Raw genomic sequence first — 144,179 nt, forward strand, 5'->3', positions numbered from 1 at the left:
TTTATCTTCCTGTCTCAACCCTCCATTTTCTATCAAGCCTGGACCCAAGTATTCAATTGAACCTGATTTCTGAAAATGTGGGCCCAGGGGGTGTTAGGGACCTGGCTGTCCATGTTGCTCATCGGTGCATAAGGCGCTTATGGTGCAGCTCAGTTGGTTTGTTGGCGGCAGGCCCACTGATGCTCGCTAGTGGGCACTGGGTTCCTGGTCGCAAGTCCGAGACAGTCTGTGCTTGTCTATCCATTTTAAGATAGCCCAGGCCGGGCCCTGGCCCTCACTTCTTCCCACCTGGTGGGAGGGCTCCACAAATGGAGAAGGTCCGACTACAGTTTAGGTGAATCAGGCGGGAGTGGTTCTGAAGTGGTTATCTGCTGCGGCAAAGTCAGGACAGAGTTACCAAATGTGCAGCCTAAAGTATAAAACATTAACGATGCTCTGTGATGCTACTCAGCGAAAAAGATGTTTACGCTGCTTTCAAAGGTGCTACGCTCCTGTCAGTGCTGCTTTGTGTTAAAGGCATGTGAAAGTGATGGTCTTCTGTGATAAAAAACACTCAGTGCTGCCCAGTTGTACAGGCATTTGATGCTACTCAGTATGTCAGTGTTAAAAAATCACGCTGAAGACGTAGGCCTGGGAGGGACTGGTGACGATACGGTATTTAGGTGGCTCCAGTGTCACAATAAATGTGTGCAGGAAGGTCTATGTTTTGACCTGGGCTGCCCTGGGTCCGTGTTATCGTACCTGCTGGCTGCTTCATGCAGTGAGATTGTATGTGTGTATGTCACACTTATCAGGTCATGATCGAGCCTCTCTGAAAGCTCTCTAAGACTGAAAATGAACTGCATCCATGCCACGTGTCTCCTTTTAATCCTTGAGCAAAAGCTCTTATCATTTTTCTAAAAATGTCTGAAATTCGACATTGACAAACCGCTACAGGCCAGGCCAAAGATTCAGAATTTTAGTTTACAGAAATGGAAATTTCCCTTAAACTGTAGTAAATATTGCTGCATATATGTGTATTCTGTGCATGCCTGTTGACTAGCAGTGTCCAATGCACAGTGCTTCTTGTAAGAGCTGATTTCCTAAGTTCCAGTGTACAATTATAGGACACAGACAGTCAATTATACTTCTGCATTAGGTATAAAGTGTGGCAAGCACAAGTGTGCACTATAATTTGTCATAATGTGGTCATTTCGCTCTCAGTCCAAACTTTTGGCTTTGGAGCCTAGTATTTGACCTTGCTTCCAAACGTTGCATCATACGGCTGTCGCGTTGTGTAAGCCCTAGGATTGTATTTCAGAATGTACTATATATCCAAAATATGGGGATATTTATCCAGAATATGGGGATTAAGGCAATCATCAAAACTAAAGTAATTTAAAAAAAAAACGATTTCCCAGAATGCCTTGCGCACTGCTTCCTCCTTACCTTTGCAGGTATAAGGTGGGTGAAATAAAAAGAACATTTGTGCTGGCAGACAGTTGTATTTGCTGATACCTGAGGCGTACGACCGTTCTTCTCTCTTAAAAGCTCTGTTTTGTTTATTCCAACGTTAGTCACGGTCTCTGGCAGCTAAACACTGGCCCTTATTCCAAACAGCCTGCTTTAATATATTTTGGGTGTATGGTTGAATGTACAGATCCTACCTTTTATTGTGCCTGTGCACTTGCACAGCTGAACCCCAAGGCCTGTTTTCTTGGGCCATTTGCCTGGGAGGGAGCTGAGGGACATAAGGTGTATTTCACCATGTTTCCTTTGAGTACGTGTTTTCTAGTGTAGGGCATGTTTGGAAAGTGAGAGCTTCTAACTCAGGTTATCGCTAGTGCCAGTTCTGCAGTTCGCTATGTCATACTGGTATGAGCATCACGTGGCGCGCTGAGGACAGGTTTCCTAATTTTCCAGCCAGCAATCGCACCCTGGTAGTTTAGGTGCGTTACCCTGTTTTAACGAGGGATGGCTCTCAAACTGTAGAATTGGGGAGTTGGTAACCGTAGTGTGGCATTGCTTTAGATTGTGGATTGTCTGAGCGGCATGAGGTGTGTGGTGGCACCATGGTTGTCATGAATTGTGGAATTGTTAATGCGTAGCTGAAACTGCATGCTTGCAGACATCACACTTTCCTGGCACCTTACCCTTAAGCATTGTAAATCCTGGTCCCTAATCCTGTGAGAGATATTTTCCTAGACAGACCCAGATGTGGGGTTCATGCATGCTTAGATTAAATGCTTCTGTCTGAACTTAGATTTGTCACACTCTGATGCTGTCTCGACTAAGGGCTTGGTGATGAAACTGCCCTTTTGTATCAGCTGTGATTCAAGAATGCTGCAGAGCCCATCATTGCACTCGAATCGAGTGCACCCTAGCCTGTTGACCCATGCACAATCATTTATCTTTAACTGCTGTTTTCCAATATAAAAATGGGGTAGGAATTACAGAGAGTGAGGAAGGAAAGAAATAAGGAGGAATGGTAGAAGAGACAAAAACAAGGAAGGTAGAAGGATGGGGGGAGTTAAGAGGAAAGATTATAGCGAGACAGGAAGGAAATAATGTGGGCGAGGAAGGAAAGGAGGAGAGGAAAGATGCCTATAAAATAAAGGGGAGAGAATGGAAGGGAAAGCAAAAAAAAAGGAAGTAACAAAAGAAAAAAGAAAGAAGAAAATCAATAGGGAGGGAGTGATAAGGGAGTGATGGATAATGGGAGGGAAGAAGGAACAAACTGCTTGCTCCTCCTAGTTTACTCCAGTAATATCGACCAGCAGGTGGAGGGATCGCTGGCGCTGCTGCAATCTATGCATGATCTGCAGGTAGTGGGTTCAAATCCTGGCAAGGCCAACTCAGCCTTTCATTAATCAGAGGTTGATCAATGAGTACCAACTACTTCGGTTGGGAATGATTGTATGTAAATATGTGCTATGTACAGTTATTTGGCAAACACGCTATTTAAATCATTATTAAATGCCGGGGCCATGGAAATCAATGTTATCACTCGTTTTCTCAAGTGTTCACACAAAACATTACATGCAACAAACACCATTAAACCTCCTTATTAGCACTTTCTGTAAAGTTGAGAATTGATATGATTCACGGATGAGGGTTTGAGGGACACTTTTTTTAGGTGTCCGGTCCTATTTCTTGTCCCAGTCCGACCCTGCTATGAAGTTGTAAGTGAAAATGTACTCCTATAGCAAAGAGCTCTCAAGTTTCCCAGCTCCATGTGCGAGAAAGTCATCCAATCCCCTTTTTCTTGGAATTCTGGCACTTGTAGTTTTGTCTTTCCATTTGAAACATGGGACTGCAAATGCCAGAATTCCACACAAAGAAATGGGACTGGGTGGCTCTCTCAGGCATGGAATTGGGAAACTTGAGACCTATGCAAGCAGATTGTGTTACTGCAAGAAAAATGCTACATTCGTGGAAAGTCCTGAGCTTTGAGGAAGACGTCGTTTTCCAGCATCCGGGTACTGATTTCATGATGAAATAGATGTCTGTGCAAGCAGGCCGTCCTTTCAACAGCAGGAGCACCGGCAGTATTTCCAAATAACACCGATTTGCTGCCGATATCCACATGTTTCAGTCACCCAACAGGCTATGTGCAAAAAAACTCAAATTGCCCCCCAAATCTGCTGCTCGGTTCCGCAACAGCAACATGGAGATACATTGCATAATGTAACTGTCATGTGCATGTCAAACTGGCACACGGGAAAAAGAATGCACAGTGCACCCTACAGACCCATATCGAAATCAGGCTCTGACTGGTGCAGTGCAACTTACAAACCAATGTCAAAATCAGGCAGGGGTGCAACGAAACCTACATTTCGGGGGGAACTGGGGCTAAGTGGAGGGGTAACTTCAGAAAATAGGCAGGGCAAACTTGGAGGCTCTGCCCCCACTGTTCTACTCCCCATGGTCTGGTGTGGGGACCAACTATTAAATACTATATTTTAAAGTGCAATATGCAGAAAGGCGATGGAAGTCTTTCTTGAAGGTAGCAGCCTCAAAGTTTCACTGCGTTTGTTCAAGTAAATTTTTCTGAACAAACACAGTAAACCTTTAACACCGCCAGTTTAAGGAAAAGCTTCCATGACCTCTCTGCCTAACAAAATGGAAGTGCGCACATCCAGGCGTGCACCTAGGCTAAAATTTAGGCGGGGGCTAACACTTCAAATGTTGGGAGAGGCACTAACTTCAGAGACAGTGGAGGCGTGGCAAACCTACTTGTGTAGGGGCATCTAACTTCTTTACTCATTGTAATGAGACTATTCTAGTGCAGCTTCAATGTTACAATCAGTTAACTCTCTCCTGTAAGTATGAAAACACCCACTTATTGCATATCCTGAGGGTCCTAGAGCGTGTGAAAATGGCAGATGGTGTGCAATGAAAGACCCCACATCATGGCAGAACAGCATATAGCAGAGTGTGGAGCAGTACTCTGGACGTCCCAAGCAACCTCAGTGGCTGGGAGCAACAAGGGAATTGGTTCTAACACAGTCCGCTATACTAGAATCTCTGGTGCATTGATTGGCTGGTGAGACTACGCCTGTGAAATCAAGTGATACAAGACTCGGGGAGGGCCAGTGCAGCAATAATGCAATTCTATGTGACACTATTGGAACTACTAGTAGAGGAGCACCAGGGTACACCAGGTTGTCCCTACACTTATTTAAACTGTCCATTGGTAAGGGTGTAAACCTAATCACTTATAAGCACTCCAATTTTTGATTGAAGTCAGAGTGAGATTGCATTATTTGCCCGGGATCACACACTTACGCTAAACAGTGAAGCAGGGACTTTAGCCCACTCTGCAGTTTGGGCACGGCCACCTTCTTCCACGCTTTACTTGGAACAAATATTTAAGTTTTTAGTGTTAATGCCTACAATAATACTGTCCTATAGAGTTCACTTGCAAAATACTCAAATTGCATAGGAAGGCATCATGCCAACATGTAAATCCTTATAGCAGCATGTTTGGCCAAAATAATATCAGTGTACCTTTTATTTTCCACATCCTGAATGCAAAACTATAAGATACAAAAGGCAAAATATCTATTTATCCACTTTATTTTCAGCGCTTTAAGACACAATAAAAGAAGTTATGCAATAAACTCACTTAGGTATGGAGATTCGTCACAAACCTCCAGCGTGTTATGTATGGTTTTAAGAGCATTCAACTAAGGAAATCAAAGCAAACTTTACTTTTTAGCAGATCAAGCTGATAGACGTTATGGGTATGAACACATTTTCAAAGGTGTGATTTATTGTGTTGCTCGCTTTAACTGTCACAGATTTGCAAGGTGACTGGGGTTCTTTCAGTTGGAAATTCACCATCATGCATAAGAAAGGCTATGCTGCTGATGACAAAAGAGGGTTGTAGCCTGTGTGTCCCAGGGGGGCTGTGACTCAGGGAAACGTGCAGTGCTTGATCGTCCGATCCAAGCCGAGCATATTTACCTCAGAAGAAAGAAAATGCTCCAGCAGGACCATGTTCCTGATCCTTTGAATTGTTAAAGGCGGTAGCTCGGCCCCTCAACTAACATTTCGGGGGCGGGGGGTGTGTGGAGGTGGGGGTGCTTCAGCCTGGCAAGCTCGATGACGTTGCACGCCTGAAATCAGGTCATCGGAGGCACTGTGCATCTTACAGAGAAATGTCAAAATCAGGCCCTGGATGGCACAACACAATTTACAGACCAATCTCTAAATCAGGGCCTGGGTGGCACAATGCATCTTACAGTGATTTGTTCAATTCAGAGCCTGCGTGGCACAGTACATTTTACAGTGATATGTTCAATACATGCCCTGGGTGGCACAGTGCACTTTACAGAGAAATGTTGAAATGAGGCCTTGAGTGGCACAATGCCAACACCAGGCCCTGCGTGGCACAGTGCACTTTACAGACCAATCTCTGAATCAGGCCCCGAGTGGCACAGTGAACCTCCCTTTGCTGGTGGCATTGCAGCCATAAAAGCCCTCTGGAAAAACAATGGGTTTTTTAGAATAAGAATCCTCTTGGGTTCTTTACATTGTTTGCACTTTCATATACATAGAGCGCGGCTTTCAGAAGCATATTCAGTGAAATGGAGTTGTGTAAAGGAAGTGCTGAGTTCTTCCTCAGCTGGACTAGCTTTGCCTGGAACTACCTTATTTCTGTCAGTAAATACACCATGGTGCTGTGCAGTAGGCCTTGCTGCAAGTAGATGCCCCTGACCTCTAAAAGCTGCTAACGTACGTGCTGCCCTTTAAAAACTATGTTATGCACTTTGCCGCAACACAATGACACAGAACAACTACATTGAGATCTCAATCTGCTTAGAGTACAGCTATTCCATTCTTAACACTACTACTGCGACTCTACCTATGATCAGAATGCATTCTTACACCGACAGCACAGGCGATGGCCAAGTTGACGGTATCCAAGGGGCCCAATCCCTACCCTGCCCCATTTCCATGCCCAGAATAGAATCAATTGCTACCCAACCAGAACCAACACCGCCACTGGAAAAAAGGTGTCCTCAGTAGGAAGGGTTTGTGCTCTACTTTCATCCATGGGGTTGGAGAGTATAGAGATTTATTTTAATGCAGTTCAAATATTTATGATAATCAAAAAAGTCTGTCATTACTTAGGGGACTTTTCAACGAATGTACCGTTACTGCCACGTCCCCCTTCCTCATACCATTACTTATTGTGACACCCAACTTCCATACTAGGCACCCATTTTATGTTTTCAAGACTGCGCATATGTCCAGCCCCGCTCCATTGAGAGCATCACACTCCCAATGCATTAGTTTGAATTTTCCTGTCATCATGGCAGGTACTCCAGTGGTGGCCGGGCTGCCCGCTGCTGTTGTGTTTGCCCCCTAATGCCAGTAAAAATGTCATACCACAGTAAGAAACCATTGCTTTGAGGACTGCACAAATGTCCCCCTCCCCATGTAAGAACACTTATGCTGTTTCCTTTAACCTTAACACCATTACAAAACTGCCAAACTACAGTAAGGAGACATGCCCTACACCATGCAAGAAAATTCATCAGGATGGCTTTGCCCTTAATGCAATTACAAAATTCTATGTCAAAGTAGGACCCTGCCAGCCCCACTGTAGTACTCTCCCCCGATGCCTCCTTCAGACATTAACACTCCAGTTGGCATTGCTTTGGCTATAAAAACTGCCAGTAAAACATGTCAACGTCCCGTCAAACATGTTTCATGCTCCAGTCACCCTCTATTTTTGCCAGGCTCACAGATATAGACATACACAGACATACATACACACAGACAGACACACAAAGATACGTTGCACCCACAGACATGCTCTGACACACAGATTTACACACAGTCATACACATACTCATAGTCTGCAAGTCGGAATTCACGCTCTTGGGGGGTCAACTTGCAAGTAACCACCAAAGATGCATGTTCTGACACTTGCACTTTATATTCTGCCCCCGTGAATTCCCTTAGGTGATCCTCGCCTGTGAAAATATAGTCTAACCTAGTGTACAGGTCCTGGGGGGCTGCGTAATGTGAGTAACCTCAGGCCTGCGGATGTAAAGACTGCCAGATATCTATGAGCTGAAATTATTGCAACAATATGTATAGGGATTTGGTGGATGGAGCCGGGTGTGTGAATTTCTGATCCGTCCTATCCAATATAGGATACAACGTACAGTTAATGTCCCCGCCCTTGATTAGTGTACAGTCTATGTGCGGACTAAGTAGTGGACACAACGTACGAAAGCAGTCTGCCATCTTTTGGTTTGGTGTGTATGTGTTTATTATACAAAATTCCCTATGTTCATACCAGGCCTTGCAACACAAATAATTTTGCCTTTTTGTCCTGAAAGGTCTTAAGCACCTTCAAAGGTATCAACGGTGCCACCCATATTAATACACCCCTAGCATAAGCAGAGTGCGGCAGCCCAGCGTAGTACCTCTCCACTTCATAGTCAATGCAGTTTGTCTCTCTTTTGTGAGATGAGTCTCCTGTACGAATGCAATGCCAATTTTCTGACACCTTAGGTACGTCATAATCCTATTCCATTTAATGTAACTGTTAAGGCCCCTGACATTCCATGACACAACTCTAAGTTCCCCCATCACATTTGGAAATCCTGACATGTTTCAGCCTTCCGGCATTCAAGTCCCAATATAAATTATACAGTGTGGATTCATAGGCAAACACCCAACTAACTACCCCAATTCCCAAACCATCCACCTCCCAACAATTGCCCAGCTCGTTGCCTTGTGCTCAGGCTTTCCCATATCTCACCGTTGCTCCAGGGAAATATCCTGGTGCATGGGTGCAGTAGGTGGATACATAACTGCTAGTATCCGAACAATCTCCACCTTCCCCGGGGATAGGTACACCCACGTGGCACAGCTTTTAAGGAAGTTCAACATCATGGGCTACTGCATTAATTGTCGAATCCTCTTGTAGCTTCCGACTGCAAAGGTTCTCCCTTTCGATGTTGCATGTTAAGTCACCATGAACTGGGCTCACTGCATACAATTACTCCTTGCTACTCGGGCCAGCTTCTGTTCCGGTTGGCAAATTCTGTGTGTCCATCCATTTTTGCGCTTCTTCAGTGTCGTCAAAGAAAATGGATCATCGTTTATGGATCACCTTCAGCTTGGCTGGATACAACAACGTGTATTTCGATTCAACATTCTCAATCTTCTTTAAGCCCCTATATAGCTCATCCATTGTTTCTGCACTTGAAAGGTGTAGTCCGGATAAGCTGTTATCATGGTTGACGCACGTTGGATCGTCCCTCGTCCCTCCTTTGTGGAAGTATTCAAGCATTGTTCAGTATCCAGGATATTATTGACCTAGGTGGTGCTCCAGATGGTGGTTTCCTCGCCAGTGACCGATGTGCTCTTTCAACTGTGAATCCCTGCGTGAGGGCACCAGGGCCGATTTTCCTGCTGTAGCAGGGACTCAATGTATTCCGTTGGGTTCCCTCCTTCTTCTCCTTCTGGGAGCCAAATAATTTGCATGTTGTTGCACTGAGCTCTGCCTTCTGCATTTTCAGCTCTATCTTCTAGATTGCATACTTGTTATTGCAGAACTCTGACTTCTTGAGAGGTGTCTTTAAGGTTGCTTATGTTTTCTGCGACTGTCTTTTCCAGTGTCCCTGTGCGTTCCGCTAGTGCCCTCACATCTTGTCTCAACAGGTTCACAACTATTCTGATGGCATCAATTTTGGCTTTGAGAGAGTCCTTAAGGGATGCCATGGCCTCTAGGATCTGTTGATCCCCTCTCGCGACCGCCCTCTCACTGGCGCTTCGGGTGACCTTGCGCCAGTGGTTTTGGTCGTCATGGTGGGCTTAGCAAAAGTATCCAGCGTCGGTTGATTAGCCTTGCTTTTCTGAGGCTTGGAAGCCATGATCACACTTCTTATCGGTAGCCAGTAGTGGTCAATGGCTCCCTGGTCTGATTGCTGCTACACCCATACAGCCTTCCGGTAGATGGGCCTACGCTCCTTTGGTGTTGTGCCCCTATTGTTGCGTGCCCCTTTGTGCCGAACCTAGGGTAGCTCCCTATCTGGTTTGGCCAAGCACACAGTGGAACAGCATCAATTTCAAGCTCCTCTATGGATACGTTGTTATTTTATGCTGTGTGCGGATGGAGCAGGCATGTGTCTCACATAAGAAAGGCTATGCTGCTGATGACAAAAGAGGGTTGCAGCCTGTGTGTCCCAGGTGGGCTGTGACTCAGGGAAATGTGCAGTGCTTGATCGTCCAATCCAAGCCTAGCATTTTTACCTCAGAAGAAAGAAAATGCTCCAGCAGGACCATGTTCCTGATCCTTTGAATTGTTAAAGGCGGTGACTCGGCCCCTCAACTAACATTTCGGGGGGGGGTGGGTGTGGAGGTGGGGGTGCTTCAGCCTGGCCAGCTCAATGACGTTGCACGCCTGAAATCAGGCCATCGGAGGCACTGTGCATTTTACAGAGAAATGTCAAAATCAGGCCCTGGATGGCACAACACAATTTACAGACCAATCTCTAAATCAGGGCCTGGGTGGCACAGTACATTTTACAGTGATATGTTCAATTCATGCCCTGGGTGGCACAGTGCACTTTACAGAGAAATGTTGAAATGAGGCCTTGAGTGGCACAATGCCAACACCAGACCCTGCGTGGCACAGTGCACTTTACAGACCAATCTCTGAATCAGGCCCCGAGTGGCACAGTGCACCTCCCTTTGCTGGTGGCATTGCAGCCATAAAAGCCCTCTGGAAAAACAATGGGTTTTTTAGAATAAGAATCCTCTTGGGTTCTTTACATTGTTTGCACTTTCATATACATAGAGCGCGGCTTTCAGAAGCATATTCAGTGAAATGGAGTTGTGTAAAGGAAGTGCTGAGTTCTTCCTCAGCTGGACTAGCTTTGCCTGGAACTACCTTATTTCTTTCAGTAAATACACCATGGTGCTGTGCAGTAGGCCTTGCTGCAAGTAGATGCCCCTGACCTCTAAAAGCTGCTAACGTACGGGCTGCCCTTTAAAAACTATGTTATGCACTTTGCCGCAACACAATGACACAGAACAACTACATTGAGATCTCAATCTGCTTAGAGTACAGCTATTCCATTCTTAACACTACTACCGCGACTCTACCTATGATCAGAATGCATTCTTACACGGACAGCACAAGCGATGGCCAAGTTGACGGTATCCAAGGGGCCCAATCCCTACCCTGCCCCATTTCCATGCCCAGAATAGAATCAATTGCTACCCAACCAGAACCAACACCGCCACTGGAAAAAAGGTGTCCTCAGTAGGAAGGGTTTGTGCTCTACTTTCATCCATGGGGTTGGAGAGTATAGAGATTTATTTTAATGCAGTTCAAATATTTATGATAATAAATAAAATCCGTCATTACTATGGGGAAAGTCGCTAAGCCACTTTTTAACGAATGTACCGTTACTGCCACGTCCCCCTTTCTCATACCAGTACTTATTGTGACACCCAACTTCTTCCATACTAGGTACCCATTTTATGTTTTCAAGACTGTGCATATGTCCGGCCCCACTCCATTGAGAGCATAACACTCCCAATGCATTAGTTTGAATTTTCCTTTCATCATGGCAGGTACTCCAGTGATGGCCGGGCTGCCCGCTGCTGTTGTGTTTGCCCCCTAATGCCAGTAAAAATGTCATACCACAGTAAGAAACCATTGCTTTGAGAACTGCACAAATGTCCCCCTCCCCATGTAAGAACACTTATGCCGTTGCCTTTAACCTTAACACCATTACAAAACTGCCAAACTACAGTAAGCAGACATGCCCTACACCATGCAAGAACATTCATCAGGATGGCTTTGCCCTTAATGCAATTACAAAATTCTATGTCAAAGTAGGACCCTGCCAGCCCCACTGTAGTACTCTCCCCCGATGCCTCCTTCAGACAATAACACTCCAGTTGGCTTTGCTTTGGCTATAAAAACTGCCAGTAAAACATGTCAACGTCCTGTCAAACATGTTTCATGCTCCAGTCGCCCTCTATTTTTGCCAGGCTCGCAGATATAGACATACACAGACATACATACACACAGACAGACACACAAAGATACGTTGCACCCACAGACATGCTCAGACACACAGATTTACACACAGTCATACACATACACGTAGTCTGCAAGTCGGAATTCACGCTCTTGGGGGGTAAACTCGACAAGTAACCACCAAAGATGCATGATCTGACACTTGTGCTTTATATGATGCCCCCGTGAATTCCCTTAGGTGATCCTCGCCTGTGAAAATATAGTCTAACCTAGTGTACAGGTCCTGGGGGGCTGCGTAATGTGAGTAACCTCTGGCCTGCAGATGTAAAGACTGCCAGATATCTATGAGCTGAAATTATTGCAACAATATGTATAGGGAATTGGTGGATGGAGCCGGGTGTGTGAATTTCTGATCCGTCCTATCCAATATAGGATACAACGTACAGTTAATGTCCCCGCCCTTGATCAGTGTACAGTGTATGTGCCGACTAAGTAGTGGAAACAACGTACGAAAGCAGGCTGCCATCTTTTGGTTTGGTGTTTATGTGTTTATTATACAAAATTCCCTATGTTCATACACATGTGGAACATATACTATGTGCAACACAAATAATTTTCCCTCTTAGTCCTGAAATGTCTTAAGCACCTTCAAAGGTATCGACGGTGCCACCCATATTAATACAACCCTAGCATAAGCAGAGTGTGGCAGCCCAGCGTAGTACCTCTCCACTTCATAGTCAATGCAGTTTGTCTCTCTTTTGTGAGATGAGTCTCCTGTACGAGTGCAATGCCAATTTTCTGACACCTTAGGTACGTCATAATCCTATTCCATTTAATGTAACTGTTAAGGCCCCTGACATTCCATGACACAACTCTAAGTTCCCCCATCACATTTGGAAATCCTGACATGTTTCAGCCTTCCGGCATTCAAGTCCCAATATAAATTATACAGTGTGGATTCATAGGCAAACACCCAACTAACTACCCCAATTCCCAAACCATCCACCTCCCAACAATTGCCCAGCTCGTTGCCTTGTGCTCAGGCTTTCCCATATCTCACCGTTGCTCCAGGGAAATATCCTGGTGCATGGGTGCAGTAGGTGGATACATAACTGCTAGTATCCGAACAATCTCCACCTTCCCCGGGGATAGGTACACCCACGTGGCACAGCTTTTAAGGAAGTTCAACATCATGGGCTACTGCATTAATTGTCGAATCCTCTTGTAGCTTCCGACTGCAAAGGTTCTCCCTTTCGATGTTGCATGTTAAGTCACCATGAACTGGGCTCACTGCATACAATTACTCCTTGCTACTCGGGCCAGCTTCTGTTCCGGTTGGCAAATTCTGTGTGTCCATCCATTTTTGCGCTTCTTCAGTGTCGTCAAAGAAAATGGATCATCGTTTATGGATCACCTTCAGCTTGGCTGGATACAACAACGTGTATTTCGATTCAACATTCTCAATCTTCTTTAAGCCCCTATATAGCTCATCCATTGTTTCTGCACTTGAAAGGTGTAGTCCGGATAAGCTGTTATCATGGTTGACGCACGTTGGATCGTCCCTCGTCCCCCCTTTGTGGAAGTATTCAAGCATTGTTCAGTATCCAGGATATTATTGACCTAGGTGGTGCTCCAGATGGTGGTTTCCTCGCCAGTGACCGATGTGCTCTTTCAACTGTGAATCCCTGCGTGAGGGCACCAGGGCCGATTTTCCTGCTGTAGCAGGGACTCAATGTATTCCGTTGGGTTCCCTCCTTCTTCTCCTTCTGGGAGCCAAATAATTTGCATGTTGTTGCACTGAGCTCTGCCTTCTGCATTTTCAGCTCTATCTTCTAGATTGCATACTTGTTATTGCAGAACTCTGACTTCTTGAGAGGTGTCTTTAAGGTTGCTTATGTTTTCTGCGACTGTCTTTTCCAGTGTCCCTGTGCGTTCCGCTAGTGCCCTCACATCTTGTCTCAACAGGTTCACAACTATTCTGATGGCATCAATTTTGGCTTTGAGAGAGTCCTTAAGGGATGCCATGGCCTCTAGGATCTGTTGATCCCCTCTCGCGACCGCCCTCTCACTGGCGCTTCGGGTGACCTTGCGCCAGTGGTTTTGGTCGTCATGGTGGGCTTAGCAAAAGTATCCAGCGTCGGTTGATTAGCCTTGCTTTTCTGAGGCTTGGAAGCCATGATCACACTTCTTATCGGTAGCCAGTAGTGGTCAATGGCTCCCTGGTCTGATTGCTGCTACACCCATACAGCCTTCCGGTAGATTTGCCTGCGCTCCTTTGGTGTTGTGCCCCTATTGTTGCGTGCCCCTTTGTGCCGAACCTAGGGTAGCTCCCTATCTGGTTTGGCCAAGCACACAGTGGAACAGCATCAATTTCAAGCTCCTCTATGGATACGTTGTTATTTTATGCTGTGTGCGGATGGAGCAGGCATGTGTCTCACATAAGAAAGGCTATGCTGCTGATGACAAAAGAGGGTTGCAGCCTGTGTGTCCCAGGGGGGCTGTGACTCAGGGAAAGGTGCAGTGCTTGATCGTCCAATCCAAGCCTAGCATATTTACCTCAGAAGAAAGAAAATGCTCCAGCAGGACCATGTTCCTGATCCTTTGAATTGTTAAAGGCGGTGACTCGGCCCCTCAACTAACATTTCGGGGGGGTGGGTGTGGAGGTGGGGGTGCTTCAGCCTGGCCAGCTCAATGACGTTGCACGCCTTAAATCAGGCCATCGGAGGCACTGTGCATTTTACAGAGAAATGTCAAAATCAGGCCCTGGATGGCACAACACAATTTACAGACCAATCTCTAAATCAGGGCCTGGGTGGCACAGTACATTTTACAGTGATATGTTCAATTCATGCCCTGGGTGGCACAGTGCACTTTACAGAGAAATGTTGAAATGAGGCCTTGAGTGGCACAATGCCAACACCAGACCCTGCGTGGCACAGTGCACTTTACAGACCAATCTCTGAATCAGGCCCCGAGTGGCACAGTGCACCTCCCTTTGCTGGTGGCATTGCAGCCATAAAAGCCCTCTGGAAAAACAATGGGTTTTTTAGAATAAGAATCCTCTTGGGTTCTTTACATTGTTTGCACTTTCATATACATAGAGCGCGGCTTTCAGAAGCATATTCAGTGAAATGGAGTTGTGTAAAGGAAGTGCTGAGTTCTTCCTCAGCTGGACTAGCTTTGCCTGGAACTACCTTATTTCTGTCAGTAAATACACCATGGTGCTGTGCAGTAGGCCTTGCTGCAAGTAGATGCCCCTGACCTCTAAAAGCTGCTAACGTACGGGCTGCCCTTTAAAAACTATGTTATGCACTTTGCCGCAACACAATGACACAGAACAACTACATTGAGATCTCAATCTGCTTAGAGTACAGCTATTCCATTCTTAACACTACTACCGCGACTCTACCTATGATCAGAATGCATTCTTACACGGACAGCACAAGCGATGGCCAAGTTGACGGTATCCAAGGGGCCCAATCCCTACCCTGCCCCATTTCCATGCCCAGAATAGAATCAATTGCTACCCAACCAGAACCAACACCGCCACTGGAAAAAAGGTGTCCTCAGTAGGAAGGGTTTGTGCTCTACTTTCATCCATGGGGTTGGAGAGTATAGAGATTTATTTTAATGCAGTTCAAATATTTATGATAATAAATAAAATCCGTCATTACTATGGGGAAAGTCGCTAAGCCACTTTTTAACGAATGTACCGTTACTGCCACGTCCCCCTTTCTCATACCAGTACTTATTGTGACACCCAACTTCTTCCATACTAGGTACCCATTTTATGTTTTCAAGACTGTGCATATGTCCGGCCCCACTCCATTGAGAGCATAACACTCCCAATGCATTAGTTTGAATTTTCCTTTCATCATGGCAGGTACTCCAGTGATGGCCGGGCTGCCCGCTGCTGTTGTGTTTGCCCCCTAATGCCAGTAAAAATGTCATACCACAGTAAGAAACCATTGCTTTGAGAACTGCACAAATGTCCCCCTCCCCATGTAAGAACACTTATGCCGTTGCCTTTAACCTTAACACCATTACAAAACTGCCAAACTACAGTAAGCAGACATGCCCTACACCATGCAAGAACATTCATCAGGATGGCTTTGCCCTTAATGCAATTACAAAATTCTATGTCAAAGTAGGACCCTGCCAGCCCCACTGTAGTACTCTCCCCCGATGCCTCCTTCAGACAATAACACTCCAGTTGGCTTTGCTTTGGCTATAAAAACTGCCAGTAAAACATGTCAACGTCCTGTCAAACATGTTTCATGCTCCAGTCGCCCTCTATTTTTGCCAGGCTCGCAGATATAGACATACACAGACATACATACCCACAGACAGACACACAAAGATACGTTGCACCCACAGACATGCTCAGACACACAGATTTACACACAGTCATACACATACACGTAGTCTGCAAGTCGGAATTCACGCTCTTGGGGGGTAAACTCGCCAAGTAACCACCAAAGATGCATGATCTGACACTTGTGCTTTATATGATGCCCCAGTGAATTCCCTTAGGTGATCCTCGCCTGTGAAAATATAGTCTAACCTAGTGTACAGGTCCTGGGGGGCTGCGTAATGTGAGTAACCTCTGGCCTGCAGATGTAAAGACTGCCAGATATCTATGAGCTGAAATTATTGCAACAATATGTATAGGGAATTGGTGGATGGAGCCGGGTGTGTGAATTTCTGATCCGTCCTATCCAATATAGGATACAACGTACAGTTAATGTCCCCGCCCTTGATCAGTGTACAGTGTATGTGCCGACTAAGTAGTGGAAACAACGTACGAAAGCAGGCTGCCATCTTTTGGTTTGGTGTGTATGTGTTTATTATACAAAATTCCCTATGTTCATACACATGTGGAACATATACTATGTGCAACACAAATAATTTTCCCTCTTAGTCCTGAAATGTCTTAAGCACCTTCAAAGGTATCGACGGTGCCACCCATATTAATACACCCCTAGCATAAGCAGAGTGCGGCAGCCCAGCGTAGTACCTCTCCACTTCATAGTCAATGCAGTTTGTCTCTCTTTTGTGAGATGAGTCTCCTGTACGAGTGCAATGCCAATTTTCTGACACCTTAGGTACGTCATAATCCTATTCCATTTAATGTAACTGTTAAGGCCCCTGACATTCCATGACACAACTCTAAGTTCCCCCATCACATTTGGAAATCCTGACATGTTTCAGCCTTCCGGCATTCAAGTCCCAATATAAATTATACAGTGTGGATTCATAGGCAAACACCCAACTAACTACCCCAATTCCCAAACCATCCACCTCCCAACAATTGCCCAGCTCGTTGCCTTGTGCTCAGGCTTTCCCATATCTCACCGTTGCTCCAGGGAAATATCCTGGTGCATGGGTGCATGGGTGCAGTAGGTGGATACATAACTGCTAGTATCCGAACAATCTCCACCTTCCCCGGGGATAGGTACACCCACGTGGCACAGCCTTTAAGGAAGCTCAACATCATGGGCTACTGCATTAATTGTCGAATCCTCTTGTAGTTTCCGACTGCAAAGGTTCTCCCTTTTGATGTTGCATGTTAAGTCACCATGAACTGGGCACACTGCATACAATTACTCCTTGCTACTCGGGCCAGCTTCTGTTCCGGTTGGCAAATTCTGTGTGTCCATCCATTTTTGCGCTTCTTCAGTGTCGTCAAAGAAAATGGATCATCGTTTATGGATCACCTTCAGCTTGGCTGGATACAACAACGTGTATTTCGATTCAACATTCTCAATCTTCTTTAAGCCCCTATATAGCTCATCCATCGTTTCTGCACTTGAAAGGTGTAGTCCGGATAAGCTGTTATCATGGTTGACGCACGTTGGATCGTCCCTCGTCCCTCCTTTGTGGAAGTACTCAAGCATTGTTCAGTATCCAGGCTATTATTGACCTAGGTGGTGCTCCAGATGGTGGTTTCCTCGCTAGTGACCGATGTGCTCTTTCAACTGTGAATCCATGCGTGAGGGCACCAGGGCCGATTTTCCTGCTGTAGCAGGGACTCAATGTATTCCGTTGGGTTCCCTCCTTCTTCTCCTTCTGGGAGCCAAATAATTTGCATGTTGTTGCACTGAGCTCTGCCTTCTGCATTTTCAGCTCTATCTTCTAGATTGCACACTTGTTGTTGCAGAACTCTGACTTCTTGAGAGGTGTCTTTAAGGTCGCTTATGTTTTCTGCGACTGTCTTTTCCAGTGTCCCTGTGCGTTCCGCTAGTGCCCTCACATCTTGTCTCAACAGGTTCACATCTATTCTGATGGCATCAATTTTGGCTTTGAGAGAGTCCTTAAGGGATGCTATGGCCTCTAGGATCTGTTGATCCCCTCTAGCAAGTGCTGGCTCCGCTTCAGGTGACCTTGCGCCAGTGTTTTTGGCCGTCATGGTGGGCTTAGCAAAAGTATCCAGTGTCGGTTGATTAGCCTTGCTTTTCTGAGGCTTGGAAGCCATGATCACACTTCTTATCGGTAGCCATTAGTGCTCAATGGCTCTCTGGTCTGATTGCTGCTACACCCATACAGCCTTCCGGTATATTGGCCTACGCTCCTTTAGTGTTGTGCCCCTATAGTTGCGTGCCCCTTTGTGCCGAACTTAGGGTAGCTCCCTATCTGGTCCGGCCAAGCACACAGTGGAATAGCATCAATTTCAAGCTCCTCTATGGATACGTTGTTATTTTATGCTGTGTGCGGACGGAGCAGGCATGTGTCTCACAGGGAGGCTTGTTGCTAGTGGCAATTATGTTTATGTGTACAGCTTGTTGTACGCACATGAATTCCCTACCGTAAGCACAGGTGAAGTGCAGCTCGCTGTGCTCCAGTGTATGGTCACCTCAATGACTCTCTCTGGATGACTTCAGCGATCCACAAGGGAAATTGTACCTGAAGGCACGTCGGACTCACTGCTACGCGGTCCTGCACACTGCGTGTCTCAACGGCCACCTGTGGTCTCGTTTGCACAACAGTGGAGACTTCTGCGAACAGTTGAAACCCCCTCCACTCCTTTCAGTGTATTTTCCACGGGCTCCAGCCAGTGTGTATGCCTTAATCCAAATGAGCCCAATTAAGCAGACCTCAATTATGAACAGCAGATAATGTCTGAGACCCGGACACCAGCCGTAGTCTTCCTTCTCCTGGGTCTGAATGCTGCTACAATGTTTTGCGCCCTGACTCGAGTCCTCCATTCCGAATGCTGCGGCGGCTTTGTCCATGTGTTCTGGGACCGCCACTCTCTCGTCCAGCTGCCGCGCTGTTGCCAGCGCTCTCGCCATCTTGGTGGGCTCCTTATCTCCTGTTCACTTCTCTGTACTGCGATTCCGGAATGAGGCTCCCTCTCATGTGGCCCTCGCAGCAGTCAGGATCAGCTATGCTGCACACCATTGTCTCTTCACCCCGTGTCTCAATGTCACAGTGCTTGGATTCCGCTTGCCCCTTTGTTTTAGTCAGCTGCCATCTTATTTCATCCACTGGCTAGGTCTCAGTTTTCCAATGGCTCGCGTTTCTTGATTGCTCCCCGCAGAGCTCTCATCTCCTATGCCTCAACGCTCCACCTATTCATATATCCAAAGATGATTCTATTTGTGCGTAGGCAGATGTACCACTTAGCTGCAAATGTATTTTGAAGTAATGTTTGCATTAAATATATAGGTTTAAATATAGGGTGCGCGGAGAATATATTTTATGCAAGTTTTGAGGAGGGCTCTGCTTACAGCCAGAATTATAGGTTGATGTATTATATTAATTTGCACTCCGGGCCTGACTGGAGAGCACAATGTATAAATGGGGCTTAGCTGTTTTTGGTCCTGTTGCATCCTATGTTGCTGTAATAATTACGTTATAATGATTTAGACCTTGGGCTCTTAAGATTCATGTGCAGCGTGCTTTCTTAATTGTGTGCCATGGATTTAAAATATATTTACAACATTTACTGTGTTTTATAAAATATTGACAGTTATACCAATGTGTCACAGATCACACATTTGCTGAAGTGCTGTACAAAGCATTTGAAATCTTTAAGGGTGGCAAGAACCAGTGGGTTATCTGGAATCAAAGTGTGCTTGGTTGTTATAAGGGTTTGAAATGTTGAATAACGAGATATACTGATGTTTTTATAGAAATGTCTGCCAACAACTGGATGATGCCGCAGCAGACAGGCTCTCTGAATGCGGATTGTGGCTGAAATGAGAGTCCTTGCAAGCCCCGCTGGAATATCTGGGGGTCCGACAAAACATTATATGATACCATACCTGTAACCTCCTATGTATGTTTCCCAATAACCAGCACTGCTAGGATACACGCTCACTGTGACAATGAGCAAAGTAATCTTCCTGTAACTAAGACACTTTCCTGCAACAGCTCCTCGATGCCCTAGGGCTGTTAGTGTGCTTTACAAATGTAATAAATAAATAAATAAATTATGGTGCATGTGCTGTGCCCGCAATGGCCCGTGACAATCAGTATCTTGGAAATGGCATGACAAATGGACGCCTAACTTGGGGTTTTGTTGGGGCAAGCTGTTCCCCTAGTGTTCTAGCAGCTCAAGGGACTGAGTAACAGGAATAGCTCATTTAACATGTCAGCAGCCCGCGAGTGCTACATGAAACAATCTGGTTTCCAACTCTGGTTATGGAGCTGTGACCCCCACTGCTCGTGCACTCAAAGGCTCTGACAGATATTACAGTTCATTTAAATGCTCAAACCTCTCTTGCCAGTGTGGGGATGACAGCCCCTATATTTTCAGACACATCTTTTGTTGGCTTTGGGGTAGAATCATCCTTTAAAAGTGTAAAGCCCCCCGCCACGCTCAGTCTGAAGCGGGGGCGGGGGTGTGGTGATGTACATTCTGAATACTTCAAGCTGCAAAACTCATTGCACAATGCTGAGAATGCTTTCAATGTCGTAAGACAACCACAGGGCCGTGGCTCTCGACGGCAGCTAAAGAAAATGTTTCCAAGGATGAGACACAGGGTGTTGCACCTGTGCAGAAAGGGGTGGTCAATACAAGCAGTTGTGTGCATCAGGGGTTCAACATGAGCGACGTGCTTGTTATTAGCGACAATTAGACTGATATACCGATAATTAATTCTGCAAATGTAGCTGTGGCTAGTTTGGAAGGCGAAAATAAAATGTTTAGCTCAGGCAATGTTACAATTTTAGATCACCTAGCGAATGCATCAGCAAACCCTGTCGGGAACTCATCTATGCATCCTTAATCTTCGCAGCTGGGCGAACTAGTAATGCCTTTGTAGGTAGACCCTCGGGCGGTAGTGAATGAAGACGGTGTTGATTATGTACAACCGGGTGGTGCAGCTGTTATTCATAATGACTCGTTAAATGAGCTGGAAGTGCTAATAATCGCTAAGCAGTGGAATAGGTCACAATTCACTAACAACCCAGCACATCCAGAGTTTTCAGTCATTATGTCTACTAGTAAACATTTATTCCCAGAGGCTATTCTCAAGAATGCTGGCATTGTTAATAACACAGATGAAACAGGCGCATGTATTGATAGTGTTAAGAGTATCGATAGTGTTGAAGATGGTGGGTACAATGATGGGGAGGTATATAATGCAGTTGTTAGTAATACTATTCCTGTTGCTATTCGAGAGGAGGTTGTAGATAATGATGGGGTGGCATACAATGCTAATGTTTCTAATACTGCTTCAGATGATGTTTAAGAAGGGGCTGGGCACAGTGATGGGGAGATGTACAATGATGATGTTATTAATATTACAAGTAACCAGTCTGCAAGTGTTTAACCAGAGGCCCATGTTCCCCCTGAGTTTGCATCATCATCGTAGATTAACAGTGAAATATCTGTTGAAACACCTCCTAATAACCCCATCCTATTTCTGAATAGTGATACAGACACTCAAAATGGCGGTGATCGTAATGTGGGTTCAGGGTATATCATTAACACTTCAAGTGATGCCAGCGCCAATAATATTACACCGGTTACATGTACACGTATAGCAATTATACAAATGAACAAAAAAAGAAAAGATCCCAGCAGATTGGGGAAAAGTCATACAAATCAGATGGGGAAGACCACTTTAAACAAAAATATAATAAATTACTTAGCATTGTGTTTTAAGCTGTATTGCAAAAAGAAAAACATTATACAATCTAATGTTCAAAGTGCTTTTAAAAATGTGGAAGGAGCTGATTTAATGCTAATAAAACAGTTGAGTAGTGATAGTAACACCTTAGTGGTAGCGGAGGATTGTGTATTAACCATAGGGCTGCAATCAGATATGACGGTAGCCAATCGTCTGGTTGTTCAACATAACACATCAGTTACACAGGGGTCTTGAGCTGCATCTTATAAAACATTCACAGATGCGCAGCCCGTAGTGCTAGACACGGTTTCAGCTGTTGAACACAATGCCCTAGCCATCAAGGCTTTTTCAAATGACTGTCTAGCCGATATTTCACAATCATTAGGGGGCCTAGTATATCCAGACCTCTGTCAACAACTGATCCTGGAATACCCCAAATACCAAACATATTAGACAAGCACAAAACATTATGACTATCAACTAGTGACTCCCTGAAAACCATCCCTACTTCAAAACAAAAAAACACTCAAGAACAAGTCCACCTAGCCCTCTGCTCCAGCAGATCGAGTAAAATTAAAAACACAGAATCTGTCAGACTCATTGTTACAGACAGGCTAATTGTTCAAAGCGGAGGTGGATATTTGTTTCGACAGAGCTCTAGAAACAGGGAACACAACTTAAAATGGGCCAGATCTCGAGCTCAGAGGCATCGCCCATTTAAAATCTTAAAAAAGATTGATTATATCAAGATGCAATCGGCCCAGCACGCTGTCGGCACCAACTCCCCAGACATTGGATACACCAATTTATTTGGAAAGGGTGCCAACTCATCAAAGAAGTTATACAACATTCTCGGCTGTGGAGCATTATGAGGAGTTTAAATGCATGAACTTGAACCCCTTGCACTCCCTGGAGCATGGGCTAACAGTGATAACAGATGATGTGGAAACACTGATCCGTCAGATATTGGAAACTGTTGGTCCCTATGATTTTGTTCAAATAAGAATGGAGGCTTAGAGTTTAAACAGACCATTGTTTACAAGGCGATCACATTGTGATACTTTCTGCATTTTGCAGTTTTTGGAGAATTTGCAGCGGCTTCTACAGAGTAAGAAGGAGATTCTGTGTTTTGTGCCGCTAAAAATTGTGGTGGTAGTTATCTGGCCACACTCTGGTGTTTCTTAGAAACCTTTGAGTACATTTCTGCACAGCCACATCAAAAATCCAAAGGCAGGAAGTTGTTAAATTTTAATCAGGAGCCCTTAAATCTCTGCCTGGTATCTAGTCTCCTAGGTTTAATCATACCACAGAGCATAACAGACACTGATATACGTGCGAAAGCTCTTCAGGTACTGTCAAACTAGAAATTATATCGTGCCTCCTATTGCTATGAATATATGTATATTGGCCTACGCCAAGCTGCTAACAAGCTGCTTATAAACTACATGTGAATAAACTCGCATTGCAAGGTCCTGACCTTAGAAACCATGTAAACTGTCATTTTGGGTCAAGCCGCCATTTTAGGTTTTCTTGCTCTATAAAGTCACCATGTGAGCTAAAATGGTAGCCTATGTTATTCAGAAGAGAACTTGATTGTCATGACCTCTGTACAGCTAATGTATAACTTGCCTGCAGGCCACTTGTTAGGGTCATGGGCTGAGACCTTGTCCTTCTGCTGACCTGTGTGCAATGGATTACCTGTATCACCGAAACTGATCTATAATTGAATGAGAACACCTGCTTAACTATATTGTATAAATTAAGTCCCGCATTGTAATGTTAGGCCTAGAGCATACATTATTACCATTTCTTCTTGTTAATGTATAAACCTAAGATGAACTAGATTTGACCTGGCAAGGGACCCTAGAGCAGTAACTTATTTATGGAATGGTTAACCTGAAGAAAGGCTGGACAACAGGCTGGAGGAATATATAAAAGCCTGACTGTTTCAATGAATATTTGCACTCACTGAGCACACCGAACCACGCCGGAGTTCGCTGTGTTGTACTGAGGGTCGATAGCTATCTGAATTTCGTTCTGTTCTTTTGTAACTGGATTCAGTATAAACTAAAGTGCTTTGTATGTTCCTTTGTAACCTGTGTTGGTGTGTTTCCTTTTTGGTTACCCTGCCTCATATTATTTCCTTGTTTTCACAGTTGGCGCCCGGAATAGGGACCCTCAAGATTGATGCCGGATTATTGAAGGTTGACGCACGCTATCGGACCGGGATCGGACGGTGTGACATAACGGGCCCGACTGAACGAGACGCGACACCTCAACAGCGCTGCACGATCCGTTCCCTGGACGATAGCCGTGTGGTCTGAGACGGCATCTTGACGAGGGTCAATCTTTTGAGGCGGGCAGATTTGCCGAAATCACCATACACAAGGTAAAATTCGTTAGGTAAGTCCTTTGTAAACCGATCGGTCCTCCTTAGGTTTGGCCAGGTGAGTCGTTACCCGACTCTTAATTCAACCCTGACAATTTGAATTTGGCGCATTGTATCTGCAGACACAATTATTGACCAGGTAACACCGAGTATTTGAGAAATGCCTGGGAAATTGTCTAGCTGCTTTAGGGCATTATTCCCCAGCGATAGACAATCTTTGGAATTTAGCCGTCCGGCACCCCAGGAGGGGTCGCCGGCATGTACTATGTACTGTAAGCATGGCATTGGAAGTGTAGTATTTAATAAAAATTTGGCACAGACAAACCAAACATGCCTCCGAACTTCAGTGGCCAGTCAATGGTAGTTTTGAGATCCCTCGTATTGAATATTTAGAGTCAGTCTTGTTAAAAAAGAAGGCCAGACCTGCAGCATTTGATGTTTTGCAAAATTGGAAAAGAGAAGCGTTGCAGCAGCTTAAAAGTAGGGAAAAACATGTGCGCCGTCATAAAACAAATGCTGAAAAGGCGTTGATATATGATCAGGACAAACAGTCTGAGTCGGTTAGGAATATGGACAGGGCTTTCTCACTTGGTATTCAGAAAATCTATCCTTCTAAAGATCTTCATGTTTCTGATGAGTTTATCGACAAATTGTTAAATGAACGAAGGCCTGGTGCCTCTGCACCACCTCCGTATGTTCCTCTTCCTCCTGCTGTACCTCTTCCTGCTGTTATTCCTGCTCTTCCTGCTCAACCTGTTGTTCCTATTCCTCCGGTTGTTGTTCCTCCACCTGCTCCTCTGCCTCTTCCCATTGCACCAGTAGTAGTACCTCCATTGAATTTGCCTGCACCCTCACTCCCAAGTAGTTCTGTACCGCTTGTAGTTGATCAGGGTGCGGGGTCGAGGATTGTTACTCGTAATACTGTTCCTACAGAAAAGAAACAGGATTTGTTTGCATGGGCTAAGCATTGTATGGAGAGAGATATATATAATGTTCTTGCCACACTTTCTAATATGGATAATTTTCCTGAGAAAAATGTTTTCATTGAAGGTTTAGGGATTCATTTATGTGTAATGTGGGGTAAATTAAATGATGCAGATCTCCCACAAGGGTTGAGGGACCTGAATGCTTTAGCGTTTTCGAGAGACACTGTGGAGAAGGTACATGAGCATGTTGAGAGGATATTTGAGTATAGAAAGGAGTTGGAAAGGTTACGGAATGAGGATGACGAAGAAGAAAGTATGTATGTACAGAAACGATTTCTTCCGTGTCGTAAATCGACATCTGGGGAGGCGCAAATTTGTACAAAAGATGCGATTAGATGGATTTCAGACATATCGATAACTCCAGTTGAGGTATATGACACATACAGTCAAAGTATGCTACAAATGCAGAGGAAAGTGATACAAGTAATGGTAGAGAACCTGCAGGATGAATGTTTAAAGAGAAAGATTAGTTGTCCCACAGAGTTATTGAGCATTTATAAGAGAGCTTTTTCACATGACACTTGTTCAACTGCTTTAGCGCTCGACTTAGCTCTGTTGCTTAGTAAGCGTTCGGAGTTGTCTACATCTCACTTGCCTATGAGAGAGGTTCCTCCGACATTTGTCCCAAAGGTTGAGATTCCTGCTAATGCTGCAGCAGGTACACCTGCTGTGGACATTCCTGCACATTATGTATCGCAGTTTGTTCACGTCCCGTTTTCACGACAGGAAGTGAATACTATTAGACAAACTATTCCTGACATTAGGAAAAATCTGACAGGGTTCTATAAAGAGATAGAGTCCGTTTTGCAGTCCTCAGTGTTTACCCTAGGCGACATTGATTTGCTATTCCCTGTACTCCTGCCTGTAGATTTGTGGAAACAAGTTAGAACTATAGACGATGTACCAGGGTTGGGAGATACATGGGCTAACATAGTTAGGCTTGATGGGGAAAGGCCAGCTGGTGAGAGACCACCTCAGGTGATACTAACTTTGCCTGACAGAATCATTGCAAAACTGAAAACTATAATCCCCGAAAAGAGAATTATTTGGGACAAGTTTACGGCCTGTGTCCAAGGATAATCTGAGGGTGCTACCGAGTTCTTTAATCGGTTCGAACAGGTATTCTCGGATTTCAGTGGACAAGACTTAGGCACAGAGTCTGGGAAAAGATTATTTGTGGACAAATTTGTACGTGGATTGCTGCCTGACATCCAGTCACAAATTATGTCTTCTGAGAGCGCTTGGCAGGCGAAATCCCAATCAGAAGTACTGCACATGGCTCAGTACTACGAGAACCGTGTCAATAATGAAAAAGATAGAGATAGAAGAGAAAAGGTGATTTGAAGACTAAAGTATTGTTACAGCAAATTGTTAGAGGCCCCAGAGGGGGTAGTTCGCAGATTAGAGGTCAGTATGTTCCACAAGGGAATGTGCCCTTGGGTCCTATGAATATTAACCAGCATGCCTATTGTCGCCAGGAGGGTCATTGGCGTGCACAATGCCCCGTCCTTCGACAGAGGTCGAATAACACATTTGGAAATATGGGTAGACGATCCAGAGGTCGCCCAGGTGTAGGGGGCCCTGGTAGAGGCCAGTTTTCGCAGGATCCCCAATAACCTTTTTTCACAGGATAATCAGACTTCGAGTGTGGATACTAGAAACATATTTGATCATCCTTCTGCTGCATATCTATCTGAAGAGCTTCCTTTTGATGATATTTTGTTTCGTTAGGATTGCCCGAAGCAGGGTTTGGAACCTACACCTATTCCCGTTAATCAGAAAGGTCCCTACGTTGAAATGGTAGTGGGAAATAGGAAACATCAATTTTTGATAGACACTGGAGCACAGAAGTGCTCCATTGATCATTCTCGGGTTCCAAACATTCCACTCTCAGGGAAAACCAATGTTTCTGTAGGGTTTTCTGGCACACCAGTTGTTTGTCCGGTTTCTTCACCGGTACCTATTTCTTTGGGTCCCTTTACGGACCAGTGTCCATTTCTCTTGACTTCGAATTGTGGAGAGAATTTGCTGGGGTTGAATCTGTTGAAGGAATTAAATGCGGTAATTCATTGTTCTTCTGATGGAGTGCGTTTGACGATTTCACCACAGCAATGTTCTGTTTCGCAATTCTTGACTAGACCTTTGCTGCCAGAATTCAGTAATGTACCAGAATGTTTGTGGGCAGTTGATGACAATGATGTCGGTGTTTTGCAGATTGAGCCTGTTAAAATAGTTTTGAAACATGGAATTAAGCTGCCCCATATTCCACAGTATAAGATCTCAGTTTGAAGAGCATTGTTTCCGATTTTGTGCATCGTGGGGTGATTGAGGAGATTGCAGGAAGTTTGTGCAATAGTCCGATTTTACCCGTGTACAAAAAAGGTGATAATGCAATTCCATTTTGTTTTATAATTGATTTACGTGCCATTAATAAATTCGTCGCTCCGCAATTTCCAATTGTGCCTGATGTGACGACAATATTAACCATGATTCCAGCTACGGCTACTCACTTCAGTGTTGTGGACCTAAAGAATGCTTTCTTCAGTATTCCTATACATGAGGATAGTAGATGCTTGTTCGCGTTTACCTTAGGGGGACGCTCATTCACATTTACTCGTGCACCTCAAGGTTATACTGAGAGTCCTAGTATTTATAGTAGGGCTTTGAAAGAGCAGCTTGATACCCTTGAATTGCCCCCTACTTGTACGTTGCTTCAATATGTTGATGATTTGCTTTTAGCCGCTGACTCTGAGAGCTCTTGTAGAGAGGGCACTGTGTTGTTGCTCATTCATCTAGCTAAGCATGGTCACAAAGCTTCGCTCAAAAAGTTTCAATATTGTTGCCAGGAGGTCGCCTATTTAGGCTATCTCCTGTCAAAGGAGGGAAGAAGATTGACACCTGAAAGAATAAAACACATTTCTGGCATGTCTGTCCCAAATACACAAAAGGAAGTTAGAGCCTTGATAGGTATGGCTTCTTACTGTAGGTTATGGATCCCAAACTTCTCACTAGTGATAAAACCGATGTTGGCCTTGACGAAGAAGGGTATTTCTTCGCCATTGCCATGGAATACGGAGCATCAACATTCATTCGAGTTGCTCAAGACTGCATTATGTTCGGCGCCAGTTTTGGGCACACCGAACTATGAGAAGGCCTTTGTGTTGTTTGTGCATGAATGTGATGGATGTGCTTTGGCTGTATTAACGCAGGAACATGGAGGGAAGAATAGGCCATGCGGTTACTACTCTTCCGCCCTTGATCCTGTTGCATGCGCTTTGCCAAGACGTTTGCGCGCTGTCGCTGCTGCTGCTGCGTCTGTAAAACAGAGTGAGGGAATGGTCCTACGCCATGATTTAACCCTGATGGTGCCTCACTCTGTAGATATTCTATTGAACAAAACCCAAACGTAACACCTCACTTCCGCACGACTGACAAGATATGAATTAATCTTGTTTGCTCCCCACATTCAAATTAGGAGGTGCTGCGTTCTTAATCCGGCTGAACTCCTACCTTTCCCGCAAAATACTGTTTGCGGTGACGAAGAGTCACATGACTGCCTGTATACTACTGAACAAGATACAAAAGGCAGAGTTGATTTGAGGGACACTCCTTTGGATAACCCACAAGGGGAGCTGTTTTGTGATGGCTCCTGCTTCAAACTACTGGATGGTACATCCACAGCTGCTTATGCAGTCACTACATTGAGTACGGTTGTGGAGACCAAGAGAATTACGCATAACTCTGCGCAGGCCGCAGAGATTATAGCATTGACTCGAGCTTGTGAGCTTTCCGAAGGGCTAACAGTAAACATATATACTGATAGTCAGTATGCCTTTGGGGTGGCTCACAACTTTGGGAGACTTTGGTCAGAGAGAGGGTTTTTAACTTCGCATGGCACCAAGATCCAACATGGCTCCCTGATAGTACAATTGCTTTCAGCACTTGCGCTCCCTAGTCAGTTAGCAATCATTAAGTGCGCAGCACATCGCAAGATTATAGATGATGTAGGGAAAGGGAATGCTTTCGCTGATCAAATAGCTAGACAAACTGCCTCTGATCTCTTCACGGAGATGTATGTTTCAAGGGAGACTGTAGATGCCTATGCAATGGATGAGGGTGTTGGGTCTGTACTAGATATCCAAGCCGATGCCACATTAGAAGAATCCAAGAGGTAGCTTTGGGCCTCCTTCTGTCCCGTTTGAAGTGATTCACTTTGACTTTATTGAAATGGAGCGATGTAACAATCTAAAATATGTCCTTGTGGTCATTTGCGCCTTTAGTAAGTCGGTTGAGGCTTTCCCTGTTAAAGACGCTACAGCCATGACCACTGCAAAGACCATGTTAAAGGAATTCTTCCCACAGTTCGGTTTGCCGAGAGTTATCTGGTCGGATAATGGTCCGCATTTTATCGCTGCTGTAATTCTACAGATATGTACGGCAATGCAAATTGACAAACGATTCCATTCGGCCAGACATGCTCAGAGCGCCGGATTAGTGGAAAGACACAATGGTATCATAAAAAACAAGCTCGCTAAGACGTGTGCCGGCACCAAACTAAAATGGCCGGACGCCTTACCGATCGTGTTACTAGCCATGCGTACAACCCCTCAAACTAAGACTGGGCTCTCTCCATTTGAGGTGGTAATGGGGAGACCTGCCAATATCTGGGGTCTTCCGAAGCCTAGGGCATTGAGGAATGTAGAAAATGTATTGCTTTCAGACTATTGTAGCCAGTTGACTAAAAACCTGTATTTCATTTATCACTAGGTACGAGACGCTTTACCCGCGCGATACGAGGGCCCAGGCCACAGTATACAACCTGGAAGTTGGGTTTTGGTCAAATCCTTTGACCGATCTTCCTGCCTTGCACCTCGGTGGCGGGGCCCGTTCCAGGTCCTGCTGGTCACCCAAACAGCGGTGCGTGTCGCAGGCCGGAAGCATTGGATACACGCGACGCATGTCAAGAAACTTCCTCACCCAGTGCCACACGTTACAGAAGAAACAGAACCCCTCGCTAACGCTGCAACCAATGATCCCAAAGCAGTGAGTAGCACTGAGAGTGTGTCGGAGAATCTTTCTGAGCCCGTGAGGCTTGGGGAAGCTGCCATTTTGTCTCCGCACTCTCCGAAAATTTTGCTCCCGGAAATTGCTGTTCCAACTTCACTTGCCTCTGATACGTTACTTCCAACGGGAAGTGACGACATCTTGTTCTCGGATCAAACAATACCAGGCACAACAAGATACAACTTCCGGCCACGAAGATAGACATACGGCACGGTTCGGCTGTGCATTCAAGGAAGGAAAGGATCATCAAGGGCTTGCTTTTGCCCAAAAAGTTGAGGAAGGGGATTCTGTTGGCTAGGGGTTGTGGAAGGACTAAGAAGCCGCGCGACCGTAGTGTCGCCAGCAACGAACATTGGGGTCGTCAATTGAAAATCTACAATGCCTGCTACCACCACCGCTGCTGCTCGTATTGGACTTATAAATAAGGGGGTGACCAACTCGGACAATGAACAATGTGCCTGGGCCCCAAAAACGTATTGCTGTGTTTTTATGATAATATTTGGTTTTATAATAGTCACTGTCTTAGGCCTTTGGTATTTCGAAGAAACTCATCCTTTAGAGTCTTTGCTGCCGACTGAAATTGTACCCACTGTTTCTACAGCTTTTGTACATTTGCATACTCTGTCACCTAGGGATTCACAGCATAGACAGAAGTATCACAATAATACCTTGTTGCTTATAATGAATGCAACACATGCCATTTTTAATAAGACTAATTGTTGGGTCTGCTCACTGTGATGCAGTGAAGGATTGGACCATTGGAGACTCTGGAGTGGCCCGGCATCACAGCAAGCAGAGGACAATAGGGTGATGTCACCAGGGAGGGAGTGAATTGATTGACGGGGATTAAGAGCCAATCGGTGGAGGGGAAAGAAGTAAAGGGCTTTTCTCTAATCCTGGCGTTGTGGTGGTTTGTTTTTGAACAGGGACCGAATGCAGAAGAGGAGGAACCGTCTTATGAATGGGCGTACTGAAAGCCCTAAGAAAATCCTGTTGAGAAAAGTTGTTCCGGCACCGGTTGTGCCCAGTTTGATGAGGAGGAGGCACGTTGCCGAAATCCATAAGCTGCGTCGCACCTGGTTGCGAAAAGAGGGGGGCGAGAGAGCACCTCGCCGCGGGGCCCTCCCTCGTGTGGGAGGAGTTTGAGAAAGAAATCCCGATGACGAGCGGCTGGCCGGGGAATACCCGAGAAGATGCAATGCTGCGGGTAAGCGAACAGCTGGGGTGTGACTGAGCGAGGGAGTACCCGACCGAGGAGCCGGAGGGGCAGCACACGCCACTGCAACAGCTGATCGAGGGGACAAGAGAAATCAGGAAGAGGATTACCCGAGTGGCCGAGGAGTTTATACGAACGAAAATACAGCAGAAAGACGGTGAGGCGCTCGGCGTACGAGGAGAGTCCATATCTGGAATTTTGGGGTAACGGGGTACGAACCCACTAACCCACCGTATAAGCTGGGAACGAACAGAGAGCCCTCTGAGAACTGAGACTGTATAGGGCTACGAAAACCCCTTTGCTAGAAAAGCTCGCCACCGACCCCGGAATTCTAAGCAGAGTCATTACGCTAAAGAAACTTCCTTTTTTTCCCATTTTCTTCTTTAGTACCAGTTGAGAGTTGAACTGAATAAAAATAAAAGAAATCTGTTAACCAATCGGCCTCAAGAGTGTTTATCCCTCCCGCTAAGTTGTGACACTCCGCAACATGGGGATAAGGGGCTAGGTTGGTATATTCACCCTTTACCTTTGACAACTGCTTGTTATGCTTCACTTAGAGCACTGTTCTTTGGCCGATGGAACGATAGCATCTCGGGGAACTTTGATGGCACTAATTTGAATAGTTTTGAGAAACGTGTTCTGACTCCCCTGGGATGCTCGCTTTTCGCAAATAGGAGTAAGGTCAATATTGCTTCTATTAGGCCTTCTGATAGACTGTCTCGTCCTTTCCAATCTTTGATTTCCTTTAAAATGGCTCCGATAGGCAATAAGGATGCCGTGCCTCCTTCTTATACTGTTAACCATAGCCCCGATTCAGTTTCTTTCTGCATACAGAGGAATGGCACCTGGTCAATGGGAGATTTTAAAGGTTGTGCCAACGTTGCAAATTTGACTGGGGAAGACAGACCTTTGTATGTAGGCGAACCTATCTATTTTGTTTGCGGTAATGTAGCATTTCCATGGTTGCCCAGGGATTGGCAGGGAACTTGTTATCTGGGAATCATGTTACCTGGGGTGTTTATAGCAAGTAATGTAGAGGTTTCGAAGGCTCGTCCACGGCGGGACGAGAATGGCGACACTCCAGCACAGGTTTTAGGAGATGTAGCGAAATCATTCCTTCCATTCTTTGGGCAGATAGCAAATTCCGAGGATATCAGGAAACTAGCGAGAGTACTGGAGAGAACCATCAACCGGACCACAGATATACTCTATAATATGACTTTAGAGCAGAAAGCGATCAGATTGGTAGCGCTTCAGAACCGGATGGCATTAGATGTCATTCTGGCTGAACGTGGTGGAGTATGTAAACTAGTGGGGTCCGCATGCTGTGTTTTCGTACCAGATTCCTCCCCAACTATTTTTAAGGCAATACAGAATCTGCACATTCTTAGTTCAGAAGTGCATGTTCCCGAGGGAAATTGGGATCTTAGCGCTTGGTTCTGGGACTTCTTGCGGTCTTGGGGTTGGAAAGTGCTTTCAGTCTTGCTGATTATTTTGGGAATTCTGCTATTTCTTTGTTGTTGTATCCAATGTCTACCAAGTATATGTTCAATGCTAGGGGGATGTTGCGCTCAGGCGATAGGTACAATAGGACATAAAGTGTATGCCCCGGATAAAACCTCTAAGGAGTATGTACTGAAAGAGATCTTAGTAAAAGATCTAATGGCGATAGATATTTCTGACAGCTATTCAGGGTGTATGGACGATGACACATGGAGTTATTTGCAGGGATATCAGAAGTAGTTTAGCACTTGGCATAGGCCAAAAGGAGGGTTTGTCAAACTAGAAATTATATCGTGCCTCCTATTGCTATGAATATATGTATATTGGCCTACGCCAAGCTGCTAACAAGCTGCTTATAAACTACATGTGAATAAACTCGCATTGCAAGGTCCTGACCTTAGAAACCATGTAAACTGTCATTTTGGGTCAAGCCGCCATTTTAGGTTTTCTTGCTCTATAAAGTCACCATGTGAGCTAAAATGGTAGCCTATGTTATTCAGAACAGAACTTGATTGTCATGACCTCTGTACAGCTAATGTATAACTTGCCTGCAGGCCACTTGTTAGGTTCATGAGCTGAGACCTTGTCCTTCTGCTGACCTGTGTGCAATGGATTACCTGTATCACCGAAACTGATCTATAATTGAATGAGAACACCTGCTTAACTATATTGTATAAATTAAGTCCCGCATTGTAATGTTAGGCCTAGAGCATACATTATTACCATTTCTTCTTGTTAATGTATAAACCTAAGATGAACTAGATTTGACCTGGCAAGGGACCCTAGAGCAGTAACCTATTTATGGAATGGTTAACCTGAAGAAAGGCTGGACAACAGGCTGGAGAAATATATAAAAGCCTGACTGTTTCAATGAATATTTGCACTCACTGAGCACACCGAACCACGCCAGAGTTCGCTGTGTTGTACTGAGGGTCGATAGCTATCTGAATTTTGTTCTTTTCTTTTGTAACTGGATTCAGTATAAAATAAAGTGCTTTGTATGTTCCTTTGTAACCTGTGTTTGGTGTGTTTCCTTTTTGGTTACCCTGCCTCATATTATTTCCTTGTTTTCACAGTACAAGCACAACTAGTGCTCCCAACAAACACTCCAATAGGCTTTGGACAGCTGTCTCTTTTTGAGAAATATGTGAATAGACCAATCAAGTAACTTTACTTTAATAATGGGGTGTGGCGGTATTTCCCACTACGGCTAAAACAGCCACAAAAACTTTATATGTTTTACATCGCGACAACCTTTTCTATGGTATAATCAATTTAAAAGGCTTCCTGTGGGCCAAACATCTTTCTCAGCACTGCCACTACATTTCCGAAAAACAATCATAGACACAGTTGTCAATATCACTGTTGTCTGTGTTTAAGAGAGGAGTGTCAAACGCTAAAAGAAAGAGCAGAAAAAGGTCTGCATTGTCACATGTTAGTGAGGTCTCAGAGCTGTCTAGACGCATACATTCAGAGAGAAGCATTGAGGGTGGTCACATGTGAACCATGCACTCACTGCACCGCGTGTCAGAAATCTCATCCAGAGAATCACAACTGTACCGGAATAATCTGTAGGGTGTGAAAAGTTTCTTTTGTCAACTCGGATGAACACTTGTGTTACATAACACTAGGTCGACCTCAGAATAAAACCGGGAACATGGTATATGTCATCTCTAACCACTCCCTCCTTCCCTCCACCCAATATGGCTTCCGCCCTCTACACTCCACTGAAACTGCCCTCATCTCTGTTCTTAACTCTCTCCTTTCTGCACGCTACTCTAAGCACTCCTCTAATCTTATTCTCCTTGATCTATCTGCTGCTTTTGATACTGTTGACCATCCTATTCTCCTCAACACCCTCTCCTCATTTGGCCTCAAAGACTCTGTCCTCAACTGGCCCCCCTATTATCTTTCTAACCTAACCTTTTCTGTCTCCTGGGGTGGCACCACCTCTCTCACATATCCTCTCAACCATGGAGTCCCCCAAGGTTCTGTCCTTGGCCCCTTTCTTTCCTCACTCTATACTTCTTTCTTAGCTCCTATCATCTCCTCATTTGGTATCTCGCACCATTTCTATGCTGATGATACCCAGATTTTCCTCTCCTTCTCCTCCTTCTCTCACAACATTCACGATAAACTCTCTTCTTGCCTTTCTGCTATTAAATCCTGGATGTCCTCTCACTTCCTTACTCTTAATTCTGAAAAAGCTGAACTCCTTTTCTTCCCTGTCAACACTCTTCCTCCTTGGTCTTCATATTGACCCTCACCTCTCCCTATATCATCACATTTCTCTTACTGTCAAGTCGTGTTGCTTTCACCTTTATAACATTTGTAAAATTCAACCCCTCCTAACCTTTCACACTACTAAACTCTTAATTACCTCCCTCATCTTCTCCAGACTTTTCTACTGTTCCTCCCTTTTCTTTGGACTCCCCTCCTCTCACCTCTCCCCACTCAAATTGTCTACCACTCTGCCATCCGCTCCCTCTCCCTTCTCTCACCTTTTGACTCCATCTCCTCTTCTCTTACCTTCTGGTCTGGCTCTCTTTTCACTCCCAGCTCAAATTCAAGTTCCTCTGTCTTGTTGTAAAATCCCTCTATGGTCTTGCCCCCCCACCTTTCTTCCCTTCTTACTGTCTATACCCCTTCTCGTTCTCTCTGCTCTGCTGATCTTTTCCTAATCTCTACTCCTCCACCACCCTGCACCTCCTCCCGCTTCCGCTCTTTCCACTCCTCACTCCGTTCCACTGGAACCGCCTCCCCCTCCACATCTGTTCTTCTCCCTCCTACCCTTCCTTTTGCACTTCTCTAAAATCGTATCTTTTCCATTCCCCTCCCTAACACCTTTCACTTCCTCTCCTACATCTCCCACCGCCTCATGCCTCACCTCTTACTCCTGTACTTCTTTACCCTCTGCTTCCTCTCTACTCCCTTCTATCCTACCACCTGCTCTTATCTAGTCTTATTCTTCCCTCTCTTCTTCCTCATACCTTCTTGCCTCCCCTCTTACTTATGCATCTACCTCTACTCATACCTCCCATTCCCCTCACACCTCTGTCCCTCTCCACTCCCTCCTTACCTCAGCAATAATGTAAATTGTTCCTTGTACTGTTTTCGAGTTGTGATTCAATTCCATTTTATGCTTGTTGTATTTTTTCTTGTTCTCATGTAAAGCACTTTGGATTAAAGTGCTATATAAATTCAATAAAATACAAAATACAAATATGACATGGACGCTCACCAGGAGAATGTAACCCACCAACTGAATTATGTCTGTCCCAGACGTCTAACAGGAGATAGCTGTTTGGAATTTACAGAAGACTCATGTGTGGCTGTCTTTGTAAGCACTTGTGTAACAAGCAAATTAACGGGCTACACCTTTCTAGCACATAACTCCAAAGCCTATGATGGATACTTTATATTAAGCCAGTTGGTTTGAGAGAAAACTGGAGTGAAACCTATCCCTCAGGAGGCTAAGCTGATGGCCATCTTTGTGGTACCTCTAAAAAATACGCTTTATTGATTCCTTGAACTTTTTACCCATGAAACTCAGCAAGATTCCAAAAGTTTTTAGTTTTCCTGGTTCAAAGGGTTTCTTTCCCCATCTTTTCAACACAGCTGCTAATCAAAACTACATAGGGCAGATTCCGACCCCGTACCATTATGGAGTTCAATACATGATGCCTAGCGAGAATTATCAGTTCATGGTATAGTACAAGGCGAATGAGCATGGCATGTTTGACATTCGCCTACTGTCAAGAAGATGTCAACATTTTAAGACAAGCTTGTAATTTGTTCAGGGATGCAATCCTTCAGATAACTTGCTGTGAAACTCCTATAAAGTGTGGAATACACGTGTCATACATCAATCCTTTTCAAAATATCACGCTGGCTAGTTGTTGTATGCAGATTTACAGAAAGCTATATCTAAAACCTAAAACAATTGCTCTGCTGCCCCATGATTCATATCATGGACATAAAAAATGTTATTCGGTGACATATTCAGTGGCTCTTCTACATCTCAGAAACAGAGAACTTCTCTATACAGCATCACCAAACTGGCAGTGGTGAAAACCTCAATGGAAAATATTGGTTGGATGGCTATGCATTGATTCAGGGAGTGGAAACAGCCTAGGAATGTAATGGCTGCTTTAATCACAGCTGTCCTGATTGTTGCCCCTTCGGGGGATTCAACACTTTGACGGGTACTACTTATGAACAGTTGTATAGATGCATTTGGTTGAAAAAAAAATGTCGCCAGTCGGGTTGCTCTCCTCATCACTATCTCGGAACACGAGTGGCGCGCAATGGTGAACAACAATTCTGATGTGGGTCATTTTCTTAAAAAGATTAATCTACCTGACCCCCTAAACCCCTGAGATGCACTATATGGTGGCCTCAAGAATGCTTTAAAGTTACACCACTGCATCTCAGAGGGTGAGCAAATAGGTTTTACCAGTCTATATCCCTCACACATACACAAAATATGGCATTTTAAAACAATCACCCTTTTACTCTTCTGTGATTATGAATGCATGTTCCTACAACAGAAACAGTTGGCCTCTTGCTTTCCTGTCGGCTGTGTGGGCGATACCGCTAAACAGGCTTACACTGATGATTCTTATAAGCATCAGGGCATACACTTGCGTTTGGAACAGATTGAGAGCAACCCCACTTGGTGGCTGTTGGCAAAATGATGCCTTAATTCTTTGTGGGGTAAGTTTGCACAAAGCATTAATTTGCCCAACACATCCATCATCTCAGACCCTGATGTGCTTCACGCCTATCTAGTTGGTCATTCTTATGACGTGATCAGTTGCGTGGTGATAGACGATGAAACAAATTGTCTGTGCTGGCGCTATGCAATGGAATATCCAACAACTACTGACAACACAAACATATTCATAGCAGCGTTCACAACCGCTCATGCACGCTTAAAACTGTTTGGGTTGAAGGATCAATTACAAGAGCATTTATCATGATACCAATAGCATAGGTTTTGTCACCCACCCTGGCGTTGTTAACCAGCGCACCAGCAATTATCTAGGGGATCTAACTTCTGAGCTAGCTCCTGAACAATGCATTGTGGAGTCCGTATCCGTTGGCCCCAAAACATACGCCTATCGCACATCTCTGGGTACCGTCAGCTTGAAAGTAAAAGGTGTAACATTAAATGATAACAACACGGCTACAATTCATTTTGACAGTTTAAAAAAGCTGGTATAATCCTTTATGCTAAAAGACGTGTGTAACACCCCACAGTCTATCGTTGTTACACATCCGGATAAAGAGCACAATAAAAAACAATGGATTATTAGTGCCGTCGCTACAAAAGACGCTGAGTGTAGTGTTTGATAAAAGAACACTGGCACCAGATGGATTGACGCACCCCTATGGCTATTAAATATTTTAATTTTAATCTTTACCAGTCCCTTTATTAATCTACAGCACCCCGCCATCTCTCTATCTCTAAATCATCAACGCTGCATAAGTGACAAGTCCTTCTAGTTGTTTGTTTGAGAGTTGGATATTTGAATCTGATGTTTATTTTTTCTACTGCATTAAATGTTTTCTTTCTGTATTAAATATGTCTTTTATTTTATCGAAACAAATATTTTTACAATTCATAAAATGGTCTGGCTCTTTATTATGTCGTCATATTTATTATGTTTATTAACACAGATAATTTCTTCATTTTTAAAGTTCATTTCATTCATACGTATAATGTTAGGTTGTGGTGGTCAACAACTTTTTTAGAGAAACTGTTTTTAATCCCCCCAGTGTAAATTAAGAACTCCTTCCTTGTTTCAAATGTTGGCTTTTTTATTCTCACAGATGATGCTACAATCTCTAAACAGCCATTTATCATAATATCTCTTTGCCAGTTTTATGCAGAGCATGCTCGCCCCTGTAACCATTCAACATAAAGACACACCCAGGTGTCATAAAACAGATTTATTAATCATATTTAAAACATGCATTCATATTTTATTCGCATTAAATAGCTTGTGTTGTTAAATGTTGTACAACAATCTTCTCTGATACAAATTTCGATGTAGCATTAATCACTCCATACACAGACTGTCTTTCACCGCTTCGATAAGCAAACATACACAGTAGAGAAATGGTTGACAAAAATGTATAAAGTTTCCTGTCAAACAACCAGTTTGCCTTAATGTAGCTAAAACTCTGTTGCAGGTTGGCCGCCTTCATTTGCAATGAGGACCCCGCCAGCGACCTTAAATTGCCAAAACCTCCTTTGTGATGCTTTTTCCAGTAGTTGTCCATTAGCGAGTGGCTGGTGTTGAAGCATATGAAAGATTGTTACATTTTCTTCAGTATAACGCCGTTGGTGCTGCCAGATAACATAACAGCCGTGGGCATATAGTACAGAGATGTTCTTTAAGTAAATCCAGGGATCATCGTTGTACACATCCAAAGGCCCGTTTCACTTTAAATTGATTGCTTTCAAGCAGATGTTCACTTTTTATTTTCTGCAAATAAGCCTAAATATACATATGTTATGTTGATTTGTACCGCGCACCGCTACCACCCAGGGGTAGTCTGCAGGCACACATGCGGCTCTGCAACAAAGCGGGTAGGGGGTATTAGTGGGGAGAAGGGTGAGAGGATAGATTCAGAACCAGGAAGAACTGGCGTCTGTGGATGTTGTTTTGCATATGGTAGTTTGTGCAAGGTCTTATGCGTTGCGTCTGTATGACAAAGATTCTTTGCCTCGGTTGCATGGTGGTGTTTTGTGTTGGTGTTGTGTGTCGTTGTGTGCAATGGTTAAATAGTTGTCACGACCCTCACCCAAAACCCCCTCTGGCAAACCCATTGGCCAGGTGGAGTCAGGACTCGGCCTCTAGAGCCTGGCATCCTCTTAAAAAGCCCTCATGGGGCCAGGCTCATACGCCATGAACAACAATGTGCTTGGGAACTACTTTATTCTATTGTCAGCCAACATGAAGGCATCCACATAGCTTGGTTCCTAAGAACCAAGCTATGCGGACTAGTGTTTTGGGTGTGGCAGGCCTGGAACTACTTTCCCTGGTACTACTTTACCTGGGCTATATAAACCACACCCTGACTGCAGAACATGCTTCGTGTTACTTTGCAGCTTGCAACGTGACGCTCACCGTGTCCAGCTATTCCCTCAAACCTCGGAGAAGCAGAACCTGCAAGGAGACAAAAGGAACACCATTAGCAGCAGCATCTTACCTGCAGTCTTCATCTCTAAACACTCGCAGCTACTGAGAACAGCTTCCTCCCGGACAGAACGGCCTGAAAGCGGAAGATAGAGGCAACATTAAAGAAAGCACTAGAGACATTTACAAATTACGAACTGCTCAAAAGGCTTACCTGGCTGGTCGCCTCTCGACTGGCACCACTCCGGACATTCCACTCGCGCTGAAGAACACAGCGACCTACAAGGAAGGAAAACACAGGTTAGCAAAGGCAAGACTTCACAGCGCTGCGCATAGTGCTTACTTACTGCATCATAGCGCTATTAATGGGCCATAATTTACCAGCGGGGCTCAACCAAGCCAGTTCGCCGCGCTGAAGCTCCGCATACCTAAGGGAGAAAAAAGAGACATTTTAAACAAAGAAAGGCATGCAGGATAGCAACAAAACTAAAGAACAGCAATAAGACCTAGCTGAACAATATCAAAGGGGCCGGCGTCAGCGAAGTAACTGGACCGCATCAGGGCAAAGCTGAGAAGCATACCAGTGAGTAACCCAGCTGGGTGGCTTCCCTGTGGATACCATGCGAACGTAACAGAACACAAAGCCTACCATAAGAAATACACCTGGGCGCCATGGAGACAAAGGAAATGGACCAATTGGCCCAATTACTAGGAGAGCTTCGTGCTGAGGTTCATTCTGCCCGACAAGAGACTAATGCTCTCCGGAGAGACCTAATAGTGACCAAAGAACGCACTGAAGAGATTAGCAGGCAATACTTGCAATCACAGGCAGGACAGACGCCTCTACCTGGAAGCAATCCAACGATGCAAAACCCCGCCATACCACCCACTCTGGTACAGATCACGTTACCTCGAACAGTGCCCCTGGCACCACCAGAAAAGTTCTCAGGCAACCCACGGAAGTATGTGGCATTCATCAATCAGTGCCGCCTTCATTTTCTTTGTAGGCCTGGAGCATTTCCAAACAACCAAGCTCAGGTAGCTTTTGTCTTATCATACCTGAGTGGTAGTGCAGCAGATTGGTCGGTGCCGTTGGTAACCCATGACGATCCTCTATTACATGACTTTGGGGGGTTCCAGAGAGAAATGGAAAAACATTTTGCTCGCCATACCCAGGAACAAGCAGTAGACCATGAACTCTGTCCCTCCGACAGGGGAATCAGGACTTGTTAACGTACATTGCTACCTTCAACAGACTGGTTGCCGAAGCTAGGTGGCCAGAAAACAAAAGAACCACATTATTCCATCGAGGCTTTACGAGGCGAATTAAAGAACGTCTTAGCCCAGGTGGTTGATCCACCCAGAGACTGTGCAGAATTCATAAATCTGGGCATTCAGCTAGACCACCGGTTGCAGGACCGAAAGGCAGACCGGTCTAAGACGGACCCTCGGACCGTGTATATCCGACCAAGGGAAAACACACCCCGTGTACCTGAAAATGCCATAGAACCCATGGAGATTGGAGGGATACGGCCTACATTAACAAAACAAGAGTGGGACAAAAGAAGACAACAACAGCTTTGTTTGTATTGTGGGAAACCAGGACATTTCCTGAAGGACTGTCCAGTAAAACCCCCAAGAAGAACAGTCGGGGCCACAGAGAAGGATGAAGCTAAGGAATCGGGAAACTACCAAGCTCGACAAACGTAGAGGTCAGTTTGTCGAGTGGGAAGAAAGAGTTGCTGACCTCGCACTTTGCAATACCAGTGATCTTAATTAACCACCAACAGTCGTCAAGAATGCATGCCGTTGAAGCATACATCGATAGCAGAGAAGTTGGAAATTATATTGATCAAGAACTGGAAGCAGAGATGGGACTTCCTTTGTGTTCTAAGCCAACTATGGACAAGGTAACCACCGTGGATGGGACAGAAATCGCTTCCAGACCAGTAACCCAGTGCACAGCCAGGGTAACCTTGCTGTGTCAGGACGGACATCGGGAGTCTATTTCATTCGATCTCATCAAGGCACCTCAGTTCAGGCTAATACTAGGGATGCCATGGTTGGTTGCTCACAACCCTTTGATAGACTGGTGGGCATGAAAATGAACCTTCCCCGGTGACTGCTCCCCTGCCTGCTATTACCAAGAGGAGAAACCCGACGTCTGTATCCCCATGACTCCCGGAGTGACAGTATCAACCCTGGGAGCAACTAATGCCTTGCCAAGTGAATACCATGATTTCCAGGATGTTTTCCGAAAGGACCAAGCCAATACATTGCCGCCGCACAGGCCCTATGACTGTCAGATCAACCTTGTTCCTGGTGCACAAATCCCTTGCGGCAGGATCTACGCTCTCACAGAACCAGAAAACCTTCATTTGAAATCCTATTTAGACCAGTACCTTGCAAACGGATTTATCCGTCCTTCGAAGTCCCCCGCAGCCAGTCCTTTGTTCTTCGTACCGAAAAAGGAAGGAGACTTGAGAACCTGTATTGACTACCGCACATTGAACCAGATCACCGTGAAGAACCGCTACCCCTTGCCACTTATCCCTGAGATGCTAGACCAAGTTAAAGATGCCCAGATTTATACCAAATTGGACCTTCGAGGAGCGTACCACCTGGTCCAAGTCAGAAAAGGAGATGAATGGAAAACCGCCTTCCGTACTAAGTACGGCTTGTTTGAATATCAAGTCTTGCCCTTCGGGATTATGCAATGCTTCTGCAGCATTCCAATATTTCATGAATGACGTCTTAAGGAGTTTAATTGATGTGTGCGCCTTAGTGTACATAGACGACATCTTAGTATACTCAGCCTCGGAACAAGATCATGTCAGGCACGTCCGTTCAGTCCTCACCAAGCTCCGTCAACATCGCTTGTTTTGCAAAGTTTGAAAAATGCTTTTTTCACTTCACCAAAATAGAATTTCTTGGTTTTATCCTTACTCCAGGAGGCATCAGAATGGACGTGCACAGGGTAGATGCCATTCTGAAATGGCCTTCACCGACGTCTCTGAAAGGGGTACAAAGCATGCTGGGCTTTGCGAACTTCTACCGCCGGTTCATCCCAGACTTCTCTCAGGTTGTGCACCCAATCACAGTACTATTACGAAAAAACAATAAAAAGTTTGCTTGGACCGAAGAAGCAGAAGAAGCCATTCAGGAACTTAAACAAAGGTTTACCTCTGCTCCAATCCTGCAACATCCTCGTCCAGACTTCCCTTATGTCATTGAAACTTATGTGTCCAGTCTCGTAATGGGGGCTGTCCTTTCACAGAGAGACCCGGAAACCAGCCAGCTACATCCTGTGGCCTTCTGGTTGAAAAAGTTCTCACCTCCAGAGATTAATTATGCCATCACGGACAAGGAACTCCTGGATATCAAATCCGCCTTTAAAGCCTGGAGGCACTACCTTCTGGGGGCCAGACACACCATTACAGTCATCACAGACCACCGAAACCTGCAATATCTCAAAACAGCCAAGGCCCAGTCCTCGTGCCAATTACGGTGGGCCCTTTTCTTCCCCGACTATGAATATGTAAACACATTTTGACCAGGAGTCAGAAACAGAAAGGCGGATGCCTTATCTCGCATGGGCATAGATGAAATAGTATATACAACTCCAGACCCAGTACCTATTATGCCTGAAGACAAACTCTTGGGTATCACGACAGCCTTAACACAAGCAGAACTATGAAAAGAAATCCAACGGACAATGAATCCTGATGCCTACCTCGCATGGCAAACTCAAGGAGAACAATATACCATCAAGGACCACCTACCCTTTTTTAGGGATCGCCTATATGTACCCAAGAAGGAATTACAACAGCATATTATTTCCAACTATCACGATTCACTGATCGAAGGGCATCCTGGGATCGCCAAAACCCTAGCTAAGGTGAAAGAGAACTTTTGGTGGCCTACCTGGCGTAAGGACATCATTCAGTATCTTCAGTCCTGCGGTGTCTGCGCACAAAATAAATCACAGGAACAAAAACCATCTAGTCTCCTACAACCATTGGACATTCCTCCAGTTCCAAGGCACACTCTTTCCCTTGACTTCATCACTGATCTACCTCCAAGGGTTAAACACCATCCTGGTAGTTGTGGACTTATTCTCGAAGATGGCCCATTTTATTCCTCTCAAAGGCCTCCCAGAGGCAGCCACTTTAGCAAAAGTGTTCCTGGAGGGTGTGGTCAAGCTACATGGCTTCCCTTCGGTTCTGGTCTCTGATCGAGGTAGCCAGTTTATTTCAAACTTCTGGAAAAAATGCTGTGCAATGGCGCAGATCGACGTTCGGCTATCTACCAGTCACCATCCCCAAACGGACGGCCAAACCTAGGAAACCAATCAGACACTCGAGCAATATTTACGGTGCATGCTGCACCACGGACAAAGGAATTGGAAAGACCTACTATGGATAGCCGAATATGCATATAACAATTCTTTGCATTCAAGCACAGGACAAACGCCCTTCTATACCCTTCATGGCAGACATCCACGTACCTCTGAACTAGACCTTCCAGCCAGCTTGGAAATGTCAGCGGTAAAGACTCTACACACAGCCATTACTCAGGCATTCAAAAGGGCAAAGGAACACCTTATTCATGCCAAAGAAAAACAAAAGAGATTCGCCAACCAACACCGGAAAAAGGCCCCTGATTATCAAGTAGGAGACAAAGTTTGGTTAGCCGCTAAATTCGTACCCATCAAGGGAACCCGGACCTTTCATCCCAGATTCTTGGGACCCTATACCATTAAGGCAATTATCAACCCAACAGCCGTGAAACTGGATTTACCACCTAATCTACACATCCACCCGGTATTCCATGTGTCCCTCCTGAAACCAATGCAACCCGGCACACGGATTGGGACACCACCTAAGCCCATACTTGTTGACGGAGAACCAGAATTCGAAGTCAAAGATATCTTGGACTCTAAATACTCTAGGACCAAGCTATATTATCTCGTCGATTGGAAAGGACTTGGACCACAAGATAGATCCTGGGAGCCCAGTGAGAATATCCATGCACCACGTCTAATCAGGAAATTCCATCGGAACTTCCCAACCAAACCTGGGCCAGACTGAAGGAATACCATGGGAGGGGCCTTAGGGGGGAGTGCTGTCACGACCCTCGCCCAAAACCCCCTCTGGCAAACCCATTGGCCAGGTGGAGTTAGGACTCGGGCCTCTAGAGCCTGGCATCCTCTTCAAAAGCCCTCATGGGGCCAGTCCTGGTGCCTATGGCGCAAGGCTCATACACCATGAACAACAATGTGCTTGGGAACTACTTTATTGTATTGTCAGCCAACATGGAGGCATCCACATAGCTTGGTTCCTAAGAACCAAGCTATGCGGTCTAGTGTTTTGGGTGTGGCAGGCCTGGAACCACTTTCCCTGTTACTACTTTACCTGGGCTATAGAAACCACACCCTGACTGCAGAACATGCTTCGTGTTACTTTGCAGCTTGCAACGTGACGCTCACCGTGTCCAGCTATTCCCTCAAACCTCGGAGAAGCAGAACCTGCAAGGAGACACAAGGAACATCATTAGCAGCAGCATCTTACCTGCAGTCTTCATCTTTAAACACTCGCAGCTACTGAGAACAGCTTCCTCGAATCTGCACGCCTCCCGGACAGAACGACCTGAAAGAGGAAGATAGAGGCAAAATTAAAGAAAGCTGTAGAGACATTTAAAAATTTGCGAACTGCTCAAAAGGCTTACCTGGCTGGTCGCCTCTCGCTGGCACCACTCCGGACATTCCACTTGTGCTGAAGAACACTGCGACCTACAATGAAGGAAAACACGCCTAATTCTACCACAAGGTGTGGAGAGGGCGCCAGAGGGACTGAAAGCATACGGGGGTGGAGAGGGGATGCTTACCCCAGTCAGTCAGTCTTGAACACAGTCCTCCTGTATTTTCAGGCAGGGCCTTCCCCGCAGACCACATCAGGGCAAAGCTGAGAAGCATACCAGCGAGTAACCCAGCTGGGTGGCGACCCTATGGATACCAGGTGAGCGTAACAATAGTGTCCATAAGGGACAGGTTGTCGTAGCTGAAAGAAAGTCCGGCATCTTGCAGTGCAGTTGCAATGTTGATGGTTTCTGGACTACGTGGGTGGTACACTCTGGGTGTATTTAGTAATGGTTTCTGTTTGTTTATGTGGGGTGTGTCTAGTCTTAGATCTGGTGTAGTGGTGTCAGTTATGTAGAAGGAGCAGGAAGGGGAAGGGTTAGTAAGGTCGGTAATTTTGTTGGGAGTGCTGGCATGGCCCTTTGGAAACCTCTACAGTCCCAATCCTCGAGGGTCAGTCTATGGGGTTCCATGCACACTGCTCTACCATACTTTCTTTGATAGACTTTATCCCCCCACTTGCGAACTGTTTTCTCAATAATATTTCTAACACACATTGGCACCCCCATCTAAATTGCTTCATTTTCAAAAGGTGGTTATTTGCCGTTTGTATAGCCCACAATGTTTTAGATGAGCATTGTTCCATCACTACACAAGCCCTTAGCTGTGTTAGTGACTGTAACAATTGCATAATTTCTACAAGGCGTTTAGGGCTCTGCATGTGACATATTTTACGCAGGAAATTATCCATGTAAGCATTTTCCAAACATTCGTGAGCATCCTTTCGGGGTCTTCAATTTTGTACCCTGAGCACCATCTGTGAAAGTGTTGTTTTAAACATTTTTCACGAAAATGGCCGTAAAACCTTTGATGGCCAAAATATCGATCCAGGTCGCAGCCGGTGTAATCGTATTATTTTTAATGCTATTGGTTTCCATTAGCTAACCACAGGTCTTACACAGGATATTCTCAGAATCCCCTGAGTTTTCAATTTGGTTTGAACAGCAAACACAGTTAATATTGATAGTTTCTGCTACAGCCTGGTTCTCCTCACCACCATCCAATCTATTGTTTAGAGACTGTAAACAAAACAAATATGCATAGTTTTTGTGGTTGTTTTTTTTTTGCTTGGCTAAAAAATTCAACCGTTCAAAATGTATAATTACATACAAATATAACAATTATTAATATTATATACATTTCATAGTTATATATGAAAGAATGTATAAATAAAATCATGAGTAGGCATATATACAATTTTCATTAAATCAGGAATAAAGTTTAAACTATATATTTGGGCAAAATCCATTAAAGATGATAGAGGTCACAATTTATGCACAATATATATAGTTTTCACAGCATCACAGAATGTTTAGACATAAAAATCATCCATAAATCATTAAAAAGAATGATAATCGCACAATACAATAATCATGCCATATTCATAAGAGAAAAAATGAATTATTATCAAAAGGCTAGAACTCATTTCATAGTCACTAGTACGTCTCTTGGTAAAATAGTTTTTATAAATTGAGTTAGAGCAATATGTATCACCATTCGAGAGCTAGTGATTAATGCATTCCATATTTCGTCTGTGGTTCGCACTTGAGTGAAAAGCATCAAATTGCTGAAATAGATTGTTCGAAGAGAGACTAGCGCTGAGCACTCTACTGCCAAATGTCGTAAAGTTTCTACCTGATTTGCCTGCTTGCAAAACCGACAAAAATTCTGATTTTTGTGTATCACACCTCTTCGGACTAGGATTTGCCTAGTCGGATGTAAATTCAATCGAAGTCTCAGCATTTGAGATCTCACAAACGCTGAGAGACATTTGATGAGATAACTTTCCATTAATCTTAGGTTCTTGTGTGGAAACATTTGAAGATTGAAGTCTACATAGCAAGCACAAAGATTTTGACTAACAATCCAATCATAGCGATAAAACTGAAGTTTAGCCTTCACCTGATTAGTTAGCAATTGGTCAATCGTTATATCTGCTTTAACAAGCGCATTCAAAACAGCTTTAACCCATTTTTTTGGAAAAATAGCTTCTGAAGTTTGAATGTAGGTTGCTACCAAACCTAAGATATTGCCTACATTCATTCCCAATAGACATTTTCTGTACAACATGCACATTTTCCACAACACTTGGCTATGCAAAGAAACAAAGCCAAACTCATAATGTAGTAGATGTGTCGGGGTACACATGGGTAAAGACAGAACGGACTTCCAATATTTGCTCTCATATTGATCCCAAAATTGTCTTGATCTTGGTAATACCATATCGGCTCCATATGAGAGAATAGGAACTACTTTTTGGACAAAAAAGGTTAAAATATGTACCGTAGTGAATTTTCCATATTTATACAGAAGGATTTTTGCTTGTGAAATTAATGATCTAGATTTGGCATCAAGTGTGGCTACATAGATCTGATCACTCATAGAGTCCGTAAATGGTAAACCCAAATATTCATAATGGGAAACTACCATAAGTTTTTCTCCTTGAGGAGTCCATTGAAAATTTGTCATTTTGGAATTATTTTTCTTTTCACAAATCAGTATTTGCGTTTTTTCAAGATTGATTGTGAGATTATTAAGGCTGACATACTTGTCTAGTTTGTTCAGCAAGTTCTGGAGCCCATGAAGGGTTTGGGATAAAAGGACAAGATCGTCAGCATACAAGAGCGAGACAATTTTATGAAGACCCAATCTTGGAGAATCAGTGATGACATTGTTAAAGGACAACCCCAAATCCAGCAAGAAAAGATTGAATAAAGTTGATGCAAGAATGCATCCTTGCTTTAAACCCCTATGGGTTTTAATTTTAGCTGATAAACTGCCATGTAACGAAAGTCTAACCTGTACAGTTGTATTTGTGTGGAGTTTTTTGATTACAGTTAGAAGAGACGACGGGCAACCATATCGTTTGAGTTTGTCAAAAAGAAACTCTCGGTCGACTGAGTCGAAAGCAATGCGGAACTCTACGAAAGCCATATAAATAGGTTGTTTTTGATCGAGATATTTAGATTTTACCATATTTAATGTAATCATATTAAGTGATGTACCTAGACCAGAAACAAAACCGGATTGAAAGGGATCTCTCGTACATTCTCTTAGGGTCCAGGCATTTAGTTCTTGTAATAAGATGCGGCTGTAGATTTTTTCTGGGGCATCCAGTAGGGCGATGGGTCTATAACTCTGAGGTAGACATCGGTCGCCCTTTTTATGAATAGGGACAATTATAGAATGGGTCCATGAGGGAGGTATTATTTGAGTTACATGTATTTGTTCAAATATTTGTTGCAAGATTGAAGTCCAAATTTTCGGATTCTGTTTAAAGGTTTTATTTGAAAGGCCGTCCAGGCCTGGCGCTCTTGATTGATTTATTGAACCGATGAAATAGGATATGTCGGACTTTATTATATCAATAAAGAATGGCACGCTCGGTGCAGTTTCAATTATACTGATTGTAGTGTCAGGGCTGGCATAGATCTTTGAAAAGTGGGAGATCCATACCGACTCAGGAACGCTATGTATCTGAGACATTGGTTGTGGGATGGCTAAAGCAGAGTTCAACGCTTTCCACATAAGAGCAGAATTTTTATCGCGGAAGGCTTTTAGCATGGCTTCTCCATCACTTTGAATTAATTTGATTCGGTGCCACCGAGACCAATTCCTAATAGAGGTTTTGGCCTTAGTCAAAGCTTTAAATCTCAGGGATATTGGCAATTTCAACGCTTCACGCTTTTGACAACAGTAAAGGGTCTTCCTAATTTTAACCTCTTCGTCAAAAGTATGATTCCGAGATATTTGTATAGATTTATTGTTATTTCTCAGAGCAAACCGTTGCATAAGACCATAATACAGGGTGTTACAAGATAGATGGGAAACCTGCGAATGAGTAAATGCTTCATGTAGAATTGTCTCAAACTGAGTTAATGTTGTTTCTGACCATTTAAATCGATCAATTGACCATTTATGGAAACTGTTCCTTTCAAACATGAGGTAGCTTCTACTGATGGTAGTGATGCAACAGTCCATTTTAAGGTCAATATCTGATGATCACTGGGCAACCCCACTATAGTAGGTACTAAAGGAAACCATTTTTAAAAATAATTTATCATCTACATAAATATTATCAATCGTCGCCTTGTTAGAACCCTGTATCCATGTATGTTTCAAATTGCCAATATCGAAACTGCTTTGATTGAGCATACAGAATCCTCGAGAGGTCATTAATTGATTCCATTGTATGAGTCTAGAAGATTCTTTGATATTATTTTGTTTGAAGTAATGTAAATATAGATCTCCTGCCACAATGGTATGTGATATCTCAGGCAACAAGACTAAATGATCTAATAACATAATCACATCCGACAAGAACTTCTGTTCCTCAGTGCCCTTGGGGTTCCAGTACAAGTTGACCAGAGCATACAAATCATTATCAATTGATACCATAGTTAATTGTGAGTATGAATTTGGAGCAAGAGAGAAAATTATTTTGATTTTAGAACTGGATTTAACCCCAGTTAAGAGACCAGACATGGTACGACCTCTGTCGCCCTTCAGGGCAGCAGGGAAATGGAGCTCATGGTCATCCCAACTTGGAGCATCGATAAGCCAAGTCTCTTGCAGTAAAATCAAATCCTACTTGTTTAAATTCGAATTCTTATTCTTTATGAGATGATGGTAACCTCGAGTATTCCATGAGGCTAAAGTTATGATGCAAACAGAATCCGGGGTTTACTCTAGTTAACTTCTGGAGGCACAATTACAATGGCCTTTCGGACCAGATTTTCCTGAATTTCTTACTGAGGTAGCTTGTGAAATTTTCTGAGCAGATGCATCTATCCACGAGCCTGTTTTTGGCTGTTCACTTTTAGAGGCAGACGGGCCTACCAAAATTATAAAACCAAGTGCAAATAATTGATCTTTTGCTTCCCAAATGAGATTTCGAACAAATCGGGAAGACAGCCACAAACACGCAGTGCTTAAGGTGGAGTCATTGAAAAATTCGACCTGTTCTAAATCCGCAGTATTTATATCCTCTAGCCGAGGAATGTCAGAGAATAATTCCAGAACACTACGTCTGTTGAGGGTATACTGTGGAAACAGTAGGGGGCGACAGCCTAGAATTAGGGCTGATGAGTTCTTAGAACGTTCTTTTAAATTAGAAGTTAATTTTGGACTGTTTTTAGGAGTCTCAGAAGTTGAGACGTCAGAGATTTTATTTTGATTAGATGGCAAAATAGATAGTAACAGAAATGCAACTTCTGCATCATGTTTGGATTGAGGGGATCATATAGCTGGATCAGCCTCTCCAAGTCTAAATTGAACCTTTGACGTGGGTTTACTAGTTAAAATGGGCCGTACATCAACAGACACTTCCTTATTTGAGGCGTCAGCCACCGCCAAAGGTGGAGAAAGAACAGGGACAGGAACTTAGAAGCTTGATAGGGATGCCAGAGAATATCTAGTCATATAAGCATCAACTTCCTTTCTAATTTCTTGTTGTCTTAAATCTATTGCTGTATGCTCATTTGTATCGAGAGTAGCGGTTTTAAGATTTTTAGATTTTAGAATAGATTGCAGATTTTTATGGGTCTGGACTGCCTCCGCTAAATGGTCCAAAGGGGCGAAGTCCATCACAGACAGAGAAGCTGTTATACTTTTGGAATCTGAAGTTATTTGCCCATTTTCATGATCTTGAAAAGCCGCAACTAAATTATCCAAAGGAGCATACGGCACTACTGTTGAAGTGGCAAAGTTAACATCGGAAAGTTTGCGAGCTTGGTTTAAGTGTTGATATTTTTTCGTAACAGCCAAAGAGGCCAATTGAGTTTTCTTTGCATGCACGGTCAATGTTTTAATGAATTGCTTCGTGGCAGCTGAGGCTATAGATTTGGTCATTTTAATATTTTTAGATTTTTTTTTCCGATGAGGCAATAGTTTTATTACTTGATGAAGTGTGTTTACAGAAAATAGTATAGGGTTCCTGAACAGGTAATTTACCATGTGTATCGTGTGTCATTGCATCAGATTTGTCCTTGTCGGCAGTGCGTTCAGTAATTATAGACCCAATATAAGGAAGAGCAGATATAAAAATCACATCATCAGTAGTATTTTTGTTGTCTTTTAACGATGTGCCGGGGCTCTTAACTTTTGTCAGAGAAGGACCCACTTCTGGCACTAGACACAGAGTATTGACACCCTCACACACTTCAAAAAATTATACAGGTGATGTGCTGTTATCTAACAGAACAGAAGAAACCTTCATACATTCGGTTTGAATACCTACATCATGACCTTCGCGAGCTGACATTAAATCCTGTTTCATTTGCAACGCCAAAACAGCACTCACCTGTGTGCTTTGAGCATTCAGTTTACTATTTAGGGTGTCAAACAACTGGGAAATGCTTTTCATAGTAAGATTCATTGCATCCAGAGTCAGTTCCACAACCTTTGGAATGCCATGAATATTTTGTCGATGTTCTGAGGTGTTTGGTTTCCGAGGGGTCGGTGCCAAAAAAGAAGAGGTTATATTTCATTTAGCAGAATCAACATTAGAAAAAATCTCAGGAGAAAAAGAGAGGTTTTCTGCAAACTCAAGCGCAGTAAAGTCACAGCCCGGAGACTCTAAGCCAATACCCGCAGCGCCGCCGGCATCAGCCGGAATTGAATCCTGACTTATCGACGCTGGGGGGGCTATAGAATCTCCTATCAAGACTGTGCTGTCAGACAGATAGATATTGTGAGAAGAGACCTCAACTGCACTTCCTTCTTCAGTCGCCTTGATATGGGAATCCCCAGCTACGATATTACTTTGATTTGTAGAAAATGGCCTGTCACCTTTAGAGGGATACCGTTTTACAACAGGGTCAGGATAGAAAAAGCAAATATCGCGAGCTGTGGGATTTTTAGATTTTATGGATAAACGCGACCTCACTTTCCTTGCTTTTAAACACGCATTTGGAGTGGAGCACATTTCAGATTGCAAGGGTACATTTGTCATTGTTGTTATTGACTCGTTAGAGGCGTCGGCTTTCCGAACATCACACTGAGGAGGGGGCATGCCTGTACGAAGCGTATACAAACACCGCTTCATTTACTGGCAGTTAAATGATTTCAAAATCACAACACACAATGTGTACCAACAACAAAGAAGCACAAAAATGCCGCTCAATTAACAACACACAAAACCAGGAGATTAAAGCGATATTACCGTAAAGGAGGGCCGCTCGTCTTTGACGCCGCGGCAAAGCGGTACTTCCTCGGTACTTCCCTCTGATGCACGCGCGCGCTGGAGCGCGCTGGTGCGCACCCGTGCTGTGTGAAATAGGCTGATGCCAAAAAAAGGGGTGGAGCCAAAGTCTTAAATGTTCGTAGCCGAATAAAAGGCTTTTCTCAGACTAAAAGAAAAAGAAATATGCAGTAAATATATGGTAGTAGTATTCCTACTACAGTTCACCAACAATCCACTCAATGAGAGTTATTCTTCAAGCTGTAGAAAAACGAAGTACCGTGTTGTTTGCAGAACGGATTTCTGGAGCAGCATAAAGAGCGGCAAAGCAGTACTTCCTCGGTACTTCCCTCATGTGCGCACACGCTGGTGCGCGTGCGTGCTGGGTTAAATAGACTGACGCCAAAAAAAGGGGCGGAGCCAAAGTCTTAATTGTTCGTAGCCGAATAAAAGACTTTTCTCAGACGTGTTGTTTTGCAGAACGTATTTCTGGAGCAGCATAAAGAGCGGCAAAGCGGTACTTCCTCGGTACTTCATTCTGGTTTTAACTATGGCTACTTCTTATGTCTCAAAAAATACACATGTTCGCTTTAAAATATACTTACCAGATAACAGGCTGTCCGATATCCAGGACTCTGTGTCCCCCGTTATTTCCTATAACTCAGTGAAGCTAGATCAGTCTCCGGCGTCATCGCTGCACCTGCAATACCATTGATTCATATCCACTGTCCTCAGAACCTCCATCGGTTGTAAATGGTTGCTCCAAAATCACAGCATCGCTGTTCCAGGTCGCCATTTCCAGATTAGCAACTGTGATGGGCACATGCTCCATAATGTTTTGAATACAGTCTCCAACAGACTCCCCCATAGCCATAACAGTAAGAGGTGGCTTGCTATCGACAGACAGTGTAGCCATGTTCTTTCAGAGCTCACCGGTCTCACAATCTGCAAACAAGTCCAGGATATTCTCCAGTTTATCATTCTCCATAAAACAATCTGGGGTATAACTATCCTCAGAACCCCTGCGCTTCCTTGGGATGTTTTCCCTTCATCGTAACTGTAGCTGTTCATCATTGTCATTTCCTGAATAGCCCTTGAAAAGCTCAAAAAGCGCACATGTTCTCCAACCCTTTGAAAAGCTATATATCGGGTTATAAAGCCCAGCCCCTACATCAACACAGCCTTAAACCGGCCCGTTCATTCAAAATGTATATCAAACATTCTTGATGTTCTTAAAATAATCCAATAACATATCCAAGCTATATCCTCTGTAGGGGGAGGATGCTCCGCTGCCACACTCTCTGCAGGTGGATACGATTTGGTCCAGTCTTCTAGGCCATTCTTCTATGGTAGCAGTGGAGGCTACTGTGTGAGACCAGGTGGACAGGAAGGCAGCAGATTCTTGGGCTCACATGGCTTTGCGGGCAGTTACTTAAGCCTCATACACAGTGGAAAAGCACAGTGTTTTCTGCAGATCGCAAAGCTTGTGGAAGGAGGGCTTACTGGGGACCGATCTTGCAGGCAATGCAATCACAGGTGGAACTGCTTTCAAACTTGTCTGATGTTGGTTTTGGTGATCCAGCAGTGACCATAGGGGAGGCTGTGTCTCGATGCCATCACTTGCCCCTCAGGGGTTGCCATTCGTATGGGCTTTGAAAGGCAGCTGCCCTGAATATTCACTTTGCACAGAATATGCCTTTAGGTGAGTCCTTGGAGGAGAGAGTGCATCAGTTGTTTAAGGTAGGCAAAGACGCTGACAAGCCCTGCATGCGCTTGAACATTAAGCATCAGCCGGGACATCTTGGTGGGGGGGACTAGAAGTTTCATGGAAGAACATTGTCCAAAGGGGACTACATCATATCCTCGCGCAGCAGTTTGTCAAAGTTGCCCCACAAGTCTGGAAAGCATTTTTACTCAGCAATGTTGCAGAAGACCTCATGCCAGGAGTGTGGGTACCAGACTTAGATGGTTCTGAAATGAGTGGGGGGCGTTTCTTTAGGGGATACAAAATTGAGTTTGCCTTTTCATCTTCTTTGTGAGCAATTGCAGCCTACATCCACAGCGGGTTGAGAGGTGTCATGGCCATAACTCATGGGGTTGTGGATTTGTGGAAGAAAGGGGCAATTTGGGAATTTCTGATGAAGGAAAGCGCTCAGGACGATTGCTTCGTAATCTTTGTTGTTCATAAACCACACTGCACCTTACGAATGGTGATGGATCTGAAGAGGCTTATTGGGTTTGTGCAGACGCAGCACTTCAAGGTGGAGGGCATTCAGAGGATTATTTCACTGATTGGCGCAATCAACTTTCTGGCATCCCTGGACATGCAGGATCCTTACCTTTTATGCCCATCAGGAGGTGGCATCAGAAGTATCTGCGATTCCAGATAGGGTGATGACATTTCTCGTTGCTGGCTATTCCATTTCTTCCATTGTGATTACCAAGGTGTTGGCTCCGGTGGTGGTTCATCTAAATGGGAGGGCAGGGGGAGCGTGGAGGATTCAGGATTTCCTGTACCTGGACGATTGGCTGATCAAGGTCTTCCAGGGACCTCTTATTGGAACACGCAGAGGTCACATGCAGATTGCTGCCGGCTCTGGGTTTTCCGCTAAACCTGGTGGAGTCTCATTTGCAACAGTCTCGAGATCATCAGTACATGTGGGCTTGGTTTGGGACAGGGGAGGTGTGGGTGTTGCTATCGTTAGATTGGGAAGTCTGCCTACAGCATCTCTCAGAGAACCTACTGTCAGAGGACTGGGTAATGGCCAGGGAAGTGCATCAGTTTCAGGATCATATGACGTCCAGTGAGTTTGTGGTCCTGTGGGTGGAGCTGCACATGTGCCTGTCATGTCTCATCTACTTGGGTGGTGGAGGATGGACTGTCAGTCATATGAGGACAGGATTTCGATCACTCCATCGCTGAGGGACCAGCTTCAGTAGTAGTTGAACAGGGAAAATCTCCTGAGAGGATTTCCACTGCAGAAGCCCTTGCCAAACATAACTACTAAAGATTCCAGTGGGCTCAGTTTAAGTGAGATGTTAGGGGAGCTGAATTTCCTGGAATGATGGAATACCTTGCAGGCCACTTGGTCCTGTATCTGGAGAGGAATCACTGTGATTTTCAGGGATTTTCAGGTCTTCATTCATTAAATAAAGGGGTCCTCTGTTCTGATCAAGATGGAAAACATGTCAGCGATGGCCAATGTGAACCACCAGCAGGGACTTGGTCCAGGCAGCTGGAGTAGCTGGCTTTCGAGCAGACTGTTGTGTGGAGCAAAACCTGATGTCTCTGAGAGCAGTTCATATCTGGGGTGTGGACAATGGCCAGCCGGGCAATTTGTGCAGGTTCTCTACTTCCTCCTGTTGGGTGATTCACTGGATCTGTAGGAGGTTCAGCTTTCCAGTACTGGACCTTTTGCCTCTCCTCAGAATATTCATTGTCTGCATTTCTGCTCTAGGTTCTTGTGTCGGGTGGTGCGGGGAGTGGACGTCAGGACCAAGCCCTGGTTGAAAGGCTTTATCTACGCTTTGCCACCTCTGCTTCTGAGGATGCTGGTCAAGCGCAGAGGTTCAGCGTTGGAAGTGATTGTGGTGGCACTTTGCTTGGCTCAGTTCCTTTGAATGCAGTCTGAGTCTCTTATTCTCTCGTGTACCTGGAGTCTCTGCCAAATATGGTTTCTAATTTTCACCAGGCATAGGATAATGTACTGCTGCGTTTGTTTCCTGAACACAACCCCTTCGGAGGAGTGGTGACAGAAGTTGGATGCGAAAAGAACATTATTAACTTAATAGACAGGACTGCTTCGTTCATTATGTTGTGGGCCCAAGCCTGGCAAGCACATGTGTCCCTACTAATTAGCAGATGGATTCAACAAGCAATTGCTATGCTCTATTCTGTGGCACAGGCACCCTTTCCTAATTTGATTCAGGTTTTCTCAACTTGAAGGAAGGGCAGAGACCTGAGCAAAAGCACAGGAATTGCCTATTCCTTTGCAGGAGGGTGGCGACCTGGGCTGACCCGCATACTTTCACCAGGCACTACCACTGATTTTTGAAGGGGTTAGACCCCTTCATAGCAGGGGCTTGAGCTCTCTCTTGCAATCACTTTCAGTGGTGATTTTTTATGTGTTCTCGAAATTAATTGGTGATTGTGTGTTTGAGCAGCAGCCATGGTGGTCTATGTTTAATACACAGAGTGTTTTGCTGCAGCATATGATATTCCTCACAAGAAAGTAATGGGACGAGGAAGCGGGCTATATAGATAATTAACCAATTATTTACTGGGAATCTTCATGATTCCTAATCCTACTCATCCTCGTCAACGTACTTACAACCTGCCACTTCCGCACTGGCTCCAGTGGAAAGGGCCATGATATGTTAGGTGGTATTGAACGGATACATTGTGGTTTCCTTGAGTGTTATGCTGCCAGTGGTTATGGGCAGAACCTATGAATATTATTAAGAAGATGGAATGTGTTCCTGGTATGGAGGTTGCGACCTCACAAGTAAGCACTGTGACGAGGAAGAGTAAGACTAGGAGTAATGCAGGTTACATACAAAGAATCAGCTCATGAGTCATGCCGTTGATAAATAGCAGAATGGCACTATTAAGACCACTTCAACATCACATTACGAAACTTTCGTAAAACTGCTCATCTGAAAGACTGATATACAATCGGCCACTCATAAAAAAACGAGATGTGCAAAAATGGAAGGTTCTCTGTGTTTGATTGACAGTACAATGGCTGCACCTGCGTGCTGCAGTGAATGGCTCCTCATTACGATTCCATCCCGTCTATAAACTCGTCCCGGCTCTGGTTGACAAGGCTGTAATTTCCTCATGCACATCTGCTGATATTAGGAGCCTTGAGACCAATAACAGGGCACTTTCAATTCTATTGCAGAATTAATTATACACATCAGATGAGCTCTTTCATGATCCAGCAATTCTGAAATTCATTGGACATGGAAGAGGTAGACTAGCAAAGCACCCAGAATGGAAGGTGATATCAGGAGGCGCTATCACAGTGTGCACTATACAAATGAGCCCACAATCACCTAGTGTACCTATTCGCCATTTATGCAGCGCACACCACACACTGAATCTTCCCCTTGCACTTCAATAGCGGCTGTTTTTATTGGCAAACTCCGTGATGCTCATTTTAATGAATTGCAGAAGGATGACATTCTGAGTCGCTGGTCTGGGGATTCACACTTGTAACCTTCAGGTTACATACAGGTTTCTGCGGGAATCGCTCAACCAGCTGAGCTTGTTGTTGCACTGCTCTGGCATAGGACGTCTTAACGCTTGGATATGATATAATATGATAGTTTATTTATATAGCGCCTATACACAATGGCCCTCATTACGACCCTGGCGGAAAGGGGTTTACGCCAGCGTAATGCATGGCGTACCTTTCCGCCTTACTACGAGTTCCCGTAGCGCCATGGTGCTTTTTTCGTCTGGTTTTTCCGGGCGGAAAAATCCATGGCGCTACGGGACCTGTTGTTAATTACGCCACCGTAATTTACGGTGGCGTAATTAACGTAATTTATGCCCCCGGGCTGACGTGCGCTTTAAATAAATCTTCCCCACTCCCATTATACCCTATGGGGCAAAAATGGGAATGGGGAAGGGTAAATGGGGATTGGGGACTTACCGCCCCGCCAAGGTCGGAATGGGGCGGTAAATCCGCCAACCCCCATGGCGGAGTTGGCAGCTTTGCGCCATGGACCATGGTGCAAATTGCACCATGGTCCTCCGCCAGGGTCGTAATGAGGGCCAATGTGTTTCAACGTGCTTCAAGTGAAGGGAGGGAACAAGGGAAAATACAATGACATCCTTACAGGCCATGAACAGCAAGGATGTGAAATTAACTATCATACTCGATGACCTTTCAGATAGTGCAAGAGCTAAGACTTAGATAAGGAAGGGAGTGGGAGAGTGGGAAGGAAATGGAAACAGAAAGGCGACTACCGTAGTAGGCCTGATGACATTTCTGGTAGAGCTGGAGGGAGGGGGGGGCACAGTAAGGGGATGGGGGAGCGACAGACGAGGTTGCTATCATACTAGGTCCAGGGAGAATTCTGATAGAATAAGTGCACAGAAGAAAGTAAGGGGAGGAGGGGAGGAGATAGTAAAAGGGAGAGGGGAGGAGAGAACAGAGAGTAAGCAGTCAAAAAGAGTGGAGAAACAAGAGGGGAGAGCAAATACAACTGCAGAAGTCAGTAGTAACACATAATGTTGCAAGCCAGGATACAAGATGAAGATGGGAACAGCATGAGTCAGGGCCACCATGAGTACAAGATGCAAAGGAAGTCCAGCGTGAGAGTTGAGAAAGGGATAACGCACCGTGAATCAATGAAGTCCATAAAAGTCAAATCCAATATTGGTCACAAGACGGTGATGGGGAAACCAGAATGTAGCAGGACAAATTCATGTGTGTGGGAAGGGGGGGGCACAAGGGAACAATACGGGGGGATGAGAGAGGGGAGGTGACCTGAGGGGACAGAGGTGATGTTCCCAAGGTTTTTTTAAAAGAATGCTCTAAAATGCAACATTTTAACCAATTAGCTAAAAGAAAGTCCAGGGGGGAGAACCCCCACGCCCCGAACCACTCCTGATTGACACAGGGTCACTCGCTATGCTCGGTTGCTATGGCATATCTGGGAGAAAGTCACCAGCCGCCACTGGCCCTGCGACTATGCTGAGAGTGGGGTGTGGCGAGCTCAGGGACTATGGTGTGAGCAGGGTGGGGAAGGTCCAGGCTCTGTGGTGGTATGGGGAGAGCCAACGGCCTAGGCTAGGAGTGGGATGAGGGAGCTCAGAGACTGATGGGAACAGATGGGGGAGCCCAGGCACTATGCAGGGAGTAGGGTGCAGTGACGGGTTGTGATATAGTTCATAGCCATTTGGACTTATTGTCCATTTGGCATTTAAGGGGGTGCCCTCCCTGCCCACATTTTGCTCAAGGGGGGCCCACACCGAAAAGGTTTGAAGTCCACTGTCCTAGAGAAACTTGTGAAAGGGTGCATTTTCTTTTTTGCATTTAATTTTAAGCAGTTCCAGAATTCTTAGTGACTATTGCAAAGAAGCATTTTCAGTATTTTGAGAGTTCCTAGTGATAATTGCAAAGGAGCATTTTTAGCATTTTGAGAGTTCCGAGTGAGACTTGCAAGGGAGCATTTTTAGCATTTTGAGAGTTCCTGGTGAGAATTGCTGGGGAGCATTCCTAGCATTTTGAGAGTTCCTGGTGAGAATTGCAGGGGAGCATTCCTAGCATTTTGAGAGTTCCTGGTGAGAATTGCAGGGGAGCATTCCTAGCATTTTGAAAGTTCCCAGTGGAATTTAAAGGGATTATTTTTAGCATGTCATATTTAGCATTTTTCCTAGTGATAATTGCAAAGGAGTATTATCAGCATTTTGAGAGTTCCTAGTGAGACTTGCAAGGGAGCATTTTTAGCATTTTGAGAGTTCCTAGTGAGAATTGCAGGGGGGCATTCTTAGCATTTTGAGGGTTCCTAGTGGGAATTGCAAGAGATTATTTTTAGCATTTCATTTTTAGCATTTTTCCTAGTGATAATTGCAAAGGAGTATTATCAGCTTTTTGAGAGTACCTAGTGAACTGCACGTGGGCATTTTTTTAGCATTTGGGAGTTCCTAGTAAGAATTACAAGTGAGCATTACTTAGGTAAGACTGACATTATAGACACAACAATAGATGCCTACTTTTCATTTTTGATTGAGACCAATGCACTTTGATACACTTGTAAAGTGTGGAGACATTGCACAACGGCACAGTTGGTGCAACACCATATTTAAGTTTTCCAAATGCAAAAAGAAAGACATGTTTTAGAAGGAGTAAAATACAACTGCAAATCATTGTATAGTGTATTTATTGAAAGAAGGTGAATCAACCTAAAATATGTTTTATTTTGTCCATTAAGATTTGAGATAGTAATCATAACCTGAGGTTGATTGATTGATTTTAATTAAAAATACATTTTTAATTGGATATTACTTCAACTCCTGTGCAACAGAGACCAGTGTCTGAGCTAAAATAGATATATTCGCTGTTAACACTATGCACAAGTAAATATCTTGAGCAAGGCTTTGTTCCTTCCAGCATTGAAGGAAAAGCCTGAAAGAAGAAGCATGGTAGGCTATGTAAAGCATAGGAAATAAAGGCATCGCAAACTCATTCATTCATGCAAGTATTTCTATTACTTTTCTGATATATGGATTAAGCTACGTTTTATAATATGGACTGCAAATGACTTTTTGTTTTTGAGCACAGTTCCAAGATAATTCAAGTAAGCAAACTGAAAAATAGAAAGCTCTTTTGGTTTTTAAAAGGATTGTGTAACCCTAGCATTTGAAGAGGAGCTATTCTTTTTCAGGGGTACAGCATGTAAATCAAAAAAGTGGAATTTGCAGCAATAATAATAAAAAAGAATCTTTTATTTTATGTTTATTTATTTATTTTTATATTTGTTACGCTTCTGAGCCCGATAGGCATCAAAGCACGGTACAAGAACACATAAGACAACAGAAACACAGAACAAGGAAAAACAAGATGGGAAATGGCTGCTCTCACTCTCCTCAAATAAGGTAGTCTTTAGTTGTTTTCTGAAGGACTGGAGGAAATTTATCAGTCGTAGAGTCAAGGGAAGGCTGTTCCAGCCTGTGGCTGCTATGAGTGGGAAGGAATTTCCCTCTTCATTAGCGTTTTTGAATTTGGGGCATACCAGGAGTCTGCTATTGCTGGATCTAAGTGCTCTCGGCAGACAGTAGTTTTGGTCTTTCTCCTTCAGGTATGAGGGGGTGCTGCCGTAGATGCTTTTATGTACCAAGGTAAGGATCTTAAAGCAGATTCTCGAGTTAACTGGGAATCGATGGAGAGTTGTTCTGTGCTTCGTGATGTGTTCACCACAGCTCACCTTTTTGATCATGCAGATAGCAGTATTTTGCACAATCTGTAATTTGGAAATTTTGCTTTTAGTGCCACCTCCCAAGAACGCATTGCAATAGTCAAGCCTCGAGAGGATAGTTCCTCTTGCCAAGGTTTCACAATGTTTAACAAGATAAAAGGCTTGACTTGTCTTAGCAATTTTAGGTAGTAACGTGACCTAGTAGTTGGAGTTCAAAGAAGTATCTAGATAGGTTCACAGGGTTTTGCCCTCACTCATAGTGGGAATGATGTGGTTGTCAATCATAAAATTGGCAGAACGAATGGCTAATTTAGATATGGGGACCAAAGAGCAGGAGCTTCGTCTCAGTGTTATTCAGACACATCAGATGCGTGGTCCTCCATTTCATGAGATAGATGGAATTTGTTTGGCCGAGTCATGACCATAATCGCCATCCATAGTTAGTAGAGGTTGGGTGTCATCTGCGTAATTCGAAAAAAAGGGCATTTACCACATCCAATAGTTCACACAGTGGCTTGGTTTCCACATTAAAAAGGGTCAGCGACGTTCAGGCTCCCTGAGGGACACTGCAGCTAATGGTGATGGGGTTGGTCTGGTATTCTCCCAAGTGCACATTTGAAGATCTATCAGATAGAAATTTGTGGATCCAAGATGTTGCCTGAGGGGAGCATCTACCAATCTTTTCGAGGGATTTGAGGAGGATGTTATGGTTGAGCAAGTCGAAAGCAGCAGACAGATCCAACAACATCAAGAGCCCACATCGGTTGTTATCAACCATGTGGAACATATTGGTCTGAGGTTCTAGAAGGCCGCTCTCAGTGCTGTGGTGAGCCCCTAAATCAGACTGTTTTGGATGTAAGATTGAAAGTTGGTCAAGAAAATATTGGTATTGCCTAGTGGCGATTAAATCCACTACTCTTACAAGCAAGAGGTAGTTTGTGATGGGCTTCAGATTGGTGGCATGTTCAGGTTTGAGCCAGGCCTTCTTGATGAGTGGGGTGATGGTTACCTGTTTGATGCACACAGGGACAGTGATATGCTCAAAAGAAGCATTTACAAAATGAACAAGAAATGGGAAAAGAATGGTTTTATTTTTCAGAATGTTATTGGAGGATAACACTTCACCAGGGTAGAAAGTGGGGCTCATAGTAGAGATGGCTTCTATCAATTCATAGATGGTCACAGGCTTGAATTTGAAGATGGGAGAGTCAGGCGCCAATCCCTGTTTCTCTGTTTTTGGTAAGAGTGGAGTGGTATCAACAGGAGTGAGTATGGGAATGGTTTCTGAGTTAGATTTGATTTTTTCGCGTGTGACTGCAATTTTGTCTATGAAAGCAAACTGTGCCCTTGCGCAGTCGTCTATGGAGGGTGCAAACATTTGGGGTTGGACTTGTGGGTTCTTGAGAGATTTCAACATTTTGAACAGTTATTTAGAACAATTTTTTGCTTTGTCTATTTTGTCATTTAGGAAATATTTCTTGGAGTCAAGGATAGCAGTTTTGTAATCTTTTTCTAAGGTTTCCCAGGCTGATTTGTGATGGTCATACTTGGTTTTAGACCAGACACGTTCAGCCTGTCTTTTCTTTTACTTTATATCTTCTAGAATCGGTGTGAACCAGCTACATGGGAGTTTCTCTCTCTTACTGAGATTAGTTTTTGTGGCACAATGCGATCAAGCATTCATGTCATGTACAATTTGTAGGTAATTGCCAAATCATTAGGGCTGTCGTACTTGGTGGTATTTGAGAGTATTAGTGAGGTTACCTCTGTGAGATCTTTGGGAGTGATTTTCTTAAGATTCCTGCTTAATACTTTTCTTTAGAGGATTAGGCTGCTTTTTTAGGTGTTGAGGGCTGTAGGTTTGAAAGACAACAAAAAGGAGGTCATACCAGGTACAAACCCTAGTTTCCATGATTGTGACATTGCTATTTCGACATGCTACCCATTCGAGGATGTTTCCTCCTGTGTGAGTAGGGTCTTGGTTTAGTACAATTATGTCATTATTATTTAGGCTTGTTTCTAGATTCATGGCTTCTAGGTCTGTGGACTCTCCATGGCAATAGTTGAAGTGCCCAAGGACTAGTGTGGAGCTACCTGGCTTATTTAGGGGTTGTAGTAGGAGGTTGAGTTCTTAGTTGAAATTAGCAGTTTTCTCCGGTGGGCGGTGTCAGAGAATGATGTTAATACAGGTACTCTTTGAGGTAATACATTTGAGGTGGAGGCTCTCACATACACTGCCGTTAATTGAAATCTTATAGAGATGAAGCTCTTCCCTTGATATGATAGCCACTTTGATATTCAAATCAAATGGCCCAGCAGACGTTTCTGATGTTCTCGATTGTAGGGATGCATTTTCTGTTTACAGCCCTCATTTCTGGACTCAAAACGGCTTCCATAATCCTCACCAAAGTCCCAGAACTGGCAGGCGCTCATCCCCACTTCAGTGGAGCCTGAACTTCCAGTACCTGGGTGATTGGCCGATCATGGCAGATTCCCAGACACTTCTGAAGGAACAAGATCCTGGCCCGTGCAAAGATCTGGAATTCTGGGGTTCGACCTAAACTAGGAGAAATCACACCTGGAGGTCTAAGTGGATCACCAGTTTATATGGGTCAGGTTTTGGAAGATCAAATGGATGTTTTCCCATTCCTGAACATTGGCGAGAGAGATGTCAATCACTGTAACATTAGTCAGGGAGATCCGTGGGTCCAGGGTCACAAAGCAGCATATGTGCTTGTAACCTGGGCAAGATTGTACATGTCATTCAATATCTCACCTGCCCAACTACTGGATGCCAAGCTCACAGGATTTTGAGACCCAGGTTCCCATCTAACCATATCTGATAATCCAGTTGCAGTGGTGCCTGGACAAGAGAAATCTGTTAAGCGAGTTCCCATTACAAGAACAATATGTAAGGTGTGTGTGCCCTTGAGAAATGGGTAAACCCTAAATGCGATTTGCGATCCCCTTCTGTGTAGCAACCTGCTGGGATAAGGAGAAGAATATATAGGGACACCCCTTACCACACCCGAGTGTGAATACAAGAGCCAGGGGACACCCATCGTGACCATACGCTCTCAATAGGTCCTATGGCTGTGTTGAACAGTCACCACCAAGAGAGAGTAGCCATTGCAGAAAATAAACATGCATGCAATAAAGACAATACTCCTTAAGTTTATAAACACTGAAAAGTGATTTTTACATATAAGGCATGCTCAGATAAATAGATAAAATCTTTTTTTGACCCTGGATGGGATAGCCCTTGTGCCCCTGACATGAATGAATTAATATATATATATATATAAATAGCTTCAATTCATTGATAATTGGTAGATAGCAGGCAGATCATGGACGTGAATAATAAATAAATATATAACTTCAAACTTGTGCAGTGGATGGTTGTCATTTGTATTCCCGAGACATGAATTCATAAATAAATAAATAGCATCAATTCTTGGACACTGGATGAATGGCTTTTGTATTCCCTAGACATGAATTAACAAACAAATAAATAAATAAATAGCATCAACTCTTGAACACTGAATGAATGGCTTTTCTATTTCCCAGACATACATTAATTAATAAATAAATAAATAGCATCAACTCTTGAACACTGGGTGATTGGCATTTGTACTCCCCAGACATAAATAAATAAATAAATAAATAAATACCATCAACTCTTGAACACTGACTGAATGGCTTTTGTATTCCCCAGACATGAATAAATAAATACCATCAACTCTTGAACAATGGATGATTGGCATTTGTATTCCCCAGACATTAATCAATAAATAAATAAAGAAACAGCATCAATTCTTGCACACTGAATGAATGGCTTTTGTCTTCCTCAGACATGAATTAATAAATAATTAAATAAATACATTAACTGCCAGTAAGTTAGTGAAATGACTGAACTTGATACCGTCTCTCATACTTGGGCAATGCCTTACATTAAAATCCATGGTGCTTTGAGCCGCTTAGTTTTCATCCTGCCTCTCTGGACAGTACATTACATGTTAATTAGATAGCATAATGACAAGGCCCGTAATATCAAAGGACAACCTAGGCTTTTCATGAATTGCCACTCCCTTGTTTTCCTTAACAGATATGGTTGGCCTTTCCTCTAGAAAGGACTCAGAGTATAGTAAAACTGAAGGTAGCTGCAGTCTACCACATTACCACAATACACAGTACCACACCGACACAACACAAACATTAAGCCGTTACTTGCCGCAACTCCCCAGACTTGGGGCCAGGCCCAGTCACCCAGTTCTGACAGGAAAGGAGAAAGAGTATAATGGGGTAACAAGTGGCGTTACACCAAACCCGGGTACATATCTGCGCTTAACAAGTGTGTATTGACACAGGGTGGTGACCCTGAGCCTAAAAGATTGTAGGTAACGTCAGATGGAGGGGTAACCTTTAGCCCACAGTAAGCCTCAGGAGCCGTTGGTATGTGACATGTCTGTGACAGAACAAAGCCCCCGCACTTTCAAAGACTCTCTGCCACTGTCACCCCACGACAAGAAGCAGAGAGGCCTCATAACAAAAGGGAAGGCTAGCCCATACTGCCAAGTGCTTGCCAACATTTCCAATAAAGATGTGTAAACAGAGCACGAGGAAACGGCTGTCGAATCAAGATGGCCAAAACAGGAGCAGAGGGATGGATTGCTTTGCCCCACTTTGTGACAGTACTCTGCCCTTTTGACGCCAGCCTGGTGGCTCCTCTGCCAGCTGAGGGGGCCATGGTCTGCTGGACTTTGGGCTGTCCTGTATCGTCCTTTTGATAGGTCGGATCTTTTTGTGGGATGATAAGCATGCTGTTATATTGTGGTGCAGGCCTGCTTCAACGTCCTGTGATTTTCCTCTAGTGCAAGTGCAGTGACTGGTGGTTTTCCCTGGCTCCTCGTCTCTATCTTCTCGGGGGTGTATGGGACCGGTGGGGTTCGGCTTCCTGGGTAATGGGCTCCTTCCGCAAGGGGGGTATCAGTTGCTATTCCTGTCTCCTCCTGTCCAGGTTTGGCCATGGGTCCGTTCTCTCTGAATGGGTTTTGTGGGTTACCGTCTTGCCCATTCCGCTCCCTGTTCAGGGTCAGGCTTTCTACTTGCGGGTGTTCCTGGTCCCTATGCCTTCTAGGATGTGTCACCTGCTTATGGGTCTCAAGGCTCTGCACTGCTTGTCCGGACGGAACGCTTCAACGTGGGGGCTTTGCGGAACGTACTCTGGATGTTGTGCAGGGGGGGCGCTTGCTGGCTGTTCGGGGCTGGGTTCTCAGAAGGCAGTATGTCTCGGCTCGCCTGTTGCTGAAGTTACGGGGCACATGGCGTCTTGCGTGTTTTCCAGTTCCTTGAGCCCATCTTCAGTTACGTCCCCTGGTGTCTTATACTCTCTCCCACTGGCTCCCGACGTCTCAGCTTTCGTAGTTTTTTTTTCAGTGTCCCCAGTGCCACAAGTCTCCCTGCTATGGTGGCGGGGGGTTCCAGGTCTAATGGCTGAGGTGTGCATGGTCCTTCCTCCTGTGGCCTCTTACTACTGATGCCAGCAGAATGGTTGGGGGGGGGCTAGATTGGGGGTCCTCTCAGCTCAAGGGTTGTGAGATCTGGGGAGAGCCGGCGATCATCCAATTGGCAAGAATTGTGCCATTATCCAATCTCTGGTGTACTTCGAGGAGTTTCTGGACGGTTGGCGGTTTTGGTTCGATCGGACAATACGACGGCCTTGGCATATGTCAACTGCAAAAGGAGTTCCGGTCGTTCCTTGAATGCTCTGGCAGCGCTGATAGGCGGGAGGAATCTCATCTGGTGTCTCTGGTGGCCTCATGTATCAGAGGGGTGGACAATGTTCAAGCGGATCTTCTCAGACGCCGGTTTCACTCCTCTGTGGAACTGGTCCGGTATCAAATTAGGGTCCCCGGTTCTAGACCTGTTTGTATCCCCGGTCTCAGCAGAAGTTCCCCTCTTCTGCTCTCGGTTTCAGGCCGAGGGGATTGGGGGATGGACGCCCTCTCTGGACAGTGGCCTTGGGGTTTTCCTTTGCCTTTCCGCCTATTCCCCTTCTTCCCCGGGTGGTTTGGCGCATCAGAGTGTCCAGGGTGACTGTGTTGTTGTTATCTCCATTCTGGTCACGCCAGAGTTGGCTCCCCTCTCTGTTGGAGCTTCGGTCCTAGGAACTTGGCTAGTTCCGAGGTGGCCGTGTCCCCTTCAAGGGGATCAGCGGTTGGAAGTCCACCGGATGCAATGGGCAGTGTGGCTATTGCTCAGTCTAGGTTGATATTTCAGGGGTTCTCAGATCCTGTAGTTGAGTCCATTATGGATGCTCTTAGACCCTCCACTCTGAAGGTGTTCGGCAGGCATTGGGGCCATTTCCGAGACTGGTATGGGCGGTCTGGGATCTCTCCCCTGCGTTCTGGCCTCTCTGCTATCCTTCGATTCCTCCAGGAGGGGTTTTGACAGGGGCCTGGCAGTTGGTTTTCCAGGTTTTGCTCTCGGTGGGCCTCCATGAAATTCCTTTTGGGGGACTCTGATGGTTACTTGGTTCGGGAGGTGTTGGTGGGGAAGTTGCTCCCGGGTTTTTCTTCTTCCCGTCCTTGTGCTGATAAAGGGATCTCCCTCTTGTATTACGGTTCCTTCAAGGGCCTCCTTTTGAGCCCTTTTCCGGAATTGATATCAAACATCTCACACTGAAATCTGCTTTTCTTATTGCCCTCGCTTCTGCCCGTAGGCTTGGGGGGATTGGGGCTCTCTTATGTCAGCCTCCTTTCCTGAGGGTGCTGCCAGACAAGGTGTTGCTGAAGTGTGGTCCGAAGTTCCTCCCTTAAGTTGTATCTCGGTTTTCACACCTGTCAGGATCTGGTTCTCCCTGACTTCCTTCATGATCCGAGAACGCCTGAGGAGGTGGCTTGGCTTAACATTATGTCCGCCAGGACGTGTTGGCGTATTTGGCTAGGTTTGCTTTTTTCCACCAATCTGATAGTCTTCTGATTGCTTGTGGTCCAGCTGGGGCTGGGCATAACGCATCTGTGGTTTCCATTTTCCGGTGGTTCCGGGTTGTGATCTCCAGGGCCTATGTGGCTTCTGGCCTGCCTGTGCCTGCACACGATCAGGGGCGGTCCGCCAGGGGTTTGGTGGCTCCCTGGGCCGATGCAAGAAGGGTTTTCTCTGCAAGAGATGTGTATGGCTGCCGCCTTGGCTGGACTAGGCATTTTCATCAACCTATGGATTGACTTTCTCCCACTCGGGGGTAGGTTCCTTCGTGGTTGGAGTACCTCATGATATTTATTCCAATGATCCTTGACACTTTTTTATTAACATTACAATAAGAATCCCTTGTACAGGCTTTTCATGAAAAGTAAATGCACAAGTGATGTCATCAGTGATGTCATCAATGACATTTGTGATGCCATCTTTGATGTCATGGGTGTTAGTCTTAGCAGTGCACGGTTGTGCCGCGAGTTATGGTTGCTTAGCTTACCATAACTGGTGAATTTCAGGGGTTTTTCGGTTTTACTTGGAACCATAACGTCCTTGTAACAACATTTTTTTCACTAAATTTCATGGGTTTTTAGCAGCGCAACTTAACCATAATGTCCCTTTCACAAAGTTTTTGCATTTAATTTCATAGGTTTTTATTAGTGCAACTTAACCTTAACGTCCCTACGCTTCTCTATATAAACCAATTAATAACCATTACTTTATGTGTACTTAACACATTTTTTTTACAGACCACACAGACATTAAAAATAATACAGAAACAGAGACCTTAGAAAATCATCTGCAGCAAATGGAGCAAAAATTAGATCTATTAAAAGAATAGTACGCTCAGCAATATTATTGTTCCAAGGGTTCGAGCATGTGTTTTTAAGCATACGTTGATCGATCGTACAAACAGTTCCTATGCACCTTACCGTACTTTTCCTCTTATTTACATATGCAAAATCAGGCAGCAGGGCGCGGCCATCTTGTGATAATCGTATCCGTTGCCGCATCCCCAAGGTGGACTGCCTGGCAGCACTACTTCATATGCCCCGCCCCTGAGGCTGACATCACCAAACCTAGTGATATTCTCCGCCTATCTCCAGGACGTTACTGTGCAGCGCACCCACTCATCACCTACGTGTTACTGTTAGTTGGCGCACAACCCAGAATATGAACACACATCATCTCACAATGCTGCAGTCCCCCCATTTTTTAATATAAATCTATACTTTTAAAAGAAATAGCAAAACTGTGCAATTTGTAAAGTACTTTTATTTCACAATAAATGCTTCAAGAACATCCGGCGATTGCCATATTCAAGCAATTGGGTAACTTTTTTCTTTGTTCGCGATCCACAAATGTTTATCGTGAATCACGCAGTGTTCCTTTTGAGTATACGAAGCGCATTAGGCGCACTGTGAATCGCAGGACTTGGGCATCAGCTTGGGGCTAGGCCACTGCAAACGATGTCAGGTTGCTCCTTGTTGTTGGTACGGTGTAAGGGCATATCGCCCTATGATGATCGTCCCAAAAGATCGTCATTGTGATAGAGCCATTCACGTGTATCTGCAGCTGCCGATTAAAGAACCCGTCAGTTGGTATCTGGAATCGATGACAATCGTAGAAAGGCAGGATGTAGCTTTTTGAAAAACATAAGAAATGTGTCTCAGTAGCGGATCTTTATTACAATTTATCATTTTACCCATTAATTCGGCCCGTGTTAAAAACACACACATGAAACAATTTGCTTCAGAGGTTAGTGCTATGAAATATGTGTAGCGAACTGGCATGCCAAGGCTAACGCTACAATCAGAGAGCAAGCTAAGTGCAAGAAGAACACAAAGATGACATTTTGATTAAATATTAGCGTTGAATTACACGGTTGTGGAACGTGTGTGAACCCACTAGTGGACTACACGCATCTCGATACGGAACTGCCCATGTGGGCGAGACAAAGCCCACGACACACACACACGCTGTATTTGGGTGTCGTTGCTATATGGCACAAACAACAACCGAGTACAATGTAAGGCAGCAATAACGGTCGGCGAATGATAAGTTGACTCGTTGCTCTATAAAATCGTTGAAAGTAAAATTTACATAATATTTGGCATTTCCTTTCTCTTGACGTAAAGCTGACACTCCGTTCAGGGCAACACATTTTTATACAGTGAAATTACATGTTCCTTTGTCTAGTTTTGCAATGGTGAACCTTATCATACTTGACAGTGTTACATCCCTCCCTTCATGCATTCCATTTTGAATGTTAGCTTTGGTTCAAGGTAAAAAAACAATTGGCCCTTATACTGTGTACGATGCATGGGTTTCCTCAGTTCGGAAGCAAAAATTCAACGCCGCTGACCTTCTCTCACAATGGCATCAAATATCCCTTTACAACATAGTGCATTAGAAATATTTTTTTTAAAGATGTGTTTTTTTTCCTACCATTCAGCAATGCTGCCGACATTTCTACGGATTTACTTTGTTCCTATGGAGAACTTTGCACTCTCCCAGAGACTCCCACAGGCAGGCCAGACCACCTGTCACCTCAGCCCATCTGCTCTTCACACGCCAAATCATGTGAACATTTTTCGCAAGCTGCAAATCCGGAGCCCTGACAAAATGTGCTCGTACAATAATGTGACACGTGTGTTTGTACCATCCCACTTTGTGTCACTAGCGAGGTGAACGGTGGGGGAGCTCTTGCCACCTTAAAAATACAGACACATAGTAAATACATAATAATAATGTCTGCATTCCGCTACTAACTTAGGGTAAAACCCAAACTTACATAAATATTCAAAAAACAAGGGGGATCCTGGGAGTCTCTCTGCCAGACAGTAGTCCTGGGTGCGAGAGCCTTACCCAGATTCTTTAGCTCACTATCTTTAGCTCACAGAGGAGAAATATTCTAATCATATCACTCTTTGCCCTGCCCAAGGGCAATCCAGCACCGAAAAGCTAGGCAATTGTACTCTGAACAAGAGAACCAACAGCAACCCCAGACATGTGTTTCGGTCTAGTTGCACCTCATCAGTATGGTGGAGCTGTGCCTCTCTAATAATAGTGACCAAGGGGTCAATGTCTGGATTGCCCTAGTAATTTACAGTGAGACCCAAAGTTTCTTAAATATGCAGGGATGTCCTGGAATTACTATTGGTACTTTTCTTCAGAGGAAAATTGGACTCACAAACACCGCAGCATAACACACCCATTCAAGAAAACACCTGACCATACACCGCAATCCAAAATGTTTGCTTCCATGGGTAGCTAATGCTGCAGCGCTTGTTGCCAAACACTACAATCTTGACTGCATGGCTTGGCCCAAAACTCTTCATACAGCCTCACCAAAAGAAACACTAATTATATAATAATTAGGCTCACCACCGCCACAACCATAACACAGCCACGCAAAACCAACATCTCTCCAATAAATACAACCCAAAATGCCTAGAGTCTTCAATACCAACATTCTGAACACAATGCAACAAACACACATCATCTCACTGTCCTATAAACAGTATTACACTACTACCAATCAGTACACACATTTTTAAAAACATATCCCCTAAGCAGCCCAAATACCACAGTCAAAATCTTTGGTAACATGGATGTGTTATGCTGCGGTGGTTGTAGCCAGGGTCTAGAGTCTTGGGTGCATGGCCGAAGGCCTACGGCACTTCAGCCATGCACCCAAGACTCTAAGCCCTGCCCACATCCACTGCAGCATAACACACCCAGAGAAACAAACACCTACCAAATCACCACAACCCAAAAACATAATACATCCACCTCAAAATCTACCCGCTTCAGTTAACATTCCAAAATATAATTACAACCATCGTAGAAACTCTTCAATACATACCCTCTTCACCCAATGCTCTTCTAACGACCCAAACCAACATCATAGTAAACCTATGCTGCATCGCTTGTTGCCAAACACTACAATTTTGACTGCATGGTCTGGCCAAAACTCTTCATACAGCCTCACCAAAAGAAACACTAAATATATAATAATTCAACTCACCACCAATGTTCCCTCTAATTATTTTTCTCTAAGTGCTGAACTTGCAACCTTTCGTGCACACTTTATTTTTCCATGTGCGCAATTGACTCACGAGGTAAGCCACTTTGTGAGCATGCATAGTTAATGAGATACCATCTCCGAAGAGTTTGGAAAGGAATTGTCCCTTTCAAACCGCTGCCATTTTTCACTAATCTGCATAAAAGCTGCATCTTACAACACTTTTCCCAAACACATAGGTTTATAAATATATATTTTATGTGATCATAAAGAGAACTCGTCAACCAGTTCAAGACCTCAAGATATGCCACAGTAGCTAGCAAAAGTACTTTTGTGCAGAGAAAAATGTGTGCTTTATGAAACTGGAAAAACACTTGCGTGTATTACAAAAAAACAAATATTGCTTTTCATAATTGATTTGGCTATCAAAAATCAGACCGGATACAATATTTGCAGATGGAATAAAACATGCCAATAGGAGTTGATGTGCCACTTTACTGAAGTAATTCAAGGGCGATGAGAATATGCCTCCCGTAAAGTGTATAAGGATAATTGCGTCAGAATAACCGCACCACAGAATATGATGATCAAATTCCCCATCTTCTACTTACCATCCACATTATGTTGTCCTGTGAGTTACTCAAAACCAGCTTTACAGCTTAAAGACATATACACCATCCATTTTTGATCCCTAAAAACCAAAAAATTGGGCAAATAAAAATTGGAAACAATGAACACATAAGAACCAACCCCTGGCTTCAGCCCACAAAAGTCACTGATATTTTTTCAACTCAGTGATCAGCAGAGCAGTGGCGTAGGAAGGAACTCTAATCATATTTCTGACTAATCTCAAGATGAATTTTATGGGCAAAGCACATCTTTTTTAATAAGCAATGAGTATTCCTGTTGGTGAAGCTAATTACTTCTTTACTCCCAGAAAAATAATAAGTAGGAAGCAAATTCTCATTCACGCCTTGCTTGTAACCCTGACATAGGAAGTAAAATGACAGGGCACATAATACTTTGCAAGCAAAACATATTTAGTGCCTCACCATCATATTATATGCATTTTAAGAAAATGTCATGAATCTGCAGGTTCACAATTATTTTGCAAAGCATACAAGATTGCAACTTATGTTGTTGGGTAGGATTATACATCTAATAAGTGAAATCATCATTGTATAACATCGAATTACAATATCATTTGTTAAGGTCTATGCCCAATACAACTCTGAACACTTAGAAAGGATGCAGGTTGTGTGAATAGCATTCTACAGTCTGAATATCCGTTGCACTAGTACTATAGACAAGTAATACCTGGCATAGCCCATACCCATTATCCGTTGCAGGCCAAGTAAGTGATATTGCAATGTTGCTTGCCACTTATAGGTTAATGTTAGCAATTCTAAAGTAGGAGACTCTGAGCATGACATTGGTCTAGTCAAAATTCTTAGAGAGCAAATTAATATTTGAGTTTTATAATTCGTTAACATGCAAGGGACCACTTCAAAGCGCTTGCGTGTCATGCGTACTAAGAATAGGAAACATGGGATGAGGTTACACGTCCAAGTGACCTGTTTACCTGTTTAGTCAGTATCCGATATTTGAGATAATTAGGTTACATAGTGTGGGTGATGCTTTTATTATTATTATTTGTGTATTTAATTAGTGCTGACCTCGCTCCGGGAATCAACAGAGTGCTTCTGGGATGGTATTCTGTGTTTCCATTTGGAGTTATGTTTTAACACAGACAGGCATTACATGGAATTTCTCACCTGTTGGTAGAGTCACCCCAAAGGAATGGAAGGACCAGTGATCTGAGGGACCTTCACTTCTAGCAAATTTGCATTGTCTTGAACGCTTTTGTGAACGTGTTTGTGCCAGAACTGGGCATGAACTGTATGACGTTCGCCATTATTCATGTGGCGCAGCGTATGTAATAAATTTATTTCAGAATAAAAAAAAAAAAAGAGAACAGAGTGCTTTACAATTGTAGAGGGAAGAACACATTGAGGGAAACAGACAAGGGAGTGGGAGCTAACAGGGGAGGGCAACGGTGGCCAATTTGCAGGAGGAGATTTACAAGCAACCAGGGAGGAGACAGTGGGGGGCAGATCAGAATCTCAGGTACGATGGGGGAGTGGACAGTGCGTGGACCTATGTGTTACGGAGGAGCCATCCTCAAAGAGGAAGGTCTTGAGCTCTTTCCTGAACTGTAGCAGCAATGGGGTAAGTCTGATGGTGATGGTAGGAGGTTCCAGAGTTTCGGAGCATAGTCAGAGAAGGCTGTTCTTCTTGTTTTTTCCTTCCCGCACCATCAGAGTTCAGGCCTTCACATTTCCTTACTTCTGGTGGATTGCAGGCCTCTGGAGATGCTGAGTTTCTCAGTGAGGTAGATTGGGGAAATCAGGGTGACAGCCTGGTAGATGATGCAACAGGATTTGAAGATGATACAGGCTTGCAGTGGGAGCCAGTGCATTTAGGGGAGGTTCAGGGTTGAATTTCCAGAGTCCTTTCATGAGTCGTGCTGCAGCATACAGGACACATCTCAGGGGTGCCAGGGTAGTCGCTGGAAGGCCTTCCAAAAAGGAACTTTGTATAAGGCACGATGAATAATAGAAGGTGTGGTACTTGAACACTTTTCAAACAAACATAAAATAAGTGGATGCAGGTACATGTCTGGTAACCGTTCGCGGAGCCAAGAGAGGAAGAGTCAAGGTTGTCTAGTTTATCTAAATATGTTTTGGTGTAGAGGTTAGAGTAAGCACATTGTAGACTAAAGCAGATTTTTCTGTTCATGGAGCCACTTTTTCATATTCGTTTTTACCTCTTGTGGCTGCATTCTGTTTTTAGGTTTTTAAAGTCACCCTTGCATAGTAGGGTAATGTTAATGAGTTACACCAGAATATCATGACTAGTTAATTATTTTAAGAAAAAGCAAATGTCAGGTAATAGCTGTGGCTTGTGCCTTATTAAATCTTTTTGCATAGGTGAGAATTGCCTGTGTGTGCTGCTAAAAATCTTCTGAGCGGTACCCAGAAGAAAGCTGGGCAAGCGCAAATGCGCACAGCTTAGAGGGAACATTGCTCACCTCCACCACAACATAACACAGCCATGCAAACGAACACCTCACCAATAAATACAACCCAAAATGTCTAGAGTCTTCAATACCAACATTCTGAACACAATGCAACAAACAAACTAAGACACATCGGGGCCAATTCATAGAATTCGGCGCACAAGTGGCGCACGCGGCTGGCGCACAGTGTGCGCGTGCGAATCCCTGCGCCAGCCGCGTGCGCCAAAACCCATTTCCGCGCACAGCGTATTCATGGATTCCAGCCACCAAAACCAGCCGTGGCGCATAGTGGCGCAGCGACCTTGCAGCAGCGCCAGTTACGCCCCCAAGAACGCCTTCCGCAATGGGAAAAGCCATCAAAATCCCCAATCCAGCGCAAAGGGCTGCGCAAACCCTGTACCAGCACGGCAAGCGGGCTACGTGTATTCCAGGGGTTCGTGTGAACTTTTTCACGCGATCGGGCCTGGGGGAGCGTGCTACGTGTATTTCAGGGGTTCGCGTGAACTTTTTCACGCGATCGGGCCTGGGGGAGCGTGCTACGTGTATTGCAGGGGTTCGCGTGTCCTTTTTCACGCGATCGGGCCTGGGGGAGCGGGCTACGTGTATTTCAGGGGTTCGCGTGAACTTATTCACGCGATCGGGCCTGGGGGAGCGGGCTACGTGTATTTCAGGGGTTCGCGTGAACTGATTCACGCGATCGGGCCTGGGGGAGCGTGCTACGTGTATTTCAGGGGTTCGCGTGAACTTATTCACGCGATCGGGCCTGGGGGAGCGTGCTACGTGTATTTCAGGGGTCCGCGTGAAGTTCCACACGCGAATAGCCTGGGCGCGTGTATTTCAGGGGTGCGCGAGAAATTCTACACGCGATTTCAGCAGGGTACGTGTATTTCAGGGGTGCGCGAGAAATTCTACACGCGATTGGCCTGGGTACGTGGATCTCAGGGGTGCGCGAGAAATCCTACACGCGAATAGCCTGGGCGCGTGTATTTCAGGGGTGCGCGAGAAATTCTGCACGCGAATAGCCTGGGCGCGTGTATTTCAGGGGTGCGCGAGAAATTCTACACGCGATTTCAGCAGGGTACGTGTATTTCAGGGGTGCGCGAGAAATTCTACACGCGATTGGCCTGGGTACGTGGATTTCAGGGGTGCGCGAGAAATCCTACACGCGAATAGCCTGGGCGCGTGTATTTCAGGGGTGCGCGAGAAATTCTACACGCGAATAGCCTGGGCGCGTGTATTTCAGGGGTGCGCGAGAAATTCTACACGCGATTGGGCCTGTGCGAGTGGGGCAGTGTATTACGTGGGTGTGCGGGAAGTTGAAGAGGTGAATTGCCAGTGTGGGTCCTCCCAGGTCTCCCCTCTACCCCCTCCACGACCTCTGCAGGCAGCCCACACCACAGGGGACTAGCCTGCACCCCTGGTCATGTCCCGCAGGCAGCACATCCACCATGGGCATGCCCCCCAGCCAAGCCACATGTCCCCTTGCACCCCCACCCCCCAGCAGGCCCCCACTCATGTCCCCTTGCACCCCCACCCCCCAGCAGGCCCCCACTCATGTCCCCCTGCACCCCCACCCCCCAGCACTGTGGGGCACCTGCCAGCAGGCCCCCAACCATGTCCCCTTGCACCCCCACCCCCCAGCAGGCCCCCACTCATGTCCCCTTGCACCCCCACCCCCCAGCACTGTGGGGCACCTGCCAGCAGGCCCCCAACCATATCCCCTTGCACCCCCACCCCCCAGCACTGTGGGGCACCTGCCAGCAGGCCCCCAACCATGTCCCACTCATGTCCCCTTGCACCCCCACCCCCCAGCACTGTGGGGCACCTGCCAGCAGGCCCCCAACCATATCCCCTTGCACCCCCACCCCCCAGCACTGTGGGGCACCTGCCAGCAGGCCCCCAACCATGTCCCACTCATGTCCCCCTGCACCCCCACCCCCCAGCACTGTGGGGCACCTGCCAGCAGGCCCCCAACCATGTCCCACTCATGTCCCCCTGCACCCCCACCCCCCAGCACTGTGGGGCACCTGCCAGCAGGCCCCCAACCATGTCCCACTCATGTCCCCCTGCACCCCCACCCCCCAGCAGGCCCCCACTCATGTCCCCTTGCACCCCCACCCCCCAGCACTGTGGGGCACCTGCCAGCAGGCCCCCAACCATATCCCCTTGCACCCCCACCCCCCAGCACTGTGGGGCACCTGCCAGCAGGCCCCCAACCATGTCCCCTTGCACCCCCACCCCCCAGCAGGCCCCCACTCATGTCCCCTTGCACCCCCACCCCCCAGCACTGTGGGGCACCTGCCAGCAGGCCCCCAACCATGTCCCACTCATGTCCCCCTGCACCCCCACCCCCCAGCACTGTGGGGCACCTGCCAGCAGGCCCCCAACCATGTCCCACTCATGTCCCCCTGCACCCCCACCCCCCAGCACTGTGGGGCACCTGCCAGCAGGCCCCCAACCATGTCCCACTCATGTCCCCCTGCACCCCCACCCCCCAGCACTGTGGGGCACCTGCCAGCAGGCCCCCAACCATGTCCCACTCATGTCCCCTTGCACCCCCACCCCCCAGCACTGTGGGGCACCTGCCAGCAGGCCCCCAACCATATCCCCTTGCACCCCCACCCCCCAGCACTGTGGGGCACCTGCCAGCAGGCCCCCAACCATGTCCCACTCATGTCCCCCTGCACCCCCACCCCCCAGCACTGTGGGGCACCTGCCAGCAGGCCCCCAACCATGTCCCACTCATGTCCCCCTGCACCCCCACCCCCCAGCACTGTGGGGCACCTGCCAGCAGGCCCCCAACCATATCCCCTTGCACCCCCACCCCCCAGCACTGTGGGGCACCTGCCAGCAGGCCCCCAACCATGTCCCACTCATGTCCCCCTGCACCCCCACCCCCCAGCAGGCCCCCACTCATGTCCCCCTGCACCCCCACCCCCCAGCACTGTGGGGCACCTGCCAGCAGGCCCCCACTCATGTCCCCCTGCCCCCAGGTCCTGACGAAACGCAATCATGGCAGTAATGGGCAGCATACCCAGCACAAACACCCAGCCAAGGATTGCATCCACCCACAAAGTAGATGCAATTACATGATACTACTCCAATGGCAAGTATGTAAATGAACACATGTCCGTCACACACACACACAATGGGTGCAAGTGAATGTCAAAACCCATATCATGACATGCATGAAACCAATGAGAAAATACCACAAATTTAAGTTATAAATATATGTATTAAAGATGAAAATGAAGTAAAGAAATAAAACACACAACAATGGGGATGACAAAACTAATGGTCCATGTCCGAGAACTAATAGAAAAAACAAAAAAAGAAAGGAATCCAAAAACGAATGTAGTCCAAAGCAAAATAATGGGGGGGAAAAATAAGGAAAAACCATTGCCTCATGGTGAACGGAAATATAAATCCAACAAATGTTTTCCAAACATCAAACTATGTACAAGAAGATCCCAGGGTCCATGAGCCCAACACCATAAATGAAACCTACTACTACTAACTAATGAAAAAAATATATACAGAAAAGTGGCCATTGTCCGAGCGGTCCAAAAAAAACTTAAAAAATAAAGGAAACCTAACACTAACTAACTAAAGAACTATATACAATGGCAGCGGGCAAGTCCTGCGGCTCACTCTGTGATGTTGCCGGCCAGGGCATCATCGAACTCCATGTCAATGTCCCGGAGGCGGGACTCTGTCCTGGCCCCGAGGTCTCGCAGGGACAACCCCGTGTCCACCTCAAACTCCCTGCGAGCTTCCTCGAGGCACTCAGCCCGCCTCAACGCCCGACGCATAGAGAACTCCGCCCTGACCATGGTGAGCCGCTCCTCTTCCGCCCGCTGCCGCTCCGCACCTATCCGCTGGACCAACTGCTCCCACACGGAAGACACTGCCATCCCAGGGTTCACCTGCCCTCCGGCCGATGCCTGCCCCTCTGATCTTGATGGCCCCGAGCCATGATGCCTCCCACGTCGAGCCTGCTGCTGCCTCCGACGCCACTGCCTCTGCCAGCACGACGGCATCCAGGCTGATGGAATCCACCGATGCCGTCGTGCACGTGCCCTGCCAGATGATGCCGGCACATCCTCCATCTGCAGGGGGACAGTTGCTGGTGTGTCCACCCCTGCTGGACCTTCGACTCCCGACTGTGGCAGGGATGGGGTCCCCACCGAGCTGGCTGCGTTGGTCGGGGCAGGTCCACAGGGGGCCCTGGTGGCATCTGGGCCGGAAGACGGCATGGAGCACGACTGGCGCATAGCCCCCACAGAGGAGGAGAGGGTCGCCAGAAGGCCACACACATGTAGGAAACCCCCGACCATGGCGGCTCCCAAATGGTTCACGTACGCACGGTGCTCTTCGTGATGATGTGCATGCTCCTCCCGGGAAGCATGCACCTCATCACGAATGCCAGCCGTGCGCAACGCGACACCAATCAGGACCCTCTCCACACGGCCAGGGGTCCCCTCGTCCGCAGGTAGAGGAGTGTCAGATGACATGGACATCTCCCCTACCTGCGGACGGGCCTGGGATGGGGCATCCCTGCTGGTGCATGGTGGTGCAGTCACAGTGTCAGGGACAGTGACATGCACAGGCACCTCCACGGCGACCTGTGCTGCCTCCTGCCCCTGGCCCTGGACTGCACCACTTGCACCAGCGGGGATGCCCCCACCAGGCCCCATGTGTGGCTCAGTAGCGGCCTCCTCCCCCTCTGTGGAAACCACCAACCTGGATGTCTCCACGCCGTCTTCCGCCGGTGCAAGCCCCTGTGGGGGCTCACCCACCCCTTCCGCTGCAGCCGTGGCGGCATCCCCGCCGCTCTGCTCCACAGCGCCTTCTCCGCCCTCTTCTTCACTTGCCACTGTGTAGAGGGAGACATAGAACACAAGCATCAGGGTACTGTACAATGGTCCCCTAGACAGGAAGCAACAGCAGATGAGTGGCACTGTCATACATCACTCCCATCATGTCCCTCCACAACACATGGGTCAGTGCAGGCAAAACACATACAGTAACAGGCATGGGGCAGGCCATGGACATTGGCATACATGACCAAGGGACTCATGATTCATACAATGTTGGTTTCAAACTCACATGCATCATGGGTCTTTCCATCACATGCACACACCTCACCGTAGTTCCATCCATCTGGCCTCGTGCACCACAGACGCAGTGGATACAAGGATGACTAGGCTGCATCAGTGAATCTGAACATTGTCACAGACATGTGTCATGCATCCATGGCGGTGACAAGTCACAGACACGCAGGTCAGACACACACACATGGACACCATACGTGTACATGGGACCAGCACCCATCCCTCACCCCCACCCATGTCCAGGAACAGAGACTGCCATGCTTCCATGTGTCCATTCCGCACAGAGCCCCCATGTTGCAATAGAACACATCACTGTACTCACATGCCTGACCATGATGTCCCTGCACACACACATACGTACATGGCCTATGTCACACATACAGGCAGGTATCAGACAACCAGCACACTGCAACATGCCCTGTCTCACACAGCAATGCTTGGCCACTTACCGGCCAACTCCAGATGGGTCTGCCTCCGAAGGATCTGGGCGTGGAGCGCTGGGTCTACGCGTTCCAGGACCCTCATCTGGATGTCACTCAGGCGTGCCCGGCCCCCCTCCGCGAGGCGCCGGGCCTTATTGAGGGTCCTGGACCTCAGGTCCTCCCAGCGCTTCTTGATGTGCTTGATGTCGCGGGTTGCCACCCCCTCCGCGTTGATGGCAACCACTACATCGTCCCAGATCCTCTCCCGTCCTTCCTTGTTGGCGCGTGGTCTTCCGAAGAGGGCATCATAATGCCCCAGGACATGCTCCACCAGGACACCAACTTCCTTCTCACTGAAGCTGGTGGCCCTCTGCCTCTCTGGCTGGGGGTCGCCACTGGTCTCAGATGGTGCTTGCCCCGACATGGCGACCCCCGAGGCAGGCGTGGGTGGGCAACTGGGTCCTGGGGCTGGGCTGTGGAGCGATGGTATCCCAGTCGGGAGTCTACTGTTCCAGCAGGGGTGGACACAGCAACTGGACCCCTGCAGATGGCTGATGTGCAGGCACCAAATGGCAGGGCACGGTGGCAGCAGGCAGGCAGGCAGGCAGGCAGCAGCAGATGGCACGTGGGAGGCTGCTCGGGGCACTGGGGGGGCAGTGATTCGGCCTTCTGGGCAGGAGCGTGGTCTTCCGTGTGTATTCGCGTGGCCAGCTTGATACGGAGTGAATTGGCACGTGAAAAATCTGCACGTCAGCGTGTAATTCGAGGAAAGGCCCTTAGCGCGTGAGCGCGTCTGCACGCATACGCATTTTCATTGGACCAAAGGCCCTCAGCGCGTGAGCGCGTCTGTGACGTGACGTGCGAGGGTGTATCCCTCATTGCACGTGATGACAGAACACACGTGGATTTCAACCAATCGCGTGTGAAAGTTCACGGCACCCCGGAACACACGTACCCAGCCCAATCGCGTGTAGAATTTATCGCGCACCCCTGAAATACACATACCCTGCTGAAATCGCGTGTGGAACTTCACGCGCACCCCTGAAATACACGCGCCCAGGCTATTCGCATGTGGAACTTCACGCGCACCCCTGAAATACACGTACCCAGCCCAATCGCGTGTACGCTCGCTCCCCTCCAATCACACGCGATGACACCCGAATACGGGAAACACGTGCACAGCAAAAGACGTGCACAGGCGTCAACGAGTCCGCTCACGCGGAGGCGTCCCGCGGACAGCATAAAAGTGCGCGCAAACAACAAACGCGTATATACAGCGACGATGAATGCCCCATTTGTTGCTGCACTGATCGTGGGACACCGCAGGAGGAGGAGAATAGCCAGGGCACGCATTTTTGCACCACGGACAAGCCTTTTTGGGATGCCTGACGACCAGGTCTACGGCAGGTATAGGTTTCCACCCCATATCATCCTAGACCTGGTCAGGGAGTGGGAAGATGACCTCACATCCCCCACCCTTTGCTCCCAAGCATTGAGCCCCTTGGAGAAGGTGCTCAATGTCTTGCATTTTTTGGCCACTGGGTCGTTTCAGCGGACCACTGCCATAGTGGGGGGGGTCTCACAGGCCACGCAGTCACGCTGCCTACACCAGGTACGGGCAATCATGACAGCGCACCCCTCAGTCCGCAGGCACATATACATGCCCAGAACACCCGCAGAAAGGCAGGCCGTTGTCCTGGATTTTTACAGGGTGGCACACTTCCCCAAAGTGCTCGGTGCCATAGATTGCACCCATGTGGCCCTACGTCCACCTAGGGCCACTGAGCACATCTACCGAAACCGCAAGCACTGGCATTCCATCAATGTACAGGTGGTATGCGATGCAAAGGGAATCATCACCTCTGTCTATGCAAACTACCCTGGCTCCACCCATGACAGTTTCATATACAGAATGTCCGCCCTGAGCCGGGCCCTGGAAGCTGGGCAGCATGGCGACACATGGCTCTTAGGTGAGTACAAATGCCCTTGCACATGCATGCAAGTCACACACAGACAAATATCCAAACCCTAACAATCTCAATTATTATCACCTCCCCAGGGGACAGTGCCTACCCTCTGAGCAAACACATGATGACGCCAATCCGGAACCCCACCACACCACCCCAGGTAAGATACAACACTGCCCATATTGCAACCAGGGGCATAGTGGAGCGCACATTCGGAGTGCTCAAGTCACGTTTCCGCTCCCTTGACCGCTCTGGTGGGCAACTACTCTATGCACCACCAGTAGTGTGCAGGATCATTGTGGCAGCATGTGTCCTGCACAATGTTGCAACACGGCAGGGCGTCCCGGTGGACATGGTGGTGTCCCCACATCCCCAACCACAGGCACAGGCGCTGCCCATGGGAGGGGACAGGGCACGTGGCGAGGAAGCCCGGACCCAGCTTGTGGCCACATTTTTCACCTAAACTCCCACCCCTGCGGAGTGCACACAGGCCTGGCACATACCAGGTGACAATCGATGATGACAAAGTGACAGTCAACTGTCACAACCCTACCACCCTGAGATAGTTGCCATGGAAGTGCCACATCGTCTGCATCCCTAGCTACTTAAACACAAGCTATCCTGTGCAACCAAAATGCACACATATGACATGTGAGATGACATGGGCCATACACAAGTATTCCAAGGCGCAATGAGGCAGGGGGGGGGGGGGAACAAGGGAACACAGAGAACGGTACTACTAGGCCAGGTGTCATTGAGATTGTGCAAGTGCAGGGGTAGGGGGAAGGGAAAAGTGCAAGGGGACATGGTTGGGGGCCTGCTGGCAGGTGCCCCACAGTGCTGGGGGGTGGGGGTGCAAGGGGATATGGTTGGGGGCCTGCTGGCAGGTGCCCCACAGTGCTGGGGGGTGGGGGTGCAAGGGGACATGAGTGGGACATGGTTGGGGGCCTGCTGGCAGGTGCCCCACAGTGCTGGGGGGTGGGGGTGCAGGGGGACATGAGTGGGACATGGTTGGGGGCCTGCTGGCAGGTGCCCCACAGTGCTGGGGGGTGGGGGTGCAAGGGGACATGAGTGGGGGCCTGCTGGGGGGTGGGGGTGCAGGGGGACATGAGTGGGACATGGTTGGGGGCCTGCTGGCAGGTGCCCCACAGTGCTGGGGGGTGGGGGTGCAAGGGGACATGAGTGGGGGCCTGCTGGGGGGTGGGGGTGCAGGGGGACATGAGTGGGACATGGTTGGGGGCCTGCTGGCAGGTGCCCCACAGTGCTGGGGGGTGGGGGTGCAGGGGGACATGAGTGGGACATGGTTGGGGGCATGCTGGCAGGTGCCCCACAGTGCTGGGGGGTGGGGGTGCAAGGGGATATGGTTGGGGGCCTGCTGGCAGGTGCCCCACAGTGCTGGGGGGTGGGGGTGCAAGGGGACATGAGTGGGACATGGTTGGGGGCTTGCTGGCAGGTGCCCCACAGTGCTGGGGGGTGGGGGTGCAAGGGGATATGGTTGGGGGCCTGCTGGCAGGTGCCCCACAGTGCTGGGGGGTGGGGGTGCAGGGGGACATGAGTGGGACATGGTTGGGGGCCTGCTGGCAGGTGCCCCACAGTGCTGGGGGGTGGGGGTGCAGGGGGACATGAGTGGGACATGGTTGGGGGCCTGCTGGCAGGTGCCCCACAGTGCTGGGGGGTGGGGGTGCAAGGGGACATGAGTGGGGGCCTGCTGGCAGGTGCCCCACAGTGCTGGGGGGTGGGGGTGCAGGGGGACATGAGTGGGACATGGTTGGGGGCCTGCTGGCAGGTGCCCCACAGTGCTGGGTGGTGGGGGTGCAGGGGGACATGAGTGGGGGCCTGCTGGGGGGTGGGGGTGCAAGGGGACATGAGTGGGGGCCTGCTGGGGGGTGGGGGTGCAAGGGGACATGTGGCTTGGCTGGGGGGCATGCCCATGGTGGATGGGCTGCCTGCGGGACATGACCAGGGGTGCAGGCTAGTCCCCTGTGGTGTGGGCTGCCTGCAGAGGTCGTGGAGGGGGTAGAGGGGAGACCTGGGAGGACCCACACTGGCAATTCACCTCTTCAACTTCCCGCACACCCACGTAATACACTGCCCCACTCGCACAGGCCCAATCGCGTGTAGGATTTCTCGCGCACCCCTGTAATACACGTACCAGGCCAATCGCGTGTAGCATTTCTCGCGCACCCCTGAAATCCACGTACCCAGCCCATTCGCGTGTAGATTTTCTCGCGCACCCCTGTAATACACGTACCCAGCCCAATCGCGTGTAGCATTCCTCGCGCACCCCTGAAATACGCGTACCCTGCTGAAATCGCGTGTGGAACTTCACGCGCACCCCTGAAATACACGCGCCCAGGCTATTCGCGTGTGAAACTTCACGCGCACCCCCGGAATACACGTACCCAGCCCATTCGCGTGTAGATTTTCTCGCGCACCCCTGTAATACACGTACCCAGCCCAATCGCGTGTAGCATTCCTCGCGCACCCCTGAAATCCACGTACCCAGACCAATCGCGTGTACATTTTCTCGCGCACCCCTGTAATAGACGTACCCAGGCCAATCGCGTGTAGCATTTCTCGCGCACCCCTGAAATCCACGTACCCAGACCAATCGCGTGTAGATTTTCTCGCGCACCCCTGTAATACACGTACCCAGGCCAATCGCGTGTAGAATTTCTCGCGCACCCCTGAAATCCACGTACCCCGCTCAATCGCGTATTTGACTTCCCGCGCGCCACTTTTTTGATGCGCTGGGACTCTACCGCCTGCCTTCGTGTGGCGGCCGTGTTTCAGCTTGTGCGTGTCTTTGCCTGTGCGTGGCTTTGCCCTATTCGATTCCATGAATACGTGTGGTTCGAGTGCGTGTGGGCGTTCCGTCTGCTTCCCTGCAGTACATCCCCAGTTACGCCCTTATTTTCCCGTGTTGTTCCCCATTCCGCGCGTTACGCCCCATGTCCCGCCCACTTTCTGGTGTGTGCGCTGAGGTTGTGCGCTTTCACTGTGCGCGTCGCGCACGCCTTTCGCGATGTTGCAGTGACTTGTGCGCCATGCATGGGTTTGGCGCACATCCCGCGGTGAACACGCGCAGGGACTTCCATGAATCGCACGCGTGCGCGTGCGCCTGTTTTTTTCCGCTTGCGCATGCTTGCGCGAAGATTTTCGGCGCACGTTTGTTCCATGAATCGGCCCCATCATCTCACTGTCCTATAAACAGTATTACACTACTACCAATCATTACACACATTTTTAAAAACATACCCCCTAAGCAGCCCACATACCACAGTCAAAATGTTTGGTAACATGGATGTGTTATGCTGCAGTGGTTTTCTAACGACCCAAAATCAACATCATAGTAAACTAAAATACCCAGTAGTGTGTCCACTGTTCATTATGTCTGCGGACATCGCGAACACATCACAGCCTTCTCCCACCTAAACAAATGCAGCATTTGACCCATCTCTTACTCCCCCACCCTCTCCAAACACTCATACACACCAACACACTCCCCAAAATTGGATTTATGCTCACTTCCAGCGCATGTCCGCGCATCCAATATGGCAGGTGCATTAAAACAATTTGACTCACCTCACGCCTCATCCCAGCCAATTAGAGAACACGTTGAGTGTCCGCGGACATGATGCAAGCCGATCATCCAATCGGTGTCCTGTCCGCTGAGCGAACAGGGAAGTGTGTCCGCGCAGCGGACATAGATATCACACATTTTTTTCATTACGTTTTGGTCGTTTAAATAAAAACTACTGGACGGATTTACACCAAATTGACAAAAGCATGCTTTCGAGATCAAGCCACCGCTCCTGCTGCAGATTTGGTGAACATCCATCCATTGGTTTGGGCTGTAGGCACGACAGACATTTTTTCCCATTATGTCTATGGGAAAAAAATAAATTTTGGGACCCCCCTTATAACTTTGCCCCCCCTTCACCAAACCTCACCAAACATTGCAAAATAATTCCGAGTGGGCCATATACTTTTTTTTTGCAAAGTTTGGGGAGGGTTCGTCCAAGGGGAGTGAAGTTATAAGCTACCCAAAAAGTGTTCTTCCTAGGGGTTTAGCAACTTAACATAACTACAGAGCCGCTACCGCAGGCTGTGTAACATAGGTAACACATGGACATAAATTTAACAGAAACCGCAGACACACTCTTTTATGAAATACACCGTAAATTTGATCTGGCAATCACAAAGAAATGATTCACCCACGCAATTTTCTTGTTCTTTTTTTCTACTACTACCATGTAATTTACATGGCAGACAAATGACAAGGACAGCACAGATTATATTTGCAGGTGGAGGCTTCATATATCGGATTAAATATCCCAATCTCTTTTTTTTAAAACCCATGAATTTATATACAGGGTTACACATATCTGACCATACTTACAACAAATGCCAGTGGTCTGTGATGGGAATCACTGTTGGAAATATGGCAGCATCAGGGAAAGTGGTCTAACTGATTTATGATCGGTGGCCTGGGGCTGACTGGTACCTTGGAATGCTTGGGGTCTTGGGACAGAGGCTTATGGGTGCTATTACATAGAGCTGAGAGGGGGCAGGTCAGAGGCTTGTGCCATCCATCTTGTGGGATCGCTCCTCGCAGAGGGCTCTCAACCGCCTTGTGGCCTTGCAGGTTGCATTCCTTCTGGGATATGAATGCTGGCAACATGAGACAATGAAGGAATTATGAATGTCTGCAGCTCTGGCCTTTCTCACCGGTGCCCAAGTTACACCCTATTCCTGCATGCATACATTAATTTCTATGTGTGTTGCTCAGGCCCGTGGCCCTGGCTGCAGAGCAAAGCTATGCCCTGATTTCAAAAGGGCTGCTGCTATCTAAGATGGCGTTTCATTCCCCATATACTCTAGAGTCAAAGCATGCACCACTCTCCCCACATTATAGCCCCCTGTCAAACCCCCATTCCCCTGTAGCCTCGCTAGCTGGATCACTTCCCAGCGCACAATTTGGAGCCATTTGGCATTCGCGGCTGTCTGCACTCCTGGTAACAGTAACAATGCTGTAGAGGTATTGATCTGGGATTTCTTTGAGTAATTGTGAGGAATCTTGCAATAGATAATTCGACCTTCTTCTCTGCAATTCTTCCTTTTTCTCCTTCTCTGGCAAGATACGCAATATGGGCTTCTGTGGTGGCACTGTGGTGGGGATGATGGACACTGGTGTAGATGTTGGGGCCGACAAGCCAGCTGGTCCTGCTATCAAATGTTCTTCAGGGACCACCAGGAGTGTTGAGTGCAACAAGGCCAGCTAGCCGGTGCCCCTACATGATGGCGGAAGGTGCAGAAATGTATGCTAGCCACACACCCAATAGGTATCCATCACGACTGCTGTCCCTTTCTTAATATGCAGGATGTATAAGGTCTTGTTGCACCTACTGTTTGTCCCTACAAAGATGCTCTCTTCATTGTAAAAACACAATTCATATTCTTCCTGCTTTTGCTTTTCACTGTTTTTTCCATTGCCTCACCCACGTGAGTTTTGCTATATGCTCATTCCAATATCCGCTGCATACGACATTCCCTTTTTCAAATACTTCTTCTCGGAATCCTACGAGTCTGCTTGCCATGCAGCTCATTGTGGTTTCTTGCCATCAGCTTGCCATGAACCTCATGCCTTCCAACTTTAGGTACGGTCTTTGCAAGCTTGGCACACTCTTGGGTTTTTGAGCACATTGCAGTTGATCAGGGTGCATTACTTTGAGTTGCATGCTTCGTGCCTTGAAAGTGCTTTACAATCTGCGCATGGTCGGATGAAGTGAATATTGAGCCTCCAATATTGGAGTTTCCTGTGGCATTAATACCTTGGGACACCCGACGCGTGTGGTATCAAGGAATACACATAACAGCTTCCATTAGCCTTCCTTTTCCCCCACTGAGCTCATGTCTGTATACCAACTATTGCTTAACTCTGGATGGTGCACATCTTCTATTGTGTCTAACCAAAGTCCTCAGTAATGATCATATTTGGCCCTTCTAACTTGTCTTTTAAACCGTTTCAGACCAACAAAATGTAAGACACTAGGAGAAGAACCATCATTTGCAATCAAGTTAGAAAACACATTGGGGAATAATGATAACATGAGTGTAAAGACTGGAGGGGGGTTATCTGTACTCCTGCTCTCTATATGGCAGAGTAGAGGCACAGAGCACCCCAGGTAAGATTCTCTATTGGGTAGCAAAGGTTGAGCAATCAAGGCTTAAGATCTTAGGAGGTGATGCGGGCTGGTTCTTAATTTAAGTTTAGTCCCCAAGCACCCACAAAGGAATGTCCACACACTATGTTAATGATAACACAGTTCTTTATATAAATAAGGTTCACGTTAGGTACACAATCACAATAACACAATTTGTTCTCCAACAATTCTAAAATGTTAAATATATACGATTTCTATGTGGTACCACTATTACTCTGATTCCATTAAAATGCATCAACTCTAGACAGTTCAAATAGCATACAAATCAATATGGCAAAATGTATTAACCATAGACATAGAAGGAAAGCAAGAGTTTAGACAATTGGCAGAAGGCTGTGTCCTGTTTATCTAGACACAGTTCGGTGTGAGGATCTCCACACCTGGGCAATCTGTAAATAAGATATACCCCAAGCCCAGTCCATATATTGTCTAACAGAGTCTTATCTCCTTCTATAAAAGTTCTACCGCCCCAAAGTACCTGGTTTAGCAGAGTTCGATGTCGGGTCATCGACAGAGCCTTCTTGAGTGACCTCCTTTGAGACAGGAGTCACGGATCAGTGAAATCCCACAAATAAATGGTGAACAAAGGCTTGAGGCCGCAGCTTCGGTCCTGCTGGTGCTCGTCGAAGATCGGTTATGGACATCCTGTGAAGAGGAGGCATGCGATGCACCCCGATGTCCACCTGAAGTGGGAGGGTCAAGGGGGCCGACAATGTCGATGACCACCTTCTCAAATGGTTTGCCAACCACTGGCAATGGCCATAGTGGGGCAATGACACTGCCTCCTGTTCACCAAACCAAAAAGAAGAAGAGCAGCACAGCCAGGAGTCCCGCAAGGACTCCTGCGCAGAACACAAGACAGAACACACATGATAAAGTAATAAAGGATAAGGATATGTAGGCCCTGTCCCTCCAATGCATTTCCAGCATCACAATGAGTACATATGCAAACTTCCCCATGTGTTGCTGGGTGACATGTGTATCATTAACAGATGCCTAAGGCTGTGTATTATGGACCGCGGCCATGTTATTATTAATTTCAGTTAGATTTGCAACATTGTCATGTGCTAAAGAACCCAAAGAGCCATTAGTAAAAGATCCATTATTACTGGTTGCATTTCTTATCCCTTCCCCTTTTATATGACCACCCCATATAAAACTACACCCTAGATATATTCCTAATCCAAACATAGAAATAGCAAATATACCAGCTACACAGTGCATAACACATATACGTCGAGGAAAACACTCTTATAAGAGAATATTCCTAAAAATGATAATGTCGCTTTTTTAAATGGAATTGTTAGACCCGTGTACATCCATTTCAGAGTAGACAAAAGAGAGAGAGAGAGCTCTTTTGTGCAAATAGTGCTTAGCAGAGTAGAGGAAGGTCGGTTGTAGGACCTTTAAAAAAAATCATGAACAGCCCGGCGTGGAAGAAGCAGCCAGTATGCAGTTACACGTGCTACTTCAGTAATACTACTAGGAGGAGAGGGTCAGAGTGCAGTACTCAGCATGCACTGTTATCATTTTACTGAACATGGGTGAGTGGTGTGGCCTCGGGTGCTTTGCGAACATCAGACAGATGCACCCAATATGACAACCCCCGTACTTTTACCTCAAGGGGAGTAGCATAGGCGACCTCAAAGGGGCCATTATATCTAGGCACACTCCAATGGAAGAAAAAGTTCTTCACATTGATACAGTCACAAAGGAAGTACTTAAGAGGCGGTGACATTTGTTGAGTATCAGATGCTGCGCTGGTCGTCTCTTCAGTCCTTCAAGGCATTGTCTGTTGAGAGATACATTTTATTGCTTTTGTTAAGGCACATAAGTAACTTCCTAATTTGTCCCCTAGAATAGATGAAGAACTGTGAGCATCAGATGCTCTCCTGATTGGAGATAGGGGCATGTGCATAACCCACCCTGTTACCATCTCATGGGGCGATAAATGGTGATCCTTACAGGGTTGCGTGTGCATACTAAACAGAGCAAGGGGCAAAAGCAGTGCACACAGTTCTTCTTCAACGTGGTGCAAAGTTTTGATAATTTGCTTTTTAGAAGACCATTTCTCCTCTCCACAATCCTGTTGGCATGAAGTTGGTAAATTGTAGACATCCAATGCTTGATGTCCAATAATGCATTGATCTCTTTGAGGAGCTCATTGAAAAAGTGTGTGCCATTGTCAGACCATAGTACTTTGCACACGTCCCATCAAGGGAAAAACTCTCGGACCAAGAACTTGCCCGCACATTTTGCACTGGGTGTGCACAAGGACCAGCCTCGACCTGCCATGAGAAGGGACAAACAACAAGTATTAGGCAGCGAGACCTGTTACAACTTTCACCCATGTCACCCATGTCTGCGTAGCCAATATGTATTTTGCGGAACAGCCAAGTAGGGAGGGGCAGTGTACCTCGCATTGTTGAGACCAATGATGTAAGCCTGACAGATAGTACAGTTAAGAACCATTTTAGTAACTACCTTCTGCATATTGGGTCAAACCAGTCCTCCTGTATATCTGCAGCAATACGTTGTTTTGACACATAAAGCATCTAGTCAAACGCAACCATCAACCTGATATTTCTTGTCACCACAATACATCTGTCGGCGACTCCTTGCATCCCCTTTTTAACCATAGATATTTCTCTTCCTACATAGTTCGTCCCTGCAATTCAATCAGTTGAGCAATCTGTAAGGAATTATAGGAGTCTGACAGCTGTTCTCTGATCTGCGCTACCACTGTGTACTCAGAAACACTTGGCATTGCTAAATACACTGCTTGCTTGGCCGCTACATCTGCGTTATCGTTACAGAGTGAGACCTCATCTGTGTCATTAGTATGGGCGGTGCATATCACAGTGCATCGATCATTTAATTCAGAAGTGCTGCATGCTGTACCCGTCGGGCCCCCTAAAACTCCTTCTCTTCCAATGGACAAGGCCTTCATGCACCGTGGTGGTGACATAAGCTGAATCTGAATAAATAGTGACTAAACACCCTTTAGATGATATAAGCGCCTCAATAAGCACTATACGTACTGCTGCTTGGGTCAAATAGAGCATGGGTAATCTTTTCTGTAACATTTTAATATCGAATTTAGGTGTGTGTAGCATCAGTGCCCAATCTGCATTGCATTGTTTGCTTCCTCCATTTTAAAATCGAATTTATGTGTGTTTAGCATTAGATATGTGCACCATCTGCATTGCATTGGTTGCTGCCTCCATTTTAAAATCGAATTTAGGTGTGCTTTTGAAATTGAGTTTAGGTGTGTTGAGCATTACATCTGCGCACCATCTGAACTGCATTGTTTGTTTCCTCCATTTTAAAATAGAATGTAGGTGTACTTCAAAAATCAAATTTATGTGTGTTTAGCATTAGATCTGTTCACCATCTGTATTGCATTGTTTTGTAGCCTCCATTTCAAAATCTAATTTTCTGTACCACTTATCTGATGTAATGCTATTACACTGGTTTGCATTTATTCTTTTCCCACTTCAACTACTAGGCCTCTTGGTAAGTTTAGCTAGAACGGTGCTGTACAGCCACTCCTCCTTCATTCCTTGTCTAAACCTCTGCTGACCTATGGCTCTCTCCATTTCTCCTATATTCTCTATCTGCTACACTATCACCTTTCCCCCTCTCTCTCAAAGTCTGGTAGGAAAAAGCACAAAAAATACATCTTGATTGCAAACCCTGGACTTCCTATTGCAGACACCTATGTCAGCGCTTCCTCTAGAGAGTTTTTCACTGATAGCCTCTTCTCTGTCCCCTCCCCAGATCTATGAACCACCCATTTAATCTCTACTCTCTCTTCTTCTACATGCTCATCAATTAATGGTGGCACCAAGTGGGAAGTCCTCTTGGCCGGTTTCTCATCCTCACTTTGCTTCATTAATGTCTATCAGACTGGCACCATCCTGGTTCAGGGTCCACAACGCAACCTCCTTCTCTTTGACCGGATCCTGCCTTCCCTCATTAAGTTCCTTCCTTCACCTGCATCTCTCCCGTCTAGTCTATCTCTCCCTCATCTTAATGCTGTACCATACCCCTGTACTTCATCTCAGAAAACCATCAAAGGCACTCACCTCCCCCACCTGGCGACTCTTAACGCCTGCTCATCCAACAAAAACTCCTTTGACATTTGTCAACTTCTTGATGACATTGACCTTGACATTCTTGCTGATACCAAGACTTGGTTCAATGCCAGCTCAGTCACTGCCTTTGACTTCCTTCTCCCTGATGGCTTCAAGATCATCTCCAAGCCTCAACCTCACTGCACTGGTTTGGGGGGAGGTTGCCCTAATCTTCCCTGTGTGGGTTCCTGCTTCTATCTTACCTACCCAACCCTATTCCTCCTTTGAAAGCTTGATTTGCAAGTTGGTCATCTCTCCCATCTCCACCCTGACCATTGCTACCATTTACCGGCCTCCAGGCGTCACCACCCTATTCCTCTCTGAATGGGCTAACTTCTTCTCTTCCTTACTTTCATCCACCTCTAACCTTCTCCTCTTGGGTGATTTCAACATTCAACTGGACTCCCCTGGCTCTGCATCCATTCTATTCACTGACCTCTGCACCGCGCTTTCCCTCTCCATTCTCCCCTCTGGCCCAACTCACTGAGCTGGATGCACTCTGGATGTCCTCATACAATCTGACCTCACTCTGCCCCCCCACTAGTCACCACACTCTCCTGGTCAGACCATTCTCTCATCTCCACCCACATGGGTCCCTAAGGCCCCCTGACCGCACCCTCAAAAGTCACAGCAACCACGTTCACTAGCATCCGCTCGATGAAACGAGTCACTGTGGCTGCCTTCTCCTCCACCCTCACCCCCCACCTCTGACTCTACCTCTGACTCTGCCCTCAGCAAACCTCCATCTTTCCTTCACCAATACTCTTGACATTCTTGCTCCAGTCATGAGGATCCGCCTGAAACCTGCCTCTAAGCGTAACACCTGGAACAACACTGAATTTATGGCTCTGAAACGAAAGTGCAGGGCAGCAGAACAGAAGTGACTAACCTCAGGCTCATCCTCTGACAAACTGGCCTGCCGCCTGCTCCAAAGGCAATACAGAATGGCCATCCATGCAAAGAAAAGAGCCCACATTCAAGCACGGTCTCCGGCGCATCCAATAACACGGCTGAACTTTTCAAGATCAGCAGGGAACTAGCCAACCGTTCCACAGTCTCCTCCTCCCCTTCTCTGTACCAAGCCCTAGTGCAATGCACTGGCATTACACTTTGCCACCAAAACTCAGGACATCCTGACTACCCTTTCTACACTCCCTCACAACCCATCCCACACACCCTCGCCTCAATGCCCCCTCCCACCTCATTCCTCCTTCACCTCCTTCTCCCCTGTCACACCTGAAGAAGTTACCAGAGTTGTCCGCGCCATGAAGGTCTCTTCTAAACTGGATGCCCCTTACATATCCAGCACCATCAAGGATAACATTGTCTCTCTTGCCCCTGCTCTCGCTGATTTCTGCAATCACTCTTTTGTCACTGGATCTTTCCCCTCCCCTTTAAGCACTCCCTTATGCGCCCACTCCTAAAAACAACCATCCTCAGACCCCACTTGCCCTGCCAACTACTGCCCTATTTCCATCACCCCCTTCCTGGGGACGCCGTTTGAGGAGCTGGCCTTGCCCCAACTCAACATGAACACTGAACTTGTTGTTGGTCTCTACGACTATCAATCTGGATTCTGACCATCCAAAGGCAAGGAAACTGCTCTTCTGAACACCCTTATCCTCTCCTACTGCCCTCGCCACCTGTGGTATCCCCCATGGCTCTATATTCTCCCCCTGGCTGTTTAACATCTACCTTGCTCTCCATGCACGCCTCATCTCTTCCTTCTCCCCCATTCAGTGTTACACAAACAACACACAGCTCTTTTTCAAACTCCCTGCTGACCCTCCTGCACCCTCCATCATCCTTGCCTGCATTTCTGCCATCCAGTCCTGCTGCGCCTTGAACAATCCCTTCCTAAACATCTGTAAAACTGAGATCCTTCCCATCAGGACCCCACCTTCCTCCTTCTTCCCCTCACTCTGGCCTTCCTCCTTGGGCTCCCTCCTTGCGCCATTAACTGAAGTCAGAAACCTTGGAGTCATCTTCGACTCCTCTCTCTCCTTCCTCCCTCACACTCAAGGCATTGCCAAGAAGTCTCACTTTCAGCTCTTCTGAAAGGAATTTTACCTTTTCTCACTTTTTCGCAGAGGCTCAATGTGACCCAAGCCCTGGTTCTCTCTATACTCGACTACGGAAATAACCTCCTCCTGAATCGATCATCCTCCACTCTGCGACCCCTCCAGCTAATCCAGAATATTGCAGCAAGACTTGTCCTTAGCCTTAAGCCCAGAGACCGCATCTCTCCAGCACTACAAAGTCCTCACTGGCTCTCGGTTGCTGTACGGATCAAATTCAAATTCCTCTGCATCATCCAAAAGTCTATCTGGGCCTGGGGACCAAACTATCTTCAACTTCATCTCACTAAATACTCTCCCTCTAGACCACTATGTTTCGCTGACACCAACTCTTTGTGTGTAAAGGTTTTTGCTAAACAGAGGGCAGGTGGTTGTTCACCTTCCCCAACCCGCTCCCTCCTATGGAATAGCCTACCCCTCCCCCCTGCACATTGAGAATGATCTTTTCAAATTTCAGAAGCTCCTTAAAACTTTCCTCCTTTCCTCCTCCTTCCCTTCTTCTCTCCTCTGCTAATACCACAGTTGCTAAATCAGTGTCTTGGGCCCTTATGCATCCTCGGGGGGCCCTGACCTTCCTCACCAGTTCTCACCAGATCCTGTCTATCCCCACACTTGCTTCTCGACACCCTCCGCCCTGGATATTCTCACTTACACCTCCTGTGGCCCCAGTCCGTACAGCACTCAACATTGCTAGCACTTCATGTGTGGCTCACCCATGAGCTCAGGCTCCTCAGCACTTAGCCCCTCTACTCTCTCCTTGCTGCACTTGCACGTTATGAATACTCACAAGGCATAGTAGGTTCGTCCCTTCTATCTTTTTCTCCCCACTGCTCTTACATTTTGTGTTTTAATGTACCTCCCACCCTTGCTCCCTCCCTCTTTGAAACAGTATTTTTTTATTGTATAAGGGCCTAACAAGCATACAATAAATAAATAAATACCTCATAGATCCTATCTACAAGGTGGACCACTGCTGCTCCAGCATGATCAAACCCGTTCCCTGGTCAATAGTTGATGACCCGTCAACAAAAAGCACCTCCCCCTTGAGTGGGCTGTCCCTCACTTTTGGGGTGCCATCCTCTTCTCCCTCAAATGTTAGACAGTCGTGCACCACAAGGTCTTCCTCTGTGCACAGTTCTGTCGAAAAGGTGGCAGGATTAACAGTTTTGCACCTCACTATATGAATGTTTGGGCTGGACAAAATTATCTCAGGCACGGATGCCCACTGTGTAGTCAGAGTGGATTTGGAGTGTTCTAAGAGGGGGAACACTGCATGATCCAAGTACAGTGTTACAGAACACCCCATGACAATTGCAGAGCTTTTTCTCAATCACAAATGTAGCTGCAGCAAGTGCTTGTTCGCATGGGAACTGGCCTTGCATCACAGAATCCAGCACTCCACTGTAGTAGCTCATCATGCTCTTTTGTGTAAGTACAGCAGTCATCAGGCGCCACCCCCTGCCTGGGCCCTACATCGTGGGCATTAGTTGTCCATAATTCTTCTGGGACCTGCTCTTATTCACTTTCAGTGTACCATCCGATTTCCCACTATAATGTCAAAGGGAATACAGATTTCTAACACAATCTCTCCATCGTCAACCACTTCCTCAAATAATTTTGCATCTGTCACTTCTTTGAGGGGTACCGTTGGGTCAATGCACAGTACAGTACGCCACTCACACCTATCAGAGTCCATGCCCACCACAACAATCATTTCAGCTGATACAACCAGGCCCTGTAAATCTAGAAACTATATTGTTTCTGCCAGGAGCTCTGGGGTCACCAAGGGGTAGAAGATGAAATCTGATGGTACTTGCCAACACGCCTTACCAATCTGGGGCACCGCATCATCCAATACTGCTATCCCATATACAAACATGTCCAGGTCCACAGGGATGCCGCACACTGGTATGTATGATGACCATTGCCCTCAAGGCGTTCATGTGTGGGTGGCACATACCACCCTGTGGTCCATAAAAAAGATGGTAATGTACAGTTTGCTCAACAAATCCTGTCCCAACAAATTTATCAGGAAGGCTTCTGAGTACAGAAAGGGCGCATGCACCACTTTCCCTCCTATTTTGATAGCTATCTCTTCTGTATAGGGAACTGTTGTGACAGCCCCAGAGAATCCTTGCGTGTCGAGAGTTTCACCTGAAAGTGGGAAGTTTCCCTCACTGATGCATGATTTAATGGCACCTGTATCGACCATAAAGATAATTGCTTATTACCTATCTCAGCGCCCACCAAGTGTTCGCCGTCAGGGTGGGTAGTCATGGTCAGGAATAGGCACACAAGAGCTTTCTGTGGGTTGTCCTAAACAGGGTACGTATTGCTACTGTCAGGGAGCAGAGCCTGGGACTCTGTAGACAGAACCTCATTGGGGCTCACACACTCTTAAAAGCATGTAGAATGAAGAAACAAACAAAAAGCAAAAGACTGAAGCCTTATAGAAGGCTTCTATGTCGTCATTGCAGGAAAAGGACCTGCAAAAAAACTACAATACCCAAGCACCCCTTGTCCAGGAACTACTTAACCAGGCCCACGTTGGGCGAGGCACGCCACGGGTGCACGCAAGAACCAAAGCATGGGGCTTGTGCTCAGCTACGCGAACCGAAAGGACATGTCTCCCACCACAGAGACCAGAGTGAGGGGCCACGCCCCACAGAACCTCACCACAGACCCCTCGCCTGCAAAAGATAAGTCTTGCGCAGGGGGAGGCAAACAGCAAGGGGGAAAATGCCGTGCTAAGGTTCAGCCAGCAGGAAATCCTCAGAGCGAAGCGGGGGGGCATGCGCAGGGGGCAGAGCCCAGAGTCTCATGTCCCCCTGCCTCATTGAAGCTAAATTCATACCCAACTATTGTTTTAGAGCCATAGACACCATCGGGCTAACTCTGATTACGCATAGTTACGGAACAACAGTCCGAGCAGTGCATGTATTCTGCATGTCATTTAAATACTTAATTAACAATGTGTAGCGGCATAAACCGTGTTCGTGGCTAGCTTATGCGGCTTGGCAAGTGCGACACGTCACGTGCGACAAACAGCATGATCGTTCGCCCTAGGTGGCAAAACTGACCTAAACCCAGCAGCAAAAAGGCACAGAGCCACGTGCGGCTTTAGAACCGCACGCATATGTCAGAACCCTCGCGGTTGCATGCAACTAACACAGAGGCAGAAAGCAGACTCTGAAGGGGGGCATTAACCTTTGTGCATGTAGAGAAGTGTTGCTTTATGAGTGTGTGTGTGTGTGTGTGTGTGTAAACACACAAAGTAATTCCTGCTCTCTTTGCAGCATTGAAACTGCTCCATAAACCGGACCTGAGAGTGCGCAGGAAGGAGGCCATCACTCACCCCAGAGATAAGTGCCTTTCTAGCTCTAAGCTTTGTAGTGTGTGTAGTGCATGACAGTGTATGTAATGTAATTGCATTTCATTCTGTTTTCCCATGTCCCCTGTCCTACCCACTTCCCCTCTCTTATCCCTCTTACCGGTTACCCTCGCAATCTGAACCCATCCAACCATTGGCTCCCTAACCCTATTTCCCCACTGGGGTCTCGGAGGCCGGTGTGGGCTTTCGCTTGCAGACGCCCAGACCGCAGGGGGGATGGTTGGTTTGTGCCACTCCTGAACCTGGAAACCGATGTGACAGGTACCTGAGAACATAAAATGGATTCCTCTCATGACACTGACCCCTCAATAAGGTGCTATTGTTCCATTTGGCAATGCATTGGATGCAGGCATTTGTCCTCCATACATGGCGTTCTGCCCAGGTCACTTGTGGTTGTGCATTAGGCAGTGCTTGTGCCTGCATGTGTGGGGGGATTGGTAGAAACTGGGTGTAGGCCTGGTGTGTTTCATAAGGTATGGAGGTGAACTTTGGGAGTGGGAAGGGACATGGCTGTGGTGGTGCAGGGATAAGTTGAATGTATGGGTTGTACTCAGCTCCTTGCCTGCTTCCACACTCTCTTGCAAACTATGCCCACAGCTCCAACATTGAGATGGTTTCATTCCACCTCTGGGTCCCATTCCACCTGCCCTCTCTGCCCCCCTGGAACACTCCTCTTTCCTGCTGCTGACCTTCTTGCTGACATTCAGGATACTGATGCGGGGATCTGCCGCCAAATTGCACCTCCCCTCCAATGGGCCAAATCACTGCTACCCTCACATCTGCACGAGCTGCAGCCTGCTCCGCTGAGTTTGTCTCAGTATTTGCCAACACCCCCCTTCACTGCTACGTAAGCCAGTTTCTTCTGAACCAGTTGTGCTTCCTCCTCCTGCAACCTTTTAGTTGTTTCCTTTTCTCATTCTTTAATCTTTTTACAATGCTGTACAATTATAGTCTGAATCTCAGCCCACCGCTTCACCTCTATGCCTGCTATCTTGTCAAGTGCTTTCTGAACTTCCTTAAGCAATCGCCTCTTACTAACAAAATAGAAAAGAACAACTTATCAGTCCTACTGGTCATCTGTCTCCACTTTCCACATCTCCTGAACTTTCAAAATGTACTGAGCGGCGTCTTCATCATCCGCCATGGTGTACTGCATTATGGACTGTAAGTCCGGTGTGTCAGAGTATACCCGCTGCAGTGCGTCCCACACTTGCACTCTATAATTGATGACAGGGGCACCATCATGCACTTCATCATTCAGTTTCACTCCTAGATATCCTGCCATGACAAACACATCCCCAGCATGATTCCACACTGTCCCATCCTTCTTCTTGCACCTCTTGATGTGCTTCCCTGTCCGACCTCACTGTCCCATAGCCTGCACTTTCCGCCCCTCGGTTGCCACTAGTGTGCTTCTCAACACGCACATCCTTGATAGCAGTGCTATCCAACCTAAACAACATTTCTCCAGCCCTCCACTCGTCCACCCCATGCCCCTGTTTGCTCTCCCCTTCCTTTATTGCCCTTAGACGGGCCAACTTTGCTTGTGTTGCCTCTACTGCCTCCTCTAACTCCTGTGATTTTTCTCCCATGGCATAGTGCTGTTTGGGAGTTGGTTAATATCAGGCTGGGCCAATGGCAGTCAGGGGCACATATGTTGGGTTGGTATAACCTTTAGCTGGTCGGGCGGTAAGTGGATAAAGCCCCTCTCTAGGCGTGGGCTGCAGTGCTTCCTATGGCGCTGTAGCATTCACTATATTTGAGGTGGCCCCATCTTCGCGACGGGGCATAAACCTGGCAGTTTACTCTATCTCCTTTACCATTTTCCATATGTCTAAAATCTCTTTTCATTTTTGTAGTTGTTCACCTTTATATTTAGCTGTTAGGATCATGCTCATGTGCTCTAATAGCTCTCTGCTATTAATACCCTGCTCTGGCTATGGGCGGGGCATCCCCCCCTGGGTCTCTGCCATCCACTGTTTGTGGTACTTCTCTATCTTATCCTTGCACAATGGCAATGCACTATACATATACTCCACCTGAGTCATTACTCCCATATTGGCAATTGTATATTCAAAAGAAGCTTCTAGTTATGCATCACACAAAATATTATTGTAACCATCACTACCAGTCCTCCATTCCCACCTCCCAGTCACCCCCTGTCCACTTCTCCTCCCTCCGCGCACACTTCTGTACTTCTCACCCCTCTCACTCACACCACTTCCACGGGCCCTCCCCCAGCCTCCACAGAATTTACAATAATAGTTCAATACACTAAAACAATAAACTAAAATAATAAGCCAAAACAACAACCACCACGCTGCCTCCTTCCCCCTCCCGAAATATATTGGGCACAGGAATTCGAGCTCTCTAATTATACAGAGTTCCTTCTTTTGTATCCCCTTATCACAATAAAAAATGGTGCCACCATCTCCCCTTTCCCGGAAAGGATCCCACACTCCTGCTTTCCTCCACGTTATCTCCTCAATAATACTAATAATAAAAAAATACAACAGCTTGCCACGTGACCTTTCACACTCATCCTTCACACACACACATACTGCATCTCCCCACTCACTCCTGCCCCGTTGTTGTTGCTCACAAGCGGTGTACTTACATCTGCATGTTCACCCAAGCTCACCCATCAAGGGGTCCCAATAACGGCCTGCACCCTCCTACGAGCCGCGCCCCGCTCCAAAGAGCAGACAGGAATTCTGTTAAACCGGCTCCTGAACACCACTGTGTGTTGCACGCTTGGGACTGGTCACTGCAGGTGGACGCGGCCCCTCCAGCGATGCGGCCTAGAAGTCTTTGCGAGGTTCACGTCGGTGTCATCAAAAATCTAGAGACCCCCCTCAATGCTCAAACCAGAACAAATGCAACCCAACAGGAAACAGGACCATCACACATCTTGCAAGGAGAACAAGGTTTTTTTCCACTAAAATAGAGATGCACCAGCAAAGCACTCTGCTGCCACGGAGCGTTCTGGCAAAATCAGTATGAGCAATCCTTTATGAAGGCACACAGCGTCATCAGTGATGTAAATGACATAATGTACAATCCAAATGGCTGGGAGCATATACATAGGCTACCTGCTCCATAAGTGATGCCAGGCCATTGGTCCCAGCCCCTTCTGTCCATCTTCTTCCATCTGGGTGCCTCCTTGTGCGTCATCAGGCATGAAGCTACACCTAATTTGTCACTATACAAAGAAAAACAATACATGCTCTACCTCTAACCTAATGTGCACCTGGTACTGCAGAGGATACCTCAAGGTCATTGTATCTACAGCTCGATTCCAGCTCAATTCCAGACACACCGGCGCCTGTCCAAAGATCCCACCCTCATTTTATATTTGTTGTTTTGCTCCTCCCGGGAACCTCGTAGCGTAAATCACGTGACCTATGGTGAAGGGAAGTGGTCCCTGCTTTCTGATCTTTTCTGATCGATTGGGGTCTAACAGTTTTATGATCGGTGTTCTGGGGCTGACTGGTACCTTGGAATACTGGGGGTCTTGGGACGCAGGGTTTCTGGGTGTTATTACTTAGAGCTGGGATGGGGAAGTTCGGATGCTTGTGCACTCCTTTTGTGGGATCCCTTCTCGCAGAGGGCTCTCAACCCCCGCATGGCCTTGCATGAATTCCTTCTGGGATACGAATGCTGGCAACATGAGACAATGAAGGATCTATGAATCTCTGCAGCTCTGGCCTTTCTGGCCGATGCCCAAGCTACAACCTATTCCTGCATGCATACATGGCTGCGGCGCAAAGATAGGCCCCCATTTCCATATTACTGCTACTATGTAAGATGGCATTTGATTTCCCATGTACTCTAGAGTCGAAGCATGCACCACATTAAAGCCCCTGTCGACAACCCCGCCCCCTGTAGCCTCCCTGACCCCCTACTGCACACTTCCAGGCCTCTACCTTACCCAAGCGCGCGTGGGGGTCTGGAACAATTGTCCCTCCTTCTCAACATTAGTCTGCAAAAGGTTTTCTGCCAAAAATCTTTTAGAAACATTTAGGGCCTGATTTACAAAAATGTCCCATTGAAAACATTTTTGTACATTAGGATGTTAATGTCAACCATGTGTTTCTTCACTGCGATGTTAACCACTGCAGATCCTTTTCCAAACAATAACGTCTTGAACTCTTCCTATTAAGAGTTCAGTAAAACATGTTTTAATGTTCTCACACAATTAGATGCTTGAGGCATCATCAGAAAACGAAATACATATTTGTTATTTTCCTTCAAAAAATGAACACACCTCCGACTATACATGTCCCCAAAGCCAATAGTGCAGGCGAAGTTAAGGAAAGTTGTTTTCTGTGCTTTTTACAAAAAGGTTTTCTTTCCTGCGCGAATTTGCATGTGGAATGTCTGAAAAGGATGATGAACTTAAAACTTGGCTATTGAATATACTGTTCAACAAGGTTATCTGCCTTAATCTGGAGACCGGCGGAAGGGTGGCACATGGGGCCTGGTACCTTCCCGACCAGTGGGTGTTGGGCCCAGCAGGGTGGTATGAGGAGATTACCTGGGTCACCATTCCCGGGTTCCCAGCATCTGGAAGAGGACTGTCACATTGCCTTGCATACTCCTCCTCACTTCACTACGCCAGCAGGACAAACCAACCCTAGAGGGTCAATCCCTACCAAGAGCCCTGGTAATAACCTGCAAGGTAGTTGAAAGCTCCCGCGCCCCAGGTATGAGAGTATGAAGCGCTCCCTAGATAGACTGACAAATACAACATGAGAAACAAAAGCTTTCCCTCAAGGGAAGCCCTCTCCTTGCCCTGGGTGAAGGTAGCATGGATTGGTTACAGTTACCAGCATCCGTGACACATGCAGAAATATGTGGAACCCGGAACAAACCCTGTGGTTCTGCAAACATCATCCTTCAAGCCTGCGACTTGCCAAACGTCAGGAAATGAATGCGGGCAGGCAAGGTACATTTCCCTTATTCCCCAGCAAGCAACTCTCCTGCGAGGGAAACAATGTGCCGCCTCCGTTTCCCGACCCTGGTCCATGCATGGTTGTACTCTTCCCTTCCCCGGAGCAGGGACAGTACCCATGGAGACCACCACCGCCACCCACCAGTCCACCTTGATAGGGAGGGGCGCTGCATCTGCTGAAATAAAATTGCTATTAACAAGAGATGGGCTGCACCCTGAGTTCTTTGATCACTAAGGGACACAGACACCAAAGTGAATTGTTTAGGGATCCCAACGGGGAACTCTCTTTAATAAATAAAAACACTTATACCTTTTCAATTTCCCCTAGCATTCCCCTGGCATGAGTTCCAACTGACGGGGACCTGGCACGTCATCTCACCCTTCTTTGGAGTCTCACCGATCCTTAGGGTGCGTTTGGTGTAACAGACCCCCTACCTAACGCAGTTACCACCCACATGTAGTGTGAGGCCATAACATCCTACCCCTACTTAACTTTTCACTCTACTTAACATGCACACTATTACTTACACCAACACTATACTTCCCCCTACTTAGCAATTACCCTACATAACAATACTTGAATAAATATATACATATAACTACAGATACATATATACATTGACTTACAACATATATATACAACATAAACCCCTATGTCACAATGGGGTGACTGCTGCAGTCAGTTAACAAAGGGTTGCAGGCTGCTGGACCTATAAAAGACTGGATGGTAGAAAGTAAGCTTCAGTTAAACCCTTCTAAAACTGAGGTTATAGTATTTGGACCAAAGCACCTTCTTGGCAAATACCATGTCTCTACTGCCAGTCCTGCCATTTTGGGTTCTGCCACATCCTTCTCCTATAAGATCAAGAACTTAAGCTGCATTTGGCAAGCCTCTCTGGGCAGTAATGCCCATGTTTCAGAGTTAGTCAAATCTGTCTACTTTCAAATTAGGCTTCTGAAACCTATTCTGCCCCTGGTTTCTGAATCAGACCATGCAACGATTGTAGGTACTATGGTAAACTCAAGACTGGACTATTGCGGCACATTGCTACTTGGGCTCCGGATTGTCAACTGCAACAGCTCTAGGTAGTTCAGAATGCGGCCATTCGATTGGTATACAATCTTCCAAAAAGAGTCTCCATCTCCAAGTACCGTGCAGCAAAGTATTGAATTTCAACTACTATGCCTGATCTTCAGGTGCATCCAGGGAACTGCACCTAGGTATCTGATGTCAAAAATTAAGACCTATCTGTCAGTACGTACTTTACGTTCCTCCAGTAAAAATCTTCTGGTGATCCCCTCATCTAAGTGCCTCTGTCGAGGAGACCAATGCTTTTTCATCAGGGTTCCCCAACTCTGGGATGCACTTCCAGCATAACTGCGGAATATGTCATCTATCATCCCCTTTAGAAAAAAATTAAAAACACACCCGTTCCAATGATTAACTGAGTTCTGTGACTGTGCCTCGATGTGAGCGAAGGATTTTAACATCTGCGCCTAGATGCAGTCTACTGTACTATAAATCCCTAATCTAATATAATCTTTCTTTCACCACATAATCCATCTCTGGGCACTAGATCTTTTTCAGCATTGAGGGCATGGTCTCGATGACTTCCATATGCCCCAATCAGCCAAGCCGAAAAGATGCAGGAAGGGCTGCCTCACATATATCAGAGTTTCCTGTCCAACAGAGAGAAAGCAAAGCATGCCTCTATTTTGTGTTGTGTGGCCTGAAAGTGATCAAATCGGCTACTCCAGTGAGTGTCCATTTACACATATGTAGCCACTGTAGCTGTGAGATGGCATGGTGCACTAAGAGGGTGTGCCCGGCAAATACAATAACTGCTACTAGTAATGTTATAGTTGGAGAAACAGTGCTGTAAAGGGCTGAGAATTGGCAGTCTGTGATAGCAGAGAAGGGAAATGTCAGCAACCACGCAGGATTGTCAATACTTCCTATTCCGTTTCGGAATAGCGCTCTGTACCTGCTGGGTTTGCACTGAACATGTGTTCTGTGGTGTTTTCTGGGTCAAAACAAACTAGTGTGGCATGTTTATTGAGGGTGTCATTTACCGTATGGTACGTGCATTGGTGGTTGTCCATCCATATCCAGGCAGCGTGTACCTTATTATGATCTTTGCACAGCTGTTTATGTGTGGCAATGTCTGGGGTAAAGCAACCACAGTTGTTGGTAAGATCCAAGAAGCCGTGCCTTTTAGCAACTGTCCTTGGAAGCTATGGGGGTCATTACGAGTTTGGAGGCAGCCATGGTGCTAATAACACCATGGCTGCCTCCAAACCCGTGTTCCGGTCCGTGGTGTCGGAATGGGGACTTACCGGGACATTCCAACCCTTGCGGACCTGGTAAATCCCCATTCTGAAAACCATTCCCCATTCCTATTCGAGCCCCCATAGGGTTCAATGGGAAGGGGGAAGGAGTTAATAACGGGCCCGCAAATTGCGGGCCCGTTATTAGCTCTCTGGTCCCTTAACGGGTCCCGCTAAGGGCGGCTGGTACAACCAGCCGGTCCTAGTGGGACCCGCTAAGGGACCTCGGAATGCGGCGGTAGGGGGTTAACAGCACCAGCATCCTTACCAGTGCCGTTAACCCCCTACCGCTGTACTCCTAATGACCCCCCTATGTGCTTTTAACATCTACTACATGCTCTATGTGGTCATCTATTGAGACGTGGTCTGACAAAATGCCATCAGCAGAGACACATAGCCAAAGAATCCGGTGCAATGGAACAGCAACTGGAACTTGACTTAGACCAGCTTCAGTCATGTTCATTGAGATGGTGGGGCTCAGCCATCAGAGCATAGTTTGATATACATGATCATTGGCTGGAAAGACACGAATGAGGCTGCTTACAATAAGGACACCCTTGGAGGCGCTCCACAAGTTTCCGAATAGTTTGCCGAGAGACTTGAGCCACAGAAGATATATATCGAACAATTGGTAACTATAGTTCCACAGGCTGAAGATATTTTGTGAGGCTGAAACACATTCTAGAGAGGCTCAGCTTCACCTCACTGATGATGCCCAACAAGGCTGAAACACGTGTATGGGGTTGCTGGTGGTACTCTTGTTCAGAGAGGAATTGCCATAGCATTTCGGTGCTGGACTGCCCATGTGGGCAGGACAAAGACTGATATGCAAATGGATATTTCCCATCTGTTAAAGGTACAGTGAGCAAAAAGCAGATGGCTGCGAACTCTCAATGTGGTTAACAACCACTGAACAGGTTATCATGCTTTGTTCTTCCGAGAGAGGGGCGCCTGCTACCTTTGTTGAATTTGTTGAAGGAACTTGGGGTTGGTCACCCTAGGTTACCTGGGGGCAACCAGACGTGGACTCCCTGCTCACTGTGCTTAGAAAGGCTCAGCTTCACCTCACTGATGATGCCCAACAAGGCTGAAACACGTGTATGGGGTTGCTGGTGGTACTCTTGTTCAGAGAGGAATTGCCATAGCATTTCGGTGCTGGACTGCCCATGTGGGCAGGACAAAGGCTGATATGCAAATGGATATTTCCCATCTGTGAAAGGTACAGTGAGCAAAAAGCAGATGGCTGCGAACTCTCAATGTGGTTAACAACCACTGAACAGGTTATTATGCCTTGTTCTTCTGAGAGAGGGGCGCCTGCTACCTTTGTTGAATTTGTTGAAGGAACTTGGGGTTGGTCACCCTAGGTTACCTGGGGGCAACCAGACGTGGACTCCCTGCTCACTGTGCTTAGAGAGGCTCAGCTTCACCTCACTGATGATGCCCAACAAGGCTGAAACACGTGTATGCGGTTGCTGGTGGTACTCTTGTTCAGAGAGGAATTGCCATAGCATTTCGGTGCTGGACTGCCCATGTGGGCAGGACAAAGACTGATATGCAAATGGATATTTCCCATCTGTGAAAGGTACAGTGAGCAAAAAGAAGATGGCTGCGAACTCTCAATGTGGTTAACAACCACTGAACAGGTTATCATGCTTTGTTCTTCCGAGAGAGGGGCGCCTGCTACCTTTGTTGAATTTGTTGAAGGAACTTGGGGTTGGTCACCCTAGGTTACCTGGGGGCAACCAGACGTGGACTCCCTGCTCACTGTGCTTAGAGAGGCTCAGCTTCACCTCACTGATGATGCCCAACAAGGCTGAAACACGTGTATGGGGTTGCTGGTGGTACTCTTGTTCAGAGAGGAATTGCCGTAGCATTTCGGTGCTGGACTGCCCATGTGGGCAGGACAAAGACTGATATGCAAATGGATATTTCCCATCTGTGAAAGGTACAGTGAACAAAAAGCAGATGGCTGCGAACTCTCAATGTGGTTAACAACCACTGAACAGGTTATCATGCCTTGTTCTTCCGAGAGAGGGGCGCCTGCTACCTTTGTTGAATTTGTTGAAGGAACTTGGGGTTGGTCACCCTAGGTTACTTGGGGGCAACCAGACGTGGACTCCCTGCTCACTGTGCTTAGAGAGGCTCAGCTTCACCTCACTGATGATGCCCAACAAGGCTGAAACACGTGTATGGGGTTGCTGGTGGTACTCTTGTTCAGAGAGGAATTGCTATAGCATTTCGGTGCTGGACTGCCCTCGTGGGCAGGACAAAGACTGATATGCAAATGGATATTTCCCATCTGTGAAAGGTACAGTGAGCAAAAAGCAGATGGCTGCGAACTCTCAATGTGGTTAACAACCACTGAACAGGTTATCATGCCTTGTTCTTCCGCGAGAGGGGCGCCTGCTACCTTTGTTGAATTTGTTGAAGGAACTTGGGGTTGGTCACCCTAGGTTACCTGGGGGCAACCAGACGTGGACTCCCTGCTCACTGTGCTTAGAGAGGCTCAGCTTCACCTCACTGATGATGCCCAACAAGGCTGAAATACGTGTATGGGGTTGCTGGTGGTACTCTTGTTCAGAGAGGAATTGCCATAGCATTTCGGTGCTGGACTGCACATGTGGGCAGGACAAAGACTGATATGCAAATGGATATTTCCCATCTGTGAAAGGTACAGTGAGCAAAAAGCAGATGGCTGCGAACTCTCAATGTGGTTAACAACCACTGAACAGGTTATCATGCCTTGTTCTTCCGAGAGAGGGGCGCCTGCTACCTTTGTTGAATTTTTGAAGGAACTTGGGGTTGGTCACCCTAGGTTACCTGGGGGCAACCAGACGTGGACTCCCTGCTCACTGTGCTTAGAGAGGCTCAGCTTCACCTCACTGATGATGCCCAACAAGGCTGAAATATGTGTATGGGGTTGCTGGTGGTACTCTTGTTCAGAGAGGAATTGCCGTAGCATTTCGGTGCTGGACTGCCCATGTGGGCAGGACAAAGACTGATATGCAAATGGGTATTTCCCATCTGTGAAAGGTACAGTGAACAAAAAGCAGATGGCTGCGAACTCTCAATGTGGTTAACAACCACTGAACAGGTTATCATGCCTTGTTCTTCCGAGAGAGGGGCGCCTGCTACCTTTGTTGAATTTGTTGAAGGAACTTGGGGTTGGTCACCCTAGGTTACCTGGGGACAACCAGACGTGGACTCCCTGCTCACTGTGCTTAGAGAGGCTCAGCTTCACCTCACTGGTGATGCCCAACAAGGCTGAAACACGTGTATGGGGTTGCTGGTGGTACTCTTGTTCAGAGAGGAATTGCCATAGCATTTCGGTGCTGGAATGCCCATGTGGGCAGGACAAAGACTGATATGCAAATGGATATTTCCCATCTGTGAAAGGTACAGTGAGAAAAAAGCAGATGGCTGCGAACTCTCAATGTGGTTAACAACCACTGAACAGGTTATCATGCCTTGTTCTTCCGAGAGAGGGGCGCCTGCTACCTTTGTTGAATTTGAAACACATTCTAGTCTGTGATAAATCGCTGTAAGTTCCAATCTTTAAACAAATAATCTTGTGCCATATTTAGGTCAACAAGAACATCTTATGTTGTGGGTGGGATATGGTGTTCCGATTTTATTTCCTATTTGGGTGGCATAGGTGTACACAGATTGTGGTGAGCTCTACTGAAGATTTTTGCTTTGCTTTGATTGTGATGAATAAAATCCAAGACTGGGCCCAGTTATTCTTTCAGTCAAGTCCCTTCTCTCTAGTTTTTCAAGTTCGTATACCACTTTGCCACCCTGATGGAATAGGATGCACCTATGAGGAATGCTGTTAGAGTGCAAAATGCTGTGTTCAAGGTGATTTGTTCATGTTTTAGTTTCCAAATTGTGGTCGAGCATGCAGGAAACACATCCATAGTCACCATCAGATTGTCACTGGTGTCTGTACCATGGATGAGAACCAGGTTGAGTGCTTGTTCTGTAGCATGGTTGATGAGAATGTTATATTTATGTTTGGAGACATAAGAATTAATTCCTGTTATTTTGTATGGAGTCACATTCGTCAGTGACAGTGAGGCTGTTTGGCTGTGCCTGAATATCCATGACATTTACTGGTGCAAATTGACAAACTGGCATGCCTTTGTTGATTAGGACTCTGAAGGTTTGACCATAAAACGTGTCCAGGCCATTTATTTGATACGTAGAAGCTACAGCAACCATGATGGTGCTGGCAATTGCTGGTAGGTCCACATCATCATGTTTACTAGTGAACAACTGGTGTCTTCAGCATGCAATCTCCTGGTATCAATTGACTGAGTGTGGCAAAGTATCTTCTTCCGTGATCAATTTAGTCTCCTCTGCAGCATCAACTCATCACTTTTAAAGGTTGATTGGCATTCTAAAGCACACATTAGTAAGCTTGCTGCAGTTGCACATGATCTATTGACCCTAGTGAGCAGGATTACCCCATGCAGCAGTTTCAAGTTCGAGGCATGGAGCAAGGTGTCACTTGTGCAGACTACATGCGTGTAGGTGCAGATCGCAATGTCACTGGCGTGTGCATATGTGTATGTATCTACTGTGGCAGCACCGGAGCAATGTAGTGCACGGAATTGTGTTCTATGGTCAAGTGACTAAGGGCCTCATTACGACCCTGGCGGTATGGATTTAACTGCTCCGGTAAAGGTGCCGGCGCTGTTAACCCATACCGCCTCATTACAAGGTTCCCTCGCGGGACCCACTCTCAACGTCTGGTCAGACCAGACGTCCTTTGCGGGTCCCACAAGGGGACCAGCATGCTAACAACGGGCCCATCATTAACGGGCCCGTTGTTAGCATGCTCCCCATTCCCATTGAGCCCTATAGGGGCTCAAATGGGAATGGGGATTGTCTGGATCAGGGTTCACTGAATGGGGAAATACTGGGCCCTCCAAAGGCGGAATGGCCCGGTATTTCCCCATTCAGCGACCATGGACCCGGATCCGAGTTTGGAGGCAGCCATGCCCTTATTAAGGGCATGGCTGCCTCCAAACAAGTAATGGGCCTCATTACGAGGTATGCCGGTAGCCATGCCGCTATTTGCGGCATGGCTGCCGGCAAAACCGCATCCGTGTCCTCGGAATGAGGACTTACCGGACCAATCTGAGTTCGGATGGCCCGGTAATTCCTCACTCGAGGACACGGGCATGGTTCATCCTCATTCCCATTTCAGCCCCCATAGGGCTGAACGGGAATGGGAGAGGGAGCTAACAACGGGCCATAACGAGATGGCCCGTTGTTTGCTCCCTCTTCCCCTCGCGGGACCCGGTATGCACGCCTGGTTTTCCCAGGCATGCTTAACGTGTCCCGCGCGGGGACCTCGTAATGTGGCGGAACGGGTTGAACGGCGCCGCAGCCTTTAACGGCGACGTTTAACCCGTTCCGCCAGGGTCTTAATAAGGCCCAATGAGTCCCTAAGACTTGCTTTAATGCTTGCATTCTATGTTAATGCCAGTACCATGTCCAGGATGCCCTTGGATGCAAATACCGGGTGGCTGAGGAAATAATGGGGGTCATTATGACCTTGGCGATAAGGGGTTAACAGCGCCGGTAATGGCGTCAGTGCCGTTAACCGCTTACCGCCGCATTACGAGGTCCTTTAGCGGGTCCCGCTAAATTTGGCTGGTATTACCAGGCGCCCTTAGTGGGAGCCGCTAAAGGACCAGCATGCTAACAATGGACCCGTTATTAACGGGCCCGTTGTTAGCATGGTCCCCATTCCCATTGAGCCCTATGGGGGCTCAAATGGGAATGGGCATGGGTTCCATGAATGGGGAAATACCGGGTCCTCCAAGGTTGGAATGGCCCCGCAATTCCCCATTCAGAGAACCCGGACCTGGTATGCGGAACGGGGGTAGCCATGGCGCTAATAGCACCATAGCTACCTCCAACCTCGTAATGACCCCCAATGTCTCAGATGCTCTAGGTAGCATGCTAAATGGTCAACGCTGAAATACATACAGGGAAAGAGGGGTTATTGGAACATGCATGGAAATGCCAGGTAAAATATGATTGTGTGGCGGAGGGCCAGACATTCAGTCAGGCCTTGTCACGAGTTGATGAATCTGACCGGTTCATAATCTACATTTCTTTGCAGATCTAAATAGTAAGTTGGGGCCTCAGTCATCTGGGAGCTCAAGGAGATTGGGCAACAGCCCCTACACCCCACCACTGACATATTATAGTATTAGATCCTTTTTCGTGGCATGGACATGCTTTATATCAATGCAGTCGAGCTGGTCTAGATTGATGTAGTGACAGCTCACTCCCTGGCTGACCATTAGATGGCTACAAGCCATTGTGCTATTGTGTTTGCACTTCTGCACTACATCACACGCCTAGAATATAGTCTAGTCTTCTCCAGTTCACATCCTCTGCAATGCTGTGTATGGAGGTGAGTGATCAGACAAATAATCCATTCAACCAATAAACTCAACCTGAGCAGAATAAGAATCATCAGCGCTAGTATTCGTAGACATGAAAGGAAGATTTTGCCTGGTGGTTCCCTAAATAACGCATTTGTCATTTACCTCAAATATGTATTTACTGTAAAATGTGAAGTATAAAAAGCATAAAGACTTCTAAAAAATTGCAATGACTTCCAAACTCTGAATCCATTTGAAATCAAGATATTGTTACCTAAGGTTCTGCTCTACGCTGCTTCATATTTCCGCCATATCATATTGAGCCTCTTCCCCGGAAACTCTGTTGGGTGGGGAGGAAAATACAGTGGGGTTGTCTCGAGGTCATACATTTTTGTATTTATGATAGTCATTCTTCTTTCATGGTCCGCAAATGTTGGCAAAGAATATCCAACTTGGGTGTATTTCTGCATTTACTTGAAAGTCAAACTTGGGTGTATTTTTGCATTTACTTGAAAGTTCAACTTCTGTGTATTTCTGCATTTAACTTTTGGCCATTGATTGTAACCTGCTAGCCCAGTGACTGTTCAATACTGCTTTACTTGCTTACTCCTCCCTCTGCCTCTTCCCATTTCCACTCATGGCGCTTTCTGTTTCTCCCATCTATTCCAACTGCTTCTCTATCAACTACCCTTCCCTTCTCACTAAGTCTGCAAAAAAGAAATTTAAAAAGGATATCTTGGCCTCCAACCCTGGACTCCCCATCGCTGATACCTATACCAGCGCCTCTTCCAGACAGACCCTCACCGACATGCTCTTTGTTGTTCCTTTGCCGGATCGATGGACCCCCCATATGATCTTTGTGCTTTGTCCTGTCTCCTCCTCTCCCATTAATGGTGGCACTCGCTGGGATGTCCTCATGGCTTCTTTCGACTCCTCCAGAGTCATCCTTAATGTCTACCTAAATGGTACTGTCATGGTCCAAGGTCCTCAGGCCAATCTCCTCCTCTTCGATAGGCGTTTCCCTCACCTCATCAACTTCCTCTCATCTCCAGCTGTCCCCTCCTCTCACTCCCTGGCTACCTTACCCACTTTTTCCTCCTCCTCTGCCAGTCTTCAGGCTACCTCCACAACTCTGCAGGGCGTACCTTTGATTTGTACCCCTCCCTGGAAGGTCTTTAAGGCCGGCAACCTTCTTCATCTTGCCACTCTCAACTCTCGCTCTGCTGTCAAACATGCCTCTGACATCTGCCACCTCCTTGAAGAACTGGACCTTGATGTCCTCGGTCTTACGGAGACATGGTTCACAGCTAGCTCTGTCACAAGCTTTGACACTCTACTCCCTGAGGGATACAAGATCCTCTCCGCACCCAGATCCACTCGACCTGAAGGAGGCGTAGCCCTGATCTTTCCGGAGTGGATTCCTGCCACTATCATTCCCATTCAGATTTACTCCTCTTTTGAATGCCTTGTCTGCAGGCTCTCACTCTCTCCTAGCCACTCTCTTACTGTTACTACTCTCTACCGGCCCCCCGGGAAAATCACCTCTTTTCTCTCGGAGTGGGCCGACCTCTCCTCCTCCCTCCTGGCCTCAACCACTCAACTCCTCCTCCTTGGTGACCTCAACATTCACCTTGATTCTCACTGTCCCTCATCGCTGCTCTTTCGAAACCTCTGCAATACCCTCTCCCTCTCTATCCTCCCCTCTGGCCCGACGCACTCTGCAGGACACACACTTGATGTCTTGATCTCCCCTGGCCTCCCCCTCTCTATTCCTCTGACCACTCCTCTCTCCTGGAGTGACCACTGCCTCCTCTCCTCCCATCTCTCACTCTCTTCTCCCCAAGCCAACCACACCCCAACACTTCCACTTACCTTCTCGGACATCCGACCTATGAAGCGTGTGTCAGCTGAGGCTTTCGCTGCCACCTTCTATCCCCCTCCTCCTCCTCTGGCTGACTCACACCCCGACACAACCCTTTCCCTTCTCTACTCTTCCATCTCTGATACTCTTGATGCTCTTGCCCCTGTCATGAGGATCTGCTTGAAGTCCAAAGCCAAGTGCAATTCCTGGTATGATTCCGATCTAGCTACACTTAAACGTAAGTGTAGGGCGGCTGAGAGGAAATGGAGGTCTTCTTGCTCATCCTCTGACAAACTGGCCTGTCCCCTGCTCCAAAGGCAATACCGACTCTCTGTCCGCACTAAGAAAAGAGCCCACATTCAAGCCCATGTCTCTGCGGCATCCAACAACTCGGCCGAACTCTTTAAAATCTGCAAGGAGCTTGCCAACCCTGCAGCAGTCTCCTCCCCTCCTCTTGCCTCCCAGGCTCTCTGCAATGCCCTTGCCTCGCACTTTATCTCTAAAACCCAGGACATCCTGTCCACCCTCGCCCCCCCTACCTCTCCTATTCCCTCTCATTCTCTGCTTGGAGACCCCCGTTTAAGCACCCCCCCACCATCCTTCTCTTCCTTTCCTATTTTCTGCCCTGACGAGGTCGCTAGAAAAGTCCGATCTATGAAAGCCTCGTCAAAACAGGTTCATCCCTGTTCCTCCAAAACCATCAAGGACCACATTGACACCTTCGCCCCTTCCCTTGCTGATTTTTGCAACCACTTGTTTGCCTCAGGATCCTTCCCCTCCCCTCTGAAGCACTCCCTTGTGCATCCTCTTCTCAAGAAACCCACAGCTGATCCTTCCTGTCCGGCAAACTATCGCCCAATGTCCATTACCCCCTTTCTGGGCAAACTCCTGGAAAAGCTGGCCATCTCTCAGCTTAACCTTCATTCAGATTCTGTTGGTTGTCTCCATGACCACCAGTCTGGCTTCAGAGCGTCCAGAAGCACGGAAATGTTCTCCTCAATATCCTTGAAGATCTGCTATCCAACCTTGATTCTAACATTCCCTCTGTCCTCATCCTTCTTGATCTCTCTTCTGCCTTCGACACGGTCAACCACACCATCCTGCTCAACCGTCTCCGTGATAATCTGGGTATCATTGATCAGGCTCTGGCCTGGCTGACCTCTTTCCTCTCTGATTGACCCTTCCAGGTCCAACTGGGGTCTTTCTTATCATCTATCTTCCTCTCCACCTGTGGGGTTCCCCAGGGGTCTAACCTCTCACCCTGGCTTTTCAACCAATACCTGGCAACTCTCGCTCACTGCATTGCCATTTTCTGCTCAAATTTCCAGTGCTACGCTGATGACGCTCAACTCATTTTCCAGCTGCCCTCGTCCACCTCCTCTCCCTCTCTCATCTCTGACTGCCTAACTGCCATTCAAAATCGGTGTGCCGCCAATGATCTTTGTCTGAATGCCAGCAAGATGGAGATCCTCCTCATCGGCACACCGTCTCCAACCTTTTGCCTCACTCTCTGGCCGGCCTCCCTTGGCCCTCATCCTTTCCCTACCTGCGAGGCTAAGAACCTTGGCGTCATCTTTGACTCCACACTTTCCTTCTCGGTCCATATCTCTGATGTCTCTAAAAAGTCAAACTTCCGACTCAGAGGTATTCTGCCTTTCCTTCTCCTTCCCCCAGAAGCTCATGGTATCCCAAGCTCTGGTTCTCTCTAGCTTGAACTATTGTAACAGCCTCTTTCTAAATCTACCTGCCTCTACTCTCCGCCCTCTACAACTTATCCAGAATAGGACTGCGAGACTTGTCCTTGGCCTCAAGCCCTGGGATCGTATCTCTCCAGCTTTGAAATCTCTCCATTGGCTCCCAGTGGATGCAAGGATTAAATTCAAAACCCTCTGCATTGTCCACAAGGTTTTCTGGGGCCTGGGTCCAAAATGCCTTCAGCTATCCCTTCGCAAATACCTCCCCTCTCAAGATCTTCGCTCCTCTACCTCTAGCTCCCTCAGGGTCAGTCGTTTTTCAAAGAAACGAGCTAGGGGTAGATCTCTATCTTCGGCTGGGGCCTCCCTCGGGAACAGCCTCCCTGCCACTCTAAAACCTGAGGAGAACCATCTCTGGTTCCGGAAGCACCTCAAAACCTTCCTCTTTGCTTCTGCCTTTGCTCCCCTTCTCCCCTGCTGATCTGCTCTCTTGGCACTGTGCACCTGGCCACCCTCTGTCCCCTGGGCCCAGGTACCTGCTCACCCTGCCACCTTCCTGCACTGCCTCCTGGCCACCCCTTGCACTGGGGACTGTATCTGTACCCATACTGCCCCCCCCCATTTTTCTTCTTTTTCTGCACTTATTCAGACTTACCCAGTCTGCTGCCTTAAACACAGCACTTACCACTTGCTGGCTGCACTACCACAGTTTGCCTCAATTTTCTATTTATTTAATTTATCTGCGCTCCTCGGCTTCTGCACTTTCCACTCTCCCCCTTCCATGCACTTTTTCCCTTTTCCCTTTCCCATGCACTTGCGCGTTCTCAATGTCACTGGGCCTAGTAAGATCGTGTTTATGTTGTGCTGTGTTCTCCCTTGTTCCTCTCCCTTGCCTAGTCGCGCTCTGAAACACTTGTGTACGAGCGCGATACAAATAAAGTATCATATCATATCACCAAGTTCTGAATTTGGAATATTACATTTCATAAATAATCACTGCTTAAATGGGTAAAAAGTCATTATACCATTTATCAGTGGCCACCCCCAACCTTCCCTTTCCCCTTTCCAGCATTCATTCGATATTAATTAGCCACCACCCCTAATATCTGACAGGAGTATTAAGTAGGGGCTGAATAAGGAACAAGCATAGGAAAAAGAGGTGACAGAGACAAAGGCAGCATGCTCATCTCCATTATTTAACTCAATCAAGAGTGGTCTCCTTAAAATCTCCACTGTATCCTCCCCTGGAAGAGCAAGCTCTGTAGACTTCCAGCAGTCGTCTAAATTGGCCGCCTCCGATCAGCCAGCGCCTTCTCCGGAGTGCAACACCTCAGTGAGCTAGCATCTCGGGCGTTCTTTGCATCCAGACCATTTTAAAAGTTTCTGCACTCTCTTTCCTAACCAGAACTATACCACTTCCAGCGGCCAGGGAATACCCCCTTTGGTTCATTTCTATTTGGAATCTCTAGAAGGGCTCTCTTCCTAAAAAGGGTGTCTGAATGCAAGTCACAAATGGCAACCAGAGGTGACTGTACTGAAAGACATCCTTCTGCTTGTTTGCACCTGCAGTAATCGACCTCGTATTTACGCTAATTACAGTACAGGCATCCCTGTTCCATCTCTAACCTCCCTGTGTTGTGACACGTGTAGGGATTTTCTATGTTAGTAGAGCATATCAGAGACAATTCTTCCACTCCCGGTTTCCCATACAACCTTCCCACAGTCTTCCAATTTCATCTGCAAGATCTCCATCAATACATCCGGTGGCAGAGCTAATCACTCACAATTGAGAGCCACCCCTCATGTAAGCTGAAACTTCCAGTCTAGCAGGCAGCATCAAGATGCTCCAGCAGCACACCCATGAAGCTCCTCTTAACCCTTCAGAGCGCTTCTATTTATTTACTTGCTTCAGGGGAGCAACCATGTTTGCCAGCATTTCAAATGCCTGCTCTGTTTTCGCTACAATGATGCATAGCTTCACCAATTACTTTTCCATGCCTAGCCCTTCCACCTCGTTGTTCCTGGATTTCAGATTCAAATGAGCATGGTGGCTTTGATAGACCCATGGAGAGTTTTCTCAATCCTTTTGAAGATTTTCCCGTGGACCATCTGCCTGTGCCCATTTTTGGGAGAGTGTCCCTGTAGGGTAAACAACCCTACTTTGTTTCCTCCATTTCTACACCATGTCTGCGGCTGTCAATATCAGTCCAAGATTTCTGCAAAAGATTCATTTCAGCTTGCCATGAGATCACATGACCTCTGCTCTGATGCGCTCAACCTTTCTCTTTATGGGGTGCTGCACTGAGGGGCACTGGGGGAGCCCAGATAATGTGTCTTAGCACTAGGATACAGTGGCTTTTCTTCTGCCATTCCCTATTACTTACTTGAATGATGCGGTCTGGTGTGACGTTTTGGGGCCAGTGGAAGAAGCACACACTGTCCTGTTTCTGGATTTGTCCTACTGAATGCTCTAGTTAGAGGCAGATGGAGAAAAAAGACTTGGCATATGTGTCACTGAGAACAGAGTGGAAGACCATATGATCTGATAAGTCTTGCCTGTACTGTCTGTGCCTCTCTCTTTGTTTAAATGTAGCTGCTATGACCAGGCTGCCATCCTTTGTAGGTGGCTGCAGCTCTCCTGCTCTTCACTCAACTGCCCTTTAGGGTGGCCCTGCATGTCTGTAGGAAAACAACAGCCCATGGGAGACCTCTTGAAATCCCCTGTAGATGGAAGAGGTTACCGACCTGAACAAAGCACTAGATGGGGACACATTGCAGAGGAAGTCAGGTGTCACCCTAATAGTTTATTGGTCAATTCCAAGCTTAAGGTACTTTCATTGCATATTCTGGACCCCACCCTCTTATCTGCCAGCACACTTACCTGGTCTGGTACCTAAGGGTCCCGTGAATTAACAGGGGATTGCTGTGCCCTGCTAAGGACAATAAGACTATTTTAATTATGCAGGATCATATGTTCAAGTGTATTTTGGTTGTGGGTTTTAATGTGCGTCCATTGAAACATACAGAGTTTTCTATGGATTTCCACCTCGGTTTAACTGATTTGGATTTCCACCTCGGTTTAACTGATTTGTCTTTTCGTGGCCGACACACCCCTGTTGCTCATGCATAGTGTCTATTATTTGTTATTGTATGAATAAATAAATGATTCTAATCTTAGAATTATGGCAATGCAGGATCCTTGGAGAAGTATACCCTCTGCTGGCAATGCCAGTGCACTCTATACCTGCCTAAACTCTATCAGATAATTCAAGTTCACATGTTCTGGTAGTGCACTATTAGCAGTGACCATCCACCAATGACAAGCTGAGAACAGCTCTATGACCTTGCAAAGTGTCAAATCTAAAGCTAATGATGTGCTTTCTTGAATCACATGAAGTGAGCAGATTTGAACTCCTCCCTTGGCTTATGGATTTCTTTGAAATTGTATTCTTGCAATCTGAGACCCCACCTTCCTATTCCTGGAGGCATTTTTCATTTGGGGTTCCCATGTATCTATGTCAAAGCCCAATAATTAATTATAACTGTAATGGGCTTACTGGAAATGAATATGTGAACGTGCTTAGACACAGATACAAATTGTGATACTTGTTTTTTTCTGGCTGGCAATATGCCATTTCCACATTCGATAGACTGTGAAGAGCGTAGGTTGCAGTAGCTTAACTGCAAACATCACATACGACCTAAGGAACATGTGTTTATGCAATGGCTTCGACTTTCTCAGGATCAGGTTGCATCCCCTTGTCAGAGAAAATGTGTCCAACAAACCTTGCTATACTCACATATTTCCCTGTTTAGAGTTAGGCAGCTGTTTCAAGTGCTGTCCAAACCTCTTCCAATCTCTTGTCATGGTTCTCCACGGTTTCACCAAAGACCAGAATGCCGTCACTGTAATTAAAACAGTTGCAGATTTACTTAATCAGATTTCTGTTGCTTTCTTGAAATAGCTCTGCCGGTGAAGGGATTCCAAAGCTGAGCCTCTTTTTATCTGAACAAACCCATTTGGGCGGAGAATATTGTGATTCATTGAGATGATTGATCCAGTTCTATTTGGTGGTACCGTTTTCTATGTCCAACCCTGGGTGCTTCTCTCAATTCCACAACTAGTCCAGTTCAACACATATGAAAATCTTGTTTTGACTCTTTCTTTGGCACTGCAACTATGTGCAGGATCAAGGAGGTCGGGTCAGAGAGTAGTCCTATAAGGTCATGTTCAAGAAGGCTCTCAGTACCTTCTCAAAGTGAGGTTTCAGGCACGTCGGGACTCTGTGATGATGATGATGTGCTACTGGCAGCGTGGATTCATCAATGTGTAGTGATACACGTGTCCCTAGCAACCTGATAAGTCCCCAGAAAAGAGCCGGACGATGCTCCATGACTGGGTCCATGTGTGATGGGGACATTGATGGCTTCATCATCCATTGCTCATGCAATCGTATGGCCTGTAAATTGTCAGCTGGAATGTGCCCCTGTAGCAAACGCATTACACTAGATATACATTTGTACCGCAGTGTTGTCATGCTTGTCATGTGATACTTGTTGTGATCTTTTGCAGCCCAAGTGAATGCACCTAAAGCTAAATGATAGAAAGCCTGTTTGCCGCCCGTGCGTTCATAGTCAGAGATACACACGATGTTGAGCATGGCTCTCGTGTCAACTACGGATCTGGCAATATGGTCACCGTCTACATCTTCTTTCTTAATGTGATTAATGGATGACATAATCTATATGCATTCCTATACACTGATGTCAGAAAATGGGATGGACAGTGCCAGGACGCTCAATTCCACCCATCTGACATGCCATCTTGAGTGATTTGGTTTCCTTTATACTTCTTGTTGCCCTTTTGGTATCTTGCTGGGCATGCTCCTTCCTGTGAGGATGATTGGCCAGCCACATCAGTTGCACAGCTTTCCACTGTCATGTTTGACATATAGAGACTTCGCTCTTTTCCTTAAAGTATGTTTGTGGACACACAGCAGATCTGCCCCTGATGCATTCATTATCCCTTGCTTCATCTGTGCAGTCTGAGGTCAGCAACCGTATGAATGTTGGCCAAGGTGATAGCTTCTTTAATAATTCTTTTTCTGAATGGCATAGACAACTTGTCCACAATGATACCTAGGAAAGGGACTTGTTGTAGATATGGAAGACACAGAGTTTCATTACGAGTTTGGTGGTGTCTGGGCGGTATATCCACCCAGATACCACCAAACTGTATTACCGTTACCAGCACTTGGTCCGGTGGTATTACCGCCAGATTACAGGTGGCAGTGGAGGTCTAAATTCCCTTTTTTTTAGTCCATAGGACTCAAGAAGATTAACCTCCAACTCATGGCTGGATGTAAATCCTCCAACTTTTCGCCAAACCTATAGTTGGGAGGTGCAGTAATGTGGCGGTATACAGTAATACTACCACATTTAACCCCCACCACCCAATTTGTAATGAGGCCAATTATCACTGGTTTCCTGCACAGCCAAATTCCGAGATGGCAGTTGAAGTGAATGATGCTGTCGGTGAATTCTCCACTTTACATCCAAAAATCTTCAAAATGTACATTTACTGCAGCAGAATTACTTCTCATTGTAAAATCCCCATGGAGTCCTATGGACTTCAAAAAATGGGTATTAACATTGCTGTTTCCCCACTTGTAATCCCCTGGTAAATCTTCAGAAGGACTGTGGGACCTCATTACAAGTGAGCCGGTATTTTGCAGTTGATTTTTTGGATTCGGTGGCATCGTTTACGGCAACCGTAATCACAGAATCAATGCCACATCACAACATCATGGGCCTGCGCATTCCAGCATGCCACATACGGAGCGCCGGCATGACAGAAACACTGTCATCACCTGCTGAAATAGGTGGTACCGCCAGTAACAATGCCAGTGGCAGGTTTATAGCATGTCACTCACAGAAACACCTGAACCAGAAACATGGCATTGGAAACAACCTCACCGATAGAACAGGAAGTTCACCGGTGGCCAGTTCGGAAAACACAATTGACTGAAAATCAACCTGTTCCTGTTGCCATCTGTATATCACTGAAAGACACAGGGGACCCCACACACTGGACTAGGGTATTAATACGACAAATTGCTACAGAAGAAATCGTCCAGAGGAACTTGATTTATAAACAGGGTATCAAAAAGGATTTTATTAAACCTGATAGATAATTTGAACAAACAAATTAATCATGACTTAATCAGCACTTAATTATTATTTACATTGCAGGAGAACTAACCATTAAGATCATACCAGTTCATACAAAAGACAATAAATCATTCGCTCATTCGTCCACATACAACCACCAATCACTCAAAAATTGCAAGTGTATATGTTTTTCCTGATGAAGACGTTGTTCAAGCGACATTCTTACGTCGACACCGGTCGAAAAATTGGGGATGTGATCATATTGTACATCTAACTGATCCACTCCAGTAGTAGATCACACATGTTAGACCTCCAGTGATCTTGTACATTGAAAGCACTTTAGAGAATGAATTTTTCAATTGTGACCATTAGTAGGTCCTACCACAGATGTATTGTTTTTGGGTAGTATTTTATAAAGTGTTGAGTGAATGGTGGTTGAATGTGGACAAATGGGCACATGATTAATTGTCTATTGTATGAATTGGTATGATCTTAATGGTTAGTTCTCCTGCAATGTAAATAATAAATTAAGTGCTGATTAAGTCATGATTAATTTATTTGTTCAAATTATGTATCAAGTTTAATAAAATCCTTTTTGATACCTTGTTTATAAATCAAGTTCCTCTGGATGATTTCTTCTGTAGCAACCTGTTGCCATCTGGACACGGAGACACCAGCATCTCATTTGCCGGCATGGCATCTCGGATTCCTGAAAGAAGGTAGCGAAAGTCACACTTTTTCAAGCAGGAACAAACCATGCTGATAGATGGAATTTTAGGACCGTGACTAATTCTTGGTCCATCTGGCACAAGTGGAGAAGTAAACACCCTCACAGTATCTTGCACTCTCCACGATGGTCACTGGCTGGGTCCCTTTTGTGGAACTACAAGAAGCAGTCTAGCACCCCGCCAAGAAGGCGCCCGTTATTGGAAAACCTTATAGCTACTACTTAAGAGTTGGAAGCCATTCAGAAACTGTGTCACTTCTTTTCCTGGAGCCCTGACACTGTGAGTATTGGTTCTACTGCTATTCTGCCTGCTGTTGCTCTCCTTTTTCCCTCGCCCTCTGCTGGGTGTTCTATTGTTTCCTCGCTGTTCCACGGTTCCTCCGTCAGCCTTATCCCTCTGTTTCCTTTCTCCTTTCCTTTCTGGCTCCCCTGCAGCTGTCATTCTTCCAATTGGCACCCGACCATTTCCATGGAGTCACCACCACTTTCCTCATGGCTTCCCCACTCGATCAGTTGTTCTTCCCTCTCCTTTATCATATTGCCGTTTTGGCAGAACTCCTCCTCCTCTCTTTTCACAGTGCTTCCCACTGTACTCTTTCGTCCTCGATTCTGGGGATACAGTTCAACACCGTTCTGCCTTCTGTCTACATCGGCTTCGCTGCTGACTACAGCTTCAGCCCTGAAATTGGAGCTTACTTCTCCTACAGTCTACGGGCCTCATTACGACTTTGGCGGCAGCCATGCCCTTAATAAGGGCATGGCTGCCGCCAAAACGGGGTCTGGGTTCCCTGAATGGGGAATTACTGGGCCATTCTGAGTTTGGAGGGCCCGGTAATTCCTCCTACAGAGAACCCAGGCCCGGACCTTCCCCATTCCCATTTGAGCCGCCATAGGGCTCAATGGGAATGGGTGCGGGAGCTAACAACGGGCCGATTATGACTGGCCCATTGTTAGCTCCCTGGTTCCCTCGCGGGACCCGTTATGGACGTCTGGCAAAACCAGACGTCCACATCGGGTCCCGCGAGGGAAGCTCGTAATCTTGCGGAATGGGATTAACGGGTCCGCCACCATAAGCGGCACCCGTTAACCCATTCTGCAAAGGTTATAATGAGGCCCTACATATCAGGAATATGTTTCCCAACAGCTTCAGCCCTGAATCCAGAACTTCCTTCTACTGCAGTCTACATATCAGGACTACATTTACCAAGAAGACTGGGTTTTTCCTCTTAACAGTTTTTTTTCTCCATTTTAAGGGTCTTGCCTCTTACGGTTTCCTTTGTCTCCCTTTCTGCCATCAGGGCTCATAGGGAACTGTGAGGGACATTCCTTCTACATCGCATCATCACATCTGTGGATTCACAGGTCAGTCCTTCCACCTCCCAGGTGGGCATAATAGTCAGCGACGCCCGCAAAAAAAAAAATGGAAAAAAAACATAGATCAAATGCAGCAAGTCTTCGCTGCACTAAGAGGTACAACATCTAAAGAACGAAAATACCAGTTTAAGGCAGATGGTCGCTGGCGCTCCTTCTAGAGCCGAAATACTTCCCTTGCCTTCTACAGCAGTAACATTTGCTGGCTATCCCTGAAATGAAAGGAATTCTTGGTAGCTTGCATCGTCCAGTTTACGTTGAAGCCAGCATTGTTTCCCTCAGACCGCTCCAAGGTCAGTGTAAGTGTTATGGTTTCTAACATGACTGAATGTGCACTTGCCTGGGCAACTCCGCTGGTAGTAACTAACAACCAAATCCTCGATTCATACCCAGCCTTTGCCAATAGCATCCAAGCCATGTTTATAACTGAGTATTTCAGCCCAAGAACAGATGCTGGACATCCAACAAGGTTCTTCTGATATCCTGATCTATGTCACTAACTTTAAACACCTGGCTGCCAAGACCGACTTGCCTGATGATGCCCTGATTACACTTTTTTGGCAAGGCCTATCAGAGGACCTTAACGATGAACTTTCAAGGATTCCAAGACCTCCCAACCTTAAAGAGATGGTCACCCTTGTTCTACAACTAGACTTTCATCACCAGGAACGCATTTCTGAAAGTCACAGACATCGCACCCCAAGGAATCCTCAAACGACTCAGTCCAGTACCCGTTCATCATCAGAAGAGGAACCTATACAGTTAGCAGCTTTGGCTAGAGGACCCTTGACACCCAAAGAAAGAAATCGTCAGAAGACCCTGGGTCTTTGTATGTAATGTGGGTCAAACAAACACTAACTAAGAGACTGTCATATAGTTCCACCCAAACCATCGGGAAATGCCAGACCCCGGCCATAAAGTGAACATGACTCGAGGGGTTTTTCTCTGTTAACAAACGAAAGCTGATCCCGAGAAGCAGATGTTGGTTCTTGAGATATCTCTGCAGTTCGGGGGCGCTGTTGAGCAGACCGAAAATGGCCGCCTAGCCGAGGAGCTCCGTGTGGCAGGGACCCAAATCCGCCATCATCAGCGGGAACCTGCATTTATTCTCAACACTACGCTGGCCCTGGCTACCGCCGACATCGTGCTGAACACCCTGCTGCTTTTTCAGCCCGAATCGGGCATTGTAAGCCCCGCTGGGCCGCATCTGAATTTTTGGCCTGTATCCCTTTGTGCGCCTCGGCGCTGCCTGGGTCCCGGCGTGTGCCCGCCCTTAGGCGAGATCCGACGACTTGGCTGCGGGCATGTTTGCGGCGCCTGTGGTCACCTACACTGGCGAGAGGAGGCGTGGGTGGCCTCGGCTATATCTGCGCATCGGGGCCTTCCTGCCCCTGATCCTGCTGCCCCGGAGGACGGGAGCGACATCCGGACTGGTGCCTGCATTGTCTCACCCCCTGCTTAGCCATCTCAACGCCGCGGCTACCGGGCGGGCCGCTGGACGCGGCGGCCTGCCAGCTGACATCCGGGAGCCCCGGCGCACTTTCCGCGGGAGGCGGCCTGCCGCAGAAGCCCAGGTGAGGAGTCGGGCTGGGCGGAGGCTCGCCCCCATTAGTGTGTGTTGCATCCTCGCCTCGGGACATTTCCTACGGGGACAGGCGCCTCTCCCTCTGGCCTGCCTGCGCGGCTTGCGCCGTCTCTTCCGCGGCACTGCGCCTTGAGCCCGCTTGATCTCACTCAACTGCGCCGCCTGTGGAGAGGGCCACTGTGTTCCGGCGCCCCATATTAAATCGGGTCTGACTTATCGGGTCACCCCTCAACATACGTGCGATGCCCAACGAATCCAGGGCATCACAAAAGGTGGGTGCCATGGACAGATTGGCGAGGGTCGCCCGCGCCCTGATCAGGGCGCCGCAGCACCGGTCCATGAAGATCCTGACTCTGAGGCACCCCCTGGAACAACGGCTCCGGATCTCACTACTATGATGGAGTCGATGGACAAGAACTTTGCCTCGTACCACGAAAAATTGGACAATATCAATGCCAACGTCGCCTCTCTAAAGTCCCGGGTCGATCAGGTGGGAACGCGGATTACCGAGGCAGAAAACAGAATTGGGGCTAACGAAGACCAGCTTCACACCCTACGGGATGCCGTGGCCACCCTGACCCGTGACATGAAGGCTGTGAAATCAAAGTGCGACGACCTCAAATCACGCTCGCACAGCAACAACCTGCGCATTATTGGGGTCCCTGAGAACGCCCTGATGGGGCGCATGGACCTGGCCGTCGAGAACCTTTATCCCCCTTCTTTACAGTCGAGCGATCCCATCGGGCCCTGTCCCTGCGTCCCAGGCCGGGTGATATCCCCAGACCTATCATCGCCAGGATTCTCAACTGTAGGGATCGGGACCTCATCTTACGACTGTCACGCGAGAAAGGTGACCTATGCCTTGACTCTAACACCATCCTGATATTCCCTGACTTCTCTGTTGGGGTGCAACAGGAGAGACGTCAATTTTTGGGAGTCAAGAAACTGTTACGAGAGCGCAATGTCCCCTATGCCATCCTCTTCCCGGCCAGACTTAAAATTACTTTTAAAGAGAAGCTGTTCTTTTTCACGGTTCCCGAGGAAACTGTCAAATTCATAGAGTCACAGATACCACTGCCTAATCTCAACGACAACCCTGTGGTCGATGACTGAATGCAGATCATTCAAAATCTTGGTCACTTGGTTGTCATTGCTTGCTTTTTCATGTGTTGATAGTAATGCGGCCCTTCGGGGTCACTTGTAATTGCACATCGAATACTGGTGTAGATTACTTATGCATGGTTCACCGTTTGGGCCCGGGGTGGCTCCTCGCCATGCATACTGGCTGACCACTACTTCATGCTCCATTCATTGATCATTGTCACTCGTGCTACTATGGTCCTGCCCGGGGTGTAGTGTGTGGTGGGCTGTCGCCCTCCGGCTTGCTTAACCCCCTTTCTGTTGCTTATTCCGACCTGGCTTGCATGGGCCAGGTGTGCTGTGTATGCATATGAGTCACTTAAGAGACCGCTGGTAACCCAATGTTCTTCCTATTCTATTGAGTGTCCACCACACGGCAACGGCGCACCCCACCGCGATTGCAATATTTAATTCTGTTAATTTGAAGTTGGGTATTGGCCCCGTTTGGGTCGATGAGATTGCGGACCCCTGTTGGGCACCGCCTGTTGTCCTCTTTCTTGTGGGTCATGTTGGTAATAATGGGTGGGGGGGAGGGGGGTAATACCGCCCGCTTGGACAAGGTGGTGCGGGAGGTGGGAGGAGTGGGGTTATTGGGTCTTATGCAAAAAGGCAGAGGTGGATTGGCAGACCACAGTGCATCGGGGGGCTCCTACGAGGGCGACTTCCGCCCTGGATTCACTTTACGACAACGGTGGTGGGATGTTACTTAAATCCCTGACATGCCAGTAACGTTGATATCCTGGAATGTGCGAGGCCTGAGCAATTACACCAAGGCTCGTAAAAGTATGGCGTACGCCAACAGACATGGTTGTAAAATACTGCTCCTGCAGTAGACTCACTCAATGGGCCCTCTGATCAAGAGTATTGCACCAGCATGGGGACCACATAGGTATTTTACATCATACTCCACGCGCGCTACAGGGGTAGTAACGATGATCCATAAATCACTTAAGTTTGTTCTCCACAAGAGCTATGTAGACCCCGAGGGGAGATATACTGTGTTACATTGCGCCCTAACCAATAGGGATTATTTGCTGGTGAATACCTACGGCCCCAATGTTGACTCTCCCAATTTTGTTGACAAGGTGGCATCCATACTGCTGGGATACATCAGGGTGCAGATCATTTGGGGGGGGGGACATGAATTTTATATTGGATACTGGGATGGATAGGACCGGCACAGCCCCTAGGTCCCTGTCTGGCGCAGCGCGCGGATTGTTATCCCACATTGTGACACTTGACATTCATAACACATGGAGGGCCCTACGTCCGCAAGCGTGCAAGTTCCTCCAGGATCAACCTGGTCCTGTTGTCCGGCCCCATGCTGGGCAAGGTAGTGGAAACGCGGATACTCGCACGCACACTGTCTGATCACTCACTGGTCCTGTTAACCCTGGAATTGGGGATACCTGCCCCTACTAGTCACACATGGTGATTCAAATCAGCCGCCCTGCAGGATATTGTACTCAAAGCGGACAACCTCGCCAACATTCAGACTTATTTTGAACACAATCTGCCCCAGTCTACCACCCTGGGGATCCGTTGGGACGCCTTCAAAGCCTTTATCAGGGGTGCGTCCATTTCTAGGGAGGCTGGTGTCCTCAAAACTATAAGAGCTGCCCTGTCCCGCACCGAAACTAAATTACGGGACTTGGAACGAGCCCACCCGGCTTCGATTGACCCAAGTGTCCTCTCCCAGATCAGTGAGGAGCTCAAAATCTTCAATGAACATGCCACTAGGGAAGTTACAGCCACCCACAAGCTGCACGTAAATACGGCGAGGGTGATAGACCCGGCAAAATACTGGCCGCATTGGCAAGGGGGGAGTGGGGCCAATCCCAGATAACCTGTGTCAAGGATAGCCAAGGGGTAATACAGTGGTCCGACCAGCAAATCCTTGAAGTCTTTACAGGCTTCTACTCCGAACTATACGCCCAGCCACCTGAACATAGCGACTCCCAGATGCGGGAACTCCTGATTCCTACCACATCTGTCTCCCCTGCCACTAGAGACCAATTTGATTCCCCCATTACCTTGAACGAAATAGTAGAGGCCATATCTAGCCTCCCTAAAGGAATGGCACTGGGCCCTGACGGACTAACGGCTGAATTTTATCAGGAACACGTGGCAATATTGGCCCCTGAACTGCTTGGGGTGTGGAATGAATCACCCGGGCTAGGATCCCTTCCACCGACACTACGAGAGGCCGTCATCACGGTTCTTCTCAAGTCTGGTAAGCCCAGCAATGAATGCGGTCCTACCGGCCCCTTTCGTTGATGAATTTGGATACAAAAAGTTTCACCAAGGTGATCGCCAACCGCTTTCTGCCTGTCATGTCCTATATGGTGCATGATGACCAATCAGGCTTTGTGCCCGGGAGATCTATGTCCCATAATATTAGGAGGCTTCTTAACGTCATGGCGCAAATCGATGAGGGGGTGAGTGCGGGTGCGGTCACCTTGGATGCCCAGAAGGCTTACGACATGGTGTCTTCGAAGTACATTTGGCTCGTCCTTGAGACCATGGGCATAGGACCCAGGATGATTGCATACATCAAGTTACTATACACTTCCCCAGTGGCCAGGTTCCATGTCAACTCGCAAACCTCTGGTGTGTTTCCTCTCTTCAGAGGCACCCGTCAGGGATTCCCGTTCTCCCTGATCCTGTTTGCCTTGGCTATCGAGCCCATGGCCGACTATGTCAGGGAGTGCCACCCGCGTAAAGGCATACGGCTACAGGATAACCCCAAAATTATTTCACTATACGCGGATGAAGTGCTGCTGTTTGTCAGAGACTCCAATAACCACCTTGACCCAATCCTGCGCGACATCACCCGCATCGGGACATACTCTGGTTTCATGATTAATTACACCAAGTCTGAACTCTTCCCTCTCACAAGCTCAACAGCGCGCCCTGCCACCGAGTACCCGCTTCGCTGGTCCCCTGATCGGATTAAATACCTGGGAATCCGGGTGTCCCTGACCAAAGACACCCTCCTGGCTGACACCTACTTGGCCGTGGCTGAACAGGCTGCAGCCAAGATAACGCGCTGGCGCCCTCTCCCGCTTTCTCTAGCGGGTAGACTTTCACTGGTAAAAATGATTCTACTTCCTAACCTGCTGTATGTATTTATGTATTCACTAATGTACCTATCTGGCCAGGCAAGAAATACTTTGCAGACTTGCACAAGCTGTGTGCTCAGTTTCTGTGGCACTCAGGGGCCATGTAACGCTCACCTGATTCCCACGGAGGCGCGGCTTCGGGTGCTGATGCTTCCTTAAGGTGGGGCGCCGGACTCCAAAGATGAACAGGATGGGCCCCTCAACTCTAGCTTCTCAGGCTCGCAGGAATATCCTCCTGTGCGTGAAAAGGGAGTGTTACCCACTGACGGAATGGTGCTCAAGCCTCCCACTCCCTTCCAACCCTCCACGATACCACTTCCACGATTCCCCTGTGAAGCCTCACCTTAGGATCTGGAAGGAAGAGCTCTCCATCCTGCTTCTGATGCAGGGGCGCGTTGAAACCCAGTTACTTCACTGGATTGAGGATTGGTGTTCAGGTAAGCTTGACTGTTCAGGTAAGACGCAGTATAAGTTCTGTCCAAAAGTTCAAGCCTTAATAATGTTCGTAGTCTTATTGCAGCAAGCGTTAATTCTTATGTCTTTTTCCCCATAGGGGCCGGGGTTCGGTATGCCGGAGATATGGCGCCGACCCGAAGTGAAACGTGCAGCTTCAGTAAATGACAGGTAAGTTCGGGATGAGCGCTCAGGTAATGTCTTTGCATTCGCTCATTCAATGTCTTAGCCTTTTTTCCCCTTAGGGGCCGGGGTCCGGAAGCGGCAGGACCCGAAATGAAGTGGAAAAACCCAACGGGTAAGTTTTCAGGAAATTGAGCTTTCCTTATTCCTTTTCTCCCTCTCACCTTTGTTCTTGTCTTTTTTCCCCTAGGCGCCGGGATGTGGCGGAATCCGGATGATCGCCGCTGAAGATGGAGGCGCCTGGAAAAGGTGAGTAAAATGCAGCGCTGCAGCGATCGTAGTGAAATGCTTTTAAAATGATGTCTTCCTTTTCAGGATCGTCGGTGAAATGATTCCGGGATGCAGATTTAGCAGGTAAGGTCTTTCCTTCTCCAATTCTCCTCCTTTCTCCCTTTGCAGGTGATCCAGGGTGCTGGCAGGCGTGGCAGAAGTCAGGATGCAGGAGCAGACACGGTGAGCGTCCAGCTGCTAGGTGCAGAACAACGCGAAGCACGTGTGGCTGTTCGGGTGGGGTTTAAATAGCTTTGGTAGAAGTTCCAGGTATGTATCCTTCCACCGATCTGGTATGTATCCTTCCCCGACCACACCCGGGTGGAAAGTAGTCCCACAGGTAAAGTAGTCCCATCTAGGCCTCAAGAGGGCCTGGATGAAGCAGCAAGGTCTGCATCAGGTAAGTGTGCACCCAAGCACTTACACATAAATCCTCCTTTATGAGCCTGGCGCCTAAGGCGCCAGGACTAAGGTCCACTATGAGCCTGGCGCCTACGGCGCCAGGACTGAGTCCAAAGGGCCCCGACTTGGGCCCGCTGAGACTTCCCTGGAGTGAATGATGTCTGCCTCTGGGGTTGCTGGGCCCGGCCTGGCTCCTTAGAGGTAGGCATCATGACAGTACCCCCCCTCAAGGCCCCTCCCAAGGTCTTTTCCTCCGGGGGTTTTGGTTTGTGCGGGAATCTCCGATGGAATCTTTGTATTAGTCGTGGTGCGTGAACAAAGTTACTGGGTTCCCAAGATCTTTCCTGAGGTCCATATCCTTTCCAGTCAACAAGATAGAAGAGTTTCGACCTCACTATCTTGGAATCTAAAATGTCCTTCACTTCGAATTCTAATTCTCCATCAATTTGGATAGGATCTGGAGGTTCAGACAGTCTGGTTCCAGGCTGTACCGGTTTCAGAAGAGATGCGTGAAAAACGGGATGAATCCGCATATTGGATGGTAAATCGAGTTTAAAGGCCACCGGGTTGATAATAGCCTTGATGGGGTAAGGTCCAATGAATCTGGGACTAAAAGTTTGCGGGCCCCTGAGGGGTAAATGTTTAGTTGCAAGCCATACCTGATCTCCTACTTGTTAAGGAGGAGTTTTACTTCGGTGCACATCAGCGTTTTCTTTATACCTTTTCTTGGCTTGCTGTAAATGCGTTTTAGCTTCTATGAAGGCTCGGGTGATTGTGGAATGTAGGTGATTTACCGCGGGCATTTCCAGGGTCAGAGGTGGATCTAGGTCAGAGGTCCGAGGATGGTGACCATACAAGATATAAAAAGGAGTCTGTCCGGTTCCAGAATGCACTGAATTATTGTATGCATATTCTGCAATCCAAAGGATGTCTTTCCAATTTAACTCGGATTGGTGTAACATGCACCGAAGATATTGCTCGAGTCTGATTGGTTCTCTCGGTTTGTCCGTCAGTCTGGGGGTGGTGGCTGGTGGATAAGCGCACATCTATTTGTGCCAGTTGGCAACATTTCTTCCAAAAATGGGAGATGAATTGACTTCCACGATCTGAGACTAATATAGAAGGGAAACCATGTATGCGCACTATATTCTCCATAAATTCCTTGGCCAAGGTGGAAGCTGACGGCAATCCTCTTAAAGGGATGAAATGGGCCATCTTGGAGAACAGATCCACTCTTACGAGGATAGTGTTGTAACCACCACAAGGAGGCAGGTCAGTTATAAAGTCCATTGACAAGGTGTGCCAAGGTGCTGGTGGAATGTCCAAAGGTTGAAGTAAACCGGCAGGCCTTTTCTTTTGACTCTTATTTTGGGCGCAAATTCTGCAAGATAACACAAAAGACTTTATGTCTTTTCTCCAAGAGGGCCACCAGAAGTGGCGTTTGATCTTTTCTTCTGTTTTCGCGATACCAGGGTGTCCTTCCATTAATGATTCGTGATGACGGGTGATGACAAGTTCCTGCAATTCTTTACTTGGCAGAAACAACCGCTCCTGGAAGTAGGGTAAATCATCCTTGACGGTGAAGTGAGGAACCTTTTGACTCCATTCCAGTAAGGCTGAAGAGTCTAAAAGTTGTTTTACTTGAGTTTGGATGTCCTCAATAGTTTGCAATGAAATTAAGCCCAAAATTCTTTGTTCAGGTATGATTGGCACAGGTTCTATACTTGAATTGGGCTCCTCCATGCCAATCCGGGATAAGGCGTCTGCTTTACCATTCTTGCAGCCAGGGCGATAGGTAATTACAAAATCAAATTCCGCAAAGAATAAGGCCCATCGGAGTTGTCGTGAAGATTGAGCTTTGGCCGTCTTTAAATATTGCAAATTTCTGTGGTCCGTAATGACAGTGATGGTGTGTCTAGCTCCAAGAAGATAGTGACGCCAAGCCTTGAAGGCCGATTTAATAGCCAGTAGTTCTTTGTCGGTAATTGCGTAGTTGATCTCAGGTGGAGAGAAGTTTCTGGACCAAAAGGCTACTGGGTGTAGTTGGTTAGTTTCTGGGTCTCTTTGTGACAGGACAGCTCCCATGGCCGAACTGGATGCATCGGTTTCCACGATGTAAGGGAGATCTGGGTGTGGGTGCTTCAAAACAGGTGCAGAGGTGAATTTGGTTTTCAGGTCCTGAAAGGCTTGTTCGGCCTCAAGAGTCCATTCGAAGCGTTTATTTTTCTTTAGGAGAGCTGTGATGGGTTGAACAGTTCGAGAAAACTCCGGGATGAACCTTCGATAGAAGTTGGCAAAGCCAAGCATGCTTTGTACTCCCTTCACAGAGCTAGGGGACGGCCATTTGAGAATGGCGTCCACTTTCCGCGAGTCCATTCGGATTCCTTGAGGTGTCAGGATGAATCTGAGAAACTCCACTTCTGTGGTATGAAAAACACACTTTTCGAGCTTGGCAAATAGTCTGTGCTGGCGCAATTTCTCAAGAACTGCCCTAACATGTTTTCTGTGATCGGATTCTGAGGAAGAGTACACCAGGATGTCGTCAATATAAACGATGACACAAACATCGATAAGTTCCCGTAGAACATCATTCATGAAGTACTGAAATGCGGCAGGTGCGTTACACAAACCAAAGGGCATTACTTGGTATTCGAAAAGCCCGAATTAGGTGCGGAATGCAGTCTTCCACTCGTCGCCCTCTTTTACACGCACCAGGTGGTAAGCTCCTCGGAGATCTAGCTTGGTGTACACACGAGCATCTTTTACTTGGTCGATGAGCTCAGGTATCAAGGGCAGAGGGTAACGATTCTTAATCGTTATCTGATTTAGGGCGCGGTAGTCAATACAGGTCCTAAGGTCTCCTTCCTTCTTAGGTACGAAGAACAAAGCTGAAGAGACTGGAGACTTTGACGGGCGAATGAAGCCATTGGCCAGATATTGATCCAGATACTGACGCAAATGCAGGTTCTCAGGTTCAGTAAGAGCGTAAATCCTACTGCAAGGTAGTGGAGCATTGGGTACCAAGTCGATTTGGCAATCGTAAGAACGATGGGGAGGTAAGGTGTTAGCCTGCTCTTTCTGAAAAACGTCTTGGAATTCTTGGTATTCAGATGGTAGCTGTACAGGGGTGGAGGTTGCAGAGGCCAGACCCATAGCTGGATTTCTTGGATAACAAGTTGGTTCACAATCAGGAAAAGTGATCTTCTTTGCTCGCCAGTCTATTCTTGGATTATGTGTTTCTAACCAAGGGATTCCAAGAAGTACTTGAAATTGTGGGGCCTTGATCACGTCAAACACGATTGCTTCCCGATGTCCATCCTGACCCACCAGTGTGATTTCAACAGTGGAATGCGTTACAGGCCCAGAGGCTATTTCGGTTCCATCAACTGTCGTAATTACATCTTGGGTTACTTTCGGGCGGAGAGGAAGCTTAATCCTGGAAGCCAATTCTCGGTCTATGTAATTTCCAATAGCTCCACTGTCGATGTATGCTTTTATAGCATGCAACTGCTGAGGCTGTTTTGGGTTCACAAGCACCATTGGCATGACAAAATGCGAGGTCAAAGAGTTTGTTTTCAAGCTCGGCAAGCGGACCCCTACGCTTGTCGGGCTTGGTCGTTTCCCGAACCAGGTGTCAATAACTCGTTATCAGTGGCTCCAACCACCTTCTTGGGTGGTTTAACCGGACAACTTCGAAGAAAGTGACCGGAAGTCCCGCAATACAAACAAAGTTGCATTTGTCGCCTTCTCTCTCGCTCCTTCTGCGTTAAAGGTCCTTTAACACTGCCTATTTGCATATGTTCGGAAATGTCACTACTCTTGGAGTTAACGTGGGTCTTGATGGGTACTCTGGTTTCGTACTTGAGTCGATCTGCTTTTCTATTTTGAAGTCTGTGATCAAGTTGAACCACTAAATCAATGTAGTCTGCGCAGGCCTGGGGTGGATCTACTATCTGAGCTATAACATCCTTAAGCTCTCCGCGCAGGCCTCAATGAAACAATGTGATCCTTTTATCTTCAGGCCATCCGGTTTCCACAACCAGTCTATTAAAGGTGGCAATATAAGACAAAAGATCCTGATTACCTTGTCGTAAGGATAACAGTTCGTTGTCAAGGGCCTGTCCCTGCGCGTGTCGAGCGAACAATCTTTCCATGCTGGTCTGGAAGCCCTGGAAATCCCAGAGAATGAGATCATCCTGATTTACCAATGGAATAGACCAATCGGCAGCACAGCCACTGAGGTAAGATAGTACAAAGGCTACTTTGGTCTGGTCGTTGGGGAAGGCCCCGGGCCTGCATAAAAAGTGTAAACGGCATTGGTTCATAAAGACGGCATATTTCCTGGGATCCCCCGCAAAACGTTCTGGCGGGGCCAAAGGCATGTGTCCAGGTAGATTGATTTGTACCGGGTTATTCGAACCCATTGATGTAGAAGTGCTTCCGGACTCAGGTAAAGGCGTGTGTCCTGCCTGGCCCTGCAATAACCTTTTGGCCAGATCATCAGTTCTCTCCTTGGATAGGATTAGTTCCCTTCTGAGAGCGTTAGTCTCCTGGCGGGCTGAGTGCACTTCTGCCCGTAATTCCCCTAAAAGCTGGGCCAGCTGATCTGTCTCGGAAGTCTCCATAGCGCCCGGGTGGGAGATTATTGTACGGCTTCGCGTTCTGTAACGCTCACCTGATTCCCACAGAGGCGCGGCTTCGGGTGCTGATGCTTCCTTAAGGTGGGGCGCCGGACTCCAAAGATGAACAGGATGGGCCCCTCAACTCTAGCTTCTCAGGCTCGCAGGAATATCCTCCTGTGCGTGAAAAGGGAGTGTTACCCACTGACGGAATGGTGCTCAAGCCTCCCACTCCCTTCCAACCCTCCACGATACCACTTCCACGATTCCCCTGTGAAGCCTCACCTTAGGATCTGGAAGGAAGAGCTCTCCATCCTGCTTCTGATGCAGGGGCGCGTTGAAACCCAGTTACTTCACTGGATTGAGGATTGGTGTTCAGGTAAGCTTGACTGTTCAGGTAAGACGCAGTATAAGTTCTGTCCAAAAGTTCAAGCCTTAATAATGTTCGTAGTCTTATTGCAGCAAGCGTTAATTCTTATGTCTTTTTCCCCATAGGGGCCGGGGTTCGGTATGCTGGAGATATGGCGCCGACCCGAAGTGAAACGTGCAGCTTCAGTAAATGACAGGTAAGTTCGGGATGAGCGCTCAGGTAATGTCTTTGCATTCGCTCATTCAATGTCTTAGCCTTTTTTCCCCTTAGGGGCCGGGGTCCGGAAGCGGCAGGACCCGAAATGAAGTGGAAAAACCCAACGGGTAAGTTTTCAGGAAATTGAGCTTTCCTTATTCCTTTTCTCCCTCTCACCTTTGTTCTTGTCTTTTTTCCCCTAGGCGCCGGGACGTGGCGGAATCCGGATGATCGCCGCTGAAGATGGAGGCGCCTGGAAAAGGTGAGTAAAATGCAGCGCTGCAGCGATCGTAGTGAAATGCTTTTAAAATGATGTCTTCCTTTTCAGGATCGTCGGTGAAATGATTCCGGGATGCAGATTTAGCAGGTAAGGTCTTTCCTTCTCCAATTCTCCTCCTTTCTCCCTTTGCAGGTGATCCAGGGTGCTGGCAGGCGTGGCAGAAGTCAGGATGCAGGAGCAGACACAGTGAGCGTCCAGCTGCTAGGTGCAGAACAACGCGAAGCACGTGTGGCTGTTCGGGTGGGGTTTAAATAGCTTTGGAAGAAGTTCCAGGTATGTATCCTTCCACCGATCTGGTATGTATCCTTCCCCGACCACACCCGAGTGGAAAGTAGTCCCACAGGTAAAGTAGTCCCATCTAGGCCTCAAGAGGGCCTGGATGAAGCAGCAAGGTCTGCATCAGGTAAGTGTGCACCCAAGCACTTACACATAAATCCTCCTTTATGAGCCTGGCGCCTAAGGCGCCAGGACTGAGGTCCACTATGAGCCTGGCGCCTACGGCGCCAGGACTGAGTCCAAAGGGCCCCGACTTGGGCCCGCTGAGACTTCCCTGGAGTGAATGATGTCTGCCTCTGGGGTTGCTGGGCCCGGCCTGGCTCCTTAGAGGTAGGCATCATGACAGGCCATGTGGAAAAAATGGCTTGCTATGACGCTACCCTACGACAAAGGTGGTTTCACTGCCCCTGACATGCTGCGGTACTGGACTGTTGTGCATGCACAGCTCGCCTCCTACTGGTACCCCGGTTCCCCCCCGCACCACAATGTCAAGCTGGAGACCCTTGCGGCATCTGGCACCAACATGATGTCTTTAATGCTACATGGACGATACCAGCCGGACTCGGCCATTGACCCGGTCCGATCCATGGTGCATGCCTGGGGGCGGATATTTGCTACGGGCGCTGAGGAACACCCATATTACAAGTGGCTTCCCGCCTGGTGCTTCCCCGGGATGGAACCCACAAACGACACAGCCCTGGCCAGACACTGGCAGTCCCTGGGATATCTGACCCTAACTGACTTCTACCAGGACGGGCAGTTCATAACACCACAGACCTGGAGGCCCAGCCACTCAGGGTCACTGTTGGAACTTCTACAATTTTATAGACTCTGAGCTGCTTTCCGTAGTGCCTGGCCTGAGTTTCCCAATGAACCCCCCGACTCCCCTGGGATTTCCTACATCGCCAACTCAGGAGGGGTCTGCGGGGTGGTGTCCGCACTATACAAACTCCTCCTAACTACTGCCCCACCACAACTCTCTTGGGCCCGGTGCGACTGGGCATCCGAACTGGAGTTGGAACTCCCCGACCAACTTTGGACGAAAATGTGCTCCCACACTAACAGAGTCTCCTTGAACTTCTGCTACCGCACCATTCAGTACAAACTGTTGAACAGGTTGTACTATACCCCACGCAGGGTCTCCAGGTTTGCTGGCTCCGTCCCGAGGCTTTGCCCTTGCTGCAGGGCGGAGGATGCGGGCCAACTCCATATGTTCTGGGGCTGTCCGAGGCTAGCTACATTCTGGGGCGAGATCCTGAAAACGCTGTCAGAAATCTGTGACACTGTTATTGAGCCTGACCCGCTGGGGGTTCTGTTCAGGGTGTGGGGGACCGAGGGAGCCAGAGGTGCTGCTAAATTGTTAAATGTGAGCTGCATAATTGCTAAGAAGTGTGTGCTGCAGAGCTGAAAGTCCTCCTCCCCCCCACATTTCAGAAATTGATGAATTTATTAACATGGTCTCAGAACTGTGAGGAGGAGTACCTCACTACCCTCCCTGCCCACTCACGGCCTAAAAACATCTGGTCTCTCTTCAACACTTATTTTAACAATCTAGATGCATCCTCCTCCGAGAACAACTCATCTCGATCATCGTTATAATCTACTACAGCTTTGGTCGCTTTGTGATGCTTTATTTCTGACTGTCTTTATTCTACCTTTCATATGTACCACTGTACTCAGTTGTAAATGTATTGTGTCATTTTTTGCTGCTCTGATGTATGTGTAAGCTATTCCCCTCAGTCAACAAAAATAAAAGTTTTAAAAAAAAAAAGAGATATCTCTGCAGTTCCAAGATACGCTCCTGTCTGGTGTCTCTGCCCTCATTGATTGCGGAGCAGCAGCGAACTTTCTGGATGACAAGTGGGCTTCAGAAAATAACATTCCCCTTCAACCCATTCCAGTCCCCATTTCGTTAGAAGGGGTAAATGGGTCGCCCTTGTCCTCCGGACCCATCATGGAACAAACCAAGACACCCATCATGTCACTTTCATCACACACTGAGAAGGTCCAATTTGATCTCATCAAGGCTGCTCACTACATGTTTATTCTAGGTCTTCCCTAGCTCTGCCAACACAATCCATTTAACAACTGGACAGCTGAACCCTTGTTTCTGGGATTCAAATACTGCTTAACCAACTGTCTACAAGAAGGGACTATTGGGTTCCATGCCCAGGAAGAAAGACTCAAGGGTAGACTAGTGCAGCAGTTTCAAACCTTACCTTCATATTACCATGAGTATCACCAGATATTCCTAGAGGAAGAGTACAAAACGAGGATTGCAGTATCAACCTTATTGCTGGACTCCCTACCTACCCCTTTTGGTCGTATGTACACTCTCTCCATGCTAGAAAAAGAAGCCGTACGGCTATACCTGCAAACTAATCTACAAAACAGTTTGATAACCAAATCGAAATCACTGGCTGGGGCCTCACTATTCTTCGTTCATAAGAAAGAAACCACGAGCTACAACTCTGTATAGGCTACAGAGGACTGAATAAGATAACCATCAAAGACAAATACCCACTACCTCTTATTCATACATCCTTGAAGCAGTCAGAGGGGATTATATTAACGTCTCTGAGGTACTCCCCCAGATTCTAAAAAAACATTTGTCAGTCAAACTTGAGAAGTGTCTTTTCCACCAATCCTCTGTCTCTTACATGGGTTTCGTTCTATCAGTAGACGGCTGTGGGCACGAGGTGTGGAACTCGCTTGAAAACATCTTTTCGTCCAAAGTTCTACACCTCCCTAAGGGGACTTCCACAGCATGTGTAAGATACAAACTCGGGTACATCTCATTTCAAGCAAGAGTTGCCTGGAATCTTTTAAGTCTTTTCAGGAAAACTGTACAAATGAATCCGCCTTCACAAATTGCAATACCTCACAATCCAGATTCCGAAAAAGCCCAAACAATCTTGTATCAATGGAATGAGTTGTGTCGTGAGGTTCTCGACACATACGACATCACGACACAAACCTTGCTAGAAAATCCTGACTCTGCGAAATTGAAGCTGTGGAGAACAGATTGGATCAACATTTGTAAACTAAGATCGGAATCACAAACAATGAAAGAAGCTCCTGAAGAGGCGAGAGCTTACAGCCGTCTCCCAGAATACTTGGCCTGTTTCCCAGATCAGTGGTCTAGAACCATATACTTACAGTTTAGGCTCAATGTACTGCCTACCAAGGAGCGACTATGCTTTTGCTCCCAGTCAAATGATTCCGATCTAGTGTGTCGACTCTGCAAAACCACAAATGAAAATCTCAAGCATCTGACAATGACGTGCTCTGGGCTAGAACAAGAAAGAAACATCATCTTTGGCCCAGTAACAGAGAGATTTCAGCTTGTTTCTCGGGAAGATTGGTGGAGAGCCATGTTTGACGGGTCAAATAGATCTGTGTTATATGCCTTGGTCTCCTTTCTTTGCGTCATAAAAGATTGTTTGGACAAAAAGCCTGCCCTTTAATTGAGGGGGATGTTTAGAAGTGCGCCCCGCCGACGAAAGATGTGATTCATCTATGGATCTGGATGTAAAATATGTATTCTCTTGCTGTGTGTATCACGTTTCTTGGTCGTTGCTTTTCTTTTTTTTAAAGGTTTGAAAAAACCATAATAAAAAAAATAAAAAAAATAAAAATAAATGGATCCTAACAAAATTAAGGCTATCCCCTGATGGAAGGAACCCTCTTCTGGAGCTTCCTAGGCTTTGCAAACTTCTACAGGATGTCTATTCTCAACTTCTCCCCGATTATCTCACCCTTTACCGCCTTACTTAAGAAGAAGGCCGTTCTTCTATGGGATAATGCCTCCAGTCAATCTTTCTGAAACATCAAAGGACATTTTACTAAGGCTCCAATTCTCAGGTTGCCTTATCAAGGTAAACCATTCTTCCTTGAGACTGATGCTTCCAATACTGCCCTCAGCGCAGTATTCAAGCAAGAATGGGATGGACATGAACATCCTGTGGGCTATTTTTCTTACTCCTTAACTGCTTCGGAGAGAAATTACTCCGTGTAGGAAAAAGAACTTCTGTCCACAAGGAAGGCGTGTACCGAATGGAGGCATCTTCTTTTGGGTTCTCCGCACCAAGTCATCGTCAGGACGTATCACCGAAACCTGAGTATACTCCAGCAAAAGGAATGTCAAAACAGCAGACAAGCCTGATGGGCCTACTTTCTTTCGCAATATGACCTCTTCTTCACCTTTGTGCATGGTAAAGAGAACCACATGGCTGATGCTCTGTCTCGATCACATTCTCCCTCTGGTGTTCCCTTTCTACAGGAAAAGATACTACCTGAAGTCTCTTTCCTTTTTTCCGTGGCCACTTTCCAGCAGGATATCCTTAAGGCTACTAATCTAGAAAAACTACTCACCAAATAACTCATCCAATGCCTCTTGCTAAGAGAAGATCAAGGACTATTGTTTAAAGGTATTCTATTATACAATTTACCATACAACTACAATAACAAGTCTTGTATTTATGTCATTGAAGTCAAGTCCACGGGTCATCAGGGCATTCGTGTTACCCTGGAGAACATACTACGGCATTTCTGGTGGCCAGAAGTTAAGGAAAATGTTAAGACCTATGTGTCTGCTTGTCTAGTTTTTCAGCAAACCAAGACGACCCGAAGATGACAGTTTGGAAAACTAACACAACCGGTTCTCCCTACCCGTCCTTGGCAGTACATTAGTACCAATTTCATTGTTGGTCTATCCCTTTCAAATAACAGTACCACTATAATGGTCATGGTGGACTTTTTACCAAATTGGCACATTTTTCAGCCCTCTCACACATTCCCACCGCTCCGCAGATAGCCAAGATCTTTTTTGATACCATTTTTCATTCATCTTCACAGATTACATTCTTTCGGACCGAGGATCGCAGTATACCTCCATCTTCTGGAAACTGGTATGTAAAACCTCAGGAATCAAAAGATCCTTGCCATATGGATACCACCCACAGTCCAATGGACAAACCAAGAGGTTAAACCAATCGCTGGAACAATACCTAAGGTGTTTTATTCCTGCTTCTTATGACAACTGGGCAGATTTACTTCCATTTGCCGAATTCACGTACATTAACTCCATTCACACCTCCATCGGAGTCAGTTCTTTTCTCTGCACTTATGGTTATCACTCAGGGTGTGTTCCCATCATCAAGACCACAGACACTAAAACTACCTCTCTGGACCTACTCATTGACAAAATCCAAAGAGGTGACACTGTAGGTCTGCAACCCTTAAAAGATGTCAGAGAAGCCAGCAAGAAACAATCTGACCGACATCGACTACACACACCGCCTTTACTCGTCGACGATTTGGTGTGGCTCTCCTCCCATTTCCTTCCCAGGAGTTTGGTTCCATCCAAATTAGCACCACACTTCTTTGACCCCTTTAGGATAACTCAAATCTTAGATTCAAACTGGAACTACCCAAATCCTGGTCTAAGATTCACCCTGTATTCCACATCTCTCAACTAAAGTCCTATGTTCCCGATCCTTACCGCAGAAGAAACAACCAACCTCCAGCCCCTGTGGATACCACCTTGGGATCTGACTATGAAGTTGAGTCCATTTGTGATTCCCAATATTATCGAGGACGTTTACAGTACCTTTTGGACTAGAAAGGTTACGGTCCTGCTGAACGAACTTGGGAACCCGCCTCTTCGGTTCACACCCTGTATTCCGCATGTCTCAACTAAAGTCCTATGTTCCCGATCCTTACCTCAGAAGAAACAACCAACCTCCAGCCCCTGTGGATACCGCCTTGGGATCAGACTATGAAGTTGAGTCCATTTGTGATTCCCAATATTATCGAGGATGTTTACAGTACCTTTTAGACTAGAAAGGTTACGGTCCTGCTGAACCAACTTAGGAACCCGCCTCTTCCGTTCACGCCCCAAAGCTCATTCAAACTTTCATAGGCTACATCCCTGGAAACCGGGTCCATGGACCTCTCGGAGGGGGGCATACTGTTGGGGCCACGACTAATTCTTGGTCCATCTAGAACAAGTGCTTCCTTCTACTGCAGTCTACATATCAGGACTTTTTTCCCATTCTAAGGGACTTGCCCGTTACAGGTTCCTTTGTCGCCCTTCTTGGTATCAGGGCTCATAGGGAACTGGGATAGACGGTCCTTCTACATCGCATCATCACATCTGTGGATTCACAGGTCAGTCATAATAAAGCATTGTAGAACATGCTTGTGAGCTGTTTGTGAGGGACCACTGGCGCCGTTCCCAACTCAGAGGAAATGGCATCTGGGAGGAGGTGGCAGAGAAGGTATCAGCCGTGGGACCCATAACCCGCACCGTACGCGACTGCCATAAGCGGTGAGATGACCTCCGCCTGAGGGTCTGCAACCTGCTGTCAGCCCACCTTAAGGAATGTCTGGCCAATTAAACTAATGCCATGGGAGAAGAAATGCAGTAGTGTGCTGCACCTGAAGG

The sequence above is a fragment of the Ambystoma mexicanum genome, chromosome 6p (genome assembly GCF_040938575.1).
Source record: "Ambystoma mexicanum isolate Mex_15411 chromosome 6p, UKY_AmexF1_1, whole genome shotgun sequence".
Lineage (NCBI taxonomy): Eukaryota > Metazoa > Chordata > Amphibia > Caudata > Ambystomatidae > Ambystoma > Ambystoma mexicanum.